The sequence below is a fragment of the Phalacrocorax carbo genome, chromosome 12, assembly GCF_963921805.1.
Source record: "Phalacrocorax carbo chromosome 12, bPhaCar2.1, whole genome shotgun sequence".
Taxonomy (NCBI): Eukaryota; Metazoa; Chordata; class Aves; order Suliformes; family Phalacrocoracidae; genus Phalacrocorax; species Phalacrocorax carbo.
Window position 1 is genome coordinate 2,511,632 of NC_087524.1, and position 121,896 is coordinate 2,633,527.

Below are 121,896 nucleotides of genomic sequence, written 5' to 3' on the forward strand. Positions count from 1 at the left end.
GCAAAAGTTGGAGACAACAAACACACTAATCGAAGTGAGAGCAACATTTAGAGTGACTGAAGAGTTCCTGAGTGGGACTTCAAGAAGATCAATGGCTGTTTCCTTCAGAGGAGACAGCTGTGCAACCAAGGAACAGAACCAGGAAGGAAGTTACCTTATTTATGGGTGTTAGGATGGAAGAAAGAAGACTGACTTTTATATATTTAGTGCCTTCATTGGAATGCCCAAAATTGGCAAACCTTAAAATGTTCTTGGAGAGAAGATTAACCCTGCAGAGGCCATGGAGTGCTATTCCCAAGAAGGAAGAACGTCAGCTGGAAATCAGCTCAGAGGATCAGATCACCATGTGAATCACTTCATGGGGTTTGACTGACGAAGACGGAAGCCAAATTACAGCGACTTCTGCAAACTTACCTTGAAGGGGACAAAATCCTGATCTATACAGCTACTGTGCTAAGTGGAAACATTCATCCTCTGTGTGTAAATTAAGTCTCACTGACACCCACTGAGCAACTCCATTGGCCTTAAAGTGAGACCTGAACTGTGGAGTGACAATTTTGTATTCTGTGTCCCATCTGCTACCAAACTGAAAGCTTCCCCCTGCTTGTGAGTGAACTCGTACTGCAAAGGTCCAGCCTGATGACTCTGCTGCTAAGAATTCCTTCTGCACTGCAACTTGCCATATAAGGATTCAATAAAGGGAGCAGATTTTTATGTATCCCAAAATCTGTTTTGCTGTTTGGAAGCTGTTTGAAAATGTTACGGTCACTAATTGTTTCAATGTTTTTTGGCAAAACTTGGCATGGTTGAGGCCTTGCTGTTTCAAAGTCAGAACCACAGTTTGTTTTCATTCTTTACGAAGGCTTTGCAGCACATGTGATACAAACCCCTCCTTCCTCTGCTTATCTCCTATGAGCTTGAAGGACAGATGGCAGAGTTTTCTTAGGCACATGCATAGATTCCGAAGGGGCGGGCTCTAATAATCATGCAAGCCTCTCCTTCCTTCCACTTCTGTCAGATCCCACTCAGATCCTAGCTTTAAAACTGCTTGACTGGTGAGCTGCCCAGTGCACTGCAATTGGCTCCATGTCTTGTAAGGGACAGAAGGACGTTCAGCCCATCTTGCAGTAGCCAGAGCAGGAAGTACTCCTGCCAGCTATACTGTAACTAAAAGCCTTCAGTACTGTAGCTAGGAGATCTGGGCTTTCCTTAGCTACAGGCACCAGGTTCCTGGAAGTGTTAGGGCCACCCATCTAGAGTAGCTGGTGGCAGTAGCAGTAATAAGGCTGGAGCAGTTCCTGTTACAGTAGGGTGAGCATGGAAGGGAGGCAGTGAGCCTGTACACTGACTGTAAATGAACACAGGCATTGGGCACAGACTGACACATGATTAACCTTTGGTCACATGATTACTTTTTGTTCTGATGGACAATTCACACACAACAAACTGGACAAGGAACTTCTGCAAACTCAAGCCCAGCTACCACGGGCCGACTAGGTTTAGATGTAAAGATCTCAGACTTGTAAAATTCAAGAGGCGATGAGCAAGGAAAGGCCTGGCAAAAGTGTAGGGAAGAAGTCAGTGAAAATATATTGGACGCTATTGAAAGTAGGGATCAAAAGGCAACGCAGTAAAAATGACGTAGCACGTGATTGATCTGAAGAACTCATTGGCACAAATGTCATGGGGACTAAAAGTTTACTAGGTTTTCAGAAACAGTTAGGTGAATGTGAACATCCAGGGCAAATTACAAGGAATATAAAATTCTTGTGCTTTGTAGAGTAAGCCAACTGTAATAGAGAGTTCTCTTCAGTTTACAATTGCCTTTTGCTGTTAAAGCAAAGTTCGTTACTTTCTGCTCTGATCATTCCTTTCCTGCGTTCTTTCTTTTTGGCATACAGTAGTTCAAGCACGACCTGAAATCCTGTGCGATTTCCATGGAGCCCCAGAAGAGGCTTTAATACAATTGTGACCTCTTGAGCAATGAAGCGATGTAGTCTTATCTGGTGAGTTCCATGTCAAGACCAGAACTTATATTGTAGGTAACATATTTTTTCCTGGCACTGTGCAGTGTTTCAGTAATTTTTTTTATACCAAACCAATGTTTCAGAGAGCTCCTCATTATAAGTACTTGAAATTCTTACATTGTGGTAATTGAAAGCACAGGAACTTTTGCTCTTAAAAAAAAAAAAATATTACTGGAAAATTTCCAGAATGTTGATCTTATTCCAGTGGGAGAATTTATTGAATGGATCATGCCATCCTGCAGTTTTGTGCCTTCTACTTATGCAAAATTTTCATGAATTTAAAAAAAATCTTTTTTTGGAAGTCTAACCAAATGTAAAAACTGTCATCAAGATCACTCTTGAGGAAATTGGTGGCCTGTGGGGGAGAAGAATGAAAACCAGGACTTATTTCTTAAAGTTTTTACCTGCATAGGTCTTGATGTCTTTAGACATGACATGCTTATTCTGCTCCTTGGTTGCAACAGTAACATAAATTGCACCTTTCTCTCCCAAAAAAGGTGCGTTCGAACAGCTGCAGTTATGGGACCGCTGTGACCTAGCAGTGCAAGAACACCTCTGTTGAACTATAGATAAGATACTGACCTTCACAAAAGCCATTTAGAAACGCAGATAGCCTCAGAATAGTTCCCACCCTGACTCTTCAGTGAAAGCACACCAAACCCAATCTATTTGAATGGAACATAAAGGACTCTTGCTATTTCACTCCAAATTTCCATCTCTGGATGAGTCAGAGGCCCCATTAGCCCAGGCGTTCTCTGAGTTTTCTGTACCAACACCATATCACTGCTAGGTGATCTAGAAACATAGATGCTGCTGCTAGCGTGGCTATAGAAACAAGAGTGAATGAAAACATTCTGTCATGCTGATGCACAATTATGGACTTTGCAGGTGGCAATACCGATCACGTCTTACTGGAGATCTGGAACAGAGCCCAGTATTTGCATGCAGTTTCTGAGAAATTCTCAAAAGCAAAGGTCTTATTTCTATAGCAGTAATATTCTTCAGAGGCAGTGGGATTTTAACATGTGGGATAAGGCATGATGGGTAAAACAAACCATCCCAAAGTGCTGGAGGTGAACATTTGCTATATCTGAAGTAAATTTGAAGGTCTCTTTGTAGCTCTTATTTAGCACTTCTTAGGCAGTTACAACTGTTACTGAGTTGTCATTAAGTTAATGAGAGCTTTGCTTAGTTTGAAAAGAGCACGGAATTTGGCCTATGAAAAACTCTTGCCTTGATCCTATTCTTTGCATGCCTGCTAAAGTAACATCTATAACATGTTGGGACTACACAACCTTGGAGCTCTGTTGTTGCATTTTACTTGGGGTTTGTTATTAAGTTTTCTTGGTTTTTTGTTCTTAAATTCATAAATTAAGAATTAAATCAAGAATTCTTAAATCAAGAATTGTTCCAGGCATTTGTATAGCGTATGATTAAAACTTACAGGATTTAGATGGCTATTGAGAGAAGTAGATGAAGGAAGCATCAAGAAATCATTCTTAATTTTCCAACACCCAAAATCAGAGCCCCTAGTTGGATGAAAAGTTCCATTCTTATTGCCGACAAGTAGTTTCTGTAATTGGCAAAATTGCCTGTTATTGTTTGAGTGTGTTTGGATCTCCTGCGGTAGGTTTTATATGTTTGAAAATTGACTGGAAAGAAAAGCAGTGGCTTTCCCAAGTCACTGTTTCATTCACACAGACCGAGCTGTAGGTACGAGATTAACAGGGTCTGACATGAATGGAGCTCCTTCTCTCTCAGGCCTATTGGAAAACAAAACACATACCGGCATACATTTGAGCAACTGTGAGTTGACTTTGGAGAGCACTGGTATTTTTACACGATAACAGTCCATTGGATTCCCTCATAAGTCTTTCAGTTCTTCATTACATAAGGACTTTTCCTGAACTGCAGGGCAGAGAGCAGCATGTATGTAATCCCTGTTTCACACTAATGCATCACATGTGCTTTGGATTTCAAACATCAATATTTGTAGGAACATACAGTAGGGCTCTTTCTACGAGCAGGGATTGGACTCTCACACTTACCACCCTTCATGGACTCTCCATAATTCACTGAGCATGGGCTTTGCTTTTCTTTATTGAAATTTTTGTACTTTAAAATTGCCCTTTTATATTTAAGTACTGTAGAACCCTCTGGTAACAATCCAGAGAACTAAAACATGACATTTACAAGAAGAGGCTTTCTTATAAGTGGGCATTGCTGTACAGTCTTTATTTCTCTCCTAAGATAATTGTTTTAATTGATCTTACTGGCCATGTTTTCATCAGGTGTAAATCAGATTTCAGTGGTAACGTTGATTTACAGCAGCCAAAGGATTAGTCTAATCTGATCCCTGTCATACCTGTAGACAAAGAAACGTGTAGCAATATTTTTAGGAATGTCCCTTTATTAACTGGTTACTTTGTCTGGAATAGTTTTTGTGGACTGATCCTGTAATGTTACAGAGGGAAGTAATAAACAACCACTGGCCTCATCGATTTTGGGAGGCCAAGGTGCAGAAAGAATTCCCAGGCTTGCACGTCCAAAAGAAAGGTGCTGTAATCCCTAAATGTAAGTGCCGAGTCCCCCTGGTGGAATCCAGACTTTGGCGTTAGGTGCCGAGGCTGAGGGTAAAATAGGTGGGCCAAGGTAGGTGTCTCAGAATGGGAGACAAAGCAGCCAGTGCTGGGAGCAGGAGGCCATGCACAGTAGCCAGCTGGAAGTGTTAAGTGTGGAGCCCTCTCTGAAGCACAGGTTTGTGTTCTAGGCAGCACACGGGTTCATCCATCCACTCAGGGTCCAGTGCCATGAACCATCTCCTGAGTGTAGGCACCTACAAGTCTTTTTTCCAGAGAACCGAGCGGGGCTCGTTGTTTTCTTTTATAACACAACTGCAAGCAAAGCAGAACATACCTTTTCTGTAACAACAGAGTAGCTAGTAATTTCACCCAGAAAGGAGGAGAGCTGAGTTCTGTGCCTCCCCACTCCCTGCTTGAGTCTAAGGGGGCTCAGAGTATCAGTTAATAGTGAGACTATGTACTAGTGTGAGGGGGAGACACTTTTGACCCCTGCAGAAGCTCTCCCATTGCATTCAGACTTCAGCAAACATCTAAGTGTGATCAATTAAGCTATAAAAGGACTATATTCTTCTTTTAGTAACACCATGGCAAAACTAATCATATTAGTACAATTGCACAGCAGATGCTGGCCTTGTATGTCTCAATTATTGCACCTGCTTGGGTTGCAGGCTTCAAAGATCTCAACAGAAGAAAGTGTCCTCTTTCTAAATATGCTGTTTGCATTTATCCACAATTAATCTGTAAAGAAATAATGAAAACCTAGAAAGTAGCATTCTCAGAGAGAATTGCACTCATTTTCTTTTGCGTGCTCACAATGAAATGCTTGTGAGCGCTCATAACAGCAGACGGGCTTCTGTTAGCTGCCTTTCGCCTGCTGAGTTAAACAGAAAGAAAAATGTTAATGGTCAGAGCTTGTCAGCAGTACATTGCCATTCACGTTTAGTCACACTTCGCTATTGTTTTGTGTAGTTGTTAGGATACAGATATTTCAAGGGTCAAAAAGGGAGTGGATTCACCCGTCTGGAAACTTTCATAAAGTTTCAGCCCATGCAAGCCCTGCAATACCCACAAAAATCAGTTCACTGACTTCTAAAAAGGTAAATCTATGGACAATGTGAGAAATGCTTATAATTTCTGAATTATCTGCATGAAATATTTTCTACTCTATTTATAAATGTATGTTTCCACTGTAGCATAAGTAAGAACACACTCTATTTTGCCAATTTTTTAATCAAGAGATCTCAAATTCCTGTAGAAATACTGATAAATGTGAAGGGAAAAATGCAAATGGACCTGAACGCAAGTAAAGCTCAGTCATAGGATTCAATAGATCTGAGTTTCATTCCATTCCTTGAGTGACAATGGATAATTCACCAGGTCTTCCTGTGCCTAGATGTAAAATGAAGTGACTACTGCCTTCCTCTGTGCATCTTGTTTATTTGTACCGCAGAATCTTGGAAGCAGAGGCAATCCCTTGCTACGTCTTCAGACGGTGGCTTGGTGGGGCTGGGTGCGTTATCTGAGTTTTTATTTCGTATGTGGAAGATCTAGTGATCAGAGAACTGAATGAACATCATTCTGTAAGTCTAACTCACAATCTTACACTCTTTAGGTGAGGGCAGAATTGGCTTTCCTCTAGAAATCCAGTTTTTCTGGCATCTCTGCTAAAGCACTTTCATTCTTACTCTGTTGGGCATGAGTGGGCTGTAGGCGGTTGATAATTTGACCAAATCTGAAGTTATCTGAACAAGCTATTTCAAAGTTGCAGAACTTGGTGAGAGAGAAAGGTATTTTATCAAATTTCTTCAGTGTTTTTTTTTTCTTCCCTGTTGCCCTGCCCTACCAATCAAACAGGCTGAGCTACAGACATTAGAATGCTATGTAAAATCTGGTAGGCTGTACAACATGGGCCCTAATAGGCTGTTGCACCAAATAGAGTCTTCAGGCTGTTGAAAAGCATGTTTGGAAAGTGATTGAGTTAGGAATTTTGGAATAGCATGCCAGAATCCAGCATATTCCCGGCGGGGCAACCTATTCTGGTGTTTCCGTGCAAGTTCATTAGGCAGCTGGTTCAGCCAAAGAGGTTACAAGCAGCACAGTCAGGGGTGTAGCGGAGAGTATACAATGACAGGGGTGGTGAGGATGACCTCTGTAAGCCACACAGAGGTTCAGCAAGCAAAAGGAATCTTTACTTGAGGGCATCTTTCCATTTCTTACCAGGAAAATACTTATAGTGTTGTCAAATCCCCAAATCAGAAATCAAAACCCAGGAAGTCAGGAAATTGTCTTTTCATGACAACCAAAAGAACTATAGTGCTTTTGAGCCCAAGAAGTTTGGAGCTTATTTTCTTCGCAACTTGGACTTCTGAAAGTAATGTTTCTTCCTCCTGCAAGAGTTAGAAACAGACACTCAGACTTGTAAGTCCTATAACAGACGTGCTTTTAGCTGTTCTTGTTTTTGTTTTATGGCCCAGAGATGCAGCAAAGACATTCACCTGAAACTGCAGCGTGCTTTTAAAAACACCTCATGTTATTACCACTGCTACTTTGAAATAAAAAAGGCTTTTGGAACTAAATTGCTGCTGATGTAAGGTGGGTACGCCACAGAGGAAGCCACCTGCCATGACTGAGAGAGGTGAGGTGTGCATTAGCTCCAGTGTGGGTTCCGTCTCCCTTTACGAAGGAAGAAAAAGAGATGAGGACTGGATTTTAGACCCAAACTTTTGTATGCAGAAAGGCAGCATGAATGCAAATCTAAAAAGATGCTGTTTGCATAAGCCTTTGTCCCACAGCGGCTGGGATTAAGGGAATGGTAACATGTAGCTTTTCCTGTCTCGGAGTAACCAGGGTCTTGAATCATAATTTTCCCTGTATATCTGAATCAAAAGCATTTCAATATGTGGGAAATAATTTTAATATCAGCAACAGCTGTTTATTATCGAATAGTTCTTTGAATTTCAGGAATACGTTAAGTTTTAGGGGGCAAGATATCCTAATTACTTGTCCAGTTTTGAAATTTACCCATCAAATGAAGAGTCAGTGAGCTGGTACTTCATTAAGCTGCATTAATGTTAACTATAACCCTAACAAGAGCCCGTTTAATAAAGCGTGTGAGAACAGAAGGAGGGTGCCTCCATCTCCAGACTGGCATGTACAAAGCCTCTGCGCAGCCCACGGTATAGTGAGCTGCGGGGCACTTGAGGCGGGTTTGCCCTGGCCATCACACTCTGTGTTCTGCACCTCCTGCTCATAAGCCGTTTCATAAGCCACATGAAAAGGGCTTACGTTTTCCTGTCAGCCTAAGGGTGAGCGAGCCAGTGTGGGAATGATAAGATTCCTCACCACTCTCTCTGGGGGAGATGTGGATCCAGTGATTTAGTGTAGAATGACCCAGACAGACACAGTGCATTTGATTTTTGGAAAGAAACATTAAAAGGACATTCTTCTTGAGAAAACCTTTGCAGCTGAAAGAGTTGTTTTAAACTTTCTCTTTTAAATCTCTGCTTGCTGCCAGGATGTAGTCAAAGGAATGGCAAGTAGGATAAGGGAAGTTCATTACTACTGTTTATAAACCTAAGAAACCTTCACTGAAGTGTCTGAGGCTGATCAGCAAATAAGAATTCTGGTTTTAAAAATAGATATTTCAAGTTCTGTTTGTGTGGTGCATTGTCATGTAAATGAAACATTCCAAAATAGCCTATCAAAAAAACCTTAGCAAGGACTTGTGAGACCCAAGTTCACATCCTTGATGTGTTTGTCCTAGAGGAGAAACTTCGTTGTCATTTTTCCTTATGCGTGTGGCTGCCCCGTTACAGACTGCTGCCTGTGCTAAAAGCTGCTTTCGCACTTTGTTCAGAAATTCCATCGTGGACCTGAACTTCCCGCTCCAAGTTTCACCTCGACCACTGCACTGCGTGAGGGTGAATCAGTAACGCTTCTGGCTGGAAAAAATATCAATATATTGACCAGCTCAAAGTATGACTAGTGTTTGCGCTGATTCGTTCAAGGACATTGTGTCTCCTTTTGCAGTCCTTAACAGTTTGAAAAGTATGATTGAAAGTCTTGAATACCTACCTGCCTTGGATCAAAAGGCTTAAGAAGGTCAGAATATAAATCTTATCTAAGTTAAAACAAAATACCCACAAAGAGGGTGAGATTTCTATTTTAGTCTGTTAGTAAAAAAAATATTTTAACAGTTTATATAACAGAATATAATTCATTAATGCAATAACTTGCCAGAAGTGTGGTGGATTCTCTGTCGCTGGCAGGTATTTGGAAAGACACTCATGCTAAAAGGTATGCTACAGATTAGCCACGTGCTATAACGTTGTTGCATAAATCATTGTGTGGATTTGTACAGATGATCGTAGCAGTCCCATACGGTTTTAAAGTTTGCCTCTCTATGAACCAAAATATGCCTCGGATAGTGCAAGATTACACATCCTGCAGGGCTCTGTCTACATGTTTATCCCTTATCCTGTAACTTCCCTTAGAACTGCTTTTCAGGAGATTAATTCTTTGAGATTATTCCTATGTGGCATTTTTGTTCTGCCAGCTACACACCTAGGGGTGTCATGCCAGGGTGCATAACGTACCTTGCTACAGCCCTGGGTGGGAGGGATTCCGGATATACTGCTGGTTTGTGTGTCACCGGCCACCTGAATCACGTGCCTCGAACCACTTACGCAACAGAAAGCTTAAAGATGGACTTTCTCCTGCTATTAATATAACAGGTCACTTGATAAATATGCAGCCTCAGGCAGGCGCTGGGTTTAATGGCCCCAAAATTTGGGTGTGCTGGGAACAGGGGTTTGGTGTGGATTTCATTATGGGTTTTCCCTCTCTCTTTTAGTTGTTTTGTGTCCTTTTTGGAGACTCTGATGTCTGAGCGAGGTGGGATGACCGAGCATCTAGAAACTCAGTTGTATGATCCCTGGTGCCTCCTACCCCTGTTAACTGACAGTCTGCCTTCTTCTGCCTTTCTAGTACCATGTAGTTCTGCCAAGCCACATTAACTCAGCCTTACATCTCCTGGCCTGCGCCTCCCCTGGGGCACAGCGCCATGTGTTCAGCTCCCAGCACTGACAGATGAAGGTAAACACTTCAGGATAAGCAAGTCTAATGCTCCTTATTTGCACACCTAGGAAAAAATCAAAGTCAGCCATTCATTTCCCCTGTTCGGTAAACACAGAAGCTAACTAAGCTGCACTGCATGTGGCTCCCCAGGGGATTGTTTTCTTAAGACTTCATGTGAGGATTTTTGTTGCTGATTTTGAAAACATTTTGAGGTTGGATTGAAAATGTGATGTCCTCATTTACAGCCTTTCCTGAACCATAAATCAAGGGATATGTAATTAAATGAAGCAGATAATCAAAACCTTGACTAAGCTGTTTATTGAGCCTGGAAGGGAAAGGGATTTTGTGGTTTCACAAAGATCTAATATAAAGATCCACTTATAAAGTGCAGTTGTCAGGGTTCAGGTATGGCGGCATCAACGCGTGATAGCAACTAGCACGGTATGCTGCCTACTAAAGAAACCCATTTGCCTAGTCAAAAAACTGGCCTGTAGGACACTGCAGTAAGAAAGGAGTTGTTGAACTCGAATAACTTGCTTAGGCCTCTGAATTATTTGCTTGGATTTTTTTTCCATGAACCAAACCCAAAATCTGTTTCGTCCCTGCCCCAGCATTTTTTCTAACATTACTTGTAAAAGGGGAGATTATTGTTTTTTAGAATCAAATGATGTGTTGCGTCTTCTAAGTACCTTTCAAGTAGAGTGCTGTTTCTAGTTGAAAAAAAGTTCTGAATGGGATGAGAAGAAAAATGTCAATCTTCTTGCTGTAAAAAATTTCCAAAATCATGTTTGTGAAATTTTTCAGTTGGAACAATGCTGCACTTTGAGATTTTGACAAAAAGTTTCTGCGAAAAAAATCGTCATCATACCCAAGGATCAAAAAGTAGATGAGATTCTTGGATTTAATTTCTTATTTCTGAGTTAGTTTATATGAACTGGATAAGTTTCCCTTCTTTCCCTCCATCTACCCCTCTCTCCTGTAACATAATTTGGGCAGCCCCAAGTACCATGGTGGTGATGGTCACTATTACAATGGATTTGAGCTGGTTTTTTAATGGTTTATTCTATGATGGTGTAATTTAGAACAGAAGGTGAGAGGTCAGGAAGTCACCATCCTCCACAATTGAACTGATGGGGCACTTTGCTGGGTCTCTGTGTTGTAGCACGTTGCTCTCTGAAGAAGTGAGTGCCACTGTAAGTCCTGGGACTGCTGGGGCTGACTTTCTCAGTTTTTCTGACTGCTGGAAACATCCCCCTGCAGACAGACTGATGGGCTGAGAGAGTACACGGGGAGTCAGTAAGAACCGTGTTAGAAGCCAGGTCTGGACACTCTTTTACGTCTTTTCCCCCATTGTCTGCTGCTACTTGATCAACTGTGTGGCCCTTGGATGCCACTTCACTGTTTTCACCATACATTTATATACATATGTAAGTATATGTATACATGTATGTTATATTTATTATACAACTATTCATGTAAGCAAATAGGGTTTCCTGTGCTTATTCTTAGTTCTGCCTCAGAGTAGTTTTTAACTTTAACCAGTGCAGCTTCATCAAGTCCAAATTGTGTTTTTCACCTCCTTTGCAGATATATTTTGAGCAAATTTCCTTAAAACAATGGCAGAGCATCCCAGGATGGGTACCTTTCCCTTTCTTTGGTGCCCTTACGCTCTTGGACCACACGCACCTCATTATAGTTTGTTGGAACCTGCATGTAAGCAGTAAGTCACTACTGTTTTCTTCACCACTGCCTTCTATTTGCTGCTTCTTCCCTGGCAAATGAAAAACCCTTAGTGGACTACACACAGCAGCTGATGCATTCTGGATTGCCCCTGCTGGGGACATTTCCCCATGTCCTGGCCATCTGACAGCTGGGAGCATTTGAAAAATCCGTGTAACCCTGGTGCCAGGGGATGTGCCGTCTTTCACAGCTCGGGAAATCCACACTTTCATAGCTTCTGGTGCCACTGAGCTCCACTTTTCTATAGCTGCTCAAGCCTCTCCATAGCTATGGATCTACAGATCTATCCGAGATTGTGGAGAAGTTTTGAACAGCTGCAACTTCTCCTAAGGTGACAAATCCAAAGTCCTATATGGGTTCGGGATTATTTGCTTATTTATTCATTCGTTTATTTCAGTTGCAAGAATTTCCAAATGCAAGATTGAACCTAAAGTGGTACCACCTCTCAAGGTCAGGGAGCTGATCTCTCAAGATTAGCTTTTCCAGAAACCACTGTGGGGATGTAGTTGGCGCTAGGTGTAGGAAGATGGGATGCATGCACACAATGATTCCTCTCCTAAAGAGATGGCAGCAACGAAGGCAAACCCTTGCTCAGTGTTCCCAGGAGGAGGGTCAGGATTCAACAGTTGTGCTATCAGTGAATTCCAGGTATGTTTGGAGCAGCTGTATTTTATCATCGGTTCCCCCCACTAACAGTGATATGTGGCCGGAGGGTGAAGGGAAGTTGTTGGGATTGAGATTGTATAGGAGAGGGTGGGAGAGCTGGGGCTAAGCACGGAAGTGGCAGCAGTGAAGTGCAAGAGCAAACTGTTCGTGACATTTTCCACTGGCTTTAAAGTTATTTCAATCTGATTTTTAAATCTACAGTGGATTATAAAACACACATTTGAAAAGAGAGAGTGCTTAAACCATCTTCCTATTGATCAATAGGATTTTTTAAACTCGATCTGATTAGTAATGAAAGTTACCAGTTCTGTCTCTTCAGAGCTCCAGCCCGAGAAGCGTGTAAGAATCATAAAGTTAAAATTCCACACGCAAAATGTGTCTAGTTGGTAGCAACCAGAATTATGTATGACTTAAGGCTTGGGGCAGAGGTGTACTGATTAATGATGAGACGTTGTCAGCAACGTTTTTCTAAAACTAAGCACAGCAAAAAGCTCCTTCTAACATGGGGATTTTGCAGTGATTCTATCCTGCTTCTCTCTTGGTCTGTGATTAATTAGGATCTACTAGGTTGCATGCTGCCTGACAGAATACCCTGTTTATCTGTGCACGCAAACAGAATTATAGACTAGATAATAGTTGATGTTTAAAATACAGATAATAATATTGGGACTGATTAAATGGTTTTGTTGTAAGTTTAATTTATTAGAGATTCAGGCTTAGATAACGAGATACTTAGATTACTAGAACGCACGGACCTTAATGGGAATTATACGTGTAAATTATTTCTTAGGAATGATGGAACTTAATTTTCATTTCTCCAAAGGTGTAAGTTTATACAAGAATGAAACTGTGCATACGCAATCTTTTTCACATGCAAGTGACAAGGCTAATATAAAATCTGAGTACGACACAAAAGGCTGGCTTGAGGCTCTTTCTTCCCATGCCAGAAAATCATACTGAATTGTATTCTGAGTTCACCTTTCTAAGGAGAACAGTCTGCTTGGAAATTGGCAGGACTTCTTGCTCAAAGAATGCAAGCAAGGCTTTGCTAGGAGGAAAAATCATTTCAAGCTGTGCCTCATGTACAGTTCAGACACCAGTAAGCCCCCAAGCCTTCTACTTCATCAGGTACCAGGTATCAGGCCATACACTTCACAGAACTCTGTACGTATTTGGCTGCGAGTGACTTGTTTCACTTCATGCATTTGCAATGTGTGTGTGGCACTGCAAGGTGTCAGAGGCTTAACGCTCGTGCTGTGATGCCGACAGAAAGGTAGGCAAAAGGGCAGCATTCACCGGCTGTGCCTCAGCTGGAGCTGAAAACCCCGCTAAGGCTAAAAGTAGAACTGGTTTACAAAGTTCTACAAGGGTATGCTCTGACTTGCTGCTTCTTTTTGAACGTTGCCTGGAACCTAGATGGCACTGCTGATGTTTATCCCTTGTGGAGAGCCGGAGTATTAACAGTACAGCTCTGGTGTGAAATGAATCACCCCGAATAACCAGGAACTGCACTAGAAATGTCTGTATCCCAGAGACTGTACAAACAGCACTGGAGGCAGGCCCCGTTCCAGCAGGCCTTTTGTGCTCCGCAGAGGTTTTGAATGAATACTTACCGTAAAGCATATGTTGACATGTTTTGCTGAACAGAGATTGATTTAAGCAATGCATGTAAATGTTCTGTGCAACTTGAACCTCTGTTCCAGACTGCACATGGTCAAAATAACAATAATTTTAAAAAATATACTGAGATGCTGAATTTCAAGAATATTGCGAAGGGTGAGAGAAGAGCATCTACGGGTAGAAATTCTCACTGATCTGAGGAGGAATTATTATACCATGTAATTGTGTAAATAACTTAGAAACTGCATGAGGGTTGGGATTACTGGCCTCTAAATATCAGTAATGTGTCAGCTGCCAAATGAGAGAGCACAGGCTTGGGTTAGGAAGGAAGAGCTATTTGGCTATCAGCAGTCCTTTGAAAAAGGTCAGGAAGGTTTCATTGTGTGAGGCTTCTTCAGGTGTTTTACAGGGGAAGCTAAATGAAGTACTAGTGTATCATCTTCATCTGAGTTCTCTGATGTTTGTCAAACTGGAACACCTCTGGTTAGCGATTTGTTATCCTTGAACAGCACCTCGATGTAGGCAACGGCTAGGAAACTGCGCAGCCTGCCCAGCTGTTCTGTTTCCTTTTAGCTCACAGGAGAGGAGGAGTCAGGCTGCCCAAAGCCATAAGTGCATCATTGTACTTCACCAGCTGTGTATGTGTAGTGCCCCTGGAACTGGTTCTTGGACTCCACTGAACTTGGACTCTGGATTTACACCATCCTGCGATGGGAATGAGGCTGTACAGCCCAGCAATTAGTCATTTCAGCTAGGGTCTGTCCTTTTTGTTTCATAATTCTGCCCAAAGCAACTAAGCCAAAAAGCTATTAGAAAAATATGTGATCAACCAAATTCATTTTGTATTAATTCTGTGCATGTGGGGGTTTCTGTGGTTTACCTTTTTTGTAGCTGGAAAGAAGCAGGAAGCACATGGATTTCTGGCACCATGTTCACATCCAGGGAGGGAAATGCCATAGATTGAGGGAGCAGGTCAGGAAGGGTGGGGAGAGAAGCAAACCACATTCTGAACATCCACTGCCCAGAGGCCATGCAATAAAGTGGTGCAAATAATATTTATTTGTTTGAAATTTCTTAATTTGGCTGGAAGTATGTAACCCTGAAGGTCATTTTGAAAAGTGACACTTTCAAAAGTGAAAAATAGAAAAATTTTTTTTCAGTCAAACCCAAAATGTTTCAAATGTCTTGATTTTTTTTTTCATCTATACATATTTCAGACTAAACATATTGCTGAATTTAAATTGTCAAACTTGGTCTTTTAAAAGGAAGTCACATATCTCTTTGTAATAATGAATAAGATCTCTGACCTAAAATTTTCCTGTGATTCCAGTTCATCACAGAACAGAGCATAACATCTTTGGACCCTCCTGACCTCTAAGAAAACCACCCATAAACACTAGATTCCCGGTTTAGCTCCATTTCCCCCTGCAGAGTCTAACCATTTTCACTGATAGCTATTATCATTAACTGTCAGTAGATAGATACTGGTTGAACCCTTTAAGATCAATGTCAGGGCCTTTAAGTGGTCCGTGTTGTACCAATATATAGCAAGAAGCCCCAGTGCAATGTGTTGTCGTCTGCCTTTCCCTTACCATGAAAGAGGCAAGTGCTACATTGCAGCAGCGCAGACAAAATCCTGGATTATTGTCCTATGACTGGTTCCAGGAAGGAAGGTAAATCCTACCAACCAGTTCATGATACATAAAAAGTATTCGTGGCCATTGGTACTGCTTTGGCACCCAGAAACAGGGGAGGAGACAAAGGGGATGATGAGGTGGCAATACTTCAACAAAAAGGAAGTCTCTCCAGCTATTCCCCAAGTCTTTTACTATTTTGCTTCTATCCTGGCTTGATCCCACTGCTGTTTATCCAAGGGTTGATTTCTATCCATTTTATCAATATCACAGTTCAATAGCGTCAGATGTGCTACATGTGAATGGACCAGGATAGGCCTATTAATCTTAACATATTGCTTGCAGCAAAGTCCACTGGCCTCTGATTTTATGTGTGCAGTATATGTAGATGGTGGATAAAGGCCAATCCCCACCTCTCTGGTGAGTAAGGCACACTATACACTTTGCTTTTCTGGTACTATTCTAGTTTACCAAAGAAGCCCCTATCACTACTGGACTTTAGGTTTTCATCACAGTACTATGTAAAAAGCCGTGCTGAATTGAGGTCCTCAGACTCTTTCAAAAGGTATCTGAGCTGGAACAGTCTCAGGCTGGGTCAAGAGCCAGATGCAGCACTAGACGTTGCAGTCTTTCTACCAGAATCTCACTGACTGCGAGCTCACTGTCCGATACTCAAGGAAGTTTTAAAACATTATTTGAAAGGAATGGCAAGATATTTTGTTTTCCAATTTCCACAAGAGACTTTTCCACTTTGTTTATTTCTCCAGCTCGAGAAGTAAGGAATCCAAATAAAACTAGTACATCAGAGAAATAGAAGATAAAGGATCCCACTCAGAACTTTGACACTGGAAGCATTTCCTCTCTTCTATATACAGAAGTTCACTTACCTTGTTGCTCTTGTGGATCAAATGCAGTGCAGCAAGGAGATGCTCCTTGCAAGCCCTCTCTGTGTCGCCCTCTTTCTGCTTCCTTGCATTGCTAGGAATGTTAGTAGCTACAGTCCTAGGGGCAAAACAAAGTTCATTTGGCCAAACATGTGGCCTGTAAGTTAAAGGGTGATCGGCTGGAGGAGTATGATGCTGTAGGGGTGATCTCTGAGCTGCCCCTCTGCAGCCGCTGTTACATAACCTCTCCTCCTATACAACTATAAAATGTTTGTGCTTGCAACGTATTTAGACTTCTTTGTAGCTTTCCACAAAGTGCATGTCCTTGACAGCAGAAAGATGTCCCAAGGTCAGGAAAACACCTGCAGACCCGGGTCTCATTGTGTAGCACAGCCTCATTATGTAGCTGTTCCACCCTTCAGAGGAGACGAGCACCTCTAGGTTGGTATCTGATAGCTGGTGCCTAGAATATCAGGCACTTGGGTGTTACAGGATTCACTTGCAGGGTAGAGCACTAAGAGAGAAAAACCACTTTTTCTTACTCCATTATCTCATTGTATGTATTTGTACTGGTGAAAGAGTAAGGAGTTAATATTCAACAGAAGTCAGTGCTTAATTACAGCCTACTGGTACTAATCGTCCCGATAGTCTAGAAAAATAGGATGATGCAGCTGTCAAAGGGATGTACTTCATTCTGAAGATGCTCCTTTGTGTCTGCCAGGATAGGAGTCCCAACCGCCTCTTCCCTCCTTAGCCGGTAAAACAGCTCCCTCTACTGAAGCGATGGCTCAAGTCTCGCGTGTAACAACCTGTGCTTCAGGTTCTTTGCCAGCAGCATATTTATGAGCTCCTTTCAAAGAGCAAAATAGGTGTTTTCAAGGCCAGGTGAGATGGCGAACAGGTAAGCGGAGGACTTTTTGTCTTTTGCGTGGCACCACACCCCAGCTGTTGACAAGGGTGGCACGAGTCACCATGATCATTCTCTTACACAAGAAAAATCTCAGTATCTCAATGCTTTGATCGCAATAGTTAACAAAAAGCAGACAAATGTTTTCACCTACATACTGAAGAGATTTCTAAATTTTTTTTTTAAATGTGGATAAAATATGTAAGATAAGGAATTTTAGAAGCTGAAACCTGTTCAAAATAGAAAGGAAAGAACTATGAATGGAGTCTTGCCTTGCATTCCAGAGAACAGAAATTCAATTTCTGACCATAGGCTGATTGCTTCATGTCTCCGGGATGGGAGCAGTATTCCCTTGGCAAACAGGGGTAGTGTGGGGATAAGTCCTAATGGCTGTAGACTGCTCATAAGCATTAGTGAATGTGATTTTGAGAAAAAGCAGGCCTACAACAACCCAGCCTGGTGCCTCAGTGGTAAAACACTGATGACAAGTATTGCTTAGTCCATTAAAAAACCCAAACCCTAACCCTAGTGTTGCTTTAATGTGATCAGATTTTCAAAAGCATTCACTGGAAAAATATGCAGTTTGTACTTTACCTAATCAGCATAGCAATCCTCCGCAACATAAAAATAGACATTAATTTTCAAACTGTCTTTAACTCTTAATATGAATCTTCTTGGTCAAATTTATAGAAGGACTTAAAAGAGAGAGGAAATGTGTCCTGTGTCTGATTATTCCCTCCCTTTAGTCACAATGCCTTGTTATAAAAACTAGCTGAAAAGTTTGTCATATCATTTCATTGCAAAGTGAAATAAAAAAGCTGAAAAAAATACACTGCATTATGACAATAGTGAAAAAAAATTATTTGGATCTGTCATTGTTTCCATCAAAACACTTTAGCATTCGGAAATGAAAACTTTTCCTGTTTTTCTCTGCCTGATCTTATCTGAAATTCTTTGTTGAAATTACACAGAAAAGGGGATCTGGAATACAAAGATCCATGTAAGCAGATAAATGCTTTGAAATGTTTTGAGGCAGTTCAACAAAATGAAAAAGTCTGTACTTTTTGCAGAACAAACTCAAAAAACTGATTTAGTTTTCCTGACTCAAAGCTGATCACTTTTTAAGACTTTCCAAAATACTGTTACAGAATAGACCTTGTCTCATGCTTCCTGGCTGGGTCTCTGGTAAGCAGAGAAGCCAGATCGCTCTCTTCCTGCTACCCTACCACAACTGCGATCAGTTATAGTACTGGGCTTACGAGAGGCCTGTACTTACGCAGACTGGCAGCTGACCCAGGGGAACCTCAGTCTGCAGATGTGTTGGAGAGTGTTGAGAGAGCAGAGCCTTTGAAAAGAAGGGATGGAAAGCCTTAGATGAAATTCTGTGACTTCAATTGTTTGTGGGGTGGGAGAGGTTCATGACAGACACTGATAAAAGAGAAACAAACAAAAACCATGTGGCTGCCTCGCTATGTCTCCTTCCATCAGTAGAGGTCTGTGGGGATTGAGAACTAACCATGATGCCAGCTTCTTGTGTCAGTTCTGGAAGGAGCTGAAAACAGGCGTGTATATAGAAGTTGGGACATCTTATGTTCCTCACCTTTTAGTCTGTCTAGGTGAAAAGTATCGCATATACCTCTGGGCCTCATTTACAAATAGCTCCAGATCAGTTTTGCAGGAAATGGCCCCTCAAGTGCAAAGCGTAGAAAGAGAAAAATGTTAAGGAGGGCAGCTGTACTGGTTCCTCTTCCAGCCTGGCAACTGGCTGTTAGAGATCCCTTCCCGAACACAGCTTCTGAGGGAGGAAGAGATTGGATGCAGCAGCAGCTCCCCATCACTCAGGCAGCATCACTGGTCCCAGGGCAGAACAGACCCAGAACAAGGGGGGAAGCACAGAGATTTCACCAAGGATTCTTGGACAGAGCAAGACATCTATAATGTTATGTGAGTATGTGAGAGGAAAAAGAAAAGATGGTTGCAACCCCAGCAGCTAATGAGGCTTTGGAAAGAACAGATGTGAGCTGTCAAGGCAGAGCTGCAGTGGGAAGAGAAGAAAAAGGCTGTTGCTAAAGAAGTTTAGGAGAGAAGGCAGACAATGGGGAGGAGGGGAAAGTCTTTAAGTGGGAGGAAGGAAAAGGAGGCAAGAAAGAAAGACTTTGCATGGGAAGAAAAGGGATAGGGAGTCTGAGAGGTTGAGACAGAGAGAGAGAGAGATGAAAAGGGGCATTTCTTGCAGAAAGAGCTGTGTGAATATGCAGTGCAGTCTTCTGATTTGATCTCCAGAGCAACTGAGTTTCCATACCAGTTCCAACTAGCTGACTTAGTGCAAATTATGTGCAGCTAGCTAATCCCCTCTGGGATCTTCCTAATCAGTCGGGGAGCCTTGGTTAGGCCCACTAGCTTAAGCCAATAACTCCACAACATTGCTGTGCAGACACGAGTCCAGTGTGGGGCAACCATGAATGGAAGGCTGAGTTAAGTCTACAGTGAAGATTTACTGTGTGCGTTTACAGACCGTTTACTGCAATGTGACAATGATCTCAGCTGGAACTATGGGCTTCCACTGTAGTACGAATAATATTTAAAGGACGAAAATTAATGTTAGAGAGGGAGGAGGAATGAAGTTATGCTTTTGTGGTCCTTGAAGCAAATAAACGGGTAATAAGCCTTGCACTTCTTGTGCTACTGGTTTTGACATGGAGAGTGGCTAATGAAGCCTTATTTTCTGCTTGAATGCAAGGAACAGACTTGCTGTTGGACTTGCAGAAGGTCATTCAGTGATGCTGGTGATTCATGGTAGCAGGACAGCGGTCTCCTGAGAGCAGTCATGAAATCTGAATTTGCTAACTGGAAATAATGATATTGTGGTGGAAGGCTCTCATCTGTTGCCAGAGACTCTTAGCGGAAGCTTGTTCCAAACCATGTTTACCACAGATGTCTCCTTTCCTTTCTCTCACCAAGATCCTGTCCTGGCACATAAAGATGAGAAGGATCATGCAATTTGCCACTTCTCTTGTCCAAACAACAAAAATTTTGGAAATTCTGATTTTACCCAGAAGAGGCTTTAGGGGAAACAAATTAGCTCTGTTCACCTCACTAGTGATTAAATGTCAATAAAAGTTTTATTTATGTGACATAGAACTTACTGACAGCTAGACCCATATTTGAACCTCTCCAACCTCTGCTGGAGTCCATGAGAGCTGGACTCAAGCTCCTTGTTCCTGCAGAGGCTGGGAGGTTGTGGAGACATTGTGACGGACTGTGGGGACAGAACACAATTAAGGACTTGGAGGGCAGCGCAGGAGGAATGAACGACAGGCTTCTTTTCTCTGCAACTTTTACAAGATGTTCTAGTGTTTTACTAGATTTACTTAAGATGAATCAAATTCATGGTGCGAAACCTCCAAATGCTTTGAAATGGAAACGGCTCACAATGTCCCATTTAGCTTGTTTTGATCACGGTTGAAACCTAGCAGAGGTTGCTGCCTCTGACATTCAAAGTGATTCAGAACAGAACCTGAGAAATATTCCAAATATTGAAAACAACGTCCTTTTGTTTCTCTGGTTCTTACTAATGCTTGCCATGGAAAAGCCTGCAAGCCTCGCTCTGACATTGCATGTCAGCAGTTAGCATCTTTATGACAGTCCAGTTCTCATAGAAAATCACTTACTACTCTTATCTGCCTTAGCAGTTACATGGACTTAGAAAGATTTGTTTTATGTTGTGGTTTGGTTTTTTAGTTTTTTGGGGTTTTTTTTCCCACAGGAAGTGAGAGGGGCTGTTGGACAAAACTTATATTTTAAGATCAATAGAAGGAAGTTGACTTTGTAAAGCAGTGAGTTGGTACCCAGAAGAGTAGGTTTTGCATTGTGGGTCTACCAGATCCTTCTCCTCAGTGACCTATAGCAAAGTACACAGTGTTCTGACTCATAGACGTAGGCTACAGAGATTATCACCTGCTCTGTCTGCTTCACTTCTCTCCCTTGGAGATTCCTCACCCCTTGGGGAGTCCTTACACCGCTCTATGAGTAGCTTAGCTGGTCCTGAAACATGTGCTGTATTATTGCGAGTTAGTGTGATAAACTGAGGAAAACCAAAATCTCTGTTGGTTTCCTTGATGCTATAATTTGTAGTGGTTCGGGATGCTCATTTCTATCAGCTTAGCTGTCCATGCAGTACTTATGTCTGAGAAGTAGATAAGCTGGACAACTCTGGCTCTTATTTTAATCTGTCTGCATGATCGTGAGTCAAGACCCTCAGCACAAATGCTGCCATCTTTCTAGGGCTGACTGAAAGTCAACATCCTTCAGTCTGTATTTGCCTGTAAAATATTTTACTCAACTCTTTCACAAAAATATTGATTTTCAAGGATCCCACTGAAATTCAGGAGCAATGCTGCCCCTGTTGATGCAGAGTATGTTGCACTTGTTTTACTTCCATCTCCATGTATGACAGTCTGATCCGCTGCTAGCTGAGAAACTGAGACAGAAGCCTTAGTGCTGTTTCCTCGTATCTCGGTAGGTAACAGGGAGTAGCTGTACTTGTGTTCTCCCAAGTACAGAAGTAACAGATTTTATTCTTCTATTTCACAAGAAAACTGGGTATTTACTATCATATTCTCATCTTACTGGAATGAAAAAGTGAAATCTAGACAATTGCTAGTGGAAATAGAAAAAAAAATAAGATTGGGTTTCTTGAAATGTTGTTTCAGTAGTTTAAAAACAGTTCTTCGCTTTGATCTTTTAATCCGCCTGCACTTAGAACATAGAAATTAAATTTCAAAACAAAATTTCACATTGAGAAGAAAAATAGAATTAGGTTAGTCACACTTGCACATATTTTGAGGTTTCTCCCCTCCAAACACTGTTGTTTTCCAGCAAAGTTGCTTCATGAAGAGAATATGAACAACCTTTAGAACATCATACCTGTTTTGTCCTCAGGGTTGGAAGAGGTTGCCAAGGCTAATCACAGTATATTCTCCTCCTCCTTCGTACATTAGTGTCTTCTCTTCAACTATGGCCCTGGAGAATCAGACTGAAGCCGATGTAAAGCATCGGGAAGAAGGCTGGGTGCTGTAGAGGGTGTGGTAGCCTGCAGGGTTCAGAAAATAATCAGCTCATGTCCCGAAGCATGAAATTTGATTATCCTCTTTTTCTCAGACCACAGCATTGCGGTTATGTCTAGCCCTTTAAGCCCGCTGTCTCAGTGCTTAGCCCTGTGCCTCCACCGCAAACACTGCCATCTGACTATGCATTGCATACAATAATCTCTCTTTAGATTTATGCGACAAGGCATTGTATTTCATGGACACCCCAGTTCACATCTCATGAAACGGGGTGAAAGGATGGTGGGATGGCAGGTTAATTTTCTTCTCCTCTGTAACTTTGATTTTATTTTTTTTTTTTGTGTAATGCTCCCCTTTTCTAGACTAAATAAGCAGAACCGTGCTTTTTCAGTTCTCATCCCATATGTGGACTGGATTTACCAAACAGCGGCTTACAGGGAAAAGTGAGAAGGGGAATGAGGCATGGAAAAACAGCTATCAATTTCCTCTAGCTGAGTATGTATCAGTTCACTGAGGTCTGTGGTGCTGTTTATCTTTTACAAACAGAGGACCTACCCAGGACTCTGTCGAAGGCAACATGAAATGATGATAACCATGCTGCTTTGGATAAAATCCCAGAGAACTTCATGTAGGAGTAAGTCAGCATCTGAGTGACATTAGCAAAGACACGTTCAGTTCCCAGTTGGAGAAGAACATGTGTTAGCCATAGCTTATAAAGAAAGAAATCCCAGATGCAAGCGAAACAGATCAGTGCTTGCAAAATAAAGCTAGGAGGAAGGAGCATGAAAAAGGAAGCCATGGCAGAAGCGTGTTTTATTCTGGCACCTTAATGTCCGGCTGCCTTCAGTTACATAAACCATTTGACAAGAATGAAAGTGCTTTTGAACATCAGTGAAACAACCACCACAAAGATCTCCGGGCAGATGTTAATGAACTTTGTACTGAAAGCAGTGAATGGCAGTACTAGGAGATGTGGAGAGATGAAAAGCAGGGACGCTGGAAAAATGATTCCCCTTCTGCTCTGCCAGCCTGTACCTCACATGCTGGTAAATCAGTTGTCATTTTTCAATATGGTTGTCCCCTTTTGAAGGCATTTGTGCACCTCCATTCCCCTGCAGCATGGCCGTCTCACAGTTTGTAGTGCTTTTGTTCTTTCACATGAAGTTAGGTAATAGTATAATGCTATGTAATACTGTGCAAATTCCCATTGTGCAGAGAACTGGTTCACTTTGAGCTGCATCCCAAGCATGATGCAGCTAAGACTCAGTGGTACAATGTCTAACTTAGATAAAATACCATTTCATGACCTGAGTTAGGGATCAGACTCCCTACACACTGCAAATGGAGCTAGATGTCTAAAAATGTGCTTTCTGTTCTCCTGTCAGACACCCAGCAGAACCTGATAAGCTGCACAGTAACACAAAGGAAGGAGTAAAGTCAAAACCGTGCTTTCTAAAGAGAGTTAAACAGCTAAGTGTGAACTGGAGCAAGGCACCCCTGGCATATTGGGCAGCCAGAATCTGTTTCCTTGCTGCAATATTCCACCAGGCAGGTTGGAGAATGCCTAAGTGGTGAATCCTACAGTTGTGCCAGATCGTGCAACAGAACCATGACAACATCCACTTGAATGGGAGAAAAGCTGTATCATGCCGTTTGAAAAGATTGTTCCAATTCTAGTTCATACTTGCCATGTTATTTTTCTTAATTTTCCTAGTAACTTCCATTTTTTTACATTATTTATTTTTTTAAAAGTTCATTTTAAAATAGCTATGAAACTCTCAAATATACCTAACTGTGTGTATTTTTTAATTTTCAAAGATAGAAAAGGCTTCAAAAGCTTAGTACAATGTACATATATGGATTGAGATTATTTAGGAGACTAATATAAGAGTGTCCACGATACATGGATGGAACTGGTCTGTACTTTATGACTGGCAAACTAACATCTCGTCAGTACCACCTTTCTTTGTGGCTGAACTACAGAATAAAAGATGAAGAGAAAGGCTAGGTTTGGGCTTCTCAAGGGATACATATTTATATTCTTCAGCAGCATTGAAAAGATTCGTATTTGCTCTTACTGGAATGAGAGTTAAACATGAGCGGGTGGTGTTGCCCTCAGAAAAGACAGACACCGTGTTTCGCTTCAGTGCTACAGGAGAATAAATACAAAAAAATAATTCTCAAGTAGAAGCCAGAAGATTGGCACAACATTCTGTTTGGTCCTCTCTGACGATCTGAAAAACCTAAGCACTCTGCTACTGCTCTAGCCTTTGGCTGCAGCGGAGGTGACTGTTCATTTCAAATAGTTTGTGTGTATTCGGAAAAGGGCCTGCCACAGAAAGATTCCAGAAATCCTCCTGCTTTACACCCTCCTACTCTGATTCCATAGCCTGCTGCCTATTTCTTCGTAAGGATCTTTCTCTTTCTCCTCTTACCTGGTTTTAAATTTTCATACTCCACTAGCATAATATGAAAAATCAGGTCTTTGGTATTTGGCATCTGGCATTGAAAAAAAAAGAAATCAAGGTAACCTTGCCATTATTTTAATTGTTTTAACAAGTTACAGGGGGAAAAAAAAAGCCCTACTTGTGTTTCTATCCTTCATTATGCTATTAGCATTTCTGTGTTCCTGCTTAAAATGTCGTGACATTTTTTCTGTGTATGTCTCTGAGATAAGTAATAATTCTCTCCCCAGAGTAAGCACACGGATTCTCTCCTTTATTGTTTCTTGTGGAGTCTGCAACCCTCAGATTTTACAGTTTGTGCTTATCAGGAGGTATGGTCTGCATAAAAGCCCAGTGACTCCGCTTTGTTTTTCAGCACATTTCTCTTGGCATAATATCCCCTAAAGACGGGTTATGTGTCTTCTTGTGCTCACAAGCCAAAACTATTTCTAGTCTATCCACTTGGACGGCTTGCTCACGGTCTGCTTTTTTCCTGTGTGCAGATTTCCAAAAACACTTTTCAATACAAAGGAAGACAAGGAATAATGGTTTTAAATGGATCAGCCCTCCTTTTCAATGGAGACTAGTGAAATCCGTGTGTTTTTAAACCATTTTACATGTTGATCTCAGTGTAATGCTCAAGTTCATATACACAGAGGTACAGGGCAAGTTAGTAAATATGAAGGAGATTAATCGGTCTTTTTAAAATTTATCTAGGCAGCCACAGCAGATGGGTCCTGTTACTGTCCCCCCAGTATGTAAAAGGTGTTGTGTGTGCTCCTGAAGCAAATCAAAATGGTGCCAGAACAAAAGGGTCCTGAAAGAGATGTCAGTTCCAGTTGGAAGGTTAAGTTTGTTCTTATCAAATTAAAAGCAAAACAAAGAGTTCGGAGGTGTAAGTTGGATTATATTCGGGGTCTGTGCTGCAATGGTGCAGTGCTGGCAAACTGTTCTCTCATCCTTTGCCCTCTTATGACTTGTAGTTGCGAGAGATTAACTGTATTGCATGAAAGAGTATTGCGTAGGGAAGAAAGTCTATCCCACAGTCCTGTTCCAGCCACAGAAGATTCTGGACACGGTGGTGTGCTGGGGAGTGTAAAAGCAGGCTTCAGCAGTAGCACGTGTGTGTCTTATGACAAAGAACAAACTCGAATATGACGTTGTTCATCATGATCAGTAAACAAGAAATTTGTTGTTAAGGAACTGCTTACCAGAACATCAGCAGCACTATGCAAATTTCAAGGAAATCACTGGCCACAACAGCTTGACTTTTTCTAGGCTTCACGGGGTTAGCTTACAAGCATGGAAACTTTCATGCATTGAGTATGCAATGGGAGAACTTTCTTATTGTTCCTGGAACACAGCAGAAAAGCATGCTGAGAACTGGAAGAACAACTTAGCAATAAAATAGGTGAATACAACAAATAGTTCCCAGGGTATGAGCTTTCAGGCAATGCAAATTAATTCCTCATCCCATCTGGTCTGCAAGTAATGGACGAACCTCTAAATAACCAGAGTTCAGTTAAGAATTCAAAAACTGGAATCTCCCTGCAGTCACGATCATATGACTCTGTGCTTTATCTCCCAAACGCCTATCCTCACAAAACCCGAGCAGCAGAGCCCTCATTAGTATATTGTGTTAGATGCATTCCTGAAACTAGAAGGACAACAATTACCACAAAAAAATTAGCACCATCTGCTGCAGTTTCCAGGTTGTCTTTGAACATTTCCTCTAGCGTGCTGAACGAGGTCATAACACTGTTTGCTCGTGAGGTCCGGTTAGACTCCATTCCAGCGTGGAAGGCTGCCTTGGAGCAGGTATCGCATTTAGACTCTGATCCTACAATTATATCAGAATGTATCGCTGGCAGAAGCTGCTGTGTGGAAGGCAAAGAGATCCTGGCATAAACAAGTGAAAAATCAGTATTGCTGACCGGAATTATGTTTATGAGTTAGCAGGCTGGAAAAACCTGACATTTCTCTGGGCATGTCTAACTGGCAGGTTTGCTGCAGATAACCCAAGCTGCCACTGACTTGGCCAGAAAACACAAGACTAATATTTTCCTACGTATAAACTGTTCCTGAGCTTTTTCTCCAAAGTATTGGAACATGCTTTTCATCAATACAGGTTGGCATGACTTCTTTTTCCATCTGTTTGGGGGACAGGGGGCAGGATGGAGTCGAAATTTTCATTTCTAAAAATAAACATCCCAGTTACACAGCCAAAAAATTGGAAACCTTCATTCAACAATAGTATTTAGAGTTTCCATTTGCTTTGGCTTCCTCATCTCGGTTCCAGTGTTGTGGAAGAATATTTGCTGTATGAACAGTACAGGTTTATGCAAACGAAAGCTTGTCATGCCATCCAGGCAGTCAGCAGGGTGTGGCACCCCTTGATGAGAGTAAAATCCATCAGTTTAAAGAACAATGTGGGGCAGAAGGGGTGGCTCTTCTTAAGGCATCAAAAATCACAAGGTGGAGAACCCAAAGAGACACAGATCCCTGGGGCAGCCCCTGGAGGTCACCGCAGATGTCTGCTCATTGCTTGCGCTTGCTTTTTTCATATAAAAGCTGCTGCTTTGGCAAGTGTATGGAATGGGATGATTGGTGGCACGATGACAATTGCAGTTGTGGGCGCTATCATCTGCCACCTACCGAACAGTAATTAATAAGGCCTGCCCTGAACAATACCGCTGGCTTGTCGAATGCTGACATGTGCAACAAATTCTAACGGGAAGAGACACTCGGTCTGGGGTCCCACCCATCCACTCCCCCGCCTCCTTCCTACTTAGAAGCATCTTTCTCTTTCTTTCTTTCTTTCTTTTTCTTTCTTTCTTTCTTTCTTTCTTTCTTTCTTTCTTTCTTTCTTTCTTTCTTTCTTGCTTTCTTGCTTTCTTGCTTTCTTGCTTTCTTGCTTTCTTGCTTTCTTTCTCGCTTTCTTTCTCGCTTTCTTTCTCTCTTTCTTTCTTTCTTTCTTTCTTTCTTTCTTTCTCTCTTTCTTTCTTTCTTTCTTTCTTTCTTTCTTTCTTTCTTTCTTTCTTTCTTTCTTTCTTTCTTTCTTTCTTTCTTTCTTTCTTTCTTTCTTTCTTTCTTTCTTTCTTTCTTTCTTTCTTTCTTTCTTTCTTTCTTTCTTTCTTTCTTTCTTTCTTTCTTTCTTTCTTTCTTTCTTTCTTTCTTTCTTTCTTTCTTTCTTTCTTTCTTTCTTTCTTTCTCGCTTTCTTTCTCTCTTTCTTTCTTTCTCTCTTTCTTTCTTTCTTTCTCTCTTTCTTTCTTTCTCTCTTTCTTTCTTTCTTTCTTTCTCTCTTTCTTTCTTTCTTTCTCTCTTTCTTTCTTTCTCACTTTCTTTCTTTCTTTCTCGCTTTCTTTCTCTCTTTCTCTCTCTCTCTTTCTCTCTCTCTCTTTCTTTCTTTCTTTCTCTCTTTCTCTCTCTCTTTCTCTCTTTCTCTCTTTCTTTCTCTCTTTCTCTCTTTCTCTTTCTCTTTCTCTCTTTCTCTCTTTCTCTCTTTCTCTCTTTCTCTCTTTCTCTCTCTCTCTCTCTTTCTCTCTCTCTCTCTTTCTTTCTCTCTCTCTCTCTTTCTTTCTTTCTTTCTTTCTTTCTCTCTTTCTCTCTTTCTCTCTTTCTCTCTCTCTCTCTCTCTTTCTTTCTTTCTCTCTTTCTCTCTTTCTCTTTCTCTCTTTCTCTCTTTCTCTTTCTCTCTTTCTCTCTTTCTCTTTCTCTCTTTCTCTCTTTCTCTTTCTCTCTTTCTCTCTTTCTCTCTTTCTTTCTTTCTCTCTTTCTCTCTTTTCTTTCTTTCTTTTCTTTCTTTCTTTTTCACAGCAAAGGTTACAGCGTATAAAAAAAGACTGCAAAACATTTGTCTCTTTGGTCACAGTTTCCAACAATGTCGTCGACTTCATCGGTGCAGTACAATTGCAGCTCCATTCTGAATTCACAAAGAACAGCATGTCTTTGTTTATGTTGATGATTTCCTGCTATGACAGTTCTATATATTGCTGAAAATCGCTGGTCGCTTTGCTTTGTAAGTGCAGCTTTCTTTGCTTGGTAATCACCTTCTCTATTTTGTCACATAATTTTCAAGGTTCATTTTATTACAGTTCTTCAAGAGACATTATCAGCCAGAAATGAAGGAGAATAGTTATTTCGTAAACTGAGGGAATTATTGTACTGCTGCTGAGTCAAAACATTGAGAGACAGATACTATTTTTAAGTAGCGATCCATTAAATAGCTGTTACATTTTCAAGGTAACTGCTGTATGGCCACATCTGCATGCAGTTTAATTAATGCTCATCACACGGTGGGGTAAACCAGGTGGAATTCCGCTGAGCTTGGTGTGATTATTGTTTTCAGAGAGCCTAGACTGATATTTCTACAACTGAACATGATCTTTGAATTCTGAGTTCTGCTACAGTATGTAAATCTAGATTAAATGAATCAGTTAACGTCCCAAACAGACAAAGAATTTTATTGCTTTACAGATGTGAAACTTAGAGCAGTATTAAGCATGTATTTATCTTGCGCAGTACTGTGCTACTGTCCTATGCAGATACCCCAAGCTAGCAACATTTGAGCAAGTTTCAGGGACTGGAAGCAATAAAGTCATGTAAAAGTAGCACTCGGTTAAAGTGTCTTGCTGAGTGATAGCCTTCATGGCCAAAGTACAGTCCAATATCAGCCTATGTTAATGCAAGGGTTGCACCGCATCATTTAGAAGTACCGGCTTACGTGGTGGTAGCTGCAATTTATGGTGTCAGCGTCCCCAGGATTATATATAGGCTACTGGTAGACTGCCTGACAGAACGCAGGTGTGCAAGCACGTTAAAGCACAGCAAGCTCCTTGACCTGACTATGTACGCACCGCTAGGGCCTCGGGTGCTTGTAGGTCGGTTCAGTGTGACGTGGGCACGAAGCGGGTCAAACCTAGGCTGCCTACCTGCTCTGTTGCGCCTCGGCAAACGCAGTGATGTCGCTTTTCTAGGCAGAATGTAGTGACTACTTATCTTCCTAATGTGAAGCATACTTGGGCCCATGCTAAGGATTAATGAAGTGCTAAATTTGTTCCCGATCATAGAATAGCCTTACTACAGGGGTGTGCCCAAACGCTTTGAAACGGAAGTGAATTTAGGCTTCAATACAGGAAATTATCCATGTATCTATCTATAAGGGAAAAGTGAGTGTGTCTGGAATTAAATTTTCATCTATTCTTAGTTGCAATCATTGCTTTCCATTAATTTTATCAGATGCATCAGGTGTAATTTATCAGATGAATCCCATCGTATTTTGACAACGTGCATTATGCCATGGCTGCTTTTTAGGATTTGGAAACAGGTGCTATTGACCCACTTCTGTGGAATACGAAACTGGACGAGAAGTAGATTTAGACAGGAATTAACTGTCCTGTATTTGGCCACTTTGAATAAAAGTGGGAAAGAGCAGAGTATGTTCTATATACATGCACACATATACATACATATATAGACGTACATGTGTGCACATTTTCTTTTTAGCAGTGGCGACTCATGACAACTGGAAACTTGGCACCTTTCCTTATCCCAGGTCTGGCGTTGTGCCCACTCCGTATATAGAGGAGTGAAAAGCTTTTCAGTTTCTCGATTCCAATTCATTATGCAGCGGCGCACAAGTTGCCACATGTGTGCTGTTAGGAAGTCTCAGCGCAGATGGAAATAGGCCTTGTCACAAAATATAGGCATTCATCACTGGTGACGCTGAGCTTCCCCACTTGGAGAATTATTAGCTGTCTTGAAGTTCATTTACAAACTGGCCAAAACCATGAAATGGGGCTGACTGGCGACTGCCTGTTTGTTCCCTCATGCCATTTGAAGCAAACTGGAGGGAGACCAAAGGGTGAAGGTTTTTGAGTATGACAGGTTAGAAAGGCCTCCTACTCTGAGATTTGTAAATCCCCTTTTCACAAGAATAAAAAGCGACTTTTTTACAATTACATATTGGATCCACAAGGTGTATGGATTCAGCATAGCAAAAAAGCCCCTAAAACTGGGGTTAAATAGTATATCATCAGGCACTGACCGTATAAAACTTGTGAGAAATACTTAGAATTTGATTATTTCTCATTATATGTAGGATGGTACAAATGGCTGAACTGGGTCTGTTTCTCTTTCTGATCTGGACAGCACTAAGGACTTGCAACTTCTCTTGAGCTCACTGAGGTGCTAATGGAATATAGGCAGGCTTGAAATCACTTGTTTGAACCTACAGGGTTTGAGATGTATCATAATTCTCTGAAGACTATATCTCTGGGAGAATAGGGAGCAGAGAAATTGAAACCTTCACAAAAAAGGGGTGCAGTGTCACTGAATACTAACTGGCAATCTCTGTTAGCAACAAGAAGGGTTATGCTGAGTGAAGCCACCTCAAGTGTGAGTTAAATGTTTATGTTTTTTCCTAGCTCTCTTGTGGTTTTGGTTGTTCTTAGAATTAAAGAAGTGGTAAATAATTTTACTATTAACTTAATGTTTGGAACCAGGGTTTTGGTATTAGATGTATCTCCAGAGCAAACATCCATAAAATCAGATCTCTTATGATGTTTCATCTATTAATTTTAGAAGGCAAGGACTGCACAGACCCATTACAATGAAGTCCCAATCCTGATGGGAGATAATTTGCACAGTGCAATCAAATAATTGTTGTGATAGCAGACAGAATAATACATATAGCAGATAATTCCGTAAACCTTTTCATACTAAGAAGATACCAGTGCCTTTCCCTATTTGATAGTGCCAAGTCACAGCAATATACCACCTGCCTGCATTTTACCCAATGGGTGCAGACTCCAGCCTTTCCAGTTATGTTCTGCTTGAAGCATTATCTGCTCAAATGGATTCTGTGGCTCATCTTGGCAGCTTGGGAAAGCGTGGTTCAGAGGGTCCCTTTTTTGTTAATAGTGATTCTTTTTCATGGCTGTCTCTATGGCCCCTAGTTCCAGCTGGAGTCTGAAATGGAAGTACTGCGTTAATGCTTCACAGCACAGGCTGGGGCTTTCCAGCCCAGCCAGATGCTGGAAGTCCTGGAAATCTTGCAAAAGAGCCTGCATATATCTGCCAGCTCATGTTGCTTGGTTGTCTACAGCTGTGGAGGACTGGCTTTGATGGTCTGGATGCCCCCTACCAGTCCAGTGTCCACACATTCAGATTAAGATGGTTTGGTTGTGATCCAGACAGACAGACTATTTTTTAGATACTTCCCCGATTTTTACCCTACCCTTTCCACATAAGATTAGTACAGGCAGGTTGCAGTGTATCTTGGGATGGCACAAAGCAGTAAAGGCCAAGGCTGGAAACAGATTGACTCTTGAAGGGGAAACAGTGGCTGTACTTTCTTCTCTTTTATACTAAAATCATATTAAACCTTACCAACCATTTTTTTCTGGATAGCTGGCTCCCCTTTTGTGCCAGATCCTTTATGCTGGTCAATGTCCTGAGGAGGCAGAACTCTTCATCTTTTCCATGCCTGGCACTTTGCACTTGTAAGGAGAGGAGTAATGAGAACCCTGCGTTGAGAGTTCAAGGAACTTTAAGTGCTTTATTTATCCCCACTCTTCTGAACAATTGTGCAGATCAGTGTGCTGGCTTGTGATACTAGCTTGGTACACAAAAAGCTACTCTTATTTCTTTATTTCAGCATTTTTTGCACCTTTTATCCAGCAGCATGTCAAGTGTCAGGCTGCTGCCGCCTGTAAGGTGAAAAGAGTGTAACTGCTGATTTGTCAGATATGCGGTCAGGGATGAGCGGGTGGGGGCTAACAGCCGTAGGCATCAGTAGTGCTAAGTTCTGTTTTACACATTAAGGGTACAGCTTAGAGGAGAGAGGGAAAAAAGGAAGCAAACATCTTACCATAACCCAAGTCTAGGTGGGAGCAGGGTGAAAATATATGTGCCAGCCTTCCTCCTCTCTCCCCACTTTCCTCCTACCATTTCAATACCAAATATAACCCAAACCTTTGGAGTGTTTCAGCTATTAGAATAAGATGTTGTTTCATGTCTGGTTTCCATCTGGGTCTGGAGGCAGAAATGCCATAATACCACAAGACAAGCCTTTTGCATGCTACTTCTGATCATGGACAGAAATCTGGCCTGCCCCCCAGAAGGGCCTAGATGTGTTACAGCATTAACAGTCATCCCCCAGAGCTCTGGGAAGTGGTGCAGTGTCAGGCCACCAGCTCCTTAGACTGTACTTTCTTGGTTACTGGGCACGCGCAGACTTTCCCAGGCAAATCTACGCAGCACATGAGGGCTTTCCAAACACAAAGCTGGGCCAGCTCGCGGCAACTTCTGCGAGCAGACCGTGAAAAGTATTGCCCAAAATGCTCAAAGAAGGTGTGTAGATCTCGGCTGTTCTCAACTGTCTTCTAGTTTACAGCTATCCCTGTATGTTGTCGTTAAAGTCACAGACGAGTATATTAATATATGAAAGAGGACCCTTGCATGAAAATGAAAATGGCATCTCTGAAAACGTGCAAATTGAGCGCAAGTTTCGTGGAGTACGAAAGTAAGTAAGAATGTGTCATGATGTTGGTTACGTTTGTTAGTTTAAGAGCATTCTTTGGGCTTCTGTATACAGCAGCAAAATCCCTCAGTCTGTCTATCTTCCATTACCCTGACAAAGTGCCCTCATTAAGGGATTAAAGATGTTATTGCAATACTATTCATAATGTATACACTTTGCAGCCCCTCACATCTGTTTTCTGCACTATTTATCTAATCATCAAGACCCTTATTCATATTTGCCTTGGAGATAACAGGGCAGGATACCAAAGGATTCCTGGGCTGAGAGGAAATGACAGAGGGTTGGTGTAATGGACTAATTAAAGACTTCAAGGTCAGAGTAGAGAAATCCAGAATTCTGTGGTGTGGAGAGACTCACAGGATACGCGCACTACCCCATTTTTAATGGCACAGGCACAATCAAAGCCACCTGATCGTTACACCCCAAGGAACATGCCTCTGCCAGATCACCCGGCTTCTGATAAGCGGCCGATGTTCTCAGCCACACATTAAGAGAGATGATGGGCTTTACTTTGCATGTGAGGAATTATGAGGGAGCCAGGCAGCTTGTGAGAGCAGAGAGCTTGCACTCGGTAAGTCACTGACAAGCCACATGTGAGTCAGACGTTGCTCTCTTCTTGCTGACCTGGTAGTTGCTTGACTATCGTGGATCAAAGAGCTCTAGTGGCGGAGTAAAATACAGTATGAAGAAGCAGTCTGTATTCTTTTCAGTATGTACTTTCAGCTGTGCCTTCCCATATCGCTTGTACTGCTAATACGTAGAGTAGAAGAATGTTCACATATGCGATTTGTCATAGAACAGCGCTTAGTGGCCTAGATCCCTGGGTCGTACTTAGGTTTCATTTCAAAAATTCCCAGAGAAAAAGAATTAGAGAATATTTCACTGCAGAACAAGAAACATACCTTATAAGGCAACACTTTTAAATAATTCCATATATCTGTTCACCCTGACACATGTATGTGCTGCATGAGATGGATAAAATTATTACAAATTATCAAGTCAAAACTCATTAATTTTGAAGTTGGAATTGTGGAATAAGATTTCCCCCCCGAATACTTTTCAGGTGTTCCTTTGTTGAAGTCAACAGGTAACAATGAAACTCTGCCACTAGAAATGCTGCAAGCAGTTCTATATGGCATCTAAATATCACTTGTGAAGCAAGAGTTAAGTGAAACACAAGAAAAGACGTACAAAGTGAGAGTTAAACAATAAGGATCTGTGTAATAAACAGTAGTTACAGAGCTCTAGCTATTTTCGTGGCCAGTGTGACAGGCAATTTGATCATCAAAAATAAAAGCTTCTGGGCTGCTAGGCTTAATGAATTAGAGTCATACTCAGAAGGGATGGCTGTAGCAAACTCAGAGTCTTTGTGAACTGACAGTGGGTTACTTAAAACAAGTGCGAGGACATTTCAGCTGTCTAAACATTGCCCAATGTTTTGTAGAGATCTTCATGGAAGAGAGTTTTAAAGAGACATTTGAAGAATTTTAAGGTCACATGCTCTGCTTCTTCATCTGGCTAATGTCACTAGCAAATCAATTCTAAACACATGACTGTTTAAGTGTGTATTTAAAGAATTAAGAAGACTTGCCAGAATCAAAGAGATCCAAAGTTTAGAACAAGATGGAGCCTCAGCCTGCAAAAGCAGTTTATCCAGCCTGCAGGCTACTGCAGCCTCTCTTTTTCCTGGGCATCTCTCAGCTGTGGAGGTAGTACTGAGACAGACTAAATGAATTCTTTTGGCAGCCAAGTGCTTTCTTCTATTACAGACCAAAAGAACACCTTACAGGAGGGCATGCGATGGGTCCCCTTGAAAGTCATGTCCTGTAGCAGGGTAAGTGCTACGATGAGACTGGGGACGTATCCTCCAAGACCAGAATTCTCACATGCTTTGCAGCGTTACTGGCTGTGCTCATTTGGCCTCGGCTCGCTCGGTGGACATAGTAGCAGTTACCCAGCAGACCTCGCCTCCGTAACTGGCTATGAAACTTGCCTGCTTGGAAAGGTCCCATCTCTGCTTTCGAGCGCTCAACATAAATCCAGTTAGGGCTTTTGCAAGCTTCTGTCACTGTATCAACAGCTCAGTTTGGTTCTGGATTTAAGGAGAACTGGTAACATGATCTGACTCCTCTGGCTTGGAAATACAGTAGAAACAACTGGAACTGGCTACACCCTAAAGCTTCAATGGAAAATCCCTTTTGAGTTTGCTCTAAAGTTCTGTCCTCTTTCAACTTCTCGCCACACTATACCTCCTTCATTTACAGCAGTCAGAATCAAACGTCCCTATTTGAACTCTGCTGAACTAACAGCATGTTAATAGTACAGATGAGAGCAGCTATTCAGACATGTTCCTGTTCTTCTGATCTGGGCACTTAAAAGCGTTTGACTGCCAGTGTTCTCCTCCAGAAGGTGAACTGGCATAGAGGCATGCTGAAAATCACCTTAAGGCCAGGGTATGGAATGAGCTTGTTTCAGCCAGAACTGGCTGTTGTCCCAAACTAGAGCCTCTGAATTTCAAGGGGGTGGATGAAAGAGACCCAGAGCTGGAGCCCAGAGATGGGCTAGGAGACAGTCTCACCACAGCAGGTATTGCAGCTATTTATCTACTTCTAAATCTCCTGTATGCTTCCTGTCACCCATGCACCGGACCTCTGGAAATGGTTGACTTATGATATCGTTGCGGAAGAACGTGTTACACTAATTCTGGTTTGATTTTGATTGTCACAGAAGTAAATTGCACTGGGATTTGTGCAGTTCTCAATGTGCTAAATGGCAGGACTAGGGGTTCAAAATACCTGAATTCTGCACCTGCTTTTTTCCTGGCTTCCCAGGTGATCGTGAGTAAGTCAGTTTACAGATCTCCTCTTTCGCTCTTTCCCCACCACTGAAGTTGGATCTCCTTTGTAAAATGCTTTAAAATTTGTGGATAAGAAGTATTACATACTGGTTCACAGTGGTGAGAATATGAAATATTACATTATTAGCAAAGAAGGTGACTTTCGTGTCGTCTTCTGTACCTGGACTGAAGACTAGGACCTGATCAGAGATTTGATTAGTTAGGCTTTCACAACCTGGCAAATTCTCTGTCCATCACGCCCTGACAGAACCAAAGCATCATTAAAGGGCAGGAGGCAGCTTCCTTAAGCTCTGTTACTATCTAGTGATCTGAGGAGAGGCAGTGGCCAGCATGAATGGCCATGATGAGCAGCACACCCTGCTGCCTGTCACGGTCACATGTTAATTGGGGTACAGTAATTTGTGAGAACATTAATGAATACAAATCACTCTTCAGGGGACTGCAATACATTATTTTACCTCTCAACAATAACAGACCTTATTATCTTGCAGGGAGAAGCTCCTGTCAGGGCAATCAAGGATGGCCATGTTTAATGAAGACAAATGATCTCCTTCAAAGGAGCGGCGAGCCTTGATTTGGCTTAATGGCTCACTAGTACGAAGCATGGATTTAATCAGAGCTGCAGCTTCTGTCACGCATCGGCCTTGAAGTCAGGTAATTGGAGGCAGGTGCTAAATACAATTTAAATGAAATGTCTAGTTAAGAAGGACAGTTTGAAACAAGCAATTTTTCCCCCTCCCCAAGCCCGAGCCCTCTCAGGGACGTGAAGGCAGCCAGCTGTGCTCAGGAACCAAATGACTTAATTTCTCAGCGTTGCCTTTCTCTCTCCCAACACTCTGGCGCTACTTTTACTTTTTTTTTTTTACTTACTTTACACTTGCCAGATGTCCCAATTGGAGCGATCTTCTTTCAGATAAGATGGGCAACTGAGGGACTGTCAGAGCTCAGTATGCTTTTTTTTTGTGTGTGCTAGAGGAGGCAGCTGAGCCAAAATCTGGCCAAAGATGTGGTACATAAAATTCTCGCTTTTAAGCATCTCAAAGCCCAGGGAGGGAATGAGAGGGAACAGAGTACCAGTGTTTCCCTAAAATGTGTATCATTGTTCACCCCTAAATTGTGGATCTGAATGAGGGGGGTTGAGTCTCCAGGGTGTATTGTGTGGGTCGTTGTAGATGGTCACAACTGGTGTCAAAATTGGAGTATGTATGACCTGCAGTCCTCTCATAAAGCAAATTAAGGAGCCTTCTGAAGAACAATGTGGCCCCTTTCCTACCTGCTAACCTGTTATGTTTCCTTCCAAGAACATGATCACGGTTCATATTTAATTTTATAACTTTTTCCTTTTTGGTAGGGGTGGGGCAGGGAGGAGAGAAGACCCTCTGAACTTGTGGATGCCAGGAAGAAACTGCCTGAAAGGAGGTTGTAGTGAGGCGGGGGTTGGTCTCTTCTTCCAAATTACTAGTGATAGGACAAGAGGAAATGGCCTCAAGCTGTGTCAGGGGAGGTTTAGATTGGATATTAGGAAAAATTATTTCCTGAAAGAGTGGTCAGGCCCTGGCACAGGCTGCCCAGATGGGGGAGTCACCATCCCTGGGGGAGTTCAAACAACATGTAGACGTGGCACCTCAGGGCATGGTTTAGGAGGCCTGGGGGTGTTGGGTTGATGGTTGTACCTGATGATCTTAGACGTCTTTTCCAACCTTAATGATTCTATGATTCTATGAAATGTTCCTACAACCTGTGACCTATGTGCAGTTCCATTTGGAACCATACAGGAATTGTCAGCATCACTAAGTCTTGTGCTTTAAAGGAAAGTCTTAAAACATTTGTGGTTTTTTTCCTTGAAAACTCTGCTTATGGAGTCGTGCACTTATGAAGTAAATAATGCTTGTGGCTGGGGAAGAAAACCTGAACATGTTATCTAAAACAACTACAACAGCAATCCAACAGGTCACTGAAAAAGGAATACTTATTTTTAAGTGAATCTTAGAGTTTTGAAGAAAGGCCTCTCTTATTTTCAGACATTTGATGCCAGCAATGCTGAGTCTTATAGGTAACATAGGGAGTTATATGAAGTTCAGTTAATTATCACAAATATATTTGTCGTATGCTAGATTTTCAGACATGAATCAACAGGAAACCAAAGGTTGTAAACCCTAATTATCAGTTACTTAAAAGCAGGGTCTAACAGCAAAAGCATAATAAGAGCAGTACTATAGTACTATAAGATCTCCCTTGTCCCTCTTAGGGCTTTCTGCTATCCCTTGAAACTAACAGTTAAAAGGTAGTGCATTCACAACAAAAACATTTCACTTCTGAGAGAGAAAGTAGTTAGCCACTGGGTGTGGAAGTATTTTCCATTAGCAATTTTTTAAACACAGGCTGGAATGCAACTATGCCTGTAGAGACTGCATGGCTGAGAGAAACCACAAACCTTCATTATAGGGAGATTTCTATGATCAACTGCTGTGAGACTCATTTCTTAGTCAAGGGAGTACACACAGTCAAGCAAGGACCATTGATGCAATTAAGGAGCCAGATATCTGTACGTGCTTTCTCAGGATGACATGCTGTTTTGCTTTGCAGTAGGGCCAGGCAACAGGTAGGGCTGCATCTCTACAGCAGGACCAAAGTTCCTAAACCTGATCCATGGTAGGTGCACCTATTTCTGGGAGCATGACATGGCAGTGATACCAGAGATTGATTTCCATTAATATTTTATTATAGCAGGACCCTTCAAGATTATTTGCCCTCTAAGGAATCTTTTTTAGAGAAGAATTAAAGTAACCCCTGGCTCAAATTGCTTATTGAACTGCTTGGAAACAAGAATTCTTCCTGGGGGCCTCTGCAGTTTTGTCTAGATTTTGGGAAACCAAAGAGGTTTTGGCTTTTCAGATATATTTTGAAATTCATTGTTGATTTTTTTTTATTCTTTTCCCTTCATCTGCTTTTTTTATTGGGAAAGAAATTATGAGCTGTAATTAGCAGATGAGAAATAGAACAATCTTGAGAAGGCAAATAGATCAAGAAAAGAGTCAGAAGTAAAATACAGACCTTTTAGATTAGAAGTTAGTGTTCAGCCGATCAGAGTCCTGCTACCCTTCTGCTTTATGGCTTGAATTCCTTCCAATAGCCCCGAAGGTGGAAAATTTCCCACTAGTGACAAAACAATTAACAAGCAAAATGTTCAGATGGCCTTTCAAGTTTACAGCAACATTGTAGTCATGGATGTGATTGCAACTCAGCTGCAAAAGAGCTGCCAGCTCTTAGAATTACTAAGTCTAGCTAAGTTGGGTACCAGAAGCAGTGTAGGTTCAATAGCATGGGCTGCACCACAAACTGAACAAGGCTGGCTGGTGTGTGAGCAAATGCACCGTGTCATTTGTGATCATGTCTGCCTGTAGTGGAGGAGAGAAGCAGCGTTCTGTAAGCGGCAGAGGTTTGCACTTCCAATCCCATAGTCACTTCCTATTTATGTGTGTATAAGTAGGGTTTGTCATGAGCATGCATGATGATGAATGCTGATGGGAGGGAGAAAAGAAGGGTAATTTGAATCTGTACCAGAAGTGGAGGGATTACAGCGTCCACCTTGCCTTTTAAATGTTGGGTGTTCCTGTGTACCTGTCAAAGCAAGATGATTATGGCCAGAAGGATTTTTCTGACAGAAAATGAAGCATTGGAAATGCTATGATATTGTATAGTCATTGGCCCAGCAGGGAAAAAAGAGAAGTTTCCAGAAGAAGAGAAGTGTATAGATCACTTTTGTTGATGTAGGGAAAACAGCGGAAAGAAAGCCCAGGTTGGGATTGTAGATCCCCTCTCCTCCCTGGGAAGCAGAATTGGAGCCATGTAATCATGGAGCAGTGAATGGTTTGTGTGTGTTCTGTCCGCAGTCATGAACTACTCTAAAAAGATATACACAGCTCTTAGAGACAACTTACACCTTAACAATGAGAATATTCCAGTTCTAGATTGGAAGCTATTTTGGTAGACCAGGAGGAGAACGTAACACTGATAGCTGCAGTGGGCAGGAGACAAGCCTAAGGTTACCTGCTGAGTCACAGAAATAACACATAAGACTAACTCCTGAGCTGAATCACCCCATGACCGTTGTCAACTTGTCAGGGCACCGAAGAGTAAGGCCAAACTGTGTTCGTTCTTCTGCATGTCCTTGGCTGCTGTGTACACTGTAGGGAGAAATGTGCACTGTACAAACAGGCTCCGCTATTCTGATGGACAAGGATCTCTTCATTGCAATGTCATTTGTGAGAGCTAGCATGATAGAAACCGTCTGCCGTGCTCCCTAGGAGAATGGTTGCAGAAATAAGGCACTAGGCTAGAGGTTCATTTATACTGATCAGGATTCACTTTCCCAGCTCTGGGATTTGCTCACCATGAGGCCAAGTCATTTTGTCTCAGCGCGTACTTCAGCGTCTGTAAAAAGCCCAGAATAATGCTACCAGCTTCTCAGAACTGAAACGATTTGAAGCTCTCCATGAAAGGTGCTGTACAGGCCCAAGCTGCCATAGTCAAGCCAGCCCCAACAATACCTCATGGAATGTGTGCCTTTCATGTTTGTTCTGGGGCCATGGGGAACAATGCCCTTTCAAGACAATGGATGTCTGTGATTCATGGTGAATTTCCTGCCCTTCTCTCATTAAAATCCATTCATTTCCAGTTCAGCCTCTTCATTCTCAAACATACGTCTTGGATATTTGTCAACTTCTATTCATCTTACTTAGTCTGCGCATCTAATGTCTTTGAGACTAAACATTTCCTCTGATGGCAGAGCCTTAAGAGTGCTGTTCTGCCAGTTGGGATGCATTGAGGAGAGCCTCTTGGCAAGCTGGCTCATTCTTGGGGAACACACATATTTGAGTAATGAGACCTCAGGCATTTATGCTGTGCAAGACACCACAATGGTCAGCGCTCAGTAAAACTCAGAAGAGAACCACTGCCTTGAAAAGCAGGATGCATACTGGCAAGTGTTTTTCAAGATGGGTATGGAAAGCTGGCTTCAGTGCCCAGTTTAGCTCATGACTCCTTGTGCAGTTTCAGGCAGGCCACTTCATCTCAGGGTCTGTAGCCTGTAAAACAGTAACACAAACTTCTTCTTGTGCATGTGTTTGCACCTCCTGCCTGCTCTGCCAGGTGTTTCAGGTAGAGGAGAGCAGAACTGTGACGGTAGTGTTCTCTGGCAGTAAGTGAAGGGAGCTTGACTCCTTTTGGATGAAACTCTCCAACAGCAGTGAAATCATAGCAGCTTTGGCTCAGTAGGGTTTCATCAGTGTTTCATCCACCGACACAAGCAAAAGGTCTGTCCTGAGCTCCTTTTACGCTCTTCCCTTTAAAAGGGAAAGACACTGTACATGACAGGCACTCAAGCAGGAGGCTTCTGCTGCCTGGACTCCAGAGATCCTTGAGAGCTTGGTGACATCTGGTGGGAACTGGAAGGATCACAAGCCTTTTGCTCCCATCTTGTGCCACCAACCCACTTCTGCACTGTGAGCTTTACCCTCACTCACAAGTAATTTATAAAACATATTTTTTTAAATATTCCTCAAAAACAGGCCATAAAAATGTCTATTGATGTTATGCTCAGAATCACAAGAGTACGAATTCAAAATGTGATGCTATAGTGATGCATACCGAACACCGGTTTAGAGAGCAAAGGGCTTTAATGCTGATGAGACATAACAGAGCTGAAATACATGGAATTTGGCATTGGATTTGTGCACAAAGCACACATATGCCTCAGCCTGGAAGGTACCATTGTGGGTAGGTCCACCTGGGGGCAGTTAGATATGTGTGCCCAGAGTTTGGGTAGGTGTGGGTCTGACAATGAGCACAAAACTTCAGTGAAGGGAAGGGTAGTGAAGTTAATGCTATATTCAGGCTAATTCTGGTAAGGAAATTGGAAATGGGTTGCTTGAAGTTCAGATGAATTATGCCAGATCCAATCCGCATGCAGATGCATGTGAATGAGTTTTTCCATTTTTTTCTAGATCTTTTTAATCCTATAAACATAAGCACTATTGCCTTTGCTCTCATTTTTGCAATTGCACTTTTTGGATCTAGCTGTGTAGAGCATTTGTGCAGCTTCACAAGATGGAGGAAATAATAACCAACAAAATTTTCTCCCAGTGTCTTTTAGATATTGGAACAGTGTGTCTCCTGAAAGGCAGAGGATCCCCTGCGTTTGCCAAGGGTTTTGTGAGGCCTTTGGTAAAGGGAGAAGAGTCTGAAATGTTACCAATCAATCTCCTTTGCTCCATCCCTTTTTAGATTTTGTCATGGGAAAGAATGGATATAGAAGGAGGAGATCAGTAAAATGACAGTCGAAGTTTCAAGAAGCAATTGTGAAGCCTACACCAGATCCACCTACTGCTGAGAATCCAGAATGTGGTTATGCAGCACTCCCTGAAATTCAACCCACCTTGAAGACTGCTGAACTGGGACCTTAAAGTCACTGGTAAGTTTAAACGATCACAGCCTGTTGCTGCAGCCTATTTATCTTTTCATCCTTCAGTAGGAAAGAGTTAGGGTAGAGGACAAAGCAGGGTGGATTTTCAGGGTGAAATCCACCAAGTCCAAAGCAGATATCCTCTTAGGTGCTTTGGAGAAAGATGTTCACTTTAAGGATTCAGGTTGCCCGCCTTGAGCTCCTCAGACCTCTGCCTTCCTTCCCATGCCAGCTTGTCTCTGCAGTGATGTCATGACATGTAGTATCACTGCTGGTGACCTTATTAGCAGAGCCAATTATCTGGAGACCTTCCTATGGGAGGCTGCTTGCCATTGTGTGAGCTCTGGCCTTATTGTTTATGACAGCACTAGGTGACCTAATTCACTCCAGTGGGTCCATCACACATGTCCTCATAGGGTGATTCGCCCCTCTGACAGGCCATTGTCACCATCCCTCCTGCTAGTACGCTGCTAGGCCTAGCCTCATGTTCTGCAAACACAAAACTACACACAGATGGGCCCTTTCTGAAAGCTCTTCTAGCTGGTGGATATTTACACAGGCATAGTGAGCACAGGGCATGAGCCTAAAGCTACTTGGACAGACCTTAGGCCTTTAACATAGCAGACTGTATGGAGTCTTTGGAGTTTGTTACTGGGTGAGCCCATTATTTTACTTTCCCTGACTAGCACTGGAGCAGGAAACAGTTCAGCTGATACTGAGGTGTTCGTGGTATTATTATGACGCAGTGCTGAGCTGTTAAGCCCATACCCAGAGAGAAAGCTGTGTTCGCCACCATGCTACACACATGGCATTGGCATCGTTTGGGGCAGGAAGATTCTCCTGCACAAAGCAGAGGCAGGAATGAAGGCAAAATCCCCACTGACAAAATCTCTAGTAGCTGTAAAAGGACACTTAGTTGAATGCTTTTGATTCTGTTCTGTAGGGAGCAATGTTACATGCATGCTTGTGCACTCACATACAAACACACACATTACTGTGTCTTAGGTTGAGGAGTGAATGGATGTCTTATTTTAGCATAGATTATGCTGTGATGTGGCAGAGGGTGAGAACAAAGAAAAGGACATTACTCCAAGGAGTTAAAGAAAGGTGGGAATTCTCCTTGCCTGCCCCATTTTCTGCATAATTTGTTGGCAGCCTGCATCCATCATCAGCTTGTTCGTGGCATTGTAGGCTGGTAAATGCATCCACGCTAATACAGATACCCTTCCCAATCCTGCCAGTTTTCTCCCAGACCAGTAGAGATTAAGTGTGTTTGTGACATGAGGTGGGTTGGGAATGGGTATATTCTCCCTATTCCAGAAGTCAAGGCAACTGCAATATACACACTTGGTACCCCCAGCTGTTGAAGATGTAATTGAGAATTAAAAGCAGATCGGTCACTTCCCAGTCAGTGTTCAAAGAACAGCCTGAAAGGAAGAGAAAGGCTGGAGTTCTGGAGGGAAACCTCAAAGGGAGTTGAACATGTGTAAAACCCGTGGCTGAAGGCTGTGGAGAGGACAGGGTGTCCTCCCTTTGGTGGACAGGTGGAAGAGCAGCCAGAACACATCTCAGAGACACAGTAGTCACAGATCTTTTTTGTGTAAATGGTGGAGAAGAAGGGATGAGGGTGTGATTAAACTTTACCAGCCTTGCATTGGTAAGAAGCAGACAAGTGAATGGAATCAAATGTGCTTTGATTAAGGACCAGTCATGTCTGTCAACAGCAGTGTGGTACAGGACCTAGAAAAGAACATAGACTGTGGTAAGAAGCTTTATTATCTGTTCCGAGTCCTGTGTATGGATTGCTTTTTGAAGACTTCTCAGGGACATGATCTGTGTAATGGTTTTGAGGCAACTTAGACTGAAGCTACAGTGAGTAGGAGCTTTGGTAAAATTTTCTCTTCCCTGCCCAAGGCTGTAATCCCGCCAGCTGGCTACGAGCCATTGACCAATGCAGTCCTGATCACCCAGAGGTAGCCTAGCTACACTTTAGATTCCTCAAGGACTTTACAGAAAACTGGGAGTCAAGGTGCACAATCAGAAGTGGGGTGTGCAAACCTGTTGCCTTATTAACTGGACAACTAAGAGGGGAGAACTGTTGATAAATTGGGAGGAAGAAAAGTTTTATTTAATGGATATTTTTAACGTATTTACTTGTTGGTGGTGATCCCAGCTTATTCTGTGTCTTTCTCAGAACTCCAAGGCAATAATTGAGTTCCACCAGATGGTTTGACAGAGCCCAAACCACTGTTATGTAAGTCCCTGGGAGGACTCCTTGGATAATTGAACCTGGCCTTTTGAGCCGCTGACAAAGTCTAGCAGAAGAACATAACCCATCAGCCACCCACACTCTTAGCTAGAGATCTAAGTGAATGTTGATGAGGAGGGGAGTAGGTGGAGAATTCTCCCTGAGATTGAAAATCTCAGCAGGACCTGGCATGGAGCGCTCTGGAAGGAGCTGCTGTTGCCTAGAGCAGTGCTGCTCTGAAGAGTTGAGCATTTGTATTGAGCTGAGAGGTGTGGTCCTCCCACTGCTGCTGGCATCCCAGGCTTTGTCCAGATTCTGATTATGGGAACAATTTTAGTTCTTTTAATCTAAAATTGCTGTCAAGCAGAAGGAATGATGCTCAGCCTGTGCTAAGTGGCTCAAGTTAGGTGATACTAGTAGAATTTCTAGCTGTGAAATAACTACTTTGTTCCTACTCGCTGTTCAAATGATACGTTAGCAGAATCCTGCTCTTTCCAGGGCACAGGCACGTGCAATGGAAATAGCTCACAGCCATGTGAAATGTTTCCCTTAGAGAAGCAGCCCAAATTTCCTAATAATAGAGACGGATGCTTTCTACAGGTACCCTAACCCACACGCAGTGGTGGAGGGGAATGTTTGGTAACTGAAAAGTGCAAGCATGAAGAATATTTTATGCTTTGTATTGTCTTTTCCTTGAGTCCTTGACACTTCACAGGCATTACCCATGACTCATGCATCTCCTCTAAGACGGCAAAACAGTAGACAAGAAAAATGAGGCATGATACTGTTAAGGAACTTGTCTTACAATGAATTATGGATATGGCGAAGAGAGGAACCCAGGAGTTCTGGAGGAATATGTGTAGTTCTCTTCCAAACTAATAAACTAACTTCTTATTTCTCTTACCTACTGAAAGTTGAAATTGCCCAGGAGTCATATAATTATTTCAGCTTAGGATTCTAAAAAACGTCAGAAAGCACTGTCTGTGTTTCTGTTGAATACATAACTACAAGTTTTTCTTGGTTTCAGTGGATAAAATAGGTGTGAGATGGAGGCAGGATAGTTTAGTGAGAGACCAAGTTTTAGTTCATGCCTCTGGAACACTGGTAGCCTCCTGACCACCACGACAGTGTTTTCAGTAGATGGTTCCTTTGATGACATGGTGCTAGACTTGCAGTAAAATCTGGAGCCAGCTGACTGAGGTTTGGGATTGCCTTGCAAAGACTCAACAGTTTGGATCTGTTGTTTCACCCAATATTTCCAGAAGTGTCTGAGCTAAGTTTCTGTCTGCTATAGGTGTGCTTTTGTGCGTGTTACCGGTTGTGGCCAGACTGCAGGCCCAGCTTGCTCTCTCCTGATGCTGTAGCCCAAGCTCCTGCTTTATCAGCACTTTTACATATACAATAACAGCAGATTCCTTGCAGTCATGGTGGGGATTTGCTTTGTGAATACTGGTGTTGCCATAGCTACATTTCCCTAAAGTTCATTATTTCCCATGGTGTCCTTGTCACTCATCCAAGGATGCTGGCATTAAGCAGGCTCACAGCATGTCATTTCTGCCTTGGGAACTACTGGTAGGTGTACTGAATGGGCCAAGAGGTACTGCAGCTGGTGCTTTGCCTGGGGTAAATCTACTTCAACCATGAAGGAAGTGGTTAGGGAAATAGTTAGGAGCTTTTTTACAGCAGTGTGATGGGAAAGGAAAGCCTACAATCACCAGGGCACCTTTCCAAGAGGGTTGTACAGGAAGGAGAAGAAGGAATTGTCATCTCTCAAGAGAACAAAGGCAGGGAGGGGAGGGAGCACAGGCAGCTTCAGTTAATTGCTAGGTCGCGTAATGAGCTGGGGTGCTGGACAGCTACTGTATAGCCCCCATTGTGTCTGTCGCCTGGTTGGGGGTGTACTGCTCTCGGGCATTTTAGCTGGTTTTTGTTTTTTGTTTTTGAATGACTTAATGAGCAAGCTAAAGAGCTGTAAAATTCAGAGCAGGATCTCAAAAAGTTAACTGTCCCTCAGGCATGCACGTATATCTGGTGCTGTGCAGAAGGGCACTGAATTCTGAACAGCCACCTACTTTCTGTGGGTGGGAGGTATGTACAGACCTCAGTTACACAAAGAAAGACACCGAAGAGTTAAGACTAGCTAAAAAGTAGAGCTGGTCACTGGCAGATCTTGCAGACTGACATCCAAGAGATACTCCAGACAGCACCTTCTCTTAAACTCCCATATTGGCTTCTCAGGCCTTTTTCAGTGCATAAGCGGTATTAAAACAGCAACTCTCTCATGCAGGTAGGCACCAAATACTGTATCTCCTAATTTCAGTAGACATGCAGCTGTTGGATGGAGTCTCGTCCTCTCTCTGCATCAGTATCGGCATATTAAGGGCACTGAGATGATTAAGAAGTTGGAATGTCTGGCGTATAAGGAGAAGCTGAGAGCCCTGTGGTTGTTTAGCGTGGAGAAGAGAATGCTATGGGGGGATCTTATCAATATGTACCAATTCCTAGACGGGCTGGAGTAAAGAAGTAAAGAAGGCAGAAACAGACGTCAGATGTCACGAGTGGCATCTAGTGACAGGGCAAGATGCAGTGGGCACAAATAGAAATACAGGAAATTCCATTTAAACATCAGAAAAAACTTTTTTACTCTAAGGATGGTCAAGTATCAGAACAAGTTGCCCAGGCAGGTCATGGGGTCTCCATCCTTGGAGATATTCAAAACCCAGCTGAACACACTCTGAGACACTGCTCTGAGCTGGGCGGTTTAGACTAGATGTTCTCCAGAGGTTCCTTCCAATCTCAGCTCTTTGTGGTTCTGTGGTTCATTGTTAATTGTTCCATGCTATTGCGCCTGGAGAAGCATGAATGAAGTATGAGGTTCTGTTATTCCTGGTGTGCATTAAGTAATTGGCCAAGACAGGAAAAATGATACCTGTATGGCACTATAGAACACTTTTCTGGCTTCACAAGCTTATTTCTAAACCTACAGGGCTACATCGGTGCAAATCATACTTCACTGTTAGACGTATAAGTTACTGTTACACACAAAGGTGCTGTGCCCTTCCATCACACCCATTACTGGACATTTAAAAGATTAATCTAATAGTGGACTGTTACCCTCAGTCTGCTTAGCCTGTAAGGGTGAGCTCTCTTTTCAGTGTACAGATCTCAGCTGGCATCTATTTTTTTGTAGTTTTACAATAACATTCAGTTGTTTTGCAAGCAGTAGGCAGGCAATCTTCATGTTGAGCCCAGCCTTGTGATTTAACAACAAGAAATATCATTGTCCTTCACTGGTAACTGAGTGTAACTTGGAGGTGCTGTTCCATTTTAATTCCAGTAAGAAAGGCACTCACACTATGCAAAGTATCATTTAAAGTGCTATTTATTAGCAGAGTGCTAACACTGTAAAGGTGTAGTGCAGATAATCTTAAGTCCCTCCAGATGCTGGGAACTCCAAGTTGTGCAGCATCAAACAGGCATCTGATCTGGGTGCAGCACACCGTGCAGACCCTTTCCATGGAAGGGTTACCCTGTTCTGGTCTTTTCAACTATTATATTATTTTCTCACAAGGAAACAACTCCATTCAGCATTTCTACTGTCTAACAGCAAGAATGTTCACATGAGAACTTCCTGCTGCACTATTAGGTAAAGGCAAGGCCTCGCAGGTGGCATAATCACCAGTAGCAAGCGGGAGCTGCCTACGAGCTCTGTTACAATTAGGGGGCTGTGTTTATCCTGCAGCTGAAAGATATTGACAGCACAACACAGGCCTGAAGGCTAAGTGCGTGCTGCAGAGCCCAGCTCAGGCTTGGGCCTACTCAGATTAACCGTTAGAGGGGTTGCATTCCGCAATGTGCAGTGATCGAGATCATTACACTGAGATACGTGATGTTATCTCCACTCCTCGTTCTGCAGATGAATTTGCAAAATACTTGACAAAAGAAACCAGTTTACAGGGATTATCTTTCCTTAAATATAGCCCAACCCAATTAGATTTAGCTGCTCACGGTGTTCCATAAAACCAGTTCTTTAAAACTCCAGGAGGATTTCCCATTACTCATAATTTTCAGTACATGAAGAAAGTGCTTCATTCCAACCCCCACCCCCCCGCTTTAAGTCAAGAGAAGTTTATTCACGAGTTAGGCTCTCATCAGATTCGGACAGATCCTGTCAGATTTCTACATGCCCTTTCTTCAGGCTGCCCGAGTACTTCGTTGGCGCCGCCGAGCAGCGGCCGTGCGCCTGCGCCGCCGCGAGCGGCGCGCGGCACCTGCCGGGCCAGGCAGGCTCGTGCCCGGCCGGAGCGAGGGCGGCGCCTCCTGCCGAGCCCGCCTCGGCGCCGCTGTTGAGTGAACCCCGGCGAAAGGTCACGGAGCCGATCCGTGCCGACCGCGCGGATGACTAATTGCAATTAATGCTGCCGCAGTGGCCGTTTGCCCGTAGATGGCAGCATTTGCTGTTCTTTTGCAGTAGTGGTATTTGCTTTTAGTGTATTTGGGCCGTCACAGAAGATACCGTTGTTCAGTAAGGCCAGAAACTCCACCTGAAGCACAGTTAGAGAAAACTTGCTGACTCATCCCTCAGGCTTTCTAAGAAAATTAAAAGGAAGCCTGGCTGTATTAGTACAAATTGTAAAAATACAAGTCGGTGCTTTAAAAAGTCAATTATTCAAACCTGACAATGTAGCCAATAGCACCATTTTGGCACGTGTGGATATTTTAAGGTATCTTGCCCTTGCGGATGGGGAATTACAGTACACGGCGCCATCAGCATGAAGCAGTCCTGAGTCCACGGAACTCAATGAAGATGTTAAAGGAAAGAATGGAGACACTGTTTTTCCCCCATTCACCTGATTTTGTAAGTTAATAGACATGAGGTGGCTGTCCTTGCTGTACATGCTTTTAAACTGGGATAAAATGGTAGACGTAGAAAACTTAGCAGCAGTCTCAATGGCAGCAAACCCGTTTCTTCCCCAGAGTAAGACGACGAGATGTGCTGTTCCGTGGATAGAGCTACTGTCCAAACAGAGAGTATCACTGACAGGTTTTAGTGCTACAGTATGAAACTGAGGACTAGAAGATGCTTACTTGTTTTGAGTGCTTGTTATGGCAGGCACTGCCTCCAACGAATGTGTCCTTTTCGTTTGAATGTATACTGCAGCTTGTCCTGGTGACGAGGCAGTAGAGTAACGAGTTAGAAACACAATTAGTGATCTCACTTCTGAAGTAAGCAGTGTGACCACAGGCACAGGCTGAGGTTCTGTACCATAATAAATCTCTCGCATCTTAGGATGACTGCAAGTTCCAGTCAGTCCACTTTATACGCTAAATAATACCACACCAGAAATGGGCCAGAGCAGCATGACCCTATTTTATGACTAAGGAAAAATACTTTTATGTGTAGGCACAGAATCAGAGCTTATATCACCTGATTTCAAAAAACTCTGTAGACCATAGCCAAATCACCAAACCCTGCCTCACTTCCCTGTGACTGACACGGGACAGTAGATCTTCCTTTCTTTCCAGTTTAGCCTGACTTGTCAAGTACTGTGAGCTCTTTAACGAGTGGGTTATCTCTTGTTCCAAATGAATGCGTATCAATGAGCCTTGATCTCCATGGCAGTTTTGCATGAATAAAGAACACAGAAGGGGGACTGTAATTTGTGCTATGTAGGGGGGAAATGTGTACGAGATGCTGGATGTAGTCAGATTTCTCCGTACTTAAATGCTTCTTAAGAGTCTTCTAACTGTACTCAATTATCTACACTTTGAGCTCAGTGGCTCCATCTCTGAAGGATATGAGCGTACCCCAGTAGTGCAGTGTGGAAGAAGAAACCCATGAGGCGCAGAGAATCCTGTGTATGTGGTTTGGCGTATTCGGGAAGCCTGCAACAGCCTTGGAGGTTGAATCCCTGAATCCTACCTTTAAAAGGGAAGCTGAGAACAGATGGTTCCTTAGCACCTCCGCGAGAGCGTGTACAGCAGCCACATCTGCTGAGCATTTTCTGGTGATGACTCATTGTTTCTTTCTCCAAACGTGGTGTCTATTGTAGGAAGAAGCTGTGTCAATCATTTCAGTCCTTCCCTCCTCAAAATTTACCTGCTGTCTGGGCCGACTGTCGGCAGTGGAGCTCATGAGCAGTACTAGCACTAAGGTGACCAGCCTTTAGCTTCAAACACGAGCAGAACCCTTGCAAGTCTGCAGTTTTCTTAAAATGTTGTCAGGCTGTGGATTGAGAGACTTGCTCTGTAGGATCGCTCCAGGACGGGGACAGATGGAGGGCCTGTCACCAAGCAGGTGGTCAATTGCATCTCTCTGTCTCTGCTTAAAGCTGGTTTGAGAGGCTCTGGGATTTTTCTGTGGATGAAAGTTTCTTTGCTATATAACGGCTTATGAAATATCTGGAAGGACAGTTCTGTTCTACCTTACTCTGCTAGCAGCCTTAGAGGACTAGATCTGTGTAAAAGTGTACATCTCATCCAACGAGTGAGGATGTCGTTACGGGGATCATAACCAGAGTATCTGTTTAAAAGCATTTAATTATTATATTCTAAAAAGATAAGAACATGGGATGTGGCAGAATGTCTCAGAGGTCAGTAGTACCTGCTTTAGGGGAATGTACAAAGGATACCATCATCGCAAAATCTGCCTTTAGAGGAAGTTTAAATATAAGCCCCAGTTAATAAAAGTTATTTTCCCTAGAGCTCTTACTGGTCAGTAGTTCAGTATTACAGCTGTTTTTTTCATAAAAATAAATTGAAATGAAATGCAATTTAGTGTTTTCAAAAATCTTTTTAATATCCCTGTAAAACAGTAAAAACTTCTGTCAAACAGCAAACGCTTCTGTCGAAGAGCTGTAAAGATGATACACAAATCTGGAGGAACAAATAATGCCGTGAAGATTGTCTTCTAAATCCAGAATGCTTGTTCTAAACCACAGAAAGAACAGCTTTGCATAAAGCACAGGAATATTTTCACTGAGAAGCTTTTTAAAGTTGTTGTGGTACAAAAAGTGAATCGTGCATTTGTGTGCAGCGTGGTGCATTCATTGCATAGTAGTACATGTGCAGTAATTAAAATCAAAGTCAAAGGCCAAATACCAAATGGAGGTAACAAAGTTATGAATGAAAATTTGGCTGATGACACTTCACAAAACTGTGCAAATAGTCCTTTATATGCAACATAAAGATAGTAAATGCAGCATGTATGGATAGTAATGCTTCTGGGAAGGCTCAAATTTGATGAATTTAAGACAAGACATTGCATTCTGTTTGTGCTTATACCAATGTAAGTCTGGGTTACTCCACTGATTTTAGAGATAATATGAAATTTGTAAAAAACCCACTGATAATACAGTTATTCTGGATCTCTATCAATATGTTTGAAATTAGCATCTGGCTCACATCATGAATTTAATTTCTATCTTTTCCTGACTTCCAGCAGACTATCTGAGGGTGGAAAGAAAAAAATGGCTCTTGGCCTTAATTATAATTGTATTACAATGGCTTTTTCTAAAAGTCATACTTTTCATTTTATTTAATCTCTCATTCTTTCTGACCCATAAACCTCTCATTTGTAGTGAAAATAAACAGCTATTTTATTGTCTTGTTTCTACTGCAGTTTTACATTCAAATGCCTCTTAATATTTTCTCCATTCCTGAAATCAAAGAAGATTTAAAAATATGTACAATTTGGTTAAATAAGTGCTGTTATAATTTCCTATGTTTGAAAGTTACTCTTCCAATGCACATCTAATAACTTCACTTCCATACATATCACCTTCTAGACAAAGGACTTAGAAGTAGCACTACAGAAACAGGTACCATCTTACAAACTTGAACAGCAGATTTCTGCTCAAATCCACTCAAACTCACACTAACAAAAATGCTTTTTACAAGAGAAATAAACTGTACAGAGAGTTATTTACTCTAATTTAAAGATCTGGTTCAGCCCCTACTGAAACCAGTGGGACTTCTGATCGATCGGTTCAGGTCCTAGGTAAGAATTACGACATAGTTAATCAATGGAAAGGATCAGGGCAAAATGAGATGTATATGCATGCCACAATGCACACACGGTCATTTCGTCTGGCTTAGTATTGCATTCCTTTTTACATGGAGACAGAATGGAAGAATACTGGTGCTATCTACAGCTGTTCACACTGCTGGGAAGAATTAATATTCCAGCCAATTATTAGAATGCTCTTCCTGCTTTGAAGAGAACCGACTAGGGCTTAAAGACATGCTATTTTCCTGTCAGTCTCTTGATTTAAGGTATCTAGTGATGGTGGTATAAATTCTTGGGCTGGAGTGATGGCTGGAAATGGTTCTATATTGTTCAAGCAACCAAAGGTATACAGATAAATTCCTTCCACTAAAAAGCATAACTAACATAGAAAATACTGATTTGAAGTCCAGAAGCCAAGAGCGCACAACGATATGTAAGGGACAACTAATCTTCCACCAACACCAACAGAATCTTAGATCTGTATAGTTGCCCTGTGGACAGTAAAGCTAATTCCAAAGGCTGCTATCTTTTGTCACGCTCCCAAAATAGTTTCCTAACAATGAATATGTTATTACACAGAACATGCAAATTGTCCACGGCAATTTAACAACAGTGTCACAGCGCTGGCTGGCTATTTCTCCAAGTCGTGAGCCAAGATTCAAATTACTTACCCAGGATATGTTAAGCAAGGTTTTGAAATGCCTTAGAAATGAGAGTAATCTAACAAAGCATGTAATATAACGCTTGTCTGGGTTGGCTTTGTATCTCTCTAAAGCAATTGCTGAGTGGTCCCGGGAGTCCAAGGGGAACAGCAACAGGGAAGAGTCAGATTGCCATCAGTAGGAATCCGTTGCTTGAAGGTTCTGAAGGACTTCCAGCACAACTTCATAACAGAATAAATACTCATCCTGTATGGAGGTAGAGACACCGATGTGAAACACCTGGTTACATTCGACATAAATTCTAGACAAAGAAGGACGAACTGGCTGAAGTGCTATTTATAACATCAGCATCTTTGTAACATGGATACAAAACTTTAGATATTTAAGAGCATCCTTGTAGTTTTTGTTCCATCACTTGTAAAAGTTCAGGAGCACTTTCTTATTCAATGCAGTACCTGTAAGCATGTGCTCAGGTCTCATTTAGGTCAATGCAGGTTATCTATTTGCTTCGTTTTAATCACATGCTCAATCATTATCCTGAAGAAAAATATATTGAAGCATGTGCTAAAATATTTGCCTATAGGAAGAACTTATCCTAATCTTGTATTGCTTTTCTTCCCATCAACTGCTCTAAACTGAGTTAGCCACATCTTGTCTTTTCCTGTGTGAAAACTGTTTTCAGGGGGAGCATTAACTGAGCAGTAGAAGGGTTTACTGAGTTGATGATAACTCAGCAATAGAAAAATTCAGCCGAAAGCCACAGTTTGGCAGGGTAGAGTTTATGGTATTTCAGTACTGTTGTTGTTGATCTCCACTTTTTGCTTTAAAATAAGGGGCAGGGTGCTGGTGTCTGTACTACATCGGTGGTTTGCTTTTATTTCAGTAGTTAGTAAGGGACAGATCTTTCATATTTAAATCTAGACACCACTTTCCTGGAAGGTTGTTATTTTCCTAAAATGGGAGCATTAAAATTATGCTTTTAGCCCCAGACTTATGAAAGCACGTGGATATGTACCACTACTTGAGGCTTTTAAAAATTGTAATCCAGTTGAAGATGAGAACTTACCTTAGTTTGAATCATGCCAAAACGCTGATCTCTCAGATCTCTCACTATCTGCTTGATGTTGAACTATCAGAAGAGAACAGTTTTTATTTTGTTGACGTGCAAGTTATAAAGCAAGATTTAAGCAAGTTCAGATGGGGAAGCTGTGATTCAGTTCTTGTAAAAGTAGTATATTTGTAATTATCATCTTTGTTGTTTTAAAAAACAAAAGCTCATTTATTCCATTTTGTTAGGATGAATTCTACCAGGAATCACTCTGGTCTAAGATACCCCCCATGTGTTGTTGACCTCCATATGAATTTGTAATACTTAACGATAACACTTAACTTGGTACTTACACATAGATCTTTTTCTATATAGCTGAGCAGAACTTCAACACATAGCAGAACTCCACTTCTCCCAATGCCAGTGCTGCAGTGAGCAACAATAGGTCCTGTACTGTGAGCTTTTCTCATGTACCAAATAAATTTTACAAGCTGCTCAGCCAGTTTGGGAGTATTGTGGTCTGGCCAAGTGGTAAACTGCAAATGACTTATAATGCGCTTCTCTTCTGTCTGGAAGAGAAAGACCAGAGATGTTAAAAATGATCAGTCCTAAGATCAATTTTCAAGGAATTCCACTGATAAATTTTCCTTCAGCCTCATTCTTAGTCAGTTGTTTGTCTAGCCTACAATTCTTCCGTTTTTCATACTTGACCTTATTAAAGCTTCCTTTAGGTTCTCAGCAATGCACTCAGGAGACACAGGCCTAGAAAATCTGCTTAATATAATTTTGCTGAAACACTGAAGTTACTCTCTTGCCCCAGAAGGATGTGGTTATCTTATTTATTGGTTAGAATGGAAAACCAAAATAATTTGTTAAATTAGAACATTCCAGTACTGTTTACTAAAATTGTTTCTGTAACTGAACTAAGCCATATGAATAGAAAAGCAGTAGCATGATAGCCACAACAGTAAGATCGTAAATCCTATTCTGGCTATCAGATATAAACGAACAACAAATTGTGATTAGAATACCTGATATACAAACCAAATCAACTAAAAAAGATGCTTACAAGAATAATCATAATGTAGCTAAAATAAAGAGTATCATTAATTGAGTGGTCCTGGGACAGCACCTGTTGTTGACAGCTTGCCAAAGCATGTTAAGCTGAATGCAAAAGAACCACCTGGATTTCTACCACCAGAACAATCTGAATGCATGTCTGGATTTCTGCTGAAGTAAACCCGTGGCTTTCTGCAGCAATTTTTTACTGGTCCAGGAAAAATATAGCAAACATAACAAGTTAATCAAAACATTTACATATAACGGCCCTTCTTCCTATCTTAATACTCTTTTGGGAAGGCTCGTATTGAATGCTTCACTACGCTTCACACCCAGTGACATAAAGTGAATCGGGTTTTTCTTCATATAGAGAAATTGTTTTCTTGATGGAAAAAGACACCAAGTTAGTCTGGGACAAGTACAAATCTTTTAATTATTCCATTAATTAATATGTCCTGCAGAAATTTTTTTGCAAAGCTTTACTTAATACTGAAGCAAGCCTGACGGACTTGTGTTTGTCCTGATTTCCATGTTCTTACACCTGGATTCTGTATTTGTTAAGTTTCTAAAAATTTGCTGCTAGATTTGTAGTTTCATGTGTATGCATGTCTTCTCACGAATGAAGGAAGTATCACTTGTTCTAAATTCTAGGATGAAACCACCTCCTTCCCTCTTTCCTTTCAGCCGCCATTACCAAATAGGAGCCCTCTCTGGCAGCCCTTAGTTATTTGATTTCATAAAAACAGAAGCAATTCTGCAAAACACTGAACACACCAGCTGTGTGACTAATAAAGAACTGATTTTTGGACATTCTTGTCCAAATGTATGGAATGTTGGATCTGTTGCTTGTGCAATGAGCAAAGCAGCAGCGTCTCATTAACCCTAATTTCATGCTTGTTATTCAGATTTTTACATTCCTGAAAAATACTGAGCAAATGTTACAGAAGAAGCAAACAATAATACTAACCTCTGTAAAATACCTAATCAATTTAATAAAATATGAAAGTATTAAGTATATTCAACTTACCTGCTTGTTGATCATTTCTATTGTTCTAATTATGAAGTATTCCACAATCTGGTAATTGTCTAGCCGGAGATGGAAATTAGCCAGGTCTATAGAGTCACGGGGAGGTTCGGGCCAGTATCGATGACATTTGACCTGCCCTAACTCCACTTCTTTTGTCATCATGGCAATCACGTCTGATTCGCTCTCCCAGACCATTTGCCAGAAATCAGCCATAGTGGACGGCAGAGGCCCTTGGGTTATAATATAGAAATGTTCCTCTTCTCCAACTTGCATTTTAATGTAACTTGCGTTAATGTAGCCGTTCTTTTCTCCCAGAGGAACTCGTGTCTTATCATCTGTACAGAAACAGAAAGTTGCTTTTTCAGCTGTAGATCTGAAACAGAGTTCTACCGTCTCTAGCACTCGGAAGATGGGGAACCTCAGCCTCTAGCAGCAGGACATGCCTCTGGATTTTAGAATACAGTTGGCTCGTAGCACTAATATTAATCACTGCTAATAGGAATTCCCACGGAAAATTGTATGGTTCACTGCAGCTTTGTTTCTCTTAAGATACTTGCATAACACTCTGACAAGCCTTCTAATTACCGAATTGTTTGGGAGTAATTCAAAATAGGGTGTCCAGCTCTGCTTTTAATGTATGGCATGGGAACATTATCACTGGATATTGGTGTTATAAAACAGGAAACTCTGAGAATGTATACTGTATCACTAACGGAAAGAGGTAACTGTGCTACAAACTTTGCATGTGTTGTTCTGCTACTGCAGTTTAGGAAGACGTCAAGGCACTAGAAAGTGTTCTCCTTCTGTAATGATGCTTCTCAGGGAATCACTGGGCAGTACATTATTTTTTGAAAGCCTTGCTAACAACAGTGATTCAGGTCTTGGACTCAAATCTTCTTTCTAACGTGACTTCTTATCAGCAATGAAAATTGTTTCTGACTCAGATCAGAGCTGAGCAGCTGAAACCTCTGGTCGGGCATTATGCTTTCAAATACTTCTGAAAGAATCTTTATCTTTCCAAGAGCTACATAACTCCATGACTTCCACTGTACTTTTCAGAATTCCACCGTGTCACAAGCAGTAGATGTAGCTATACATTTAAACAGATTTAAAGGACTGCTGTTATAATTCAAGGTACACTTGACCACAGGAATGTCGTAGATCAATATCCCTGAGAAAGAGGGAAGGAAACACCAAGACAGCTGGCCCCCTGCCAGCCAAGTCCTGCCTTGTGGAAGATACTTCAGGAAATTACATATTGTGCAATGCAGGCATCCTTACGTGAACTCTACCTCTTCTGGAAAAATCTCAACACGTTTCAGTATTAGTGGAGCACTCTGGGACTAAGGATGTGGTGGGATTTGCCTGCTACATCTCGGTGCTGTAGCTGTTCTTCTGTTGTCCGATGTCTTTGTTCACTGAATGTATGTTCTCATTACCGCGCATACTTACATGGAAGAATATCTCGGTATCTGTTTTTATCCTGGTTTTCTGGTGCTTTGCCAGTTCTGCAGTCATACATTGGTTTCACGTGTTCTAAAGCCTAGATCAAAGGAAAATAGTCAATCCATGTTGTTCGCATCCTTTATAGACAACTTTGCAGAGTCAGTTTGAGCAAACTTTACTGCTATATGTGACCCGAGGCTGGCAAATAGTCTCTGAACTTCTAGGCAAGGAATTCAAATTGCTTTATATTTTCTTCAGCCTGCACAAAATTTCTGGGGTTTTCAAGCGAGATTTCCGCCCCACACCCTCAGCCCCTGTCATTACAGATCCCTGTTGTATATTGCTGTAAAATAGATGTTTGGAACAGTGATGTGGCCAAATGTCAGCATTCATAACTGGTGACACACTGACTGAGGCACCAACTATTTTATCGTTAACAGGTAGTGAATGTCAGAGAATACTTTTCAGTGACGAAGCGATGGATACAGGGAACAGCACCAATGCTGTTAAGTGCAAATCATATGGTTGTAAGTGCTTCATAGCAGATTTAGGGGAACAGAATGCAGTGTAGCCGGAAGCATGAATGTGCAAGCTGATTTCATTCACAGTTTTGAATTACCTTCACTATTCTTTATTATTTTACCCCTTTGGTATGCACTGCACAATGCTCAGCCATCACATTATGCAACTATACATTGTATATGGACCGAAATGCGTGCGACAGCTCTTTAATATCTTTGTCAGTTACTATAGCTTTTACTCAGATAAAATATCCATTGGCTTTGGTAACCAGGGCTTTCCCTATTAGATCTTTATGTTTTCTGTGCAGGCGTGTGACTCGGCTCATAGTATGCTATGCCTACATCAGTAATGGAATGGAATGAATGGAAATTAATACATGCCCTTGAGCCTTCAGGGAAAGTCAGCAAATCCTATACGCTTGAGGCTGTGGGATTTTGTACCCACAAAGTCAGAGATATAAAGGCAAGTGAAAGAAACTGATAACACTGTAATTACTATGGAAAAGCAGTAGCAACCTATTTCACTGGTGATGAGTACGTCCTTTAAAGGAAAGTTCAGTGCTGTGTTGGAGAGTTATGAAATAATCTGTTCTTTGGGAATTTGCTGATAACTGAGTACTCTGTTTATATCTTGAAACAAGAGCTATTAGATGCTCTTCTAATTTTACACTTTTTTCACGATTTATGTGCCATCAGAAGCAACTATGTGTGTTCATTATCTATGGAGGTACGTTACTTTTTCTTTCCAATTTCACAGAGTTCCTGACCTTAATAGCATTTTGTGGCAGTGAGTTCTGTGGATCACTGGAGCACCGTGTGAAACATTTTCCTTTCATCAACTAAGTCTTTCAACACCAGTGAATCCCTAGCAGCGCGGACGTCTAGCTTTAATGCAGCCTCTAGAATAGTTCTTAAGTGGATGTTCAGCAGAGCTGAGGGGGTAATAGGAAGAAGTCAGTCTAGAAAAAAATAATTCATCCTCTACTTTTGTGTATTGTTTATTTTTCATTCCATGTGGGCAGTATCTTCGGACAGGGAACAGTGTAATCCTGATGTGCGTGGAAAAAGAGAGATCCAAATACTGTAGCATGACCCAAAAAGCAGAGTAGAAGCCCCATTCTGGCGTGAATAATTCTCTGAGAAAATGGAGTCAGTAAAGCTATACAAGTGGATCTCCCATACAGTATGCAGAAGGCTGCTAAAAGTTACTTTCTTAGCTCTGCTAAACACTCCGATCTTAAAAAGGAATCACACTATACCATAAACTCCTTTAACACCTCTTGATTTGCAATCCGCAGCTGAAGGCCTCGAATTAGACCTGTGATGCCAGTCCTTGGAGCTACGTCCGTAGATGGTTTAAAGTTAATTAACTGAGTCAGTTCATCTCCAGACGCAAAGGTTCTGCCTAGATATTAACAAAAAAAACAAAGGAGTTTTTAATTATTATTGTTCATAGTGCAAAGTCTTGGCTTTAAAAACCAGGAGGCTGCGGTATTTAAGTACATTTTAATGCTCATACTGTGGAAGTGAAATATGAAAAAATATTTTTGGCTTACTTATGTTCGCAGCAGAAAGAAGAATAAGTCAGCACCATGGATACAACCAGCACCACATTTCATGTAATTTAGGAGGAGATCCAACTATTGCAACTTCTTGCCTTATACAGTTTCTAAATACAGTCTGTTCTAAATAAACTGTTCTTGCAGAATTGTAAACTCTAACACTAGTTTATATTGGTATAGGAGACTGGCCACGTCTTCACAGGGAATCATCTTCATGTTTCCAAGACTTTCCTGAAAATTAGCATTGCCACACCCCACTGCTAGGAATAATCACTGCAGATTCTTCCTCCCTGAAGAAAGAAAGTATCTTCTGGTCTTTTCATCTTACCTCAAGTTACCCCTTCAAGAACAAGATGTGAAGTATCTTTGATGCACCAAAATCAGGATTTGGTTTTACTAATTATTTCATCCTGAAGTATATGTTTTGATCCAAAACTTGACAGATTAAGAAGATGGATAAACATATATATCTCCAGAAATATCACTGCTCTACTGGAGCAATTGAGAAACTTTTGTTACCATGCAGAGTGAAAACAGTAGCTTGTTTGGTAAAAAATAGTGGTTTGAGGCAGAGGAATTATGCAATTTGTCCTTTTAGTCATAGGCTACTGTTGGCAAAGCATAACATGCCACTGTCTCAAAGAAATCCTGATGATCCGTTCCACAGGTTTGTTCTAGGCGGAAGACAAGAAACAATGCTCTGTTTTCCTCTTGTAAGATGTCACTGCTACTCTTAGCTAATCTCCATTACAAGTGGGGTGTTGTTACGCTTTTGTCTTGGGCTACAACTTGCACTTGCCTTGCCTGAGCTTCTAAGGCACTTTCTGTTCACTTTTGTTCTCTAACTTCACACAAGCAAGAGTGTTTCTACTAACTAGTTGAGAGTGCCAGTGAAGACAGATCCCCCGCTCCAGACAGAACACGCTGTTTCCTGTACACCTCTCTCTCCTTCCAGATCAAGTGGAATAAAACACCCAAGCTTTGAGCAGGTAGCAGAGGATAGATTGGTTATATTTTTCTGTTTACTAGCCAGCACATCTTGCTAGTGAGAGGGAGATAACTGTGGTTTGCTTCTGGTAACAGCCATTAGCAATTCATTGCTTCTACAGAGCAAGGAGCAGCAGGGAAAGGCCTGTATTTCAGGTCTCATACCTATGGTGGACTGCAGCATCCTCAGTGTGATTCCTTCACAAATTATTCTTGTTCGGGGCAGAAGCAGCTTAATCTCCTGTAGGAACAACTAGGCAAATTCTTTCTGTAAACTGGCACTTGTAGCAGAGGGCTTTAGCACCTGAGCTGCCAACGTGCTTCGGTATGTGTTTAAGCACATTAGTCCTAGAGGTTTTAATGAAGTTGTTCTGTGAAGTAATATTTGGTGATTCTGAGAACAGAGTCTTGAGATAGAATTTGACCCTTTTATTCTATGTTCTTGTGTAAGCTTTCATTTACTTTTTTGAAGGAGTTGTATGGGAACAGTAAGGGAGAGGGAAAAATTATTTCAAAAACCTGTTGCATGCAGTGATAACAAGCACATTTTGTAGTATGTTCCTGGGATTTGTTCCATTAATTCTCAAAGCCTTCTTTGTCATTGCTTTTCATATATGAAAAGGCCTTCTACTATATCCAGTCAGTAAGATAATCCATACGCTTTTATTTTATTCATTTTGAATAAATTGAAGTTGATTTTGAAATGAATTTGAAATGAATTTGAAATGAAGAATTTCAGGTTTTTTAATTATGTACTGGGAAGCTCCCACAAGTTTACTTCTGACCCAAATTGCAATGCTCATTTTTGTTCTGTTCAGCCACTGAGCCAGTGTGTCATTTCTTTGTACTATCCGATAGAGCCTGATTTGAACAAACTTCATGATGTTGCTCAGATTAATTAAAAAACTTTCTTTTCTTGCTATTTGCTCAGTTTGTACACCTAATTGAGTATAATCAAGGTGCTCAGAGATTTTTCTTTGTGGAAAGACATGATATATAACATTAGAAAAAAAAATCCCAATCAAAAACCAAAACAAAAGACAGAAAAACCCCACATAAAATAAAACTAAGTTGCTGCTCGTCCTTTAGAAACTGGAGTTCCAAAGTAGAGGTGCTCAGAGCAGTGGTGAGCGGGTGACAGCCAGCAGAGCTGCCCGCCCCGGGTACAGTTAACTACATCAGACTCATGTCTCCTAGCAGCTGGAGAGACCCTGATGCAGGCTGCCTTCTTGTGGATGTTGCAAAGGTTTGATGGCCTTCATATGCATCAACGGTAAAAACTGTGTCACGAGTGCCCCGGTCTTTGAGACACAAAGAGCAAATTCTTGGCTTGGGGACAAGACATTAGTGTTGCTCTCACTGTACATACGTGGAGGAGCTGGCTTATAATGTTAAAGAAACAAGAGAAGGTTTTTGCATGGTTACTTCTAGGTAGGACGGAAGTCCTGTGGGGCGCATCGTCATCTTCATAGCTCCGGCTCTCTGACTCGGAGTGATGGCTCTCTCCTCTGCAGCCTTCCCATTCTGCGTGTTTCTGTGACCTGTGAAACAGCATTGCTTGAATGGCCTTGTGGAAGCTTTGATGATCTAAACTGTAAAATGGTTTTGGTTTTAATCTATTTTTGGTCACTTTTAACTTTCTTGAGCAACTATTTTCAAGAATTTGTGTGAACTCTGAAGAAAGTTCAAGGCGTAAGAGTAGCATTTTGCCTGGAGTAGTGTTTGCAAATATAGCTAGTGAAAACCACGATTATCTGTATGTGGTATTTTATTTTTTCAAAGAGAGAAAAACATGCTTTGTATAAAAAGCTGCCCCAAAATGATTGAAATTAAGGTTTGTCACCGTTATAGATAAATTTTTTGTGTATGACATTTTTGAGTTGTTAGGCAATTACAGCTAACAGCTTTTGTTCATTACTGTTTCCTAAGGTATTTTAAAAAATTTTCAAGCACTTAGATATATTTTAGGTAGAAGATACGCCTGCAATCCAGAATACAGCTATTTGACTCCTGTGCAGAATGGGTCAAATATTCCTCTACTGCTAACGCCAAAACCCTCAGACTTAATATTTGACTATGTTAGTAGGCCTAAGCATATCACAGCCTTACATCATCCTATCTTATGTATGATCATAATATATAACGTTAGAAACAGTGAAAGACACACTTAAGAGGGAGAATAAGCTAATAAGTAGCAGCTTTGCAAATATCAGTAACAATTGCAGGCGGTGTATATTCAAGTTACACAAAGCTTAGGCAAGTAGAAAATAGAAATACCAGAAAATACTGGTAGTAAAAAGATTCAGATTACAGGCCAGGGGCCAGAAAAGCATCCTATTTGCATACAGCCAGAACATACTTGCTATCCCTATATATGATAAGATAACTTTGTATTAGCCATAGATACGTTTATGCGTCTTGCACACAGAGCAAGATAATTTAATAGGAATCACACCTGATTACCTGGTATTTGACAAGATAATGTTATATTAGTATATTAGCAATGAGATAATAGCTAGTGGCATTGAGGCTGGGTTCACATGGATGTTCTCACTTGCAGATGCTCTTACCGCTTCTTTCAAACTTTGTCTCTGCAAGCAGGTAAGTTAGGGAAGTTTTTCATCCCTAATTAATTGGCCAAGTGCTGTTCTTACAAAATTTTAAGTTTTAAATCTGAACGTTTAGTCTTTTTTTCCTATTTATGTGGGTTATAAGTGATAAAGAAAATAATAATTTTTTGTATGTTCTGCATCACTGTGATAGTCAAAACTGCTCATTATTCTCTGATTTCCCATTGTACTGTAGATTTAAAATTTGAAGTAAAATTCTTCTTTTCTTATACTAAGTACTTTCTTTGGAGTAACATCCTCAAATTCCCTTGGTTCCCAGATGTCTGGAGTTCACCATCTCTATCACTACAGCCATAGTAGCACAGGGTCCAGGCCAGGCTGCAAGACCTGCTTGGAACACTCGGTAAAACCCACAGGGACCCTGCCCACACCAATGCGATAGTGCTACCTCTGCTCGCTCTCCTCAGCTAAAAAGCCTAAGGCTAGCTTAGGCGCGGCTGCATGAGCTGCTACACCTTCTGTTTCATTTGTCTTAGTCGCTGTGTGGAAGCTGTTTAGCAACTCTCTCTGCAGATGGAGCTGCATTCCAACAGAACTGTATTTCTCTCATCTGGGACGCACGAGTGCATTTGCATGCCGTATTAGGGCAGCTCTGGAAATACAAGAATAGGTTACCCATGCTAGACTTACCTCTCTGAAATGTTACTGATTATATCCTTACAGTCTTGTCCAGCCAGCTGACCTTGCAGAGGGTGATCATGTGTACTTTCTGGATCCTGCAGGTTTAAAATAAGAAAAAGCTGTGAAAAATCAGTGTGCAGAAATATCAAGATTATAGTGACTTTCATCGATAGTCTGTCTTGTACCTAAAAAAATGTCTCCTTCACTCAAGAAGGAAAGTATATAACTTTGACTCAGCATTGCACGGTCAGCTGTATTTGTGAGTTCCATAACAGTAAGGTTTTCAGACACCTCTACAATGTAGTATGCATGACTAAACTTTGGAAAGGTTCATATTAGTTATATCCTCTCTGATCTCATAAAGAAAACGCAACCACAGGAATCCTGAGTCACACTCTACCCTTCACTTCCCAGCTCTCGGCAGCAGAAAGCACCAGCACCTGAGATGGACTTGTTGGTAATATTTTCCTTTTTTTTCTCTCAGACACAGTGATGCCGGCTGTTAGATGCAGGGCGTAGCTGCTCTGCAAAGTTTTTCAAGCACTCAACTAACAGAAGGCAGACCCTTGATTGCCCTCCATACACAGTAGGAGTAATAGTAATGGTGTCTGGTTTTTGTCCTAGGAAATGATAGCTGGGTCCTGCATTTAAATAATGATGCAGGACACCTGCCATTAGTATGAGGAAGTGGCTTCTTCTCAGCTCTAACACTTGACAGATCATTATTTAAATTTTGGTTCAGAGTGGTGTTTCTTCTTCTTTCCCTGCTTAATATTCCATGTGGACTTAGAAAGCACCCTGGCATGTTACACAGTGTAAACTACTGAATGCCCCACAGAATCTTAATGGTAGCTGCTGCTTATAACTTATTTTCTTACTTTTGTGCTTGTATTTCCCCATTAGAATAGGGGAATTCATTGCTGACTATTCAACAATGAATTCATTTACCCGGTTTCTGCACCTACTGACTACACTGATCTGAGAACGCTATATGGATTTTTGTGTTCTATTTGCCAAGGGAAGGTATTTTACTGCTGCTTTTTTTTGCCTCTGTTTTTTTTCAGTAGCATGTAATTTTCAAAGCCTATATCTTTGGAGTAGATGGCAGCTGTGCTCTATAAAGTCAAGCATAAATAGTTTCTATTCATAGGACACAGCTAAAGGCAAGCTGGAAAAAATGAAGAGAGAGAAGCAATTCAGTAAAAAATTTTAGCATGTGCTTAAAGGTAGGCATGCGCTGTGCTGTGCTGACTTAACCACATGATGAAAAACTGAGAGTGTGCCTTAATACCTTGCTAACTCAGGTGTCTAATAAGGCACCTGTAACCTTAGTACTATCTACAACTTCTCATGGATATTATTTCTTGGGTGTACTTTGTCGGGTCTTAGACATGACCTTGTTTTGACATTACATTTCACCAATCTCTAACAGTTCAGTCCCAACACCCATTCCAACAGTGTGCTTAAAACTTCCTCAAACAAGCTCCTCTTCAAGGTTTTCTCAGCTTATTCAAGTCAAGGATTTCTTCCATTTTCCTTTTTCTAGTGTCATTATATTGGTTGAGGCAGGGTTTGGTTTTTTAATTTGTTCTGGGAGATAAGATGATCTATATTTATCACATTTTCTGAAGGGGAGTTTTAGAGTTATAAACTTAGAAATAATGCTGTAAAATTTAATGTGGAATGTCTTGCAGGACTTACTAAGATTCAAAAACCTAACCACATTTGAAGAAGTTTGAGTGCCTTGGAGTTATGACTATTAATGGAAGACAGTTGAATAGAAATCTTTTAAAATATATTGTTTTAAAATACTGGAGGAATGGTAAAATTAATAAATCATTCATTCCAATATGATAAAGCACAAGAACTAGACTTGCGTATGCAACCTTCCTTCCCCCCACCCTTTTAGCATATATATGTTATACTAATCATATGCTCTTATCTCAGTGGACTCCCCTGACTCATTCAGGTGTTAGCAGTTGCAGTCATTGCAGCACACTTCCCTCACAGTAATCTTTTTTTCATTAAGAAGGTGTGGTTCTTGCCTGCATTGCAGCAAACCCATTTTGTCAACAAACATACGAGTTGCCTGGTAATGCCTAGAAGCCTGATTCAGATTTTACCTTGGTGCACATCTGGTTGGATTCTTCTTCCTTGAAAGTGAGAACAGGCTGAGCTCGCAGGCTTCCCCCGGCACCTGAATACCAGAAAACAAAAAGTAAAATGCCTATAAAGCATGAAAATATGGATCCATTTCTCCTGTGCCACCCACACCAGAGGACTTTGATCTTGGAAGAGGCACTGATATATGGTGCCAGAAACTGGCATGGAATATCCCTTTCAGGGATGCTCTGGGGGGGTTAGTACAGCACAAAGACCGTGTATCACCCCTGAAGAAGCCAGCGTAATTCAGGGTGCCAGAACATACATTAAGTAGGCCCCTGTATCAATAGCAGTTATGAAGAACCTGAAAGAGAATTTAAATCTGCCCTCTCTAACCCAGCCCATTCCTTTACAGTGCTAAGGGACAAATACCACAGATTAACTTTGGTGCCAGTGATTCTATAATACCATTGGGTTTTGCTGGTCAAGGAAAACAGTTTAAACTTTCCAGCAGTGTCATGTGAGATGCAAACAAATGTCGCCACAGCTAGTTCCTTGAATTTACAGAGCTGGAGAAAAGGCTAGTCTTACTGAAATGAATGGGAATATTTCTGCAGCTGTTAATAGGGCAAGAGTTTCAATCAGCCTTTTTATAACTGGCCGTCCTTCCACCTTTTTTGCATCATTAACCCCCAAAATTAAACTAGAATAGAGATGGGGCAGTGAACATCCTCCTTCCAGGCCAATGCCAGCATAGTTTTCTCACTCTTAGGGGAAAGCTTTGCTCCTGACACACACAGGGTAGCTTCCAGTAAGTGTAGGAGTGTCCAGTGCTTACGACACAGGCTAGGAGTTCAGGAGGATTAGGTTCAGTCTAATAGAAACTGAAAAAATCAAGATTCTTAAACCCTAGAAGCATCTACTGCCTAACAGCAAAATTGCCTAAAATACCTATGCAGGTAAGTTTGCATCAGTAAAGCTGACTAGATGCATAAATGTTTGCTATAAAATATGTCCGAAACCCACAGCCAGCAATGCATCTCTCCCTAGTCAGCTGGGGAGAAAGCAAATAGTAATGGCAGAAGCTTCTTGCCTGAGAAGATCGGAAACAAGGCCTCCAACGTGTAACCAGCAGGCCAGAAAGTATATTACCGAGCAGTTCTGTATTCTCACTGAAGTTTCTCTGGGTTATGGGAAACATTTCAGTGTTCAGAGAAAGAGGAAGCTGAGGAATAGAAACCCATAATCCTTCTTCCCCTCCCAGCTCTAATTAGAATTTAAATTTTGAGTATTTAGTAGAGCAGAGCCTGCAGCACAAGTTTCCTCCATTTGAGTTAGTCAGCTTTCTAAGTACTGCCTTATGCAGGAGGGTGTGCTCTCTAATTAATAGCCATCAACCTGGGAGCAGAGGCTTCTCGATTTGAACGTCAACAAGCACAGAAGGGAGAGGAGCTCTCTGCTGGGAAGAACAGGAGGTGTAGTGCTTCCAAGAGATAAGGTAGGAATGCTGGGATGTGAAACTTGTGGGAAAGGTGTTTTAGCAGCTGGGGCAGTAATTGGCTGTGATGCCATTAGTGAGTTGTATGAAACTGGGTAAAATCAGCACAGACCAGGAACCTTTATGACTTAGAAACATAAGCTGAGTTATAGCATCTTTGAGGGTCTTACAGCTTTGTTTCCACTATTACCAGACTTAAAAAATAAAACACCCCAAAACAAACAAACAAAAAAAACCAAACCAAACAAAAATAGCACACTGGGCTATTCCTTCCCTGTGGTCCGATGTCTTGAGTAGCTTAGCCAGAGCTGCAGGTCAGGGTTAAGAATGCATTTGTATCTACGGCTATGGAGCAGGAGTAAATGTAAAGTTAAAAATACTGAGTTGTTTTGCTAATAGGAAAGTTGAATTCAGGCAACACATAATCCCACTTCTGTCATGTACTGCGTGGATGTGGCTGCTTACCGGGCTCTGCTTTTGTGGTTGAGGGGGGAGCTGTACTGTTACTCTGAGTGCCTGAATAAGCCCAATGCAAAGCCGTGCTTCGGCAGACGGTGAGTTGAACAGTGCCTTGAGCCTTGCGCAGCAGATCTATAACTGTTTGGCGCGGCAGACCAGACACGAAAGTCTCATTCACCTGAAAAACACAATGATATGTACCTCCAGATTCCTGTAACAGAAAGGATTTTTTTAATCACTTATCCTATTATTCAGCAATCTTTATGTAACTTCTTTGCACTTCATGTGTCCTCATCCCCTCCCATTTTAGTAACTTGCTTGATTCTCTCCTTTCTACATCTTTTTACCATGGTTGTCAGTAGCACACCATGAAAGTATAGTCTGCATCTCTTCTGAGACACTAAGAGGGTGTTGTTTTCCCTACTCTTCAGAAAGAATATGGAGGAGAGATGGAAGTAAATGAAAAATAGAGAAGCAAAAAAAAATATTTAAACTCCTGGAGGGGGAACAAAAAGTAATTTGGGATTAAAACAAAAGATTTATGTTAAAAGGTCATTAAGATACTAAAGTTTTAAATAGCGATTTAAAAGCTTTAATACCCATGCTTTCTGCTTGTCTTTGTAATGCCTAACTGGCACCGATGACACGTTCCTCACAGCATTCTCCTGGTTAGCTGTTACAGGCACTCTTGGTCAGTTAACTCTTGTTTCCCTGATTTTTTTCCATGTGTGATCCTCGCTACTGTCATCCAGCTACACTATGGAGTAGTTACACTCCGCCGCTTGCCCGGCTGTCCTGGGTCCGCTCCTCTGCCGGGGTGTGCGACAGTCACCTTCCAGCCGTAGAGAAGCCCAGCCCCCCAGGATGCGGAACTAGGCAGAGCGGGGGGCAGGAGCGCCCTCTGAGCCCCAGGAGCCAAGGGACACCCTCTTCTACATGTCACTATGCTGAGCAGCCCCAGATTTCCAACCTGCGCGACCTTTCTACTGAATAGAATGCTCGTTATAGAGTAACTAGAGAAATGTAGGCCAAAACAATGAAGAACAAGCCTTACCTTAAGTAGGACATCGCCAACTTGAAGCCTCCCATCTAGATCTGCAATGCTGTCGGGGCTGATGGCTTTTATTAGGATAGCTCTGCCATTTCTTCCACCTACCAGTGCAAAGCCTAGGCTTCCATTTTCTGCTTTTTCCAGCTCGATCTTAATAATGAAGTCCTACAATAGAAGAGGATGCAGACCAAAGTGGAGTTTATTCACGGCTGTGTTTTGCTTGCATTTTTAATACTAAAGAATCCCGTTATGCTTCACAGCCCTCACTGGTTGATGTAGATTATGGGATATATCCTTCTCTTGAATAAGTGTATAGAGCTTCCAGTGATTAACACAGGACCTGCATGTGTGTATCAGAATGAAAACAGGGCATACTTATTTCCATAATCTTTTTTTAATAATTGCTGGAGGGGAAAATAACTTCTTCAGAGCAAGGAAGCATTACTTTTGTAATCCTTCTATAATCTATCAAATACATCTCCTTCACTGACAAACAAGTCACCCTCATCTCCAGCATGGCAGTAACATAGTGCATACATACAATCTCCACTCTTTTATTGTTCTATGATGAAAATCTTAACCTTGCGATCCCAACCTACTCATCTGTTTGGCTTTAGCGCTTCGTTCAGTTTTAAAATCGGCTGCTTTTTTAGGATCAAGTCTTATGTCAGAAATAGCAGCAACCTCGAAATGTTTATGACTTGCAGCATGACTAGTCCCAATGTTGCAAATACCATTCTCAGAAATTATTTTAGCAAGTTGAACAGATCAACCATCATGGATTAAATGGTGCGGAAGAAGCAGTAATAGTGATGACTTAATCAAAAGTGAGAAAACTGTTCCAATTTTTCTGCCAGGTTGGAGGTCTAATTTTAACAAGAGACAGCTCTTTTTTTTGCAAACCACAATCAAGAGCAAACGAGTAAATCTATTTACAGGAAATACCAGTCCTAATGTGGGTAATTTCGATTCCAAGTAACATTACTTTCCATAGGTTCGCACAAACAGAAGTGACGTTTGCACTTAGAAGAATTTTGAAGCATTGTGTGTTGAGCACGGAAATTACTACTTTTTTCGAAGAACACACCTATGTATTTTCGGAATTCATAATTTCAAAAATGACATTACTCTGGCCAAATTCAAACTGTTACGGCTCGTGTCAATGCTGCGTAATACTCCAAAGGTTTGGAGTAATTTTAGCCTCTCTTCAAATGCCCCACCCGAGAATTCAGAATGAAGCAGGTTAAGCTCAGGTTACAAAGGGTGTTGTGGGAAACGTTTCAGTTACAAATCCACAGATTTTCCCCAGCACCCCACGCTGTGACATTCTGTGTCTTTCTCCTGCGCTACTTTCTTTCTAAGCTTACAAAGCTGGTAAGAGTACTACGAAAACCTAATGGAGGGGCTACATGGTACGAGCTGTGCTTATATTGCCAAGCTGATGAAACAGTGATATTATACGTTGAAAACCAGCAATAGAAGGGTCTGATCCCAGGAAGTGCTCAGTGTGTTCTAGTTCATGAATGCTGAAGCAATTCAACACTTCACAGGACACTCTCCAAATGCATTATATTCACGTTTTCAAAGAAACTGGATAGGAAGCAAATACATTAAGTACGCTATTGAAAAACTCTCACTCCATACAGCTTACTTCACTTGATGGACTGTCTCACACTTGATAAAACTGTCTCTTACCTTACGTTCTGGAGAATCAGGAGTGTTTTGCTGAGCACCATGTTTTGTTTCCTCCAAATGTTTCTCTGTGAAAAAGCAGGACCCATTTTCACACAGTTGTACTGGTAAAATGTTCTATAGCGTAACACTCAATCATATTCAGGGACACAATAAAACATATTTATATTTGACATGTAAAATTCCTGTGGGCTTACATTCCTGAACTGTGAACTGAGCCTTCTGCCAGTTATCCCTGCAGACTTTTTACCTCCCACTGAGCAGGTTCCAAAACAGTCTTTAAAAGCTGCATGTTACGGGGTCGGAGACACCCGACGGACAACAGGGAATGTGCACATGTTCTGCAAAATGCTGAGGGAGGCAGTTTTGTTTAGGAAGAGCGAATCTTTCCCAGGTGCTGCCAGTGCCACCTTACAGGCTTATTTTCTTTCAAAGAGAGGGCACCAAATTTTTCAAACCCCTACAGAAAAATGCCAAGTTCCTTACCATGTTGATGCAGCAGATGCTGTTCTTGGGAATTCAGGTTTTCATTTGAGAAAGAAATATTGGCTTTCTCTGTCTCAGCAGATGGCCCTAAAAGCATATACGTAGATTTGTTCTGACAGGCCTCCTGCTAACCTTCGTATACACACAGGGATGTACGCTCTGTGCTTAGATTATTAAACAAAGCATCGATATCCAATATTGATACTGTATGAGGCAGTTTGAGACACTTACTACTGCATGATTAAGTTTGCCAATTTGCACAGTGATAGAAACGATTCTGTCATGAATTGCAGAGACGTTGCATCTCAGTCATCGCTATTTTTAAGATTGTAACAACAGTCAGAGATCAGACTGAGTCATTCTAGACGTGTGGCAATGATCAGGCAGAGGAAGAGGCAGGGTGTGTTCGTGTCTGCAGAGGTGGAGGTGTAAGGGGACAATGCACACTTCTTGATGCTCCCATCCCTACACACCCACCCCCAGTTTTGGGTTTTGCTTTGTCATATCTTGGTGATTTTAGTTGTCTTCCACAAAGCAGCCTTACCGTGGGAATTACAGAAAGTGATGAGTGTTCCCTTGTTAAAAAAAAACAAACCAAAAAACTCCATGTTGCATTTGCAATTTTAGTCTGAATTTTTGTAACTGAGAGCCTATAAAATGAAGGCTTGCTTCCTTAATAGCAGATTATTATAGATTTATCTATAAATTTATCAGAGATGATAGCAAATAGAACACCAAATACCAAATTGCTATAGATTTTTTTTTTAAGTGTCTTATAAAAGGGAATAATCTATAAAAGAGGCAGGTAACTGCACCATTGTAGAGTTCATAAATCTGTATCTGAGGAGGATCAGATCTGGTAACCTATTTTGAAGGTGTCTTGAGAAATCTTGGAATCTGCAAAGCTCATGGAGCAAGGGCGTGCAAGCAAGGACCTACCAGGACATGCATTTGCTATGCTTCAGTTACACCACAGTAACCGAGAGTACGCATAACTTTGCCTCTTGTAGTAAATTCAGAGCAGCTTGTTCTTCGATAAGTGAAATAAGCTGCTCCAGTTTATAAAAAGAAACACATGGCTGGTTGTTGTAGAGTAGGAAATCTGCAACTAGCTTGACTTGGAATAATTTCCTCAGGTAGCCACGTGCCAGTATGCAGATGAGCGTAGGCGTATGAGCAATTCTAATCCAGGGTTACTTTTCCAGATCATCTTTGCATGATTAAAAAAAATTTGTATGTCCAGTCAGGCAAATGAAACTGTGAGTTAGGCCTGACTTAACCCTTCAGCCAAACGTACGCAGGAAAGCATTGCTTGCAAAGGTACCGCGCTTTCTGCACGGGCACAGACGTGGTACCTATCCTTCCACCTGATGGTGCAGACGCAGCCTCCGCTTGCCGAGACTCCTCCTGCTAGAGCAATTCTGGTCAAGGCTCTGTAGTGCGGATGATTACTGAAATTTTGTGTTATAGCATTAATTATCATCTCCTTATAGGAGTGCTCTTATGTTAACTAAGGCATGTTGGTGCTGCCTTTTTCTGATTTTCTATAGATTTACTGATAACAGTTTAAAAAGTTGGTCTAGATGATGTAGTGGCTCATTTTAAAAGAGTGCTGGAGAACCCCCGAGAAAGTAGTTTCAATCAGATGTTGAAATACAACCACACAAAATGCCCATTTAATAAAAACAAATTAAAAAAAATAGAAACTGACTATGCAAGATGCAATTAAAAAAAATTTCACAGAGAGCTATACATTTTATTTCTGTCTTTAAAGAGCTACCAAATTTTCTTCAGACCCTTAGAATGGTTGTAAAAGAAATACTGAATGCCAAGCTACAATTTGTTAATAACTTTTAAAATGCAATTAATCAATACCTTATGCTTATTCCCAAAATAAAAAGCACGGTTGGAACTAAAACCCCAAAATATTAGCCTTACTTACTATTTTCCTGCTCTATAGGAACCACTGGATTGCCATTTCTGGGGGCAGAAAAGGTGAAATATGTGAGCCATTAAGAGCTGCATGCTTTGTAAAGCACCTATTAAAAATATTTTTAGAAAGTCACTTGTCTAAATTGTAGTTCTACTTCTATAATTTTGTTAATGGTGCTTTCCTAAAGAGCATTTTTATCACTGTATAAAATATTTGACTGTATTTAACAGCAGTGAAACATTTTATTTAAATGGGTTGGGGAAAGAACGACCGTGTCAAACCATCTGTCCCAATACAGAACTGCTGTGTGGTACGTTTTGAATCCAGCTTTGCTTCCCCCTCTATAAAGTGGGAATGATCTTTTGTAATTTCCTTTACCCTACTTGTGTTTGTCTCCTTCGACTGTAAATTCTTATGACCAGGGTGTGCTGCCTGCTAACTGCTTGTACAGCAAGAAGTGTAATGAGGCTGCAGTTTCTTCATCTGCTGGCCCAGCGCAAGTTAATACAACATTGATAAACGGTTGAAGGACATTAAGACAGCTGTGACACACACTGTTGCTAACGCTGTCATTGCTAACTTAGTCATTCCCATACTTTTGGGTTACTATTTGACTGTTCCTCTGACATCTTTGGAAGCTATTCATTTATCGGTCCAGGACCTCTGCTGGTGCTCTGTCAGAGTGTAGAACACAATAAATCTGACGTGCAGCCAAGACCTGATGAGGAAAAGTCTTAACCTGATGCAGATGAAATGCTGCAGTTTTGATGCCTTTCTAAAAACATTTGGCTGTTGGAAGTAACTCAGAGTTTCCCATCAGAGGCAGTTTTTTGCCTGTAGCTGTGATTCTGGGAACGTATGGAGAAGGTTGGCACTAGTGGTGGAAATATAAAGATTTTCCCTGGAGAACAGGATATCTGAAAGTGGTGGCCAGCCTCACAGTTAGAAGATTCACATTTGTGTTTGGATGATGAAGTTTGAAGAGTTCTCATCTGTGTTGTACCAGTCTACTCCTACTCACTGGGTTAGCTGTAATTACAAGGAGCTAAGATATCTTATGGACGTTATGTACCAGGCTGCAATGTTCAGACCTTTGAGGTAAAGCATTTTTCTTGTAGTTTGTCTTGTTTTTATTGTTTGACTTGTTGATGTAGAATTTGGAAACCTGCTTTTAACATTAGGATTGAGATTGAGTGTGTTCAGATTTACCTTGTCAGCTCAGATTTACCTTGTGGCTTTGATTTGGACATTCTGGGTGGCAGCTTCACACACTCTCACTGCATCATCCAGGCTAATGCCCTCAGTCCACAGTCCACAGATGTAAACAATCTGATCTCGTGGCTGCAAACTGCCTTCCACACTGGCAGGAGAGCCAGGCACTATCTCTAGCACATAAATACCTTGTAACTTGCTTCCAGCTCCTCCTGTCAGCTTCAAGCCTAGAATAACGCAGAGAAAGCATCCTTTGTGGCAGCGTGTTTTGAATTTCACTGTCACTGACACACAGCCTAATGGAATAGGTGTGAGCCACTGAAAGACAGGCTGAACAAATCACCCACATTATAAACAACAGTCTTGCCCCAGTGAGATGGGGTATGAGAGCCAGACTGGGAGAGTGAAATGCAGTTAGATGGTAAAAAGGTATGGAGAAAACTTAAATGGTATTCTTCATCTCTATGCTTCAGCTTTCCCATAGTGCTTTATTTCACCTGATGTTGAATAGTCATTTGAGTACGACACTGAGCTGCAAGTCCTTCATCACCAGAGTGCCTAAGTGCCTTGCGGTCTTTAAAGTGACATAGGGAACGGAGGCGTTTGACAACTGAGGAGATGGGGTGCAGTGCAAAACAGAATTGTGCGGTGGTATTCAAGCAATCTCCAAACAAGCTATTTTCTGAACTGGAAACAAGATGCTGTACCTGAGCAAATACAGCTGTACTGTTTCCTGGGTCTACAGGTTTATCTGTGTGCAGTACTCACCACATTCTGCAGAAATACCAAGACAGACCGTGGGGATTTCATTTATCACTTGTTTTGCACAGTGTAGATAAAGCCTTGTGTCTGTGGTGAATCAAGGATTTGAGCGGAGGTTTTTTGAATAGCAAAAATTGCCCTAACCAGTGGCTCATCCTTCTTAAACTTTGCCTGTTTTTTTCCTTCCTTTTTTTTTTTTTTCTTTCCCTCCAAATAGATCTTTACATATCTCAACAGGTAGTAGACATTATTATCTAACTACCAACAACTTCTCCATATCAGTAACAATATGGGACTGGACATCTGCCAGAAGCTTCAGCTGACAGGATGATAAAACAAAGATAATTTTTCCAACTATCTTTGTTGGTCTAATAAAGAGATATTAGTCTTGCTGAAAATAAAGCTCTCCCTTTCTCAGTCGTGGGTGATGGAGGAGAGCATAAAGGTGTCAAGGTCACTCAGGATCATACTGATCAAAGACCACAGTTGCTTATGATTACCTTACGATTGCTGCAATCCCTGTGCAAAATAGCATGCATAGTGTTTACCACACACCTAGCTGTCCATTGGCACCTTTTGTGAGAGTAATTTCGGGAATCTCATCTGGCCTAACAGAAGGATGCGGGTCACTGTCAGCACGACCAACCACAAGGTGCAGATCAGGAGGAGAGCTCTGCAGTAAAGTCAGGGCTTCATTGCATGGTAAAGGTGTGACATCAATTCCATTCACCTAAATGACAAACCGGTAGAATGATGTCACGGATCTCATTGACCATCACGTACTTCTCCCTCCACTCTAAATTTTGTATACAAACTTAAATTAGTTTTCACTTTCTTGTTACTGCTTTGCTGCGGTATTTAATGTCAGTGAATGCAACAGTGAAGATTGTAGTAAGATTTATTTTTTGAACTTTTTTTTTTCTGAATGCAGAGTTTTCATAAAAATAGCTGTTTTTTTTCCTTGAAACTCAAGGTCTTGTAGCAAAAAGAAAAAAACCAAGGAAGGCAGCCTAATGCAAGACAGTGAAGATGAACCAGGCTGAAAAGCAGCTTTATTCATACATTACAAAGGACATAACTCCTGCATCCTTTGTATGACACTTATCCTGTTACATTAATTCAGTTTGTGTCATTTAATTGAGAAAGCATTTAATGTCTCAGTTGTCTTGCATTGCTGCTAGATGATTCATGTTATCTGCCTGGTCATACAATCTATTCAGTCTGAAATTTGGCCTACTGAAGTCAGCAGAATTGCATTTATTATAGGATCCGTTTGTACTTGCATGCCTAAATATGAGATAAACTGGACCCTACGGAAGGAAGAATACCAAAGCTAAATGACATTCATCTGCAAATATTCTCTCCTCTGTATAAACTCAAAGGATTACTGTACCATAATGATCCTGTCTCCCCTTCTTAGTCTTCCATCAGACAGGGCAGGCTCATTCAAGATTTCATCAACATACAGGCAGTTATCCACTTTGTTAAGCACTACAGAGAATCCATAACTGTTGTTCTCTGACTTTTTCAAAGTCACGAAGATCTCCACTTCCTATTAAAATAAGCACAAGATAGGTTCGATGTAGGCTTTTTTTGTTGCTTCATTAACATTTTCCATTACGTTTTATATACAGATAGGAATCAGATCCTCAGATGGTATAAATAAGACCATACATAAGGGTTTCTCTGATCTGTCATTGCCTTATTCCAGAATTAATTTTACTTCTTTTTACCTAATGCAGCTTCATGGTGATTGATTGATAGGGCCTAATAAGGCAGAGAATTCCAACCGGGACTGGAATTTTGGCATTTGAAATGTGTAAAGAAAGGCTTGGAGCACTGTGAGCCGACACGCTTTGCTATAGTAGGGTGCAGAGGTTATTGCTATTGCTGTCCCACTGAAGGAAATGGCTGGACCCAAATTTTGTCCTCGGTGCTCTCAAATTAGTAGGAATTCAGAGCTCATTAGTGTCAGCAGGAATGCAAGTTGTTCAGCATTTGGCAGGACTGAGCCCTGTATTTTGAATAGTAATTAGCACAAGGATCATACTTGCTTATCGGGACGTTACAGTAGTATCATGTAACAAAGTGATTTTCCACATGGGTTTAAAACACTACACAAAAAACCCCAAGTAGCTGACTCCAATTAATTTTAGAGGCTACTAGAGGGCTCTTAGGCCTTTGTACACTGGGAATAATACTGCATAATGCTGGAAAGTTGAAGAAATAGTAAGATGGCAAGAACAAGGAGATGGCCTTAAGGGAAGGCCGTCCCTTAAGGCCATCCATTTCCCTGCTCTGGGTCTCCAGAGGTCCCTTCCAACCCCTACCATTCTGTGATTCTGTGAAGTGGTAAAGGATTCTGGAGAGCTGGAGAGGAAGGTCTGCTTTACTTGACAGTTGTAGACATTCAGGAAAGTGAAAAAAGCCATGCAGAAATAGCATAGATAATGACTTACAATTAATGTTTAAGGATTTTGCATTCTTAAAGTTGTTTCTTTTCCCCTTGTCATATTCTACCTGTTAATAATCTGGCGCCGATCACATACCCTAGTGTCATCTTCCTTTTCTTCCTTCTCTTCATCTAGTTCCTCCAAGTCTTCCCAGTCATTGTCACTGTCATGTGGCTCTCTAGCAGGCAGGGAAGATGAGAAAGGACCACAAACACGTGGTTGTGGGGTCGCCATGGCTGTGGAGAGTGTTTCGGAGCTTCCTCCCCGTGAAAGTGAGGTCACAGATGATGAGCTGATAGTGAGATACTCTTCATCAATAGGGGTTAGAGAGAGAGTTTCAGGCATACATTTTGTGTTCGATAGGTCATCATCACTCTTATTAAATATGTGGCTGGAAAATAAAAAGATTGCAGTGCTGGGGTTTTCCTCCATATGCTTTATTAGATGGCCACCGAAGAGCCTACTGCTTATACACAACCTTATTTAATTTTAACTGCAGTACTAGTTATGGTATTAGATTGCTGTCTGGTTCCTCCAGTGTTACTATAAAAATAAGTAAGTAATCAATATTTTGCAAAGCTAGTTAAAAGATTAAAAAGCTTTCAGAATTTGAAAACAGCCTTTGCAAAATATTGCATTTTTTAAGGCATTAATTAATACTTTGGTTGCCTCTTGAAAAGAATAATTGGACAATTCCTACACCATTAATTATTTCATCTGCCATAAACAACTTATCTGGCAAGCGGTATGCACATTATGATACTACTACAATTTTCATATTTGTGTTTTTCTTGAAAAAGGAATGCCAGCCGCATTCCTGGCTCCTGCAGGTCTTTCCTTGGTAACTAAAGCACAGACCAGAAGCGTGAAATATTAAATGATTCTTGTCGCTCCGTAAAAAACACAAGTCCTGACTTCTTTTTGTAAGCCTGCTTTTATTCTTGTGCTTGCCTTGAAGCATGAGTTGTCCTACAGCAATCAATGGATTTGTTCCATTACTTGAATTAAAATTATTATCGATTTTATTCTGCTATATTGGAGCATTCAGCACACTTAATGTTCAAGCCCAGACTGTAATCATATGTGTTGTGTTCAATATTGTTTTGGCTGTTGTCATTAATGAACGCTAACAGACTTCTATAGCATTGTCTCCCATTAAACTTACCATTAAAGCTAATAGAAATGCTTGAAACACATTTTTTTTCTGAAGTGTGTGTTTTCTTCATATCAACCTTTATTGAAATATTGCTAAACGTCTTTCATCTTAAACAGACTTCAAATGGCATAGCTTTTATTAACGCTTCACGGAGCAAAGACGCCATGTCATTTCATATATAACAGTCGCCTAGGACCTTTCGCTCTCTGATCAAACTGAACTGTCTGCCATCTCCCAAGCAAACATCTACAACTAAAAGGAAAACAAATTGTGTGTCTTGCGTCAAATCATAGAAGATCCCCAGTGTTAAGCTCTTGTTTCAAAAGTTGTCTATAGTCAGAATGAAAATATAAAGCGAAGTAGCAAAATAGGCATTTTGGCTGGTTATGGCTAGTAGCCTTCGATGGCATCTTTGAAATACTGACGAAAATAAGAAAAACTCATAGGCTTATGCTGTATGCCCTCAGTGAGGGAAGAAATCTAGTCTGGTAGCTTATATCTGTGCAGGGAGGAAACGAGAATTTGGCATCTCCAGTAGCACGGCAAAGCTGCGAATGAAGCTGACAGTTTGTGCTTTAGTAGCTGGACAACAGATATTTACAGTACTGTGGGAGAAGACAGGGGTAATTACAAGAAATGTTTAAGGAGAACAGCAAATGCAATCTGCTCCTTTCTTTTGGGGACAGGAAAGAAAAGAGTAAGTTCAATGAACACTGGTCAAGGTGGGTGTCATAGACGCTGTCACATGCTAGTGGAGTGCTGACTGACCTTCGAAGGGTATGAAAGGTGTTTGCCGGAGCTGCACAGGCTCAAAGCAATGAGCCAGCAGTGGCTTAATCGCAGCACAGCTTCGAGTCCATCTCTACATCACCATGGGAAATAACATGAGTCTTGGTCTTGCAGGCTCATACAACGAGCTCCACTGACATGCTCGGCTTTCTTTTGGAGCCTTGTGACCCCTACTATGGGTTAATGGTTTTCAAAGCAGCTGTTTCAAAGATTCTTATTGGTGGCAATGAGAAGAATGAAAGGAATTTTCTGTGTGAAACCCCGAGCAGGGAACTTTTAAAATTCATATCAGAAGATTTCTATGTTTGCATGAAAAGATTTGAGCAATCTGAAGAAAGAGATTTCTTCATTAACTAAAAGGGATTCCTTCATTAGTGACTATGTCCTTCTGGGGTTTTTAACACGTTTTTAGCTGGAAGTCTCATTTAAACTGAGATTATATTTAAAATACTGTTTAAAACACATACTGTCTTAAACTGCTCTGGCAGCCTTTTGGAAATGCAAAAGCTGAAACTAAATGATAGTAAGAATGTACCAAACAAAAACTTTTATTTCAGAACTTCCTTCTTGGGAAAAATCCCAAACTTTTCTTCGCATTGATATTTTCCCACAAGAAACTTAGTTTTGTTGAAACTATATCTCTTGGCAAATATGTTTGCTACAGACTGTTTGCTTCTGCTGGTTTTATTCTCAGCAGTAGAGAAGCATATATGTAAGCAGGAGCTTCACTCGTGAACGTGAGTGAACCTTCTCCTCTCAAGACAGAGGAGCTAAGAGTGAGTTGCCATTATGGCCCCACTTGACCTGCAGTCAGCTAGTGCTGTGGCTCCCCAGAGACGGGCATCTCTGACCGCCTGTGCTTGACGAATGTCCAGAGTAACATAAGGATTTCAGGCGATTGTCTGGAAAAACAGAAATTAGTTTCTAGATAAAATTACCAAAGTTGTAAGTTAAAGGCCTCTAGAAGGCTATTAACTTGTCTTTCCACCAATCCTTTCTGTTCTGATTAATTTATATTCTTTTGCACTGGGAAAGATGATTAAAATGGAACAGATCGTCTTCTGTGTGCCAGTGTCTGGTGTATCCAAAAGAGTGTAAAAGGAGGCTGAGTCCATTTGCACTGTATTTTATTGTATAGTTCCTCTGGCTCAGGGCTTCTATTGGCTTCTGAAGACTGGAAAATAACTTTTTTTTTTTTCCTTGATCACAGTTTGTCTTCTGAGTTTTTTTTATTTTCTCTGAAAAAATTTGAAATTAAAAGATCATACCATAAGAAATAAATTTTTGGTGCCTCTTTAAGTCAACTCTGAGAAAATTGAAATTAAAAACATGTAATAAATAAGAAAGTCTTTGGTTCCTATTTAAGTCAACAAGAGTCTTGCCACTGATTTCCAACAGCATCCAGCTTCAGCTGAACAGCATAAACAATTACAGTGGTGCAGCACTCGTACAACTGTCTTGCAATGCAGAGTTACGCAAAATTCTAGTAAGACGAGAGTAAGTAGACACAGCAGATTAGGATAGCCAGCACAAGATGGTAAAACAAAATCTTCAGTAATCAGCAGTGATTAGAAGCAGATTGCCCTGTACTTAAACCTAAGCAAACCTCTCAAAATCCTAAGAGCTGAAGGAAAGGCTGCGGAGCAGATTTCATTATTCCTTACCTTTTGGCCCATCCAAATTCACATGGTGAGTAGCAGTTCTGCTTCACTTCATCCTCTAGGGAATGGAGGACTTCAGAACTGGCAGCTTCTTCATGAAACTTCCAAAGATGCTTATAGAATCTTTCCCTGGGAGTTGTAAGTTTCTGTATGAGCTTCTCTTGAAACTCATCTTCCTGCTCTTCATAAGTTGAGCTGTCCTCTTCAGTAGGCTCACAGAAATCTGCTGCCATTGGAGAATCCAGGCAGTCTTCAAGGTCTGGAGAGGTGCTGCCTCCATCACTGGTAGACTGATCCGTACTATTTCCTACCTCTGTATTGCCTGGCATTTCTGCCACAAACTCCTTAACTGGAGATGGTGCTGGAGTCTATCAAAATAACAGAAAGGTTAGTGTAACTCCTTCTTCATCTCCCATCTTTTTTCCTTTAAGAACAAAGTAATTTGGAGAGGCAATATCAATAAGCATCTGAATGTGAAAATATCAAATGGTAGCTGGAAGGGAAGGGAAAAATACAGGGAGGTACTCTCTCACTAAATAACTTCTGGTTTTATGCTCATCTTCCACATTCTTCAGGAGTTCCAGGCAGAAACTACTACACAAGTTCACTTTTCCCAATGAATTCTTTGCTAGAGGTGACCTCTTTTTATTTCTTTTCATATCATGCCTCAACTTTGTGTCTATATTCTCTTCATTGTGTAGAAGTGGCTTCCAGATTTGACTCCTGTGCGACTGACCACAGAAATCAGCCCAGGGCACGTTGCAGGAGAGCAACAGGAGCCAGTTTGTTATCTGGAGACGTCCTGACAACCATTTCTGTCTGCCCGTGGGCAGCACTTAAAAATCCTCATGGACAGGAGCCATGAGTGGGCCGTTACGCGTGGAGCAAGGGTAATGCAAATGCATGTTCGTTATAACAGTACTTGTGTGCGTGTCCATCAGCTGTGTGCAAGAAGCAGGAGTAATAATGCTAGCACACCTAATGGCGCTGGTTTAGTCTCTGCAGTCTCTCCTGCTTGATTTTTTTCTTCTCCCCTCTCCACCCCCACAGATTTCGATAACTATCAATAGGAAACTGAATAACCATTGAAACCATTATTTCATTTATTTCAGTTTATTAAGAGGTAGCCTGGATAGGAAAAGTTCTTTATTTTTCTCTTGCTTTTGGGAATAATACAGCTACCTCACACCCATGAGCTATAATAGCGGCAGCTGAGAATATCTGCGGTTTCTGGCTGAGGATCTAGTAGAGCATTTTTAGCAGCATCACTAGAAGATCTGCTTGGGCATGTGCTGTTTCACTCCAATGACAGCACTGCAATTCAAAAATTGTGAGAGATGATTATCCCAGTACAACACCTGTCAGATTTGTATTATTTTGGTTGCTAAGGAAGAATCAGTTGGACTCCAGAAGTTGAGCTGAACCCAGGAAGGGAAAGTAATGGAATGGAGGACCTTGGAGAAAGGGGAAGGTGGCATTGTTCAAGACTGGATAGAAAATGTAGTAGTGTTTTTCCAGGTTTACAGAAGCAAGTTTACTGGCAGAAGCTTTGCCTTACCAGGGCGCTCTGCTCTATTTCTGGAAGAACACCTTTTGGTGGTCTGCAAAGTAGTAGTGTGACTTCTGGAGGAGCTCCTCGCAGCAAGTGCAGGACATCCTAAGCAGAAAGAAGGAATATTAGATTTCTTACGGAACACAGACTATAGTACAAGTCATTTTACCAACTGGGATGGAGACAATTTTTATTGTGAATGCTAAATTCCTAGTATTAGTGCCTCTGAGCAGTGTGTGTGGGCCAAAATTCACTACTGTATGATTGTCATATAAGTGGACCCTAGTTTTTATGTGAATGTGCATCTAAAGTAAGGTCAGTTCTGTTTACAAACTCGTGTTCCACCAACAGACACATAGGTTTAAATTAACTGTTTTTCTTTTCTTGAAGAAAACAGGATTTTCAGATAAATGCATTCGAAATGCCGATGGCAGGGACACGTCATCAGTCAAGTATATCAGCATAGCCCTGCAGACTGCCAGGGCGACATAACCAAAGGTAGACTTTCACAAAGCCCCTCCTTGACATAACATCTGTTCAGCGGCATTCCTCTTGCAGCTATGGTGGGAGCTGAAATACTTAATCTGGGGGGGGGAATGCTGGAGGCCCTGCCGCCCCCTTACGCAAAGTGAGTAAAAAGGCTGTACATCAGAGAGCAAGACAGTGGTGGAAAAGGACAGGCTCCAGGTCAGAAAACAGCAAATGGGGTACAGTTACACCCCATTAGGTGTCCAGGACTTAGAGCACCTTGTCTTTTGCCCTAGCTATTTATTGACCCAGGTGACCTATCAGTGGGAAGATTGCATGAATTCATCATTTCTGTTTGTTACCAATCTTATCTGTTCAATGCATATTCATTTACAAACCTTAGAGATTTTCATAAGATGAAAAGATTACAATGAAAAAAATAAATCCACATGTAGCTCTTTTTTACCATTTAATTTCTTCATGTGAGTATAGAATTTCTCATTCCAGGTAAAAAAAGTCACACTGGATTTACCTCACCTGGTAGAGAATTGAATGTGGGGCATGGTATTTAGCATGACAATATGAAATCAAAATGTTCCAATTATGCATAACAGCAACAAAGATTTCAACTACTTAACAACTGGTGTGCATCTAACTTTGTGCATCTGTAGTAGAAAGTTATAAATTAAATAGAGGAAGAAATTCTCTGTGAGAACTCTGTTAGGAAGGAAATTCTCCATAAGAATTCTAGAGGAGAATCCTACATAAAAATCAGATTCATTATATGCAAATTCTGACCCCCTCTGGGGATAATTAAGTTTAAATGCAGTTTCATCCCATTGTTTTTATTAATGCGTTACCCTTCGGGAGGCCCAGTGAGAGTACTGGCTGCTACCTGATACAAGAGTCCTTGAACGGGTTTCCCATTCACGGCTAAAATGATGTCTCCGACTTCAATTTCGCCATTCTCCTCAGCCGGCTGCCCTGGAAACAGTCTTTTTATCCTGACAATAGCTCCTCCAAGGTGTTCACAGGCATCTCCTTCCATTTGCAGAACACTAAAGCCAAGGCCTCCAGAATTCTTTGTCAATTTGACTTCAAATGTATTATCTGTTCAAAGCAGGGATTGGAAGAAGAGTGGGAACCGTGACATATGCACCCCCTAAGGAGCTGATGTAAATTATACCCTCAGCAGACCTTTTCCCTGTGTGCTGCAGAGGTAGATCTACTGATACTAATGGCAAAAGAAGGGTTGGTGTTCCTTTAACTTATGCGAGCCCTTGAAATCGCACGAGCTGAATGGGGCGAACTGGATTCTACTCCATCTTGTGCTCACAGACTTTATGCCATCTGGTGCAAGCCCATAAAGGAAGAGGCCTTTTGAACCAACATAAAGAGGTTCAAATGCTATCCTTTTCTGACATCCTTCTCTAACTGTTGGGTAGATCTTACTATTCTGTAGCTGTCTGATGTTAGTTTGGGTCCTGCGCTAACCAGCATAAGCTGGAATCACGACTACTGCTCTTCCCAGACAAGGACAAGGGACCAGCCCTTTCCCAAATACCATACTTGCAGCTGAACCCCATTCTGCTAGGGAACATGTAGAGGAGTAACTGCCCCATGAGAAAGTATGGTTCAGACTTAGTGTTTCTGAGACAGACACGGCATTAATTCATTGGCTAAATTCAGCAGAAGTGGTCTCTGAATCTTCTGCTTTTAAGAACTGAAGTTACGGCCCTGGGGCAGCCGTTCACCCCAGCTCCCTCACTGACGCAGCAGCGCTTGTGCTGGCGCTGCTCTCTTCGGGTAACAGACTGCAGCATCAACACTGCTGCTCTCTGCCCAAGGGCGCTATAGAGTACAGACAGGGACATCCCCCGCCAGCCCCATCTCACGGAGGCTGAGAGAGACAGTATTTATGCCTAGGATAAATTCAGCTACATCTAGCACATATAATTCTAAGTACATCAGAAATATTTTGCTCAGAATTGATTTTTGATAATGCCATTAATATTGCACATTACATTTCTATTCAGTATGCAGTTTTCCTTCCAACCCAGAGAAATTTCCTGGAATTATTTTCATTCATTCCTTCCTTGCACATTGTAAGAAGTCACCCTGAGTTCCTCTTTTATCGCTCACCATCTGTCAGAAAGCAGTAGTCCTTGGTACCATCTGTGAAGGATGTTGCCACAGAAACAACTGTACATTGGTCCTCCTTTCTGTCGTTAGCAGCCAGGCATGGCTCTGCCAATTGGTAGCTTCCTCTTTCTAGAACCAGCTTGGCAATCTGAAACAATGATGAGCGAGTTCTAGTTACACAGTACACAGTGAGCCCGAAGTCTTTTTATTTCTCTTTTTACGAGAATGGGGTGGATGGGGTGGGAGGGGAAGTTTCTTTTGGCCCGACTTTGCTACTGTGCTTCGTACTAAGTGGAGTTTATTCTACTGGGTATCTTATCGAGCTCTGCTGTTGTACAAACCTGGCCAGATCTCTTAAGATGTTCCACAGCCTGTTTGTGGGTGATGCCGCAGAGGCTGATGCCATCTACTTCCAGCAGGCGATCACCTGAGGCAAAAGAACAAATGAACAAACAAAAGAAGAGTCAAGTTGCTTTGATGTTCAAGTTCTTTGGGTGCAAACCTCGAGGCTACCCATGTTGCAATTGATCTTCATGCTTACGTGTGTCAAATTATGTTACTTTGTACGAAAGCAATACTGTTCATTGTACAGCATTCTATAACCAGCACTTAAAACATACCAGGCTATTCTGCAAGTAAGTGCAGTGATACTATCTGGTTATCACAGCAACGCCGAAAGTAGGTGTCAGAGTCGCTAGCCTGATGTGCAGCTACAGAGAGCAGCTGCGCAATGTTGGTATGAGGCTCCTGGATTTTCAGTGGGATATCCACACGCAGTAGAGGGAGGAATGATGGAATGCATGTTACATTTCACTGTTGTATGACCTCCAACCCCAAAGGTGTTTCACTGTCCCCGTGGCAAACATTCCACACTAACGCTGAGTTCTCAGCCAGAGTTTTACTGCCAGGCACGTTACCTATCTTTATTTGTCCGTCCTTATCTGCTGGTCCCCTGGGAATAATTGACTTCACGTATATCCCACCGTGACGCACAGTGGTGTTAATTCCACCCTGCAAAGCAGATGCCCACAGATTAGCGTGGAGTCTTCGCATGTTCTTCCTGTCATAAAAATCAAAGCAACTTACGCATGCACTGCAGAGCAACTGCTTCAGGTATTACTTTTTTTTTTAATAGGGGGGAAAAAAGGAAAGAGGATGTTACTCCAAACTCCCATCTAGTTGCAATATAGTTCCCTAGGCAGAAATCTTATTTTCTCAGGAAAATGCAGTGCATTTCTATGTGGCTATATAAAAATATTTACTAAATGTTGATAAATTTTTCCTGATGCTAACATAAACATGGGGTTGCATCTTTCAGTCAGTCTCCAGCCCAGCTTCCAAACTATGCAATATCCATTCAGCGATTATTAACCTTTCAGAAAATATATAAAGCATGGACCTGAACTTGTGCAGCCACTTGAGAGCTTACAGCTCAGAGGAATTCCAGATTAACCTAAGGATCACGTTCTGTCCATCTACATCCCCTGGCCAAATTATTATGAAAAATCAGCCCTCAATTTCTTCTGCAGGCAGTGAAATGGCTGTTTCCTACTGCATTTCAACCAGGACTGTAAAGACATCGCAGTCTTGAGGGGTAAATTCACCTTTGACAGCCAGGACAATGAATTGTTATTCAGAAGTGGCAGATAGTTTTCACTGCTGCCTTCTCTGGCACTCTAAATATAGGGTGATCTGTATTTCCTTATATTAGGAAATAAAATTGGCTAGGGCCCTATTGCTGTCCTTCGGGGTAAGAAGCATGGCTTATCTTGAGTCCGTACAGCAAAACTTTCAGCCCCCCAGCACAGGTCAAAGCCATATTGGGGGCTGTCAACAACTAAACGGTGCCCGTGGGCTTGAGCCCATGCCATGGTCCTGGGTAATCCGCTTGCACAGACACAGCCTCGGAGCTCCAGGAGCTCCAGGGGAGCAGCAAAACTAGTCATGACTTGGGGAATTCTTTGCGTCGCTGCATTTTCTAGAGGCTCTGGCTATACCCCTCCCTGACCAAACTCCACTTTCAGTGGTAGGTCTTGTTCTCAGCTTGAGGAAGGATGAAAAGGGCTTGTACTGCCACGTGCTTTATGCTGGTACGCTTCTTTCACAGACTCAGCGGGCAAGAACGGGAATGAGCAGAGCCAGTACTTTATGCTTTCTCTGTCAATCAATTGGACACTTAGGTTTGAAACATGCCATGCTAACAGTTTTTGTTATCAACATATTTTCTATCTTTGTTCCAGATAAACGCGCTTCCCTGTGCGTCTTGGTCATGTAACAGTTTGACAGACACACTGAAAGATTAACAGTAACACTTGCAGTCACACTGATTCCAAAAGTCCCGTCTTCTTTAACAAGCTCCACAGTATAGATTTCCTTCGAGTCGGTTTCAGATGGAGATGGTAAGTGCAAAGAATCATCTTCCTGTCTCAAAAACATAAACGCTAATGAGACTACAACATCTCAGTAAAAAATGGGGAAAAAAAAGGAAGGAAAAAAGAGGAGAGAAAGTTTCCAGGAGATATAAAGGGTTCGATCCTGCTGTCCCTGTAAGCCTGGAGTGGTACCATTTACACCCTTGTCATTATTTCAAGCCTACACTAATGTTACTCAAAATAGAATCTGTCTAAATGTGCATAAACTGAGTATAGACAGGGAGGCTGTCTAACAGTAGGAAATTAGACACAAAATGTTGCTGTTCTGTGTCTGGTTGAAAATTTAAGAGATTGCAAGAAAATAATCAAAATTTTGTACCTCCACTGGAAAAGTGAGGAGAATTTTTAATAAAATTTTGTGGAAGGGTTTCCCCATTTTTTCACATATTCTAGACGTGTCTGTCATTTTGACATTTCCAATGTAATTTAACAAGCAACATCTTCTGAGGATTTTGTTCTCCTTTCCTCAATTTTTTAACTTCTCGGTTACTTTCCATACTTAATATAGCTGGCGTGTTGGTAAGAGACATGCTGGGCCTAATATTACTGAATAGCGTCAAAATCTCAGTTACCTCCACATCCAGGTTATCAGCTGAAGGAACTGCAATGCCAGGGCCCAATTTTGGTGCGAAACTCCGGGAAAGAGCCTTCTCAAGTTCATTTATATTTATGTCCTGTTCTTTGGGGAGAGCTGTATGACAATCCTGAATCTTTTTTCTCCCACTGTCTACGCAAGAGATCTCAGATCCACTAGTGCTGTTTCCTCTTGATGGATTCTTTTCTTCATTTAATCCTTCTTCATACATGTCTGTAAAGCCATACCAAAATAAAATATTGCTGAATGTGAACAGTAAGTAAACTTGAAGGCAAATAGTCACTAGAAGTTGACTATTTTCACTGCTAGTTATTATAACTGGCCGTGAGTAGCAAGAAAGTACTACTACATCCCAGTGCCTAATAAATACCAGTGTCCTAAGTTAACTATTAGCATTCCAAAGCCAGCAAAGGCATTTGCCTTTATACCTTTGGGTTGAGAGATGATGAGCTCCACTTCATCAGGAGAATTCTGTATGATTTTAACTGCAGTATTAAATGAAACACCCTCGAGACTAATATTATTCACAGAGATGAGTCGTCCTCCTTAAAAATAAAAAAAAGGATAAAACCAAGACAGAGCGCTTCTAAATAAGGAAAAAATCCAGAGTAGCTAGCTTTAAACCATGCAAGTATTTTAATTCTAATTAAAAACTAACAACAGTGACCTGGTTTGATATTTCCAGCTCTGTCTGCAGGTCCCCCAGGGATAATTGAAGCGATAAAGATACCGAGGTCTAGTTTTCCTACATTTTCTCCTCCAATAATTACAAAACCTGCAAAAATGAGATAGCATGAGAATGCAGAGACACTGGCACTATTGGAAAATATGAACCTTAGGAACACAAAAGGCTCTTACTCCAATGGTGTAAATTTTATGCATGATATGGAGAATGGGGAGCTCTGATTTGCATGGCATCAAGGTCTTGATTTGGGAGAGCTTTAAACTGATGTTATAATTAAAGTGTGCTGTTGACTTCAGTGGCTATTTAAATATAATTTCTCAATAAGAATACTTTTCTGGCTTGGGACTTTTAAAGATTCCAACTACTTTCTTACAAGAGCCATAAACTATGTGACCTTAGTATTTAAAACCTGCAGGAGGAAAATTGTTTAAAAGCTCATTGGATAAATTTGAACATCATTCTACATCATGTAGTCTAGGGTCCCCAAGGTGGGCTGCGTAAACCTCTAATGGATATGTAAGAGATATCTAAGGTATCTAAGAAAATTAAGTCTATTGTCAAGTAGTTCAGTTTCACTATCCTAGCTCAGAATATTCTGCGTATTGTGGAATATATTCTTCTCACTGGTAGAATAATTGGGTTTGGGATCAGGATATTCCACTCAGACCTGCACCATTTCAAAATTTGATGTTTAGTTGTATTAATGGTCAGCGGTGAAACCTGATGGTCCTCTGAACTCATCCACAGGAACAGGATACAGTGCAGCATTGTATTATAAATATGATATCCAAATGAGAATCCAAAATATCAGGAAACATTCACGTTAAGCTTGTGTACACATTTTGCACCACCACAGGCAAACTTCTGAAAGTTTTGCAGAACATCGTCTCCCCCTGTGTAAGGTCTAAGATAAATAAGGTCCCTGTGCATGCCTTTCAGATGCAAAACTAGACCCTTGTTCCTTTCATTCTACTCCTAGTGCTTGGTCCGCTTGACCTGTGTGGCCTTAATCCTCTAAAACAAATGTGGTCTTGAATTATGTGCTTAGTCCTTTTTAGTCCTGGAAATTCTAAGTCCTTCGCAAAGATTGGTAGTCTTATTCTGTAAGAAGGATAAAAGAGGTGAAGAAGGTTACAATCTTTCTCAGCTTGAGTCAGCAAGTATCAGTGTTAGCACCAGCATCTGACAGTCCCAGCAACAAACCTAACGTTCATGTTCCTAACTTACCAAATCCATTCTTAGGGTCACGTTTTAGGCTGACACAAATGATTTCTCTTTCTAGACCACTCAGCAAAGCTTCTTTTTGAATGGCTGGTGATCCAGGTGCTGCAGAAACAAAACAGCTACAATAAATGCAGCTAGAATAAATGCAAGGAGAGAGTAGATTCATATAGTATGCAAAACTGGGGGTTCAGAAATGAAAAAAAAAAATTATATTCTTGTTTGCAACATTACCATCACTTCTGAATCAATATAATGCAGGAAGGAGGCTCAAACAAGTGTTTGGAAATTTGTGTTCTTTAGAGAAGTGTGTGTACGGCAGCTGTGTAAGCCTTTCTATAATGTCTGTTTCTGGGAGAGTACACATTTATCTGCAACATTTTTATTAAGATTAGGATATCTAAAGAGTCAGGCGTGTAGCATCCATTGAACACGAGGGTGATTTGGACACAAAATCTCCTATGGGTTCCTTTGGAAATTCTAGCCTTTGGCCCTGCAGGTGCAATCCCACCAGCACTGGGTGCAATGGTGACTTTTGCAGTGTTAACACCACTTAACGTTGTGCAATTGCCACAGTGTGTTTCAAGTACAGTTCTAGTTTTAAAATGGACTAGCCACATAATCATAGCTTCATATTCTATAGATCAGCTCACCGTGTGCATGCAATACGGCTGCTGTTAGAAAATTAGGAGTCCAGCTCTTATTCCAATTAGTGTCATGCAGATGCAAGAACAGAGGAAGAACCCGGAGCCTATGTTGTCTCAAGCATTATTTATTGAGTTGTGGATCTCAATTGCAAATCAAATGATGGCTTCTGAGCACAGGGATATCACCCATGTGAGAGCCCTGGGTGTACTGAACTACAGCTCTGAAGCACAATAGGCACCATTGATAGAATAATTTTATCTCTGAGTCCCTTACCACATATCCTGATGGAAAGCAGGAGTGAAAGGGAAGAAAACAGCTTGTCTTGCTAAATGCTGGGTTAATTCCCAGGGCTAGCAGTGCAAAAGGATATTCTTTAATCTGTTAAGTAGAATATATTTTGGTCTCCTGCTATTGAAACTATAAATATGGAAGGGTACTGTCTAACTTTATGATTATTTTACTCACCACTGATTGTGTTCTGAGTTGAGTGGATAGAGAGGTAGTCATAACTCCTTTGCTTTCCGTTCAAATTGGTGTGCATTTCTGACTGGGATAGCCCTGATGTGGATCTGCATGGCAAGAAATTGAGGCTGCGTTACAATAACAAATCAGCAATGGTATTTAGCACTCTTCATTGTCATTAGTCTGTCCCAGCCAAGTTGGGCATACACGTTTATAGCCTTTCAGTGAGTATTCTGATTTCTGGGCCACATCTTATTGTGGAGGAGAGGTAGTTCATCCTTGCCAGCATTTGCTTCCAAAGAACAGCTGCCATTAGACCACTCACATCATGACTGATTTCCCCCTGTGTCTTTCTCTGAGCTGAGTGCAGGCATCAGGAAAACACAGAATAGCCTCGGTATGATTCATTTAGGCCTGCTGTCCATTTAGACAAAATGATGTCTGAAAGTTTTCCTGGTAGTCCATGTTCTTCTTGGCTCTATTCTAACTCTTAGTATTCTAAAAGGTACCATAATTCACCAAAGGCCTTGAGGTGCAGCTGTAGTAACTGCCTACACTGGTGAATGTACCAATGCAAATGAAAAGGAGAAGTTCTTACACTGTTCTCTGTGATTTGTACCTTTAGACATGGAGGAATCAGGCAAGACCTGCTCAAAACCAGCTTCCACTGTGCGTAGAGTTCACATACTGCCATTTCCAGACAAGACACACGGACATTAAAGATTTGACGTTTATTCCTTATTTTTATCCTTCTCCATAACTCAATAAGCGGTTCATTCCTGAGTCCAGTACAGATTTAAATGTCACCCTTTTTCAAGTTCTTATCTGTTAGACTGTTAGCTTCCTGCCTGTGTTTGCAGTGCTGCTGGTGCCTGACAGGGCCTTTTGGTGTGACCACAATAAAGACTGCAAAAATAAGTCCGCCTCACAGTTTACCATAGTGGTTTGCAATGATATAGTCTATGACTGAGTGTTCTCACACAAGTTTAGAGGAAAAAGCAAACCTACCTGCCAAGATTGCTTTTGTCTCTAGTCCTGTTGTTGGTTTCCACGCTGAGGTTATCACAAGATTTGCTCATCATCCCAGCAGAAAGGTTTTCCAGATTTGCTCCATAGAGCACATTCTCTGAACGAGAGAGTCTCTGAATCAGGGCAAGGTGTTCACGCTGAGCTGCATATGCAGAGTTTGATTTGTCTATTTCCATAAATTTACTTTCCTCTGAATAAGAAGGGAGAGGGGAGGAGGAAGGAGAGAGAAATCCACTGATATTATCCCATCTTTTTCAGCTCAAAGCTTCTTTCTGTCTAACCTTTTGAACACGCCAGCAAAAAGGACTGACATCACAGATACATTTGTTTTGGTGTCCTTGAGTATATCTAGCCCTTGGAGTGAGTGGAAAGGCTTTCTAATCCATTTCTTTCATAGAAAGTATATGCTGTATTTAGATTTCATTTCTATGAATTACACTGCAAGTTCACTCTCCACAAAGATAGATGAAATGTACAACCCTGTATAATTTAAATGGGAATATCCCTGTAAAGTATATTTTGTAAACATTTGGTGGATGAGAAGTATCTGTCAGAGACTGAAACAGCCAGGTTGGTAGTTTCCTGTCCTTCACAGGCCCACCACTTCAATATACATATATCTGAGACGACAGGAGCTCTACTAACACACGCTCTCTGAAGTTCAGAGAGGGGCCAAGGAGCTGGCTGTTTGCCCTGAGTGACTTGCCCAGGCAGAGTTGAGTAGGGGACCATCTTGGTGGCAATGCTTGCTTTCCAGTTCTCTCTCTCTGTGTGAAAACCACTACTTGCTTGATGACATCTGGGCTATGCTATATATGACTCCATCCTTTCAAAAGATTTTGTTTCCCTGAAACAAGATAGTGCTGGAGGATTCATTGATAATTTACTTAGGTTCTCAACTGGTGGGCTGGAGAGGGGATGTGAAGGAGACAGGGACAGCAGGCAACTGGGGACACGTCAGAAAGTAAAACAAGAACCCTGCTTAGTACAGACCAGCACAAATATGGGCCTTAATTCTGCTTGTATGTGACAGCTGACCTCCCGTGCGTTTTCCTAACAAATACTAGCCTGAATGCAACTTCCTAGAACACTACAGCATTAAACCTAGGCTCCCTCCTTCCTCAGGGGCTTTGATCAGGGGCATTTGTTAAGGCATGAGAAGGCTCAGCTGTCCACAGTACTAGCGCAGTCTGAGTTGCCATGGTGATTCCAAAGTGGGGGGGTTGCTAGCAAGTTTTGAAGAAATGGTGACTTATACATCTGAACAGTGAAGCAAAAGGGTTTCCCTCATGCAGGAAGAATTTTATAATCTCTTACAGTCTCACTGTGGTGGCAAAGGCAGCATTTTGAACGACTGCCTATCATTGCCTTCACAAAGGCTTTTTTTCTGGGACAGCAAGCACACACCAAACCTTAGAGACCGCGGTCAGGTGGCTTGTGTAAGTCTGGCTGGTTTCTGTGCTTTGAGGTGCTTGTAGTCAGGACTTGGGTTATAATTTTCTTAGCTCTCAATCTCTCTGTTCTCTTATACACAGAATGTAGTAATTTTTATTACGAAATATTATCACAAGCAAATGTGACACAGGAAATTCTAAGATTCACTATTAGGACTCATTTTTATGCTATAAATCACAGTCCCACTAAATTATGTTTGAAGACACAGGAGCCCAAGCAACAAAAAGTGCCTTGAACCTAAATGTCATCCTAGCACCTTTTTCCACGGTAACAAATCTGTCCGTGTGGAATTTCATTTTTCATGAAATAATCTTAGTGGGAAAGAAGCAATATATCAATCATCCTGTTATATCCCATGATAAAATTTCATTGCCAACACTTTTACAGTTTTACTGGAGGAAAGAGTATCCCAGCAGATAAGGCACGACACTTGATTCTCCTGCTACGAATCACTGGGTCAAATATTCAGTAGTTGTAAATGATGGTGATTCTGTTCAAGGCAAAGGACAAGTCCTCAGCTAGCAAAAATCCACATTGCTCCACTGAAGTCAAGAGTGATGACAGCTGTCAGCTTAGGCCGTTATTTCTTATGTTTCCCCATAATGATCCTCACCCATCTTTACAGAGCATGTTGAGAACCGTGGGTGAGAAGTGCTACGTAACTGCCCTGGGCTGAGCAGAACCTTGTCTTACGAACTATGGAAAATCTGAAGCCTAAGGAGGTAATAGTCATATCTTCTATAGATATGGTAAATCCTAAGAGCAGCTAGCAGCTACGTCGTTGAGTGGGTGCAACGGATGTGCTCTAGGTTTGGTGGTTTTGTCCTGGGACTGAACCATAGCGTTGCATCCCTGTCTTCTGCAAGGATAACCGGTTAATTAAATTTAGCTCCAGCATATCTGGCTGCTACTACAGTTATTCTTTGTGTGGAACATTTATCAGGTTACATTTGGGGTAAGTCTGATACATTTATTCAGAATTCTCAGCTGGTTTCCTGAAGGGAAGTGTAATCATGCCCTTTTTTCAAACCTGAGTTCAGCTCTATAGTTATTACCATCAGAGAACCCCTCTCCAGTCCCTGCACACACACACTCACATGCACGTGCTAAATTAGACTTACAGACCTCTAACTTCCAGTGAAGTAGGAGACATTATTTTCTGCTCTGCAAAGAAGAAACTGAAGCATGGTGAAACTGATGTGCCAGGTTCTGATTCTCAGCTTCACCAAGTGCACCTTTCCTAAAACCTAACCTTGTCCTAAGGCCTAAATAACAAAAGTGCATTTATACCTCACCTGATGACGTTTGCCGAAGTTGCCTAGAATTCATCTGTGCATTGAATTTGTGCTGGGCAGAGCAGAGGTCCAGTAGATATTTACATGTCTTTGCTGTATCAGTAATGAAAGTGTGTTTCTTGCCACTGAAGCTGCTTTCAATCATGAATTTTTTTCTCTAAAGGGAAGAAAAAAGCACACAGCTTGCTTCATATATCAGTCATTACACTGAAGCACTGAAAGTTCTTTTGTATAATCTTGCTGGTTTGTCCAGTTGTATTTACGCCTGGCTGCATGCCTTTTGGGTGCAGGGAATGCCTGTCGTAAGTTCAGCAGTTGTTAGTGAGGTGTCTGTCATTGGGTTCATAACTGCCCTATGTCGAAAGTCAAGAGCATTGGGAGCAGGTTGATAGAACTGGCAAAATATGGCCCTACAGATCTTAAAATGATTAATCTAATATGAAAATCAAAATATCTTCAAGCGGCAGAAGAGCCATTTTGGGAGAGCCAATAGGCTGGGAAATGTGGGATGCAGGTTGACACCTACACTGTATGATGGTAGGTTGATATGCCTCTGATGGCAAAATACCATTTAGGAGTATAATAAGATCTGCAAAGAGGGAGACGTGATCCCATAACCTGAGGTAGGAAGGAAAACAAAAGGGGGAGAGAAGTAAAGACAAAAGAGGAACGAACATGGAATATGCCATAAAGAGGTTTGACAGTCTCTGTAACAGTCAACACCAGTTTATTCAGTTCTACAGTAATTTAACTCCAGCCTTGGCAAAATACTCCAGAACTAAACCTCACTAAGAACAGGGTATCTTGGGATCCACATCCAGATCCAGCCGTGATTTTAGACTGTTTTCAAAAAGGACTTGCCTGTACAGAATGAGTCTAATCCTGGCTCTGAACGCAATAAATTTATCAAAGTGACAGGCAGAAGGGAAGTAGAGTGGAGAAGAGATTCACTTGGTTCCAACTCACATGAGCTGAAATTCTCTCTGTTTCACGCCACTGGAATCTTAAACTGGCAATTCTTGTGTGATTTTTGACCTCATACACAATGATGCCTTTGGCACAGATTCCCAGGATGATGTCCCCTCCTGCTCCTTTCTTCTCTTGCGACACATGATAGAACAACACTCCGTATTCAGGAAGTTGCTGAGTGACCTTGTAGAGAAAAAGTGCATTTAACATGCATTATTCAAAAAGAGGCGTGGGGAGAAGAGGTAGGTAGATGGGAGGGGAAGCAGTTTTGAGTGCCTTTACTGAATATTCTTTCACTCTGTCAAGAAACGTTTGGAAGCCGTTACCGAATTTTCATACCTATTGCCTCACAGCTTCATCACCTTGTTTTGGTACATCATGGAGCCATTACGTGTATTCATTTTCCATGTGTAAAGTTGAACACACACCTCATTTGAAGAGGATTTGAAGGAGGATTATGTAGCTTCCTGCACAAAAAACATCGCGGTGGCACTGAGGTACTCAGCGTCACTGCTACTTGGCACTTGTCGGCGTTTCTGAATAGAAATCCATGCAGGATTAATGCTGCTGGACTACTACTAGACCTTATTTCCGTTATTTTCTATGTCTTTGTTCCCCTGAGCGAACCCAGAAGCCACGAGGTACAGCAAATACGATGATCTTAGTAAAACTGCTAATACTTTGGTGCCAGGGCTACTCTCACATTGTGTGGACTTGTGTGGTTTCCTTTCTCCAACAGTGATGACCAACTAGAAATCTTAACTGCAGCGACACCAGCCTGCAGCAAGCTAGCTCAGGTACATACACCCATTCCTTCGTGGCTATCATCTTTTAAAATCAAACATGATAAATTTCCATTGCCAAGAATCTTATGTTATAGGGTTTGCTAAATTGTACCTCAGATTATCTCACCTAAACATGGTGGTGACTTTTGAGGGAGTTTCACTGCCCCAGAATTCCCTTCAGTGCCAGACTTCAGAGTAACAGATCTTCAGTGTCGCTTCTTTCTTGCACGTTTTTTTGCTATGCATTTCACCTGCTCCTTGCTGGGTGAAATGTTAAGTAGGATTATATTTCAAGGGATGGAGGAGCCAGCTTCTGCCCCTGCCATCTAACTGTGCAGAGGGTGCTCTGAGGAACTCACCCAGAGGTTGAGGTTCTGGGTGTTGTTCCTTGTCTTTCTACCTCCTGCACGTGGCCACAAAATGTCAAAATGTGACCTGTTACAGAACTATGGAATATGAGGATGGTTTTCCATTCCCTTTTGTCGTCTGCAGATCAATATGAGTTTATTCTAAAACTTTTTTTTTTTCTGGGAAGCTGATGTAGAATCCCCAAATGACTTTTCAACCATGAATAGAGATTTTCAGTGGCCAAAATAAAACACTTTAAGACGATCTGGTTTTCAGAACGCATCCAGAGCACCAATGTTCAGGTCCTGAAAACTGGGGCATCTATAATCACTAGCTGAATCTAGGTTTTAATATTTAATCCCTTTCATATTTGGAATTTGCATGTTCTTGCTGTGGGGGCTATCTTTCTCACTTTGTATAATGTGTTGACTCCTTCTACAGACTTATTCACTGAAACAGATACTAACAAAGCTGCTTTTCTTCATTGGATTTGCCACGCGTGATGGGACTGTCATTAAGGCTAAGCTTCAATTTATTTCTTCAATTCCACTGGCAGTGTTAGATGAGGAACATAATTAAACAGCAACTGAGCTAAAATGATGCTATAAATAAAAGCATGTGGCACTGCAGCAAAATGGCTGCTGATATTTATCCATTATCTAATGCCTGATTATTTTTCATCTGATGGAAATGAGAGAAGTTTGTAGGAGAAGGGGAAACTGGGGGGGATTAAATCCCACATCATCGTGACACCATAGAGCCCTAGAGAAGTAGTCATGAGAGAAAATACCTCAGATAACTCCTTCCTCGCTTCCAGTGTTCATAGATATTTTTAAATAAATAACCACTACATGTTTAGAAAGTGGCTGAACAGCTGCTGTAGTTTCAGAAGTCAAGAAAGTGCTTATTCCCATGTTCTATAATCATCTCTAATATATTCAGTAGGTGTATTTATAATCATCTGGAACGCAGACATGTTGGTAACATGCTGAAAAGTTGCATCAATCCTTAGGATGTTGAAAACACCCTGAAATGTGATTAACCCTTTATAAACTATCAGTGAAAGGAAAGCTACCATGTAAATGTGATGTAAGCTATTTAGAGTGACAGTGTCTACAGCAGAATGAAATTCTGAGTTTTTTGTTGACTATGCAAATTTGTTCACCTTATCTAAAATCCACTGTATCAGGCAAGAAGGAAGTAATAGACAATGGTAGATAGAGAGGGGCTTCCTCTCTCAAAATAAATAAATAAGGTTTGGGGTATGGCAAGTTACCTTTAAAAATTCTAGTTCAGCTTCATCCTCAAACAGGGAACGATTCATACGATGCAATTTAGCAAGCTCTCGCTGTACATATGCCAGGGTCATTTTCTCTATTCGGCTTGCTGGAATGTAGTCTTCGACACGAAAATAGTTCTTTCCATGCATCTTTGGGAGAAAAAAAAAAAAGGAAAACAGAGAGGAGCCTTTTGTTCTTCTTTGACTTTTCTTATTTGGTGCATTTCCATTTTCAGGGTGACCCATATGCTGAAGTCACCCTGTTGCCATGTCCTAAGAGAAGATGGGGAACAGCAGGGAGTGTCCTGACAGCCAAATGTGCCGCCTGCACCTGTGCTCAGCCAGGTGCTCAAAGCACACGCTACTTCTCTGTGCAGAGGGGAGAAAAGAGCTGGGCCTACAGGCATGCCTGCAGTCTGGCAGGTAGAGCTTCATCAGTACTGCCTGCAGCGGGGGACCCGACGGGATGGATCTGACCAGATGGATCGGGCTACTCAGAGTTCAATTAATAGAGCTGCACTGATTTATTAACTGAAGATATGGCAGAGAACACAAATGGGTATTTTCTGTACAGTCCAAGACTAGGATAACTAGTTCAGATATACCCTCAGTGACCTTCCTGTCTTTGCGGCTTGTGGATCTGAGCCTACACACAAAATAGCTGTGAATTCTGGAGTGTTTATTTATTTTTCTCTTCCGTGTTTTCTAAACTCTTTAAGCCCCTCTGCACATGCAAGGTATGCCGATGTTGGAAATTCTCTACAGATTTTCTGGAGTTTCTTGGCTATGCTATCGATTATGAAGGACCAAGCGCCTTTCATCATTCTGCCACAGTTCCTGCAAATTCATCTGGCTCATTACTGCTCCTTAATCAGGCAAATTTTGTAATTTTTCAAATTAAATCTGGAATGTGATTACTGAAGGACTTAGCTGAAATTATGTGCTATTCACATTTCTTCTTTAAACTCTATGTGCAAAAGCTGCAAAAGCTGTTGAGAGAAACCTCGGAGAAATACTGTATTATTTATCCACACCTCAGAAGCGTAATTGCCAAGCTCTGCCTGCAAAGCCAAAGCGCCGAGTTTCAGGGCAGTCTCATCATTGCAATATAATCGCTCCTCCAAAATATCTTTACGAAGCTGCAGGTAAAACTGATGCCTTGTCAAGCCGTGCCTGGAACACAGAAGGGTTTAGGAACACAGGAGGAGCCTTGAACAGTTACCCTAAATGCTGCTGGTTTTCCTGCAGTCAGCAGAACCATGCACTTACTGGATAACATTAAAGTGGTTGACAAAGAATTTTATCCTTAGAAAGAGTGTGAAATTAATGATGGAGGTTTTCTTCTTGGGTTGGTCATTCCAGCCATCTGGGGCCACTTTGTAGAGTTTGGTCTCCTCATCCAAAAAGAAGAATTCTTTACCTGAAATGAGAATTTTGGGTTCTGTGATAAGTCTGGAGATAACTTCGGTAGCTCAAAGTTCTGCTGTCTTCATTTAATGCATCACTAGCAATAAAAAATAAAACGGATGTCAGCTGATATTTACTTCTCTGTGCCATGGCTTAACTTTTTACTTCTTTGCTGGAGAACTTAGGAAAACAGTGTGTAATTTAGGATTACAGTTGTTAGACGCTGGATTGGTGGGGTGTGTATGGAATCACTCAAGAACTGACGGGGCTTGCATTCTGCTCACCCTGCAGGTGCTGCACCCCATTGTAATCCTCATGCCCCCCACACAAGGTGTGCTTCTTCCTAGTGCCGCAGCCGTGCTTGCCATCGGAAACGGGCTAGGGAGGCGTGGGTCTTGTAGATGAAATGGCTGAGTCTGTACTCCAATTTATATCTAGAAACAAGGACAGTCAGCCTCCCTCAGTACAGTGCTTCCTGGAATTTCTGCTGGAGCTACATGGCATTATTCCAGTGCAAGGCTGGGACACAGCCTTTTCTGCATGGGAATATCAGGCAGTAACAGGATGGTTGTGCTGATGCACAGTCCTAGGCTAGACATGCGTTACATTAGTGCAGTACAGTTTACAGCAACATACCTTACTTTGGCTTAAGCTTTGGATCTGCTTTCATCTGAGAATCTTAAAAGGAACTTAGTGGAATTCATTAATAAAGTGGCTACAGAGGCACGGAGGGAGAGGACTGTTACTGTAGTTAGCCATGTCTCCTTACCTTTCAGGTAAGCCAAGCCAAAGTAGAAATGTTCCACCAAGTTTGCATACGCCACCACGGTGTCGAAAACATCTCTTGCCTTTGACTTGATGTCACATTGCACCTCAAGGCACTGCCCATTGAGTAGAATCACATTGAGATCCCTTTGGGACAAATAGGATTTCCCTTTTTTAGTCTAAGAACATATAACAGAGAGCGAAGAATGAGTGCCAAGTACAAGCAGTGCGAATTCCACAGCATTTTATTACTGAGTCCCCCTAGTCTCCTGTCTCTAGATAAGCTGATGGAACTGGTCACAACACATGCTGTTCCCTGCCTCCCTTCTCAGAAATGAATAACAGAAACATTTCTAAATTTAAAAATCCCAGGGAATCCCAAGAAAACAGCTGAGCATACTCAGACTCTACGATCACCAGGATTATTCTAGATTTGAGGGCAATTCAAAATTTTTTTGCCCTCATTTTTATTGCTGTATGCTGCACCCTTTTACCTTATTTTAATGAAAGGCAGAGGACATGCCTGAAAACTGGACTCCAACACCTTGGCACTAGGTGTCGCATTGCATATTTGCTATATGATCTTAACCTCAAAAGTCTTGTGCTAAAGTGAGCATTCTTAGCAGAGGAGGATAAATTAAGCTATTTTCACACCAACAGAAATAACTATGTAGCACTGAGAATTAAATGACCTCCTTTCAAGTCTCGATACCTCTGCAGGAACCCTAACTTGGTTTGGGAGGAGGACATGGCAAGAATAAGGGGTCGGGACTCAGGTGCGACTTACAAAGAGCCCCAACTAAAAGGTCACTAAATTAGTTCCAAATTCTTAGTGTTCATACTTACCACAATTGATCCAGGCAGCTGTAAGGTCACTGGTGGTTCACTAGACAAAATAATAAATTCTGGACCTGAAAACTGTAAGGAGGCAATTTAGAAATTTAATAAATGTCTTCTTAATGTAATGAAGCTCCCAAACACCAGTACCAATGAAACCCACTTCTCTTGATCTGTACGCGGTAGCTAATTGACTTCAGTGTCTAATAAGGTGCAAATGCTGATTGAAGACTCCTCTCTGCTTGGGATCTCTCCTGTGTGGACTCTCTGGGATCTAATTAGGGGCAAGCTCACGCTGAAGCCTTTTCTTCTGTACAGGCACATCACCAAGATCCATTTCCTTTGCAAGGCACCTGTTTTCATGACACTTACAGAAACTTAATTTCTTCTGAGACCTTTTCCCATTTGACTCCCAGGTTGCTACGAGGACAGTCACAGACATGTACACACATACATACACACCACTGCGATTTCATAAGCCTAGCTTCCATAGGGAACCAGACTAAAATGCAGAGCTGCTTTCTTCCCCATAATGAAGGCAGACTGATATTTCTTACCAGCAGACATTGCATTCTTTTGCTTTAACTTCAACAAACTTTAATAGCACAAGATGATTTTTTTCTTGCTGAGCATCCACCTCAAGCCATTTTGCATATTGGTTCATCTGTGCTTTCAGATCCTTGAAGCAGACAGAAATAACTAAATGTCTGCAAGTGGTAGCATGTGGATCCTTCCAACCATTCTCCATAACTTAGTACCTTGACCCATTTAGGTCTTTTTTTGAGAAAATGTATAGTTTGTTTCATAATACTAGTATTGTCCTGCCAACGGACAGTGCAGGTTTGTATCACTAGCACTTTGTTGTGACAGTGGCTGGACTCCTGAGGAAATCAATTATTATCCCAACAAAAATCATATTAACAAATTGAAAACTAAATTGATATACAAGAAGGTAATTTCCCGAAGTATCTAATGAAACTCTTGATCAAAGTTCTGCCACTGGTCAGTCTTGAGCGTGTGAACTGGGTGCAGGTGAGAGGACTCACCAGCCTGAAACCCGTCCCTTCCACACAAGAAAACTCCATGGGCAGCAGCACTGAGGAGTTTTCTGTGATTCAGTTATGTCTGGATCTTTGTGATCCAGCTGCCAAAGAAACATTATCCATCCCATTTAACAGAGTCCTACAACAGATCAGCAACTGGAAATAGACCCTTAGGTGAACTACTGGTTTGGCACACTCACTGCCAGCCTATGCTTTCTGTCCAGGCATACACTGTAACAAAAATTTAAGTCCTTTGAGCACCGTTGACAAGCAAGGGCCTGGGTTCAGTGTCTCTGTAAATGTGTTTGCTGTTCTGAAGCTCCTGTCAAAGTGGCTGATGAAAACAGTCCATATGGTATTTGACGCTTGCAGAAATCACACGTGTAGGTCAGAGAGGGTTCGATTATACGCTTTTGCTTAGTCTTTATGGACAAGAGCTTTCACTGCCTTCAGTTCTGAGTTACCACACCTGGATCACGCCTAATTTGGGGTCTGTCAATTTAGAATACTCATCTAATGAGATGACTCAGTAGCTAATACGCACATCACAGGCGAACGACAACTGGATGGGAGGTTTCTCTTTAGTGATATTTACATTTTGAAATCAGCTTATACGTTTTTTATTAGTCACCTTTTCCTTCCTGTGGAACAAACATTTCTGTGGTGCAGCAGCTGCCGTGTAGTCCTTTGTAGACACGGAGAAGGTGGAACCTAAACTGAGCAGGTTCTGTCTGCTGTTCTTCTGAGTTCCACCAGGGATTTCTTCTACAGCGCTGACCGACCTTCAAAGGAAATGCCATAGTGAGCAACATATAGCATGCAGTCAAAACAACACAGACCTGAGGACAAAGAGTGCAAGGTACATTGATTGGCAGAATACTGTGAAATCTAGGGCAATATAAGTTGTTAAGTGTTTCTTTACAGAAAAATAAAAATAATTTAACGGGGATAATATTACTCATGCCCTTTATAAATAAATCTAAACCCTGCTTTAATTCAATAGCAGTCGTCTTTTTCATTTGGTGATCCAGATCTGGTTTAAGTCTGGTGATGCCAACAGGCAAAGAACAGCCCCATGTCTTCCTGGGAATCCTACAGGATGAAGTCAATTCCTCGCTTGTTTTCTGAAGCAAAAAAGCTTCAGAAAACCATAACATTTGTTGTTACATTATTCAGAATTTTCCAGGAACGGGAACTAAATTATTTGAGTACTAATTCATTAGAATATATTAACGTCTTATGGAACTGAGGGAATTTCCAATTTAATTAAGAGAAGGACGTGAGATCTCAGATCAGAAAGCTGTCTTTATACTATACTTTTAACTCATAAAGTAATGGTGTTTTCCACATGAGCAGACACACGTATGCTTAGAATAAACTTAAAATATAATCTATATTCCTATCAATGAGGAAAGAATGATTTTGTGGTGTAGAAGGAAAGGGTTTTTGAGGCGGATTTTTGTTAATTACATTTTTAACAAATGCCAAAGTCACACGGAAGCTTTTTTGTTCCAAAAATCCCAAAGTTTTATCCTTTTCTTTTGCATGTTGCAGAGTTGCTTCAGGGAACTATTCAGGGAGTTTCAAAAGGTTTTTAACAAAGTTAAAACGACAAAGTTGTCTATCTCTGCTCCCTGGTATCCAGGGACAGGACACATGGGAATGGTTCAAAGCTGTCAGGGGAGGTGCAGACTTGATATTAGGAAGCGGTTCTTGACTGAGAGGGTGGCCAGACTCTGGAACAGGCCTCCTGGAGAGGTGGTCGATGCCCCAGGCCTGTCAGTGTTTAAGAGGCATTTGGACAATGCCCTTAATAATATGACTTAACTTTTGGTCAGCCCTGAAGAGGTCAGGCAGTTGGGCTAGATGATGGTTGCAGGTCTCTTCCAACTGAACTGTTCTGTTCTGTTCTACTGTATTCTATTCTATCCTAGTTTGCATTCCTCTGTCTATACAGATACGTAGATATTTTTGTTTCTATCAACGCAACCTCATAAAGATCAACATTTAGCTAAGAAATATGCCTAAAAATGAGCTGAAGTGACTTTTGTGGGTATAAAAATGCTATTAGCTCAAAACCCAAGAGCCTGTATTAAGACGACTTTTTTTTTCCTCTGGAAAACCCTTCCTATTATTAGTCCTGTGAGGTGAGAAATCCCAGACTTGACAGCTGTATCTTTATACATAGGCCGCAGCCCTGCGTATACTTACAAGCTTAACTTTATGAGATGTAAATTATGTCGGCTGGACTGCATACAGAAGTGAGCATGTCGATATCAGTAAGCTTTATAGATCGTAAACCCATCACTAAGTTGTGTGCTGGCTGTCCTCCTATATGAGAAATTGGTGGTTTCTAAACTAATTATTTCAACTGCACTGTTGTCATGGTACTTACAATAGGATGGTGACCTTGGTAGAAATTCAGTTGCAGATGCTTACAACCAAAAGTGGGCTTTACAGTCCCTGAAGTTCTATGGGAAAGAGCTTGGTGGAAATTTGGAGAAGAGAGTTCATCTTTCAGCAGAGGAAGGGAACGTTTTCTTGGCAGCATGGTTAGATCAATGATATCAAGATGATACCCAGGTTGGTAGTACAGAGGCATGGCAATTACTCCAAAATACTGAGTAAATAGATCTTCTGCTACTGATATCGTTGCCAGATGTGTGATGCGTATACAGATGTCTCTATACACACATATATATGCATGTGCGTAGTTAGACAGGTAGACAGAGAGTTCTTTCTTCAGAAAAGCTGCCACTATCCTGCAACCTGCTTGTAGTTCTTTCTTATTGCAGGTTTAGAGGTGTCCTGGGGTATTTACATGGCTGAGATTATCGTGGCTGATTTATCAGGAAGTTCAAACTGTTTACTTGGGACACATTTAATTGGGAGTTGATCTAAATGGAGCATTTCCTGTGGGCCTGAATTACTCATGTCACGGTTAAAAGAAGAAACTCCTGTTTAACTGGGTCAAGAACTCAGTTTAAATGGGATGCCTGTAGGGATTAGATGGTGCTTAACTATGGGTTTCTGGTCTTTGTGGTGCTTAGAGGCTAGCAGTACTTACATCTCTTCTTCATTTGGAAACAGCCATGATTACAGCTGTACTATGCTAACACCCAGTCTAGAAAAATCTTATTTGGCAGCAGTGGTGTTTCCCTGGCTTTTGAAAAGGAGGTAGAAAAGGAGTTGTACAATTCTCAGCTTTCCTTGTCTATGCCATGGCTGAAATGAGGCTAATCCTCACGACAGAGCGGAGGACTTTACTGCTTGCGTCCCTGGGTTACCTGTAACTCTTCAGTAACGTGGCAGCGCAGGGCTGGATATGGTTGACACAAGTGAGACAAATCAATGTAAGCACTGAGATGGAAATGCAAATAATCCACTGAAAACGATGGGTCATATGCATGGTCTGTCATAACCACTCCACAACACATCAGGCCTCTGCGGCTGTGACAGCAAGGCAAGACCAGATCCAAAATCTGGGTGTAGACAAATACAGGCCCTGCAGGATGCCTTGCCAGTTAAAGCAATGACTGTTCTTACCTTTTCAACAGTTTTTTCCCCTCCACACTAAAGGTGTAAAGGTGGAAAACTTCAATGTGCTTGTTTTATATGGATTGTTCAGGGCCCAAGCTCCATTTCACTGGAGCATTTGGGCTGTTTTGCCTGGAGCCAAACCAAGTCTAGGTGCACTTTAGTCCTACATAAACGGTATCTGTTCTCAAAACAGGGTCAGATGGTGATCCAGGCATTTTCCGACAATGACATTGCCACACTAGTTGTCTGCTTCACTTGGTAAAAAAACAGCTTCCATCTTTCAGGAACATGAGTTTTGATTACCTGTTTATGAAGAGCTTGTAGCTACTTTGTGTCCTTGACCCACTAAGGGTGGGGTCCCGTGACCTGTGTGCCTGTGGAACTCTCCCTGAAATGAATAAAGGAAATTTCACAGTTGAATCAATTGTAGCAGCACTCAGCATCAGATCCTGGGACAATTACAACAAGGAGGAAACTTGGACTGGCTACTTCCTCTCTTGTGTCCTTGCCTGGGCATGACAAATGGCTGTTTGATAAGGCTAAGTGAATACTACACCAGCAGTATTCCCAGTTCTGTAGTTATTGTTACTTCCTCTTCATAACCCTTCCTGAGAATGTAATTTGGAAGATAGGTGTGTAGACACAATGGCTGTTATTTCCATATGTATGGGGGTAATTTAACAAACAGCTTTTGCTTTTCAGAAATTACCCCTAGTATTCTTTGTTCTTCTATTTCCAGGCATACAATCAGGGGGGGAAAGCCACGAAACTTCTCTGGCTTAATCAGAGTAGGATATAAAATCACTGAAATGACAACTGTAAACATTCCACTCATCATTTGCTGCATGAAATATATTGTGAATGCTTTTACAACGTAAAAATCTGGTGGGAATATAGGATGGTTTGTGAGTCATTAGGAAATAAGGTTTGTGTAACTTTTCACCTTCAGTCATCTCTGCTGCTACAGAAAGGATAGGCATCGCTTTGTCCAAATACATGAAGACTGAAATTTAGAGGTAGAACCAGAAAGGGTTATGCAAGTTGTAGTTCCATGAATGTTTCTTCTAGCAGAAGAGATGTTTTAAATCCTTTAGGGAAGAGTGGGAAGGTTAATTTTTTCTTCACTTGGATCATTTCATTGATCTTATTTGAAGAACTGCATATCAAACCATGACATAGGCAGACTGGTAGAGGTGATAAGATGAGCTATGTGGAAGCAATCATTTAGGTCAGCTTTATCTCCAGATAAAATAACCAAGAACTACACCCTGAAACCTCACTCTGAATTCCAACATGAAAATATGACATCGAATTCTAGTGTACAAACCACCAATTGCAATTTTAGAAACTAGAAAATCTACAGTCACGTTGCTAAAATATGCATAAACGTGTTTTTTTCAAGCTGCAGATGGTAGTGACAAAATGTGAGATTTGAGATAAGCCAAATACTCAGGGCTAGTTATCAAAGTTAAGATTCAGTCCTGTGTTCTGAAACTACATGCTTTTAATGGGAAAGCCTTGCAAAAGTCTGCTTGAATTATAGGTTTCACATAATTGTGTAAATATACTTTGACAAGCACATAAAATTCCCCTTAGTTTTTGTCTCAGCTGTTACAGCAGTGGGAGAAGTTGGCTAGTTTCAGTGGCCAGACTGCCATGCTTTCATCATAAATCCAACACCTTCCTGATGTTTAAGTAACATGTGGCCCTCAAAGAAGTTGATCCTGCAGGTGATTAATTTATTATACATTAAATGAGCTTCTAAAGTACAGTCTGGGCAGAGATGTTGATCTCCCTTGATGATGGTGCTCTGCTAAATGGTAATATTTCTTTTCAGAGAAGAATACATTTTTCTAATACATTATCTCATGAAGGAATGTCTGCAGCAAACAAGCTCTCACATTCTGTCTTTTCTCCTGTATTTTTAGAGTTTTAGTTTACAAAATCCTGAGTACAAAGAGCTACCGATGTTTCAGTGGAGACTGAGACACGCGCAGATTCACTGGAATGAGCCTTTGTCAAATTTATGACCAAACTTTCTTTAAAAAGCACCTACAAAACAGGCTCCTGAGTTTACCTTCACTGTGTGCCACTAGGCATGTGACTGACATATATGCATCACGTATAGGGAGCGGCTGCAATTTCAGGTTTTTATTGCTGCTGATACTGTTTGCAATTCTGGAGCTTCAGAAAAGCAGTGCCTTTCAGGAGAGTATCAACAGCAGTTGTATGAGTAACCTCACCTTCCTCATTCTTGGGGCTGAGAGGCTATTACATGTGGGGTTTTCTCCCAGAGTGTATTTGCTTTCTCTCTGTGAATTGTCTCCTGGCAGACTTGTGATAATGCAGTGTGCACCCACGTTTTTTTACCATCTTTCCTAGGGAAATGAGTCCCTTGAGATCATGCTTTATGCCTTTCATTTTTGCCTAGTAAATTTTAAACCTTTCAAATCTGGAAGAACATGGGTAATATGTTCCTATGAATTTCATGACAATCAGCAGCTGGATATCATGAACCCAAATTAATGCTCCCCAGTGAGGAAAAGCAAGGAATACTAAGCAGTGTTCTGGTATTTATGGCATCAATGTGCATACCTTGTTGCGTCATAACTGATGTAGTGGGCGCTAGGGTTATTGCCTTAGGGAAGACATTTCTGGGATAAAAACTCCGCACATGCTTACAGAGCACGTCTGAATCCATGCCACAGCAGGACCTAGTACTTCATTTCTCATGGAGGCTCTTAGAAGGATGAAGTAAACTCTGAAGTAAACTACCTCTGGCTCTGGAAGCTCAGGAGAAGTGCCCCAGGCAGGACGTAAAAAAGGTTGAAAGCAGATGGGAAGGTGGGTAACTGTGGAATGGAGAATAGAAATGGGCAGGGGTCTGAGAATGGGGAGCTGGCATGGTAAGCTTGGTTTTTTAGGAGACGCTGCTGACATTGAGCAACAGGAACTTTTTGCTCTTGGTCGGTGTGAACACCCTGTCTAGGTGTCACTAGCTCAGATTCCAAATCGAACATGAAGATGCACATACACAGCAGTACTCCCCTTCCTGCTGAATTCCCTTTTTTGCTTCATAGGAACCCCCTACACTGTGATTTACCCCTGACTGATGTCTACCACAGTGTCTTCACTGAATGGATCCTCTCCCGAACAGTTTCTTTCATGCTGTTCCTCCCATAAAAGGATTGAAAGTGGAGCTAAAATCCCACCTCTGGTATCGCCAGACAAAGTAAATCAGAAGAGCAGCGTTGCAGCCTGGCATTTAGCACAACAAAACCAACATACTGAGCAGAAAATACACACTGGCTTTAGGACAAAAATGACCAGAAAACAAAGGGTTGTTTGGTTCTTCTTTTTTCTTCTAGATTTCAGAATTAGTCCCTTTGTTTTTGAACGGGCTTGAAGAAACAATAATCCCCACCATTCAAGTCTCAGGTATTATTCATAGATTCAACTGATTTCAGTGCTGCCATCTTGACATTGCCCATCATATGCATTTGTGGGGTAGCTCCACCGTTTCTCATCTGTTTCAAGACCCCACATGCCAGAAACATGCTGTCCAGCTTTGTCTGTGATCTGCTGAGCAGCTTCACCTGGCAAAGGGGGCGTAAAGCAAGAAAGAGGTGATGGTGCCGCATGGCAACCAGGGAATATATCGCTTTACAGTAGGACACAAGTAAAAAGGAATCCAGTATAAAAGGATCTTTCTTCTCTGCAGCTTAGCACAAATATACCTCCCTGGTCACCTAATCACAAGTGCATGGAAGTACCTATCACCTGGCCGCACATGGGTAGTCTCACATTTCAGGGGACAAAAAAAAGATGAGTACATAATTCATAAATATAATCTTTCAGGAAAATCTCACCTCTTCTGTGTCCTCGGTTAGACAGTATCAAAGACGTACTTTCAGAAATACTGTTAGAGTCACTGTAGTCCACAGAGAGTTCTCTGTAATCTTCTGTTGACCAACTGTAATTCATTAATCTGGACCCTTTGTCTGGAAACAGGAAGGAAATATGGTGAATCATATACTTCAATTATAAATCATTGTGCCTGCATGATAAAGTAAATATCATTTAGCTTGGCTAATTTTTATATAGTCCATGTCTGTCTGTCATCTAACCCTGACTTCAACTCCTTAAGGGCTGAGGAAAGCTTGGTAGCTTTATTCTGTCGCTTTCACAATCTTATTCTGACCCATAGTTCTCAACCATTCCAAATAAAACAAAGCTAATATGTTATTTCTATTCTGTTCGTTTAACTGAAAGGTTGCAAAGGGCAGACAACCTGCAAAGTTCTCCTTCCTTGTATTCTGAGGCCCAAAACCTTCAGCTGTAAAGTATCCTTTCTGTGTGCTGGATGGATGGTGCCCAGACACAATCCACTGCCACAGTTGGCTGCAGAAATCCTATTAAGGGGTCATCCTAAGTCGTTAGCAAGTACGTATTTCTGTTGCATCCCAACTTTACTTTGGTTGCATTGTCTCTTGTCCTTTTCCAGAATCACTGAAAGTGATGATTTTTAATTTAAAAAAAAAGAAGAAAGAAATGGAATGCTGCCTTGAAAAGTGTGGCACGCATGTTCTCAATGTAATCGACATCCTGATTCACTGAGGTCCTTCAGCAAGCGTAAGCCATGTGGCCTGAAACCCTAGAAAACACAGAGATCACTCCAGATACGTAATCACTAGAAACAGTAGAAGGGAAATGGCAGGAATTTGTGGCTAATAGGGGGTTGAAGATGGGACCATCCCTTTTGGCAGCAGCAGAGTTTTCACCAGCTTATACCAGCGTGAATCTATTCAGTTTCTGAATGAGTGAGCGAGCCAATATGGTTTGAGAAGTGGTTTGTCGGTATTTTTTCAAAAGAATCTCCTTTTCTTATGACCGATAATACCTAACAGGAACGTTCCACAGGTATTTAAGCATGTATTTAACTCTAGCCAAAGTTAATGGAATATATATTGATTTGCTGAATGGTAATTGGATTGTTCATATGCCTGATGTTGAGCATATCCAAAAAAAGCCTGCCTGGCTTGGGCCAACCTTCCCCTTGCCCCAAAATCAGAGGTTTCTGTTGAAGGAAGAGGACAATATAGAGCCTAGAAAAAAGAACTATCTGAACCTGAAGTCCACATTTAGTTACAGTTAAAGAATTACTCTGAGGGATAATAAAATCTTGATCTTAGTCAAATGAAATGTGAAATTAGTATATGCTGGTTTATTTATATAGTGAGCAGGATTTGGCCTTGCATATTGAAATCACTCCAGCAATCCATGTAGAAATTTATAAAACATATTTTGAATAGAAAAATTGGATTAAAATCAAAAAGAAACCACAAATCTTTGCTTGGGTTATCAAATAGGAAGGATGAATGTATATTCCTTAATGACAACAGGATAACTTCACAGAATCCCACCCCTTACCTTCAAAAATACACTGGAGTATACAAAGTACAAGAGCTGTTTTGAAAGTAGGTTTTTTTTATATGCACAGGTTTTATGCAAAGTGCTTCAGGAGTTGAATCTGTGCAAGCTGATTAGTTATCATTGCTTCACAGCCCTCAGACTACCATCCTTTGAGGAAATAAAGAACAGAAACCTTGCTGACTTGCCGCAGAGTCTTTCCATTATGAAGTCATTTATATGTAAAGCAATAAATATCCTCTCCAACACCACATGTAATCACTACAGCATGAAATTAAACAATTCACCTAGCTTGGGAAAGACTCAGAACAAGCTGGCTGTATCCTTATTAGGCAGTTCAGATTATAAACCTTCCTTTACCTTGGTGAAAATTCATCTGGGAGGACAGTGATGAGGCGTCCGATACTTTCTCATGCAGTCTTTTCCTTATCACATGACTTCTGTTCAGCTGAGAGGCTGTGCTGTCTTCAGTGGCTACCCGCTCTACCTGAGAGACAGTAGTACTGCAAGTCAATGTCATATGATATGCGGACTTCAGACTCTCATACTAAAGTGAACCTTGCCCTCTGCTTGTCAGAGGCTGCTGATTTTCTTGGTATAAACAACTTCATCTTCTCAGATTAACGCCAAGCAGGACTGAGTTTTGATGGCTTCCTGCTCTCACCTAGCTGTGTTTAAGAGGGGACACCCTCTGTTACAGAGAGAAGTAGAGTAATAGAGAGTGCAAGGGAGAAGGTCATCTTAGAATGTTAAGGAATACTGGTTGAAAACAGGAAAAAAATATTTGCAGTGTGTTTTATTCCAGTTTCATTCAGCTTGTCAACAAAACTGTTTGTTGATCTTTCAAGTCTTGAAAAAGACTCAGGTGCTCACTTATTAAAGATTTCATGTGGTCAGACTTGGTTGCACTGCAAATGTTCAGCTCCACTCAAGGACGATGAATGAAATTCCCAATATGATGTAAATGTGTTTTCTTTGAATTTCACACAGAACGTCTGAAACCAGAGTAGCAATGGGGCCTTTTCTCTTGTGTAAAGTCCATTCCTTTGGACAATACAAAGTCTCTGTAAAGGTTATGATTTCTTCAGTATTAACCAAAGAAATGAGGATACTGTAAATGCAAAAGCTGGATTTGTATCGTTTCCCAGGAGTGTAAGAGGGGTGTGAGAGATGGCCTCGTGGCCTCGTTTGCTTGTACACACGCCCACTCAATTTCCTGCTTAAAAGTCTGGAACCAAAATCTCACTTCCTTAATTCATGAAAGCATTAATTTCAGGCAATTGCTCACCTGTGTCCCATGTTGCTGCTCACCTGTCTCACCAAAGAAGAGGAGATCATTAGAGCATTATAGTAGTACCTACCTCACTGATACTTCCCACAGCAAACTTGACCATTTTCTTTATGTAGACATTTGCTGGTAAGGAATCCAATTCCTTCTGATGTGCTTCACATGCTTCCAGAATTGATTCAGGAGAAAGTCTTTTATGTGGCAGATCTTCACATAGTGTCAGCAAGAGTGTGTGTAGCTGGTCACTCAGCTGGAGGGACTGAGTCAAAATGGAGGTACTGTTAAATGACATCTCCCAGTGGTCTGGAATCTTGTGTAAACTGGGATCAGGAATTTCTGTAAGCCTTTCACCCTGGGTGAGAAATGGGCACTGAATCCCTTTACGCTTTGGGAAAACTCCAGAGAGGCAGCAGAACAGCACTAAGTGGAGCCTCTAATGGGATCCAGGATAGCCTTGGAGGGAACCAGCATCTACAAGGAGGGTCATCAGCCTGTATGGGAGCTTCTTTGTGACAGACAACAGCTCTTTCTGCTCCACAGCTTTGGTAATTAGATTGTGAATCTTAAAGATTCATGCAAGTAAGACGTGGCAGCATTAGCTTCAAAAAGGTGAGGAGTTACACCAGCTGAAACTGTTGCTATAGAGAGCAGATACTTAAATTTTAGAGGCATTTAGCTGATAGTGCCTTTTCTCTTAGACCATGTATACCATGAAAGGGAGGTTAAATCTACTAAAAGCTTGTGCTCTCCAAATCAAAAACATGCAATCAAAGGCATGGATATAGAAAGGAAGCAAAATGTGTGCTACAAATCTTTGAAAGGATTCTGGGTAAGCAAGATATGCAAAATGTCAACAAGCAGTGATGCTGGTAGAATTTGCTCAGAAATAGAGTTAGTTATTTTTACTCCAGCATCCCATTCTTTGAAAAAGCACATAATGTACACAGCACCACAATCATGCTGACATGATATTTTACTTTTAGACCTTCTCATCACAGAATCATAGAATTGTAGAATCATGTAGGCTGGAAAAGACCTTTAAGGTCCTCGAGTCCAACCGTAAACCTAACAGTGCCAAGCCCACCACTACACCATGTCCCTAAGCGCCACATCTACACATATTTTATGGGTATGTCCAAGGATAGTGACTCAACCGCTTCCCTGGGCAACCTGTTCCTTATTACTGTCTTGGAATAAATAATCTTCACTCTTAAAAGCAAGGTACAGTTCATCTTAATGGGAACAATTCTGGGTTTTGAAGAAAAAGGGAAAAATAAAAGGAATGTAAAAATGAGGCCTAACTAAATTCCTGATTTGGATGAACTGGTATTTTTCGTTGTCTGGACCTTGACACAAACTTTCCAATTCCTTCTAGTGGTCCAAAACATAAAGCCCCTCTTACTGAGGCTTCAGATTATGCCTCTCAATCTTTGAACCTACCAGTAGAAGACAAAATGAAAGAAAACAAAACTGTTAGTGTTACTGGCCTGGTTTGGAGGAACCTGGTAGTCTGCTGACCAATATAGGGTCATTCCTAAGGAATACACCAACATCTGGCAAAACAGAAAAGGAAACCCTTTATGAAGACAATGTTAAATACAGAAAAGCCTTGTACTGGAGAGACCATCTTTTTGTGTCTTTGGTCACAAAATGGCAGAAGCCAAATAGATTATTTTTTTTTTAAACTAGACTAGAGGAAACATATATAAATGCAGAATCATGACTTGACGTATGGACTAGATAGCATGCAATGTGTATTGTTCAGCTTGAGGGGCTGAGCCAGGCTGCCCTCCGTCCGATGATGCCATGAGTAGGAAAAGAAATTTGAATTCCTTTCTTAGTTTTGAAGCTCTCCCGTTGGTGACTAAAGCTCTCCCCTACCTGTGGGACTGACGAGCAGCTGTGTGCAGGAAGATTACTGGAGTAAGGGCCAGCTATTCCAAAGCTTCATGTTTCAGCATAGTGTCTAAGTGATCAGTTATATGGGAGTCTGAGACTACTGTGTTCAGCCTGAGGGAAGCATGCACTGACATGGTCCTAGAAGTATTAAAACTTTTAGGTCCCCGAGTGTTGTATCTTACTGTCTTGCCAGAGGGTCATTTGGTGGGGAGGAGAAGAGTAAATTGTTAACAAAGCTGAACGTACTCCTGACTTCCTCGTAGCGTTTCCATTCTCTGATTGTATAGATACTGCAGTCCTAATGCTTCTGGGATTACAATTACCATATCTGGTCAAACACCATGTTCATAGAAATATTATTCCTTTCTGTGGGCCTTTACAAATAATGCATTTCTTCAGACCTTGAGGACTGATGTTCAAAATTGATTTTGATGTTGACATGTGTATTAATATAAATGTGAGCTGCAAGGTACATGTAAATCTTTCTAACTGTAGCCTAATTTATTTAGACATGGAGTTTGACAGTAGATACCTGGTATGCTGCATTAAAACCCACGAGCTTGTCTTCACAAGGCACTGTCAAGTTTTATTTTGTAATATACCTCACCTTTGTTACTCCAATGCGCTGGTTTTTACTTTGTCTGTGGAGCAATTCTGGTGCACTGAAAGGAACAGCTTCCGTCTGAGATGCATTGTTTTGGAAGGACACATTTCCTTCAGCAGACAGTAGTACTGACCATGGACAAATCACAGAGATGGCAGGGTCTGAAAAATGTTGAAGAAGATAATGGAGTTCTTAGTGTTAAATTCACCGCACTCAGAAAATCATATTTCTGGAGTCTCGCCTGCATAGCCAAACCCATCACTGAAGTTTCCTGGAGATGTACCCAGATGTCAGTAGAATCATGTTCATTTATGCCTGGCTGATTTTGTCAGCTAGAATTCAGTGATGGTTAAAGACTTGATTTATCTCTCGCATCATTTCACACATATAAAGAATATATTGATTTCACAGAATCACAGAATGGCGGGGGTTGGCAGGGCCCTCTGGAGATCATCTTCTCCAACCCCCTGCTTGAGCAGACACCCCCAGAGCAGGGGCACAGGGCCGCGTCCAGGCGGGGTGTGAATGTCTCCAGGGAAGGGACCCCACAGCCTCTCTGGGCAGCCTGTGCCCCTGCTCTGGCACCCGTGCAGGGAAGGGGTTTGTCCTCATATTGAGGTGGAACTCCCTGTGTTCCAACTTGTGCCTGTTGCCGTCATTGGGCACCACTGAAGAGCCCAGTCCCATCATCCTGACACCCACCCTTTAGATATTTATAGGTATTGATGAGATCCCTCCTCAGGCTTCTCTTCTCCAGGCTGAACAAACCCAAGTCTCTCAGCCTTTCCTCATAAGGGAGATGCTCCAGTCCCCTGAGCATCTTGGTAGCTCTCTGCTGGAGTTGCTCAAGCAGTTCCCTGTCCTTCTTAAACCAGGGGGCCCAAAACTGGACACAGTACTCAAGGTCTCACTAGGGCAGAGTAGAGGGGGAGGATAACCTCTCTCGACCTGCTGGCCACACTCTTTTTAATGCACCCCAGGACACCATTGGCCTTCTTGGCCCCAAGGGCACGGTGCTGGCTCAGGGTCACCTTGTTGTCCACCAGCACTCCCAGGGTCTTCTCAACAGAGCCCCTTTCCAGTAGGTCCCCCCCAGCCTGTACTGGTGCGTGGGGTTGTTCCTCCCCAGGGGCAGGACCTTGCACTTGCTCTTGCTGAGTTTCATCAGGTTCCCCTGGGCCCAGCTCTCCAGCCTGGCCAGGCCTCGCTGGATGGCAGCACAGCCTGCTGGCGTATCAGCCGCCCCTCCCAGCTTGGTATCATCAGTGAACTTGCTGAGGTTACACTCTGTCCCATCATCCAGGTCATCAATGAATATGTTGAACAGGACTGGACCCAGCACAGACCCCTGGGGAACACCACTAGTGACAGACCTCCGTCCAGACTCTGCCCCATTGATCACGACCCTCTGAGTTCTGTTGTTGAGCCTGTTCTCTGTCCACCTCACTGTCCTCTCACCCAACCCACACTTCCTTAGCTTGGCTGTGAGGATGCGATGGGAGACAGTGTCGAATGCCTTACTGAAGTCGAGGATTTCAATGGATTTCTGAAGCCTAAGGAAAGGCAGAATTACATCCCATGTGCAGATTCTGGAGATGTTGACATTTTTGGTAGATCTTTTTGTGCAAAGCACAAGAGAATACCAGAAAAGTAGAACACTCCTTCCAATAAAGCATGAATACCTTAAAGTTGGCAGTTGCAAAAGCCCTCAAGTTAGCTTCCATTAAGTTGCATGACCATGGTACATATCTCTGTGGTAATTTTTTTTTATTATGTGTGTTGCTTATAATCAGTCAGCTCTGCATTTTGGTAACCTCTCTTTCAGTGTATTGTGTCTAGCAAAGTCAAGTTACTTTGCCAGAGAGTCAGTGTCAGGAGCCGGTATCTTTTTATTTCCATTGTACGGATGAAGAACCTGATGCAGAGCCTGGCTTTGATGACTACACCGTGTCAGTCAACAGAAGCTGAGGTAGCAATAGAAACAAACTTCCCAAGTCCCAGTGCTGTAGCCTACTAAGCTTTTCCTTAAGTGGAAACATCATTTCCAACTAACCTGAACTTCGGGAGTTTTTTTTTTACCAGGATTCAAATACGGAAACGGTCCAGACTAAAACTTAGACCAGATTCTACCAGTGCCTTGAACAGCCATGATATTTTAGCATTATTCACATTCAGTCTTTCTGTCTGCATGTCAGTTCCATTAAAAGATAAGGGATATTTCAGACAAAAGTGTCTTCAAATGATAAATACAGACTGCTAAACTTGACAAAGTCCTGAGGACACTTATAGGCCTTAATGACCCTCACCAGCCTCACTTGGGACCCACCCGCATCCTCTGCCCGTAGTCCCACGCTCCACTTAAGCTCAGCCCTGGACCTTGAGTCCCTGCCTGAGGGATTAGGAGTGCCTGTCTCCAGCTCAGCCACAGCCATGCCTTGCCTGACTGTGGACTTCATCGATCGTGTCCCATAGACCGACTTTCCAGCCTGACCTTAGACTTGCCTTGTCACTGTGGACTTGCCTGGTGATCGCTGGGTTGTCTGACCCTGGTTTTCCACACCAGACCTGATCCTGACTCAGCTTCCCAGCCTGACTTGGACCTGCGTTGTCACCACAGGCTTGTGTGGTGGTCTGGATTCTCGACTGTGAACCCCAGACCTGCCCTGCTTGCCCTCCTCGGGGACTGTGGGCTAGGGCCCTGCCTGGCACAGCCCCTACCCTGACACCCTTGTAACTATGACTGGGTCTGGGCCCCCTGTCCCTTAGGGAACAGCTTGCTCTTGCTGGTCCCTGAAAAAAATTTGTTTGAAGGTGTGTCAGTAATGGACTGGATTCTTCTTGTAAAGGGCTCAGTACTCTTAAAAAATACCACTGCAGAGATCCATTGACGTTGGTCTCAGTGGTCTGAAGCAGAAGTGGAAGCTGAGGATATGCAGTCTTCCGCAAACACTCCGCACTTGCATACATGTGTGTTATTTCATCCAAGTGATTTCATTAAAATATTCATTTAAAAAGCATGCTAAAAGGCATCTAAAATCAATCTATTTAGAAAGAGGAAAAGCTGCATTAACTATGGCAATATTTAGATATAGGGTTCCTGGAAATATAGGTAGGTAAATTAAAAAAATTGTTGGCTGCTGAGCCACTCCCTTCAGTCTAGACTGTGAGAACAGAGACCATTCAGAACTCAGAAACATGCCCTAAATGCTTTGGTATTTTAGTATTTACAAATTATATATTAAAAAATGGCTACTTAGTTCTTATGCATGGATACCTTTACGTCAGGAAAATGGATGGTAAAAATGGGTAAAATGTTAAGCTGGGAACTCATATACACCTAGGAGGTTTATATAGCCAGAGGACCCAGAGGTTCAAGACTTATGGACCACTGGTATTTGCAAGAGTTGTGGCATTTACTTCCTTAGAAAATTAAAGGTCTTAAAATCGTCAGCTAGCCTTCTCTTTTGCTCCTTCCCCATTTTTTGTAGTATTGTATGCAAATACAACTAGAATGTGCTGGGAAATTTGTCTGTTTTAGAAACAGACCACTTATACTTTAGCCTCGGTGAAGATTACCTGACCTTCTGTAACGTTGACCAGCCAACGAGTCCACATACCTGCTTAACCAGTCAGTGCCCAAACACATTGGAAATATCACCATAGCAAGTGGTGCTGACCATCACAGGTCTAGCAGGCTTTATTACATCAAGCGTGGTGCAGCATAAATGCGGCAGTACTAGCCCTGAGAAGATGCTGATTCCAGATGCAATATAGCTGTAGAAAAGAGATGAGGAGCCAGAGGTATGCCTTAGTCAACTGGGATGATGCTATGCAGAGGCAGTTCACTGCCCTCCAAGAAACTGGAGCGCTGAGGATGCAGCTTCAGAATGAGTCCAGCTTGGCATCACTTCTGTGCTTCAGCTCTCTAAAGACATGTTTGAGCAGCCTCGCACTTGACCTATAGATCAGCGTGGTTCTACATCCCTACTTCCTCTTGCTTTGCTCTTAATCTTCTGATCATAATACCCTAAATTCATCTGGCGCAGCATAGGGAACATAGGCTGATTGTCTCAGTTCAGTAGTCCAATGAGTCTTGTCTTTTTTTCTTTCTTTTTGTTTTTTTTTAAACAAGAGATCAGGAGAGCATAGTGTCAGTTTAGTGTCTGGCACTGAGTTAATAAGCTGTGATGTACCTGAGCTGAATCTGTCCAGGTGGGTATCTCGGTGCTGCACTCCTTTGCATGTTCCTGGTGCCTGTCTTGTCTGGGCCATTCTATCCTCTTGTTACACCAGATAATAGAGAGCTGATGGTACAGTCAACCTGCTATGGTGTTCCAGTCCATTAATAACTAGTTGGTAATAGAAGTTCACCCCTCCAGCTATAGCAGAAGTTACACATCACTTGTTTTCAGTATTTTGTATTTGATTCTACACGCTCATGAGGTAAGAACACATCTCATCCATTCTCCCTCAAAAGGAATATCCGTTGTCATAAACAGTTCCTCAAATGTGACAGGTTGCTCAGCTGTGCTCTCTTGTGCAGCTGGCCTGCTTGGCAAGCGTTCATGATGACAACTTGCCTAGCCATTATGCTAAGTCGCATTATTATCATCAAGGATCAAAGTCTCTTACTAGCTGAATGAGGAGCCGTGTGTATTTGCCTGTCCTCCTCTATCAGTACGCGAAGGACACGATCCTAGCTGGCAGTGCACTTTCTGCATGTGTGTGTTATTGAGACTTTAGGAAGGACTCTTCTGTCCTGTTCCACCATGTACAGTCATACTTAGATGAATTAATATCTGATGTGTAATTTGAAAAAAAAACAACCAACCCTGTGTGAAGATCTCTTGTAGGCACAGAAGTCTGCATGTAATCCCAGCAGCACTGAAAGAGTCCTCATTTTTATTAGCAATATGCTATCATTGCCATTGGTGCTTTTTGTCTCAAAAAAACCCAAAACCCCAAACCTCAAAAGAGCTCAAGAACGGATTTCCAACAGTAAGAACTATAAGAAGATACTTTTCACCTCACCTTTGTGAAGGTCCTCCAGAAGCTGCACTGTGGCCAGGTACAGGACTGCCCATATTTCTTCTTCCTCCAAAGAGCTTCCTTTTGCCCACAGGACTTCGGCCAGTGTCACACAGGAACTGCTCATGCCTGCTGCAACAGAAACCAGATTTTGGACACACTAAAGTAGACTGAATTGCTCAAAGCAAACCACACTGAGGGTACAACTGTACCCTTCTCTCAGAATAAGAAATATTGTGAGCCACCCTGCTTCTTTGTTCATAAAAGGTAGGTGTCGTTCATCCTGATCTTAATCTGAGCAGGAGTAAATACAGGGGACTGAACTAAGTGACTTCCTGTAATCTTTTTGAGCCCTTTTACTCATCATTTGAAACCAATCACAAGGTTCTGTGGGACAAATAGTTTTTACTCAGGAGATCCTTCACGAATGTGTGCTGCTCAGACCTTGTGAGTGGTTATCTGAATGGTAGGGCATTGATTTTGCTGCTTAACTGGATGCTCTTGTCTATTAAAACATGACAGAGTTAATCTAAGAGGAAAAGAATGGCAAAGCAGAAGAGATGCATCGTAACGTGAAGGGTGTATAAACACAGTCCAACAGAGCAACTGAGTTTCATTTATTGCTGAGTCTACAGCCTGTAGACTCTTACTGAATTAATTGAGAGATTTTCTTGGTCAGATACCTGAGACTCAGAACTTATAGCTCATCCATAAAAACTTACTTTGTTTCACTAAACCAAATAAAAAAATTATTCCCTCTGTGAGCCGCTGAACAGCAGTTTAGTGGCTCCCAGCACACTGTCCTGTCTGACAGGTACGTAAGACCTGGCATACTGCAGAAGAACGTTGGGCCACACACTCTCCCTCTTTGCCTCAGCTGCAATGCAGCATCAGCTCATTTAGAGAAAGGCGTCCTGTAGGAAATCATAATTCAATGTTTTACCTATTGGAAAAATATTTTCCTAATCCCAGCCAACTAGAAACTGACTTGTGACTTGAAGTATTAAGGCCTCTTTTCCGCCAAATGTTTTATCGTACAAAATATTGTCATCAAAGAAGGTTTTGTTCTTCATAAATGAGTCTGATCTTGCCATTTCACGACTTTTA

The 121,896-nt window shown here is 41.6% G+C and overlaps 1 protein-coding gene across 1 annotated transcript; it reads right to left on the reverse strand.

Annotated features, from left to right (window-relative positions):
* Positions 1 to 51,571: 51,571 nt before the first annotated feature.
* FRMPD2 (FERM and PDZ domain containing 2) lies at positions 51,572 to 120,916 on the reverse strand. The gene is made up of 46 exons (XM_064464474.1): positions 120,793 to 120,916; positions 115,765 to 115,922; positions 114,746 to 114,811; positions 113,332 to 113,517; positions 112,331 to 112,457; positions 110,410 to 110,541; positions 106,844 to 106,928; positions 103,632 to 103,782; positions 101,967 to 102,038; positions 101,125 to 101,299; positions 100,218 to 100,368; positions 99,983 to 100,121; positions 98,946 to 99,098; positions 96,534 to 96,719; positions 95,568 to 95,724; positions 92,797 to 93,007; positions 91,792 to 91,895; positions 90,685 to 90,783; positions 89,440 to 89,547; positions 89,201 to 89,317; positions 88,750 to 88,985; positions 88,062 to 88,166; positions 86,663 to 86,756; positions 86,087 to 86,172; positions 85,746 to 85,893; positions 84,499 to 84,713; positions 83,142 to 83,240; positions 81,587 to 81,951; positions 78,074 to 78,269; positions 76,918 to 77,076; positions 76,080 to 76,254; positions 74,779 to 74,989; positions 73,560 to 73,597; positions 71,618 to 71,704; positions 71,135 to 71,199; positions 69,443 to 69,604; positions 68,395 to 68,566; positions 66,452 to 66,525; positions 64,338 to 64,423; positions 62,503 to 62,618; positions 59,788 to 59,933; positions 58,014 to 58,104; positions 56,562 to 56,896; positions 54,829 to 55,044; positions 54,494 to 54,556; positions 51,572 to 53,673 (listed from the first exon to the last, which is right to left on the reverse strand). The coding sequence occupies exons 1-46, from the start codon at positions 120,914 to 120,916 to the stop codon at positions 53,602 to 53,604; spliced, it is 6,513 nt and encodes a 2,170-aa protein (XP_064320544.1). The 3' UTR covers positions 51,572 to 53,601.
* Between the last annotated feature and the right edge of the window lie 980 nt (positions 120,917 to 121,896).

What these genes read in the sequence shown, in the direction of transcription:
- FRMPD2 (XM_064464474.1), bottom strand. Translation starts at nt 120,916, where the DNA reads ATGAGCAGTTCCTGTGTGACACTGGCCGAAGTCCTGTGGGCAAAAGGA. An exon ending in CTGAACTAGAATTTTTAAAG is followed by an intron (nt 96,720 to 98,945) that starts GTAACTTGCCAT and finishes TTTCTCTACAAG; the next exon opens with GTCACTCAGCAACTTCCTGA. An exon ending in CTTTTGGAATCAGTGTGACT is followed by an intron (nt 86,757 to 88,061) that starts GCAAGTGTTACT and finishes TCTGCTTTGCAG; the next exon opens with GGTGGAATTAACACCACTGT.